Genomic DNA, 144,179 nt, shown 5'->3' with positions numbered 1-144,179 from the left:
GTTTGCCAGCTGGATATAGACGAGGGCTCAGGGCTTGAGGAGGAAAGCGACGAGGATCACCGCCTGTGCAACGTTGCCGGTAGTGACTGCTGTTCTGGTCACCAGCAGCAGGCCTTCAGACAGAAGGAGCGTACCTCGGAGCTGCCGAGCCAGACCGCCAGCACCAGCATGGGAGATCATTTGGTGTGATCCATAGTGTACCTAACCAACTAAGCAGTGCAGCTTCCTGCCTCGCACAGGGTGATAGCCATCATCATCAACACTGTGACTGTCTGTGTTTTAATCCACTCTTTTAACACATGGGCATGTCATAAAGATGATGATGATAACTAAACTTTAGTGGCTCCTGATTAGGAAAATAGTGTGTGGACATTTTTTTTAGCTTTGCTTCTCTCAGTGGTGGAACCAGCAAACATGGGGTGTTGCTTAATTTGGTATGTTTTTTTGTTAGTATTAAGTCTGAGAACATCATTGGGTAGTAAGAAGACAGAAAATGGTTGTAACCTTAACTGTAATTTCCCCTCCTTGCTCTGATCGCTGTCATGCTTTTGTTTTTGTCTCTCCTAAACCAAACATTTTGGGCTGTCCTTTCATTCGACATTTTACCTCTGGTGGGATGGCCAGTCAGGAGCCTCACGGTCAACAGCATTTCACCCCTTTTCCCACTCTGTCTAAACAGTCAAATATGAACCTCTTTAAAACTGAATTGACAAGAGACCACATTTAGTTTTTCTCTAAGCTGCTTGTGTGTGTGTAAGACTGTGCAAGTGCTGTGATATCTAGGGCACAGCTGCATAGTGATGTCAGCTCTGAGGTCATGGCAACCAGCGTCTGCTGTCCTCTGGTGTGAAGACTGTGGGACACAAGTGGATGTGAGTACACACTCACACACAGCAGAGGGGAGGGATAGAAAATAGTGTGTGTGTGAGTGTTTGCGTGGGGTTTTAAATGTCATGCCAACCCCTTCTGGGCTCTTTTCTCCTGTACTTGATATCCATACTGTGGTCTCACACAGCTGTGTGGCCACCAATTAGCATGATGTAAGGGGCGTTTAATGATTTATTGATTGTCTGCATGAGATCTCCCCACTCCAGACTGCATAGAATTCATAGTAATAACCAAGTGCTCTACGCCACCTAATTTGTTAATCAATAAAAAAAGCCTTGTGGTGGCTTGTTGTTACCGCATTTCATTTACGATAATCTGAATGAATCTATCTCAGTTTGGATTTTAATATATTTGAAGATGTTGCTTTTTTCAGTTTATAACCAGCTGTGCTTCAGTAAATGCCACAGGTGTCATCTCCTAGATTGTGTACTAGTGGTGAGGTGCAGTGGTGAAGGTTGTGTGTAGCAATTTAATTTTGCATGAGGCATGGTTATCTGTGTTTATATTTGAGTTACTTAGTTACTTTTGAGCCGTTGCTATGCTCATTAGATTGTCACAATGAGAATGGGCTACCCAACTCTATGCCCAGATGTTGAGATAAACTAAGAGTGTTTATCTGTCTGGATGTAGTTCCGTTGTTTGAGCCATGTTACGCCACTTTGCCGTGCTGGTAGTCAGTTAGTTGGTGCTTCTTTGGCTCTATGTGGCCCTTGTAGCTCTCGGCAGCATGAGGGATTTGTGGTGGTATTTTCCATTGGCAGCTGAGACGCATGCAAGCTCTGCTCTACAGTCTATTTAGTGTTGGCACAGCTGCAGAATCTATTGTGATTAGCTGCATGCTCTTCAGCATTGTGTGTTTTTTGCCCAGTATACTGTTCTGAACATAGCAATCTAATGGGGCTGTTGTGAGATAGGTATATCACTCAAATTTTTTATTTTCTTTTTGCAAGATGAAAAATAACTGATAAGTTAGTTTATGATCAACCACTCTAAATTTGTTGGTTTTGAGATTTTGTGTCAAAATAGGCACAGTGTAAAGACTCAGGTCAGTCATTTCCGCTTCACATAAGCACATGCTCTCACACAGTACTGCTCTTGATCAGATTTTTATTACTGTTCATTATAAATGCCAAGCTAAGTAAATACTGACAGGTCAAGCTTGCTAAATTTATTTGGCTTTCTTGAATGTCCGTTTGTTTCAGTAATGATTGAAGTCAGGCTCATTGAATCATGCTTTGCCTTTAACCTGACATTGTTCTGTAGATAGCTACAGCTTGGTTGTGGTTATGGTTTTTCATACCATACCATCATGGCTAAAGTGAAAATAATAAATACAAGAAAGCCTTCGCACCTAACATGAAACACAACAAAACTGCCTAAGGCATAGACATAACTTTTTTATGTTCATTGAACAGGCCTAACCAAACATGCTGCTATATAGTTTTGCAGCTGCAATGAAAGTTTTGCAGTCCTTTAGTAGTAGTTGAGCATATGCTTAAACATGAAGCCATACTAACATGACATTGACCTTTTCCTCAGAGCAGTTACACTGTGAGCTTGACTGCACACCCATTAGCAGAAGTAATAAATTACATTTTTTTTTCGACAACACACCTCAAGCTGCCTTGCTGCATTTCTAGAGCGCAAATGTCTTGATACTGCCTTATGTGAGTAGATGTAGTCACATGGTTTTGTGCTAGATTTCCTTTGAATGATAAAGTTTGTGTTATTCCAAGCATGGTTGCTTTAAGGCTGAGGAGTGATTTTGCATCAATAGAAAATAGCGTCTTGGCTTGTTTCCGAGAATGCGCGCTCACTTTGTGAGAAAAGGATGTGGTGTGTAAACATGCCGCAAGATTTGAAATGTCTCACATATTCTGTACAGTTTCACTTGCATTGACTTTTGTAACCGAGGGGTGGTTGTGTTTGAATTTAAAATACTGTGTGTGTAGTTAGTTGTGGCTCTGATGGAATTTGTGAAGACGAGATTGTGGAGTTTGTGCTCATTCTGTTTTATTCCATGGATCTGGTTGCAGTTATTTTGTGAAAATGACTGACTCAAAAGCATGAGTAAAAAAATATATATTTTCATTTTTGTTTTCTATGGCTTTGTTGTGACTCTTCTTAATTTTGTGTTTGGAGGACCTAAAGGAACTCCAACAAGAGATTGCTCTGTAACCTTTTTGCTGAGGTGCATCTTTGCTTATTTGTATGTAGAAAAATATTAGGGGTTTGGTATGTGGGGAATGATTGGAGGGTGGAGGGGGGTCTTTTGTGCATGAGGGAAGTGGAGGTCCATAGGTTTCCCATTGCCAAACAACTGCTATGCCTCCCTGGTTTTCACATGTTTACTGAGAGTAAGGGCTATATCAGTCATAGATTGTTGACAGACATCCATCCATCCATTTCATTGAGTGACTCATCTTGTTGCGCGCTGTTCATTTTTAAGCCACAGTTGCCGAGATCTACTGTCTGAACATGGTCAGAAAGTGTGTAATGTGTTCATGGTCTTGTTTGGATTGAGATGTCTCTTACTGTTGTGGTGGGGCTTATATTTATCTAATGGCTGATTGTATATGACAATGTATGTTTGTTTTATAGGCTTTAACTTTGCCTTCTTGTTTTGTCAACCTCAACAGAGGTGCGTGATGCAGAGTAATCACCCCGGTCTTCCTACATGTGTGCCCGTTTAAAACAATTCTTATAACATTGTGTAACTAGCTGCATGTGTGTTTGTGACAGGAGTTTTGTGCTTTGCTCTGTTGGCTCTTCTCGGACCATGACAAACACCCTCTGCTGTGCTGTGTCTTCGTAACTTGAACTGTAGCTGTTTGTTTGGTCTCAGCTGCACACACGCCACATGCCGACCCTTAGCAACAAAAGTCCACAGCCACCTATGCAGGAGTGTTGACAGAATAATCTACCAAAGTCCTTGCCGTCTCCATGCTACACGGGTCCTCACTGTTATTTTACCACTTTGTGTGTGTTTGCAGTTGTCATGGTGATTGTCTGTTTTGGTTTCACACTCTCAGGGTTATCTTTAACAAGTAGTACTAGAATTTTTAATCGACACATTTTTGACCCCTGTGTCTCATAAAGCCAAAGCAGTTATTTCTTGATTATTGTATCCGCCGTTGTTGTGTGAAATATCCCTGCCTCACGCATCTCTGTACTCTCAACTATGCTATGCAAATACATTAACCTACTGTTATATGCTGCGACCCTTGTCTCACTTTCTCTGTCATTTGTCTGTGGGTAACAGTACAAGCAATATAACTCTCAGTACTTGTGGCACTGCACTGTACTGTAATCTACTTTTGTTGGCCTGTGTATATGTATTTGTTTAAGAAAAATACTTGTAATGCTATTACAATGATATGGTTGGAGTATGTATGCTTCAGTGTCTGAACATTAGGGGCTTAAGTTAAAAAGCCATTTTAGTTTATATATTGATTTTTCCCTTCTACTTGGCTTTTTTCTGTCTGCCTCCTTCAACCACTAACACTTTCTACTCCTGAGTTTTATGGATAAACCACATTATTAAGTTGTGTATGAAGGAAAAAAAGTTTTTTGGTCTATTTACCACTTTCCATCCCTCATGTTTGTCCATTAATCCATTGTATTTAGTTTCTTTTTTTTCCATATTTACCAATTGTCAGACAGAATATTTAACCGTTGCCTTTAAAACCTCAGTTAACAAAACACAACCATCAGTTTTATATATTATACACATGAGAGACCTCAACGTGGAACACAGTCAGCTTAAGTCACACCAGCACATATTGGGCTGATGGTGTGTCCATAGTATCCCCATCATCAGTGTGATAAGTCTCTATCAACTCTGTGGACTGTACTTTTTTTCTTCAACCATTAAAACACCAAACAGATTGAGTTATGTGGACTTTTTTTTTTGCCAAAATAAGAAACATTATAGTTTTAAGAGGGAAGCAGGCATCAGACCTAATAACTTAAAACAAGCCAAAACAAGGAACGTGTAAAGAAAAAAAAAATCAAGCACTGACTGACAAGATAAAATGCTTTGGTTATAGTTAGAAGTCTGCTGTGTACTCATTGGGTCATCATTTGTATTTTATTTTTTTAATAAAACAAACATTGGCACTCATCTGATCTTTGGTGTTTTGTTTTTGTGGAGTGAACCTGGAAGACTTGAGAGAAAGTGGTGCCGCATGCAAGCATGCGACAGTGCTAAGGTATTGATCGGGGGAATCATCACACAGCTGTGTAAGGGGGGGGGGGCACCTCAGGCACTGTCTAAATTATTGATGAATGTCATCCAAACATTAGCCAACACACAGCCTATTGTTGTCCATGCCACATCTGATCATGATCATTTTTTTTTTAAAAAAAAAGGTAAATTCTTCAGTTAATTTAGATGTTTCAGTTAGACATTTGTAAGTATGTTACACAATGCAGTGTCAGCATAGGTCTTAATTAAAGGATCAAAGCAGTAATGGACAAAAGACAAAAAAAACTGTTACAAAAAAGGTTAATAGTTATAAATAGTTTATAAATGGATGGGTACATGAGGCACACAATTTCCAAACAAAACAAAGGGATCAGAAAATATAGCATAAATAAGGTTAGTGTCAAAGTGGCAGCAGGAAATGAGGAAATCCTCACAAATTGCACAATAAACACAAACAAAAAATTATTACATAAGAGGTAAAACTGAGTCAACAACAGCTGCAACGCCTAGATTTGTAAAGAGGCAGCCTGAAGCCAAACAGTATATTTGTTTGGTTGACTGCCTATATAAAACATTCATTGGGAAAATACAGCCATGTTATTACATATAACATTAGGAACAAAAACAAAACAATGTTTTAGGAAAAAAAGTTAGTGACAGAGAAAATAAACTACTGTAGTGATAATTTCTCTCAGCTCTCCCTGCAGTGCAAAGGTCCATCTCTGACATGCAAATGTCAACTATAAATATCTATTGCTCTGACAGTGTCAATAAAAAACAATGGTTTGTTTTCCTGAAACAAACCATTGCCATCAGTACATGCACCGATGAGGCAGAGGTCAGTTGTCTTTCAAATGGCATCACATCAACACATACTAGGGTTGGACATTGTGTAAACTAAGAAGAGCAGTCACAAAATTAAAACTCAAAACTCAAAACTCAAAACATGTCATGCATACTACGGCAGACTATACTATACTATATATTTGTTATATTATTGTTTTTACAATGTTATTATGGCTTTGTACTGTAATTTGTTGAGGAAAGGACCAGTGTTATCATATCATTTAGTGACCTCTAGTGGTAAGATTGTTTTCAAACATGGAGAATCTTGTGAGCCAGCTATGAAAGCTATATTCCAGTTATGTTAATAGAACATATTTTAAATCGTACACGCTGGTCCGTTAATAATCTCAAGCAGAATATCACTCATCAGACACTCCTATTTATATTTCATAAAGCCACATAACTGAAAATTAGACATTCTAGAAAACATTGCATTTGTAAAAGGCAGCAAACATAATAAAAAGTAAAATTAGCTGCATTTAAGAAGTTTTGTAAAATACTGCACATCTGCTATGTGAAGGTACAGAGGTGGATATGGTAAGGCCAAGTTGGTGTGTATCAGGTGTGGGGGCTGAGGACAATGTGAAAAATGAAATCCTCATAATGGTTCGCAATACCAATGGCAAAGTTGTCCAGCAATGTTGTCCTCATGATTGAGCGACCTACAGTACCTCTCTCCACCGGCCGATGGCATTATCTTACTTTCATCTCAGTGCAGTTTAGTTTATAGACCACAGTAGTAATTCACCATCTGCGTTGTTATGCATCCTCAATAGAAGCGCTTGCGTCGGCTCTCATTCCAGTGGCTGTAGACCACCAGACCAATGACGATGAGGAAGATGCAACCCAGCATGGAGAAGAGCACAGTGAAGAAAATAGCTATTCCGCTCATCCCCTCTTGACTCTGAACCACTGAAGGGAGAGAAAAGGGAAAAAAGAACGATGATGAACAACAACATTGTCTGACCGTTGGAGACTGGATGCATGTGTATGTGTCTTACCTCGGAGTAGCTCCATGTTGTCTACACTCGGTATGGTTATTTCCTCTTCGTCTTCCTTTTTGTTCCACAACAAAGTCAGTTGGTAAAGTTTCAGAGAAACTATATCATGATTATCTATAAATAAAATATAGAAATTATGATTACATGTAATTCCAGATTTTTGTTTTGCACTTGAATTGGAGTGGTGTTGTGTACACCACAACAGGGAGGAAAAGGAAAAGGCATACATTAGCGTTAAAAAAGAGTGAGAGATCATATGCTGACATAAAGACACTATTTGAGACAGGGTAGTATGTTTACCAGAAAGATCTCCAGTGATTGCTGTAGCTCCGAAATAATAGCCTTGAGGCAGTCGCACCCCAGGAATGTCCAGGCAGTCCCGCCACTCATGCTGCCCGTCAATATCTATCATCACCTGGAAGTGGAAGAAATCAGGTAACTTTCAAAGGGTCCAATCAGTTCTGTTCCTCAGAGGATTTACAAAAAATTCTGGATCTTCTTTAAATTCATTCATAACTTCATTCATTAATTCAACTTCATTCTTTTTGCCAAAGTACTGCTCTTTCTGCGTCCCAGTCGTGTGAAATTATACATAAACCTTAACCCACACAGTGTATCCTAATAGCAGGTTGAGGACATGAAGAATTGTATGCTAAGACCTGTCATAACATGTAGAAGACTGGAGACAGTCTGTGTGTCTCTCACCGTGAGCCTGCGGCGGATGTATCGAATGAAGAGAAACGTGTCATGTTTGAGGTTTCGCACCATGGCATTACAGCCGCCTAGCTCTGTGGGCCGACCGTCCCGCTCATGGTCGTAGCTGATGCTGCCATTGCCAACCATGGCCAGAACAAACGGGAAGATCCTCTAGTGTATGGATGTGGGGGGAGAAAAGGAGAGAGCTTATTAGTCCTATAACAGCTTTAGTTCCACAGTCCTATAGCAGTTTCAGTGCTGAAAGACACAGAGACATATTTTTACAGGAGCTCACAATCCACAAAGCCATGCAAACTCAATAGGGTTCTAGTTAAAACATTACATGACTTTAGTCGTTAATAACAATGAATGTAGCGACAGTTTGCATTGTACACAAGCTGGCACTATTCAAAAAGATAATATCTGATATTATTGGATATATTATGTATTATATTGACTTGATTAAAACCAACATTTTTTTGGCATAGTTTTATATCAGTTTTTTAATGCTTGCGCTCTGAATATAACAGCAAACACACAGCGACCATGCAGGGACAAAAACACACAGGCTTGTTTTAAAGATACCACACACGTTCAGGTAACCATGCTTAAGGGCTGGATGAAAAGGTAAGACCAGGGGTTGGGGCCACATGCTACAAAACGGGGTTACCTGTGTGCGAGGAGTGTATCTTTTCTTCTGTGCCTGTCTCCAAATGGTTGCACAAAAGAACACAATTACAGCCCCTTTATACAAATCTGCAATTACACTTGTCTATTCACCCCTTTATGATCTAAGCAGAACTACAGCAGCATACCTCTATGTGTTTTTCCTCGTTGGGATACGTGTCCACAAAAACCCCTAAGCCAGTGAAGTTGTCCCTATTTCCAAACACAGGACCTATAAAGGGTTAAATTAGTCTCGGTAACATAAAGAAATTGCTTTTTCTTGGTTTACATTATGTCCTACCTTTCTGCATGCGTTCCTTTGTGTACCAAATGGCCAGCCCGTCACCGTTTAGGTTCTTCTTTCCTTGCCCATGAATCCTGAAGTGCACCTGCATCTCCCAGTCCTTAAGATGGCAAGGCTAGAAACAGACAAGTCAGTGAAATATAAACATAATAACATATTTTGGTGTTTCTACATTTACAATCCAATGTCACTTTGAATAGGATTTGCTGTATCACTATATGTTTTGCTGAAATTACTAGTTGTGTTAGGTTGACAAGAAAAACCACACAACAAAAAAATTAACTTCATGGTAGTATTTAGTCCACTAGGATCAAAGCTTAAAGGTAAACTGCTGATTTGTTTATGGCCTCATTGGTCAATTATAAGCACTTTAGTTCAGATATATAAGAAATGTGACTTGTTCTGTCAACCACAGTCATACGCAGTGAATGATGACCCCTTATTACAAACATGCTTATGATGGAGTATAGATAAAAGTAAGTGGGTCTACTCACAATGCGGCTCCATACTGCCCCCTGCCTGCTCTGCATGTCAGGTGTGAGGCGCACCTGCTCGGTGGTTACCATGGCATCCCCCATCAGCTCCCAGTGGGAGGAGCCAGAGGAACCCACACCTGAGAGCACAGATGACAAGGTTATTATTATCATAACACAAAAGGCTGACACAGCACAATGAAGCTCCCTGAGGCTGAGGTAAAAGCAGCTCTAAAAACATAAAGCTGACCGAAGCACAAGTAATGGTTTTAAATGATAAAATCAGTAGTATTATACAAGCTAAATGTCAGACGACATGATGTATGTAAAAATCATGACAATAATTAACAAACTAATTCATGATGATAGAAGCATAGTTCGGGCAAAGATGAGGTTTAAACGCTAAATGCATTATTCTGGAAACATCTGTCTGTTCCCCTCACCCTGCCCCTGCCACTACTGACTGTAACACTACAACGGATGAGGTACCTTGGTAGGGCTTAGAAAGGGAAAACTCCCGCTTCAGGAACTCTTCCATTTCGTGGTCATCATCGGCAAAACATTGTCTTGCAGTAAAAATAAAAAGAACTAAGTATAAATGTAATTTACAAGGCATTCTCGTCCCTCTGGAAATGAAGCTGATCGGTGATTTGCTGTCGCTGCTGGAACGGTTGCTTCTGCTGGCGGCGGCCATTGTGGATCTAAACTCCGCCCACTAAAGCGTAGCCGGCCTTACCATTTGCTCTCCGTGTTGTACGGCTCGTTGCTATTGGCCAGTTTGGTTGTCAATGTAAATGAACGTTTTCTATTGGATGTGCTGTAAAGTGTCAAATAAGTCAAATAATTCAATATTAAGTTAAAATTTAATAGAGATCCTTACAACTGTTTTGTTTTTGTTTTACTATAACAATAAATTATATGTTTCCTTAAAAAATATTAAAATTTAACATAAAATGCGTTTATCATACTGTATGTTGGCAGTTTACACTGTCACTGGACCTTTAAAAAGCCATGTAACAAGCTGAATATACTGAAATTCGAGTGTTATCAATAAACATACACACTCTTACTACAACTCAACAATTAGGTTGTAACTTAAATTGACAACAACATGGCCGGCTGGACCACAGGAGCATGTCCCGATGGTGAAGGTATGAGGTACAACTCTGTCTTTGTGGCACAGTGAGTGAGGAATCAGTTTGCTCGGTGCCCACCACCAGACCTCTTCTGGAGGAAGAACAGTGCTGGATGTCCTGGTGACCCTATGAAAATGATCTTGGCATCACTCTTGCCATTCATACATTATTTAAAAGAATCACTGTTTAGAATCAAAGTTTATCATTAGTACTCTTGTTATTCACCCTCTTTCTTCTTCTTCTTCTTTTTATTCTTCCGTAAGCGTTTTGGCGCAGCGTATCTTCAGCATACATTGACCGATTTCAGCCATTCAACTATCAAAATGTTCATCTCACAGAGGACATTCTGGGTCAACTTGGCTCTGAAGCTCTGAATTGCTCTGATTCTCCAGCAATTTAGAACAATCCTTCACATCAAGCAATGCTTCAGCTACAGCAATCAAACTTGCATTTTCTTCAGGAAATGACTAATTATTGACTTTATTGAGTTATTGAGTTATTCTGTTACATTATTACATTATTACACTGTTCCATTCGATCATATAAGGGTCTATGTTTACCATTTCATCTGCACAGTATTTTATGTTCTGTTCATTGTATGTCTGTTACGCCATGTCTGTCATGTAAATTTAGCCTTACTTTAGTTTATTTACTTAATTTTATCTTAGTTTTTATCTTATTGCATGTTAATTGTCATATGTTCTTTGTATGCACCAATCACTAAGGCAAATTCCTAGTAATGTGAACCCCCTTCGCTTACATGGCAATAAACATGATTCTGATTCTGATTCTGATTATGTAAAAAGCATTATGTAATAACTTAAAGATCAGATATACAGATAACATACCTAATAAATATTCATAATATAAATCGTCAATACATTCTTACTTCAGGTAATTTAACATGACACGTCATGAGTAAAATTTAGTGGAAAAATAAAGTTCCACTGTTTTATTGTTACGTCACTTCCGCTTTTCTACTCTGTCAACGAGCCAGTTAGATGCTGGCTGTGTCCCATTTCAGGGTCTGCATCCTTCGGAGGACGCAGCCTACGCGGTCTCAGGAGGCCGCGTCCTCCTGAGGATCCTCCGGAGGATCCTCCACCGTTGGTAAATGGGACGGTCTGGCCTTCAAAGCACTTCCTGATTGTGGCGCGACGTCATAAATTTTGCCCCGGGAAAAACAAAAGCAGCGACAGCGACACAACACGGACTACACAACAAACGGGACAACAGTGTGGATTTAGACATTTGGAATATTTTAATATATTTATTTGTTGTTGGAGGAAGAGGAGAGGCGGCTCCAGCGGCAGCAAAACCGGTGACGGCTCATTTTCTTCAGGCTGGGAGAGCGCAGTGGGGAGGTGACGGTAAGCTGCTGTTTAACCATATTATTGATCATAATTAATATACCAGTTACTGAGCAAACGCTAGATATATAACCAGTAGATAGACAAATATGAATAAATGTAATTTATATTTGATTCAATTGTAAGACTTGATACAGGGTCTGTTTGTAATTTTAATACTTTAAATAAATAGCTAAATGTGTAAGAACCCTGCAAATAACCCTGAAAGCACTGCTTTAATGTGTCATTAAGCATCAGGTCTGTCACTACACCAGAGAATTACTGCTGGGTGGAGGAGAGTGGGGCTCCCTGCAGGACCAGCTGTCTGTCCTGGAGGAGGTGTACTGACCATCATCACCTTTGGAGGGTGAGGATACATATTTTATAGCTTTTCATATTTTAAGCTGCGTTGGAAGCCGCTCTGTTGAAGTTATTATTTTTATTTTTGCCCTTTTTAAAAACATCTTTAGTAACATGGCAGCCGCCGATCGTCAGCTCTGCAAACCCTGATGGACGATGTGGTGGACAGAGGAGACAGACACCCCCCTCCCCCAGATGATGTCCCACTCACAGCCAGAGGACTCCAAGGTCTTCATCGTGGCATCATCCAGTCCAGCAGCACCAAGGACTCCTGCTCAGCCAAACATTTATATATATGTTCTTTGTGAATAGTATTTTCTGCTGATCTTTTATAAATAATAAACTGTACATTTTCATAATGCCCACTGGTAAATAGTTAGAAATGTTCAAACTGTGTCTTTGTAAATATTGTACATAACACAACACACACACAATAAATGATTTACTGTGGTCACTGAGAAGTTGTTCAAAAGTTTACTTAAATTATAAATAGGTGATGAAACACATAATGTAACAAGGTTAGAAGAGTTTAAGAACACAGAGACAAGAACGATTTAATATCATCCTTTAATTTAATAAGTAACATTTAAATAACACAGAACATAAAATCACTGCTGTCCACCATCCTCTGTATGAGCTGAGGTCTGTCCGCTCTTTCTCTCCCTCTCTCTCTCTCTCTCCCTCCCTCTCTCTCTCTATCTCTCTCCCCCCCTCTCTCTCTCTCTCCCTCTCTCTCTCCCTCTCTCTCTCCCTCTCCAGTCTCATCTCCTCCGTTATCAGTTGTCAGGTTTCTTCTGTTTCTCTCTGCTCCTCCTACAACAAAATGACAACAGGCAGAATGACCGTTTGATATAATAACGATAATATTGCTCCTCACGTGAACTATACTTTATACTATACTACAGTAAACAGTCCAGAAACATTCAATCAAAACGTTTAGTTTACAGCGCCTCGTATCAACAGGACGTCATGTTTGTAAATATAAAACTCATTTTTTTAATGCCACTGTCACTACTAGCATTTTAAAACTCTCGAACTACTGCTCTGTACTTACATTTAAATGTGAATTCGGCACTCCTGCCGCTGCCGCTCGCTTGGTCCGTCATCGTACTATTGGACAAAAAGTAGGTCCGCAAAGCATTGTGGGATATTTAAGGCCACGAAGGATGGTAGCGATGCGTCCTCCAAATTCAGGCAAAAGGAGGACGCATTTGGAGGACGCATTTGAAGGACCCTTCGACTTTTGGCGAATTGGGACAGCCTTCGCGCAGCTTTGTGACGTAAGCGGCCTTAAAATGCGCACTCCGAAGGATGCAGACCCTGAAATGAGACACAGCCGCTGTCGTGAAACTCACGCCCCCTTCACTGTCCCTGCTTTGGTGTCCGAGTTTGGAGCATCGGGTGATGGAGTAAAGGAAGGAAGGTATGGATCCCAGTGAAGACAAAACAGAGAAAACGGTCGACATTTATCGAGATACATGGGTTCGCTTCCTAGGTATGTGTTGTTCCTTGGTAACGCGTCAGTGCATGTTTTTTTCTGTCTCTGAAGCTGTACGGAAAAGTACACTGTGTGCTCCTTTCTAGCTAGGAGTTAGCATAGCTGGCTCTCCCACTTGCTAACGCACTCTTTGAATATCTATTTATAGCAAACTTGGCTTTGAAGGTCATTGTGTTTTCACGGGACGCGTCTAAAGTATCGGCTGTAGTTTTCAGTCCACTTTTAATGAACTGTTGTCTTTAAGGCGTCAGAGTTGTCTTCAGCTGTAACTCAGTCCGCACAGATTGTAGGTTGTGGTTAAGCAAGCTGAGGCAATGACTCACAACTCATACAATAACGCCCATGGGCAGGACCTGGCTGAAAACTGCAACACAATGAAGTTGTGCAGATACAGCGTGGTGTCAGTGCCCTTTGCTTTCTTTCTGCTCGTCTCTGATTGAAACATGTCAGGTTGAGGGCATGTCTAGCAACCAGCCTGAAGGGCATTCATGCTGCAGCAGTTCCCACTGTAGCTACTGCCGTGTGAATCATTTTATTCTCCTCATAAAATCTTAATCTCTTTGCTACCAACATTAATCCTGATAAGATTATGTATATGTCAGAGTGTGTAAACAGACATGTGGAGCTGCTTATCTGTTTCTGGTTTGTGTGTGTGTGTTGTCATGATTTTGAACCAGTTATCAGGGACTGCAATAGTAGCTGCACATTGAATGTAGAACTGTGCCAACTGTGCCTTTTTTAGATACTACAGAATCTGGTTTTAACCTTAAATGCACCCATTTGGCCCTCTCATTGTTTATATTCAATTTGAGCACTCTAACATAATGTAATGTAATCCTGGTAGTTCAAAAGGTTTTGGCTCCAGCAATAGGATTTCCTGATGTCCTTGTAGGTAATACAGGCCACTTCTTCATAGCTACTATTAGTAACTAATACGACATAGGCTCCTAGGTGAAGAGCAGAGACAGGATATAGTTGTTGGGTTATCTGGCCATTAGTCAATGCTAGTGGAAATCTGTGCTTTTGTTTTATCATTTAAATCCTATTATGTATTTTACTGTTTTCCTTTGGTCCCTACCCTAACCCTCTTGAGTGTCAAATCCAGTAGTTTACCTGACTTTTTTTCACCGTTACAGTATTAAATGTTTTATAGTAGCATTTATACAGATAGCTAACTAAGACCAAGAGTTAAAAATGTGGAGAATATATCACATCTAAATTTATCGTAACACTTTGCTTTTGTAGTCTTAAAGGTAGGGTAGGAGATTTCATTCTGATGCACTTTTTGTTAAATTAGTGTAACTTCTCTTTACAATCCGATAGCAACCAATTAGTTCGGCAGTTTCGCTTTAAAACGAAGAATATTAATCATCTGTGGAAGCTATAAAATGCCGAAGTCACAGACTGGTTGGGAGGCGTGGCTTCGGGGTGAGCTCCGAGAGAACAGGGCGTGTGTTTACTTTCAAAATCTGGCTGACTTTCACTGAGTTTTCAAAATCTCCTACCCTACCTCTAAGGACATAACCCAGCATTTGTTACTTGTTATTAACAACAGTGAATCAAGAACAAACTGCTTAAAGTGGCTCATTTTCACTGTACGGAGAGGCAGAACTATGATTTACTCTTCGGTGCTGTAACTATGGAGCAAGTATTACTCACATGTAGCCAATCTGCTTCCACTTAAAATAGTCGTGTGTCATTTATGTCCTGTGTGATTTTCTTTAATTGGAGGATTGTATTCTGTATTGTTAAAATCTTAAGAAGACCTCTTAAAAAAATAAAACATATATGACCAATATGATTCCTTCTCCTGTGGAATTTATCCAAACATTTAATTTGCATGAATAGAAAAGGGGACACATGCTGTATCTAAGGGGAGGACTTGAGTGGGGCAGCACTTACATCTTAGACAGCAACTTGAAAAATCTGTGAACATTTTGGCATGAGTCATGCAGCGTTGTTGATGTCATAGAAGCAAAGAGATGGCAGATGGAAAATTAAACAAATTACCAGTCCTTATAAGAAAAATCACTATAATGGATCAGAATCCTGATTGAGGTATTAACAGTTAAAACGCAAAACATCCCATTTACAATGGCTTCCACTGATTGCTACAGTTATTTAGATGATGGCCATAACTAAGGGAATTAACAGGCTGTTACCAAGCTGTGTTCAAAAGGCCTTACTGCTTATAACATGCAGTGGTAACATGCAGTGTTTGCATAGAGGCCTCATATTGGCCCTAAGCCCCTGTGATAGTATCATACCACAGCAGCAGAATTCGACTCTGCCATGCTCTAATGATTCTGTTGTCATTGAACCAAAGATAATGCTCCCTGTGTGACTGGAGTTAATTTTACCAGTGATGTACACAACATTGGCAACATTACTGGTGAAATGTTAATAACAGATCAAGGACACCTGAGTCATTTCAGCCTTATAGAATGGATGTTGCATAATTTTCCAAATGTTGCTCTGCAGCAAGACATGAGGCTGGAGGTTGTTAACTGCTTGCATGTCTCAGTGATAGATTCTTTTAATGGCCCAACACAATATTTAACATCAATAAATCTCAGACTGATAGACCCTAAACATAGAGCTGGATGGACATTTAGAGGAGACTGTGAAGGTCAAAGCTTACCAGCATGTATGTTTGTATTTCCACAGGCTATGCCAATGAAGTTGGGGAGGCCTTTCGTGCACTCGTGCCAGTGAGCTTGGTGTGGGGCAGCTATGCTGTGGCCACTACGTATGTTACTGCTGATGCAGTGGACAAAGGGAAGAAAGCAGCTGTGGTAAGATATTAATCACCTTAATCAAATTTCCATTATTATGGTAAAGAATTGAAATAAAAGCTAGAAATTCCAGTAGTTAGTATGAATATATGTCTTATTTGTGGATCCACAATGTGTAAAGACTAATTACTGTGACTACTTATTTTCTAATTCTCCATTTTTTTTCTTCAAGGCCCATGGGGATAACCCAGGGAAGACAACACGTGTAGCAGTGGCAGTGGTGGACACATTTGTGTGGCAGGCCCTTGCCTCTGTGATCATCCCAGGATTTACCATTAACCGTGTGTGTGCTGCGTCGCTCTACGTTCTAGGCAGAACCACCAAGTGGCCCATGCCTGTCCGCAAGTGGACCACTACAGCCATAGGCCTCTCTACAATTCCCTTCATCATTAAGCCAATTGACAGGTTACCACAAGTTGTGTTGTTTGCATGTGCATGATTATGTAAGTTACTATTATGTAAGTTTTAGATTGAAGGATACAACTATTGCTTCCTGCTGTGTTGAGTAGGCCTAATAGCATGGATCAACACTAATGTGTAGATAATGTCAAAAGAGTATTTTCTTTGTTTCAATGTCAAAACAAAGAATACCTTGTCATTGGAATAAGAATAATTTCATTGTCACACTGACAACAACAACAAATGCAAATGAAAAATGAAACGTTGTTTGCAGACTGTTGGGAGTTGCTTCTAACATAACATTGTTTCCACTCTGTAGATCAGTGGATTTCCTGCTTGACTCAAGCCTTCGGAAGGTATACAACGAGGGAGAGAAGCATGAATAAAGGGGGATCATGCAGGACAAACTCTCCACTGTCCTGGGTAAACACCAGCCCATGAAGAAGTGTGAAAAAGGCTGTCATACAGCAACAGTTAGTCAAAATATAATAGGATAGAGTCATACTGTTAAAAGTGAAATCATTGCTACGTGAAATACTGAATTCTAATGTCTCAGGGCAATCGGAGTAGCACCACCAAAAAAATGTTTTAATGGGAATGTAACTGTAAAAAAACGTATGAATACTTGACACAAATGGTTTTTGCTTCTTGAGCAGTCATCACAGTGTCCTGTTTTATTCCTGTGATCTTTTATGCAGAGAAAGCCTCCGAGGTTGCCCTCGTGCTAGAAATGTGAGCTGCGGGGCATCACTTCATACACTGATATAGCCATATTCACCAGTACTGTAAAGCTGTAAAGCCAGTTTCCCATGATGTCCTTGTTTGTTACAGACTTAAGACTGCAGATGTGAAGTTTTGTTACCTGGAATAGAAAAGTTAGATAAGACAAGGATTTCCATTGTTTTATTCTGTTTATTGGAAAACATGGAAGCCATTATTTACATCATACTTCCAGTCTATATAATGTTCTATACAGTATAGAATCTATATATAGTGAGTGTAATTGTTGTAGTCTAAAAATGTTAAGACATACCAGTTTGAAAGCCATGGTATTCACATACCTGTAAAGGCCAGTGTCATGTAGTTGTGCAGGAAAAATGGTTTGAGGGTTTAAATATATAGATACTATATGTCTATTATTGCCAAGGCCTTTCTTTGAAAAGCCAATGTTATACTGTTTTTGTATACTAAACTATGCAAGGCAAGCAAGTATATGTATGTGGGGTACATTAGCTGAGCATGTATAAAGGATAGTTCCACCTCTTCAATGAAAAATGAGTTGTTGTGTTTAAATGTCCAGGAATCAAAAGGGAAACATGTCTTGACATTCAGATGAGCTGTCACATGATGATTATATTTTGGAAATTCTTGTGTATACACCAGAGTACCATTTTTAGCAACAACTTCTGTCATATTATCATTGTCATGGAGGAGAGAATGAAAGAAAAGCTTGTGAAAACTTGGAGCGCACAAGTTTTGTTTAACCCACTGATATCAGGAAGTGTGGCAGCCAGTTGGCAATAAGTGCAGTATTCACATTTTTATCCAGTACATATTGATGCCTTGTATGAATGTATCAACATGTTGTTTGTCACAGCAGGAAAAGTCAACAACGGTTACTATAAGGTGTCCCAGTAAGCCACTGTGTAATTGTGCATAAACCCAAGATCCAGCAAGTGGGAGCCTACAATTTTTTAATCTGATACATTAATACCTTTCCTGCTGAGACACAAGAAGAAAGGTTGATGCTTCCCTTGTAAATGATAATTCATCCTAGCATTTCATATTTTACACAGATGTCACTGTGTTTCTACTGTTGCATGCTGCAAAGAGAAATAGGACGGTTTACTTTTTTGGAACATTTTTCTGATATGTTTAAATGTTCTATTCATTAGTCATGATTTCAGCCTTAACAGAAAAAACTAATGGTCAAACCTCAACCTTATTTCTGTTATTTCTTTCAATGTAGTTCACAAGAAAGATCCAGATTATTTTTTTAAACGTTAGCTCTTGATGACCTGATACTGACCTATAGTCTTACTTCTGAACTTGTGTAACTGTTGCAAAAATAAACAAAGTCATGTGGAATTATGTTTTGATTTTTCAGTCAATTTGTTGTCACTTAACAGTGAAAAAAATATAACTGGTAAGGAGGTGCTGTAAGGATTAACACATATTGACTTTCTACAAAAAGGCCTTATTGTAAGAACACTTGTCTATACTGTGAGTTCAAGTGGACTCACTATACTTGGAGGCAGTTAACCAACTACTTAACCAACCGTCACTGTTGGATGAAAGCAGTGTGATTCAGGGGACAGTTTAACCAATGAAACAGAAGCACTCAAAAGGGCATCAGAACAGGCGACTGTGAACCCTGTTGAGGTAATTTGTCTTGATTGAGTGCTGGAGAACACAGCTGACCCCACTTCCACAGATGAGGTGCCCACATAAAAAGCAAAGGAGAGCGTTAATTGCTGGGAGACGCAGTCATGTTTGTGTTTGGTCTTGTGTTTTTGGCTGTTTTGGCCTTTTCAACTGGTCAGGCAGGTAAGCAGAAATAAAACATTTATTTTTTTTCTTGCTGTACAACTATGTTAACCCTAAGACATTACTCTGGCACAAGAATTTCCTTCAGGATTAATAAAGTTTTATCTTATCTTATTTTACTAATTACAGATTTCCCTCAATATATCGAGGGCCAGTGGGTTATCTCAGATAATCTGCAGTATGACGACACTGATGAACAATCTCTAGCAGCAGAGGAGGTGCCCATATGGGCTCCTAGTTCACCAGAAGAGCCTGAAGTGGTGACTTTGGAGGACCAGGACTTAGCCACTCCAGAGTCTCCTCTTACGAATGAACAAGGTGGGCTGAAAACTACATTTCTGAATCTTGAGTTTTATGTCTGTAAATCATTGTGAAACCTGCATGTTTCATTTATGTGTTCATCTTTTAGAGTCCAGCAAGGTAGTAGAAGATTCAGCAGTGTGGAAAATTGTCCTGGTAGTGTCCGTCCTGTTGGTGTCTGTAGTTGGATCTCTGAGTGTGGCCTACTACCTGTATGTCTGGAGAGGAGGCAGGATTTACTATCAGCCTCAGAAGGAGGGCTGTGCTTGAATAAAGCTGACAAAATCTCAAGATGTTCCATCTGTTTTTGTGCATGAACATTTCATGAGCGGCTGTCTAAACGACACTGATTATGGGGGGGTATAATGCGAAGCAAGGTTGACAAAGCCAGGCTTTCTTTGAATGATCCGCTTTGAGCAAGCTGAAGCTTTCACTGAAAATCATGTTTGTTGTAAACTGTCTTTGTGCATGTTCACATTAAAGCAGGCCTTTGGCATGTCATTTGATGCATTACGCTTTGAGAAAACAGTGTTTCTGGGTCACAGGTGGTTATTATGGAATAAAACTTTGTTTTTTTTTTTTTTTAAAAAAAAAAACAGAGCGCAGCTGCAGCTGGTGCACCTGGTGGTTTAACAGAAAGTCATTCGAAAAGGATCGCTGATTTCCAAACTCTCACTCCAAACTGAACCTGGAACACTTGATCAAACTTTACTTCATTGGATTGACTGAATGGTGATAGTGTGTTACAGTAGGTGGTCAGTTAATCTGGTAGTAGATAATCAAGTATGTAGCATAATTACCCAAAGGTAAAACTTATGGTTCATTTTTTTTGGCAACAAAAAACTTTTGAAAAATACATTATTAAATTAAAACAAATATTTGCCTTTGTACTGCTATTCCCTGCAAGTTATCAGAAAAAAATATTATACATTGATGTGCTATGCAGGGTTTCGGCCACTAGATGTCACCCCTGATATAGTTTTTGTTACCTTTGCTCTGTGTGAGACCAGGTGTTTGAACACATTATCCTTACACTACACTATGCTTTATGTTTACTTGGGGTATACAGCAGCAGGAAACACCATCAACATAACTGCCTGCACTGTCAGTCTGCCTTTGGCCCTTCAAAATGATGTTTAATTATGTTGATGAAGATTCTCATTCATCCAGGTCATAATTGTAGAGAGGATTGAAGCAAGGCATCTGGACTTGTAGAGTATTATGAAGACATTTTGCTACTCATCCAAGCAGCTTTATCAGTTCTGTTTGGTGGGGAAACATGGTTTATATTTCACCATGTTTGGGGAAACATATTTTTTAAGTTTGTTTTTAACTTTCAAATTAACACTTTTTTTGTACTTATATCTCCATCACATCTTGTTTATTCAAAGTTGCAGACTTTTGTTCCTGTACTTATATTTGACAAGTACATTATATTCTCTTGTACCTTGATTAAACTTTAAGATTCAAGCTGAATCTCTACAAGGATGATACAGCTTTTTCATTAAGCACTTTCCAGTGAAATATTTAGACCAATGGATCCTACTGTTATCACATATTTCCCCCTCTTTAACAACACTCCTCTGTGTTCTTGTTTCCTCCCAGTGGCAAGCATTATTGTTTTCACACAAATTCATCTTGATCAGAAATATAGCTGAAGTGGTGGGTAAGCTGTTGGCAAAACCATTGTAGTGCTAAGAGTAAAGAGTAATGTTTTAATTCAGTGTCAAGCAAGCAAGCTCACTTCAGATCCACAAACATTTATAAGTCCCTCTTGAGCAATATCAGGTGGCATTAGGGGGCCCAAGGAGACAAAAAGCTGATGAATTGAATTAATCTCCCCTGTTGTGATGGATGGGCCTGTTCACAGGGGGGTTGGAAAATAGGAGCATTGTTCATCTGTCACTCCAATTGCCATGTCCCTCTATGATTTGTGTCTGGGTTGTGAAGGCCACAAGTGGCCAAAAGACCTCCCTCTCTTTTTCTCAGTTGTCTCACAGATTTTTTTTTAGGGATTCCCAGCCTTTCAATTGCTTCTCTTCACCCCCACACCCCACACTGATATCCATGCAACCAAATGCAGAAAAACAAGCCTTCAGTCAGGACAAGCAAACATAAATACCTGTCACTCTTGCCTTGTTTTGAAAATCACTGGCAACATGAAAACATCAAAATATAAGAAAATTATTTGTATCACAATATTATCAAAGGCTGTGTCTTATCTACATTATGTATGTGTGTGTATGTATGTGTGTTCTGATGAAAAATGAGTTGAAGCAATGAAAGATATGCCTTCAATTGTTTTCATAATGTCCTCTCTAATCCTCTTTTCTGGCTTTAACTCTACGGCCCATATAAGTACAAAGTAGAGAAGCCTGGCTTCTGCCTGGACCTCTTGTTTGAGCTGCCTTGTTTGGCCTTCCATACTTTAAAAAGGTAACATTATCTTTCATTTAACTCATGAGAGTTGCAGAGTTAGCATGTAGCTTTGTTATGCTATTCAAGATAGTTTATTGCAAACAAGATGTATAAGCTTTATTTATTATGTGGGCTGTTGTACTTTATGATGAATTCCCTCTTTTAATATATAGAACGTATTAAAGTTAAACTTGTAAACTGGCGAGGCCACCCTCTTGGCTCTGAATCATAGTCTCCATTGTTTCTCTTTAAACACCTGCAGTTCAAAGGCAGCTGCCTGGCTAAAGGCACAGATGCTTAAAGGAGGTTCAATGGAGAAAACAGAGCTCAGATTTCCTTACTGCTTTTGTGTTATGTGCGGATTACAAATTAAGATCTAATCAGCTATCAGATAATATCTGCTGCCGGCGAGCAGACTGTGAAGGAGAGTGCAGTGACAGAAAGTGAAGAAGGTGAAGGAGCAGTCATACTGAATGACTGGATGGCAGAGCTGGCACTGCACCATTGTGGCTCTGCGTGTTTGGCCTAAAGAAATATGAGTTATAATATGAAACAAAACAAAGAACATGCGTCATGTCCAGTCAGCACATACCAATATAGGTTCTGTCCCCTCGGACCCTACAATATGACCAGACATTAAAAGTTGGATGAATTAAAAGTTATTGAAGTTATTTTGTGATAAGTGGAGGTATTAGCAGTGGAGGTATTAGCATGCTGGTAAAGAATCCTTGTTGCAAAACCAATCATATGACAACAAATTGACACAAAATGATTCTAAATAACAACAATTAGGTGCAACAGGACTACACACCACCACACTAACCAATGGAAAAGGGAGATGTAAAGACACTTTAAACTAAAAAACATCCTATTCCAAAAACAACAGACTAACAGGCGATGCAAAACCAGAAAAATATGACCTGAAAAAAGACTAAACACATCATCGCTTTTGGTGTTGCTTTCTAGCCTTGATGTAGGAGAGGCAGGCTGATGAAAAGCTAGAACAGATATGTTTTACAATAAATCAGGTGACCACAAAGAAATCACAAAAATGACTAAAATGCTGAGCAACTCAAAACATGAGTACAAGTACAGTAGTCAAGAATAACCACAAGGAGAAGTAACCAACCACCAAGACTCTCATGATGACATAACAGAGGCACACAGAATGGATGACAAACAAAAGACCAAGAACAAAAGAAACAACCGCAATCCTGTGCTTTTGAGCTGAGTTCATCTTTTTTATTTGATTATGTTGGTAAGTCTACATCAATAGCCATCCATTTATCTTGATGTTTAGCATGTAAAGAAGTTTTTACCACCTCTGTCATAGTTTCATTTGATTTATTAATAAAAATCTGCATGAAAGTCCAAGGCATCCATCCAATAGTTCTTTAGATATGTTAAACTAAACCACTGACAGATCATCATTGACATCCCTGTAGCCATGCCGCTAGCATGGGCAAAAATCATTACCCACAGCTTACAAACATAGCAGCATCAATAACATGAGTGTCACTTAACTTCATGTGGAAAAAAAAGAGACTAATGGTTAAAAATCTTGTTCTCTCCCTGACTCCCTGATTAAAGATCAGACAGAGCAGGCCTCCTCTCCTTAAAACAACATAAACTGGAATGAACAGACACAATCATTAGTAATGGGCAATGGGCCATAATATTATTACGCTACAGTGGTGGTTACTACACTGCTCTCTGTCTCAGTGACACACACAGAGGAGGACTGTTTGTGGAAAGGCCGCTTTAAGGGCACTAACTGAAATGTTTAACGTTCACTGGTCGATTTATTGAGGTCAGCAGAAGGCTATGTTTTGAAAAACAGAGGAGAGGGCTGTGTTTGGATTGATTTTCATGAATGATTTTATGCTGTGAGCTAAAAGAGAAACAAAAGACAATCACCGCAGATCAAATCATGCCACAAAAGAAACGAGGGAGGGCAACATTAAAAAAATAAAGCACAAGGCCAGAGCTGTGTCACTGAGCGTTAGAGTAATAAATATCAATTTGTGTCTCTGAAATGGGAAGACAAAGAGCGGGGAAAATTCTGCAGGATTAAGCTGTTTGATCCAAGTCTTTACTTTTGAAAGGGGTACGATTTGCATATTACTAATACTGTGATTTATCTTTAAATGGTAACAATGGGGCGTCAACTTCTTCAAAGAACTGACCATTCACAACCAGTGAACCTAGTGTGATATTTATGTGTAGTTCATGTTCCTTTTCATGGCTATGGTCACACACTTATCAGTCAAACCCTTGTAACGGACATTATCATGACATTTTGATAATAAATAATGACATCAATGTTTCTGATTCATGCGTATCAATCTTCAAAGAATAAAACTACAATATGACAACAGCAGTGGTTCCAACAAATAAACTGTCAGTTGTGTCAATTCCTGATTTGATAATGTTCAGTGTGATACAGGCTGTGTGTTCTGTATGCCAGCAAAGCTCTCTCTCTCCCTCTTTGTGAAATGAATTAGGAGAACATGAAAACTGAGCAGACCTTCAGCAATACATTATGTATGAGGAGCTTGAAGACTCCTACTGAATTCTGTTCAGGTGGCATCAGAGGGTGCAGCCAAGTGGAAATGCTGGCTGGTCACTTAAAGCACACTATCTGTGGTAATCTTTCTACATGGAGGCACTGCACACAGCTTGGGCTATATTATTTTACTTGAAGGCTGAAATATGCAACACAACCAGGTTTTTATTGTGGCCACAGAGGAGCTTTACCGGGGCAACAGGGGATTAAAGGCCTTGTTCTAGCCTTCAGGCTATCTTCTACCCTGCATATCTTTAAACTATTTGCAATGTAAATTAAAATCTATATTCTGTTTACCATCTTGCACTTGATTTACTAATCACAGTATATCTGTAGTAATCATGCTTGTCAGCAACACTAGTGATTCACTGCACACATGTCATCTGTGTGAGTTTCACTGCTTGACATAATTCTACGATCTGATAGCATATGATTCCAGATCGTCTGTTGTTATGAGATAACATCTAATTTCCCATCTCTTGAGTCATCTTACAAAGACATCATCTGCTCATCGTGAAATCAATATGCTGCGGAAACACCATTACAACAGTCTTCACTGTGCTTGAGTGAATCACTCGAGATCACAGATGCACAAACACACACACAGGCAGACAAAGACGCACACATGTGTGCAGGTACACTGTCTCCTCTGCTCTGCTTGTGTGTCAAAAAGTGCCAGAGTGCTCTGATGTAATGTAATTGTGTCTCAGTGCACATTGAGAAAGGTCCATAACCAGTTGGATGAAGTGTCCTATAGGCACAAGGGAGAGAGGAGTTTGGTCTGTGAAATGCATCTGTTGCTTACATACACACAGCACACAGCAGTCATCAACAGAGTGTAAATGTGAGCATTAATGTTTGTCTGTGCGTCTCTAGTGATTGACTGGCGATCTGTTCGGGATATTACAACCCGCCCTCGGCCGATGTCAGCTGTCAGCCCTAAAAGGATAGAACTAATATTATATTGTCTGTAGAGTCGTTCAAGTCATACATGTTACCATAAAACAGTCACCTTCATCTTTCCAGGTTCCTGGCAAAGTTATTTTAGTTTGAACCATAGTGGTGGACTACCTAATGGACAAAGAGACCAACATTACCATCCATTGACACACAACAAGTATGTAAGTGGAAACAGACAGAAGCATATCCATTAAGAGTTACAGTGGGTATGACAGGTAGACAAACAGCCAGGCAGTCTCTGAGAGTGAAGCCAGGAGTGGAGTGAAAAGTTAAAAAAACAACAACAATGCTCTGATGACAGTATGAGAAGAGTTAGCCCTGTAGGACATTTTGTGTGTTAAAGTCTCTCTCTCTCGCTCTCTCTCTCTCTCTGGCACTGCTATAATTTTCCTGGGTGGAATGATGGATGAGGCGGTGTCAGCCCATGTTCATTATAATGCACACCATCTATTCTTCTCAGCCAGACTCTCCGCGCTCCAGGAAATGCCAGAGCGGTACTGGGCCCACGAAGAGAGGCGAGACTCCCATCTGATTTTATGGAGAGAATTTGCTGCTAGGTGTGTGTTAACTCAGCGCACGGTAATCCATCAATCACTAATGAAGATACTGTGAGGCTACTGCTCATTCTTAAAAGAAACGCATTCCTCTGGGTGTGAATGATGAACTCTCTTTGCCATAATCCCTTGCAATATGCTCATCTACAATTAATGACAGTAAGAAATGTAACAATTGTCTGTATGCAAAGAGACCCATTAGTATTTGTAGGTTAAAGCCAATTCTTCCCAAGCAAACACAATGACAATGTCAATGTCAACAAACTATGTCAACTCTATCTATTAAATATCAATTATTTATACCGTGATTCTTTGTGAATGTTGGTACAAAGTTACAGCTTCAGTTTAATCATTTGTGTATGTATGATGAAATTATGCATTAGCTGCGTGAAATTTTCAATTAAAAGTCTTATTGTGGACAATAAATGTATGTATATTAGCGAGTTACCATGTTTGTTAGCATCACAGCAGTTATATAATATAAGAATAAGACATTTCTGTAAATGAAAATGAAACCAGTTTGTGTGATGCAGTAAATCTCAGAAGCTAAATTTAAACCAGTAAACATGACCTGTGACACTAATAATTCAAATTAATGTTGCAGTTGTGGATTGTTATATAAAATAATGACAACAAAAGAAATCAAAAGCTCCATTAGATTTACAGGAGGGGGAACTTTGCTGTGTATGCTTCCTCTGTTGAAATAACAACAGGCTAATCTCAAGGTTCAGATATTTAAATAGAACCACACACTCCTCCATATCAAACACACACAAAAGACTTTCCATCCCAACCACCAGCAAACTGGTTATCTGGACAAACACATTATCTTTAATCAGAGCAATAATGCATCTTTTCTTCTCACACACAGATCAAGTCAGCGGGGGCCTGATGAGAGGAAATGCGTGGCATATTGAAATAGATTTATTCAAACTGATAGCATCTCACCCTATCAGCTCCACACCAAGTGTGTCAAACTGTGTGCAAGTCTTTTCAAAGCCTTTAAGGATGTATTGAACAAAAGGAGGAGAAAAAAAGTGTCCAAATGAGTTCTGGATCATTCCTGGAGCAAAGGGATCAATAACCGCCAGGCTAAGCCCTCGCTCATCCATCTGAGTCATATCTTCTCTCCCCCTACTGCTTTTTGTAGATATAAGAAGAATCACCAGACTAAAGGCCCTGACTCTGTGGCAAGGTGTACCAGATATACAAGCCATTTCCTCAAATACATAAAGCTGTATGAAATGATTAATGTGATTGTTCTTACATCATCTTGGACTGGATGTGGCAGTGTGGTCATCTTGTCTGCAGGTATAAAGCAGCAAAAAGAATGCATGTTTCACCATAAATAGCTGTGTTAGGTTAAAACGACCTCAAGTCACATTTACATACTTCACATGGGGGTCAAATATAAACAACCTGCAACAGAAGCTGCTAGTATAGAATGTATTTTCAAGATGAATTTCCTCTCTGTTAATTGCAATAATTACCTTTCGGCCTGCATCACTTACTGCTGCTCTAAGACAACCTCTTCTTTCAACAGAGCAAACAGGATAAATTGTCAGGTCATGTTAATTAAAAAAATTATTAAGTGACTGCATATAAAAGAACCCATTCAGTTCAAATTGATGTATCTCGGTTTTCTAAAAAAGGATTAAACGAGGACATCTATGGGGATCCATGCCAAAGGTCTACTGTTTATTTTAGTTACCAAGAAAGAAAATCAACTAATTTGTCTTATTGATTTAATTAGATAAATGCAAATAAATGCACAACAAAATAAAAGATAAAACCTCTGTAATATATAATAAAAGCATACAGCTTGTAATAGGTAGCTCTGATAAATGATTAATAATGACGCAAATATTTGATGCATTGACTTCTGAATGGCCTGCACAGCCTCCCTCAGGAAAGGGTGGCGATAATAATAATCTTTTGTTCTTCAAACTCAAAGAGCACCATCTGGGATGCTGGAGAACAGAGGGACCTGAAACACACATTTACAGTGTGTGTAAACAAGGCCTCCAACAATATGCCTGTAATGTAAATATAAACGGTGTGCACGACATCGACAGGAAGGTAAACAGGAGGTATTATGGTAATATATTTGAACTGTCTGATTCACACTATAAATCAAAACGTATAAAAGTATGGTATGGCCAGGGTCACAACTTCAGCTGAGGACAGTGGGGTCATGTGTCCAGTAGTGTTCCTGGGAAGTGTGTGTGTGTGTGTGTGGTGGAATTTAACAGTTTACATGCCACATATAGTATCTGCTTATTAAAGGGAGAGTACACATAAAAATCAAGGGCAGAATGTTATGTTTGTTTAGTTTGATGAGTTCAGAACTGTATAAAGCTGAAAACATCAAATCACCAATGTTTTTTATGGCATTTTATTATGTTATGTTATGATGTACTATGAACATTATTATTAGCATGAACCTCTTACGGAGCTTTTGCTTCCTCATACACCTCGTCCCCTTCCCTCCAGCCGCTATCAGCAGGTGGTTCAGGGGGCAGGAGGCCTGGTAACCAGAGCAAACCAAGGATGTAACTCATGCAGATTGTTGGATGGTGTCTATGTTGATGCAATATAGCAGCTTGAAACATTGAGAAAGTGGAAGTCAGTCTAAGAAACAAACAAGCACAAGGCAGGAGCTGGACTAAAGCTCCACCTGTAGGTAAAAAAATGAAACATCAGAAATCTTTTATTTATTTATTTTAAAATTGCTTTGACAAATAAAAGTCAAGTCAGGTCTGTAATCTTTGGTGTTGCTGGGGTTGGAGGGTTTCTGGGGGACCTCAACATCTTATAGCCACAGTACCTCTAAAATCTTCTCTACGGCCCTGGATATTATAAACTATATTTGAGTGGTCTGTATTTCCTATTGAGTTTTTCTTTAATGCCACACATTTCAAATAATGTATGATATATTTGCTGAATGTAAGACTAACCTACATAGATATCTCTTATGAAACACAGTATGAGCTCAGTAAGTCATTCTGACCTCTATTCTTTCACATCCTCAGTTGCAGAACACAGTTACATTATGTAACCAATGCATCACAGAATGACACCGTGCCATGATGAAAAAAAATTACATATAAAAAAATAAATAATACAGCTACTGACACTTCCACACACACACACACACACACTGACATAAACTGTAACAATAAAGAAATCCCAGTTACAGCAAGCGACAGGCACGACGCATCCAGCCTCATCCATCATATCACAGATACTTAACAGTACTGTAATCCCAGACTTTGATCACGTGAGCGCAAACTTGGCCAAATGGAAAGGCGAGTCTCTGTAGTACGCTCTTCCGACCGCCATTACATTACAATGCGTGGTGGGCTGGACGATCGTGCGCGAAGAAAAAAAAAAGAAGCTCCAGCGCTTCGCGTAAAACAAACAGACACAGAGGGCGAGAATGACACATTCAGGCTACACGCACACCTCTTTAGCAGTATGCTCTCTGAGATAAACAATGAGGAAGGAGTCGCCGCTGAGGAAACCATGCACATGTTGGAGGATTTAATTTTCATTTCTCCAGAAACAAGAGGATACGCTCAAGACAAAATCTGCAGCATGCAACATATTCTTTATGTCAGTGATCGGCGCCAGACAAGGACGCTCACTTTTGCTTGAACTGTACATTCAAGAAATCCCATCTTCTGATGATTTGTGTTTTTTTGTGCAACACTGAGGCTGCTGTGGCCGTGAGAGAGGACGTTTCGTAATGATATAAAACTGAAAGGAAGGAAGGATTTTTTCAAACCTCCGTCTACAGTCGCCTGCTTGTCGTTTTCCTGGTGGTGGAGTGTAAGAATAGTTGTTCTTGTCTGAACGGTTTTGACTCATGATTGGGGTTTTTTTTTTAACTGGGAACCCGCTCCACTTTTCTTCTTTTTGTGTGTCCGCCCTGCCACGGAGAGGAGCACTGGGGGCTTTTTTCTTTTTTAGCGACCCCTCGTCTGTGCTGCGTTTTTAATTCAGGAGCAACAGAGGGATTAAACATTCCTGCTCGCAGCGCCTGTTTGTGTGTGAGACAGACTGGGTTACATTGTGAGAGGAACGGTTTGTGGCAAGAAAGAAAGGCTATAAATAGCACATGCAATTCTCGAAAACTATCACAAGTGGTGCATCAGCTTGTGGAGCAGACGGAATCAGATATCCTGCATGTAATGTCTCGCCTCTTGAGTTGATTGTTTTCCAGGGCAGCTTATTATATTTAAAGAAGTTTTGACTCTTTAATTTGACATTTTTGTCGGAGGGGTGGCTCCTCTTGGCGTGGAAGAGAGGAGTCATTTTCCCATGGATTATGGTCATTTAATGATAAAACTATCTGCGGAGGAACTGCTTTGGATCTCGCTCTGTGTATGGATTGAAATGGATACATTTCTCTGCTTTGCGCCGTTGACAGTGATCAGATTTGGAATCGCCTGACCTGGATTTTAACAATGTTGTGATCCCCGAACGCACTCCTGGATTTACACCATTACAACAGATCTGCTCGGGGCTTTATGGATGCATATTGCACTTCTTTTTGAATACGCCCATTCCTCTAAGCGACCATCCCGAGTCTATTAACCGGACCTCTTGTGAGGTTTGCTCTATAAAGGGGGACCGATTTGTCAGCCCTGCTCGGTGTTTGGTACCGATGTAGGATTTCGACATGCCCTGCGCTGACGACCCCAAAGGCGGACGATTATGACTACAACGGCGAATTGGGTGGCTAACGGGGCAAGCCTTGAGGACTGCCACTCCAACATTTTTTCTCTGGTACGGTATTAATAAATTATGCTTGTCACAGACACGCGAGGCACTTGATTGACAAGTCATAAGACCGTGGGAGGCACGCGTAAATGTGTGTGTGCTGTACAAAGGTGAACCAATTGCTGATGTTGTTAATAGGTAATCATTAACACGGTATAGTGGTCCAAAAAAAAACACCACTTCCTCCCATAATAATCAATTTCAGCCTTAAATAAACCAAAAAACTTTATAATCATATTTCAAGCTCTTAATTTGTAAAAACCTACTTTTAAATGGCTACACTTGTATTTGCAGTTTTGGCTCTGGTTCAGCAGATAAACACTCATTTCCCCCCTTATTAAGAGCACAGCTTCTCCATCCACTCTCCTCTGTCCTTCCCTTTAAATAAGCATTTTACTGGAACTCTTGTTGCATTGCCAAGGAACTAACTTGGGGAGAAGGCTGCACATATTTCTGCAGCCTGTGAATAAATATGATTTTTTTCTGATCTTCAGCAAAGAGTGTGTGGATATACAAACAAATCTGAACACATTTTATAGTATGCAGGAACATAAAATAATTTAAAAAAAGAAGCACATGTGGAAACTGAACTTTTACATTTGACAGTGCATTGACAGAACTTACTAGTTTTGAGGGTGGAAGCGACTGAGTGGCACGTTTTCACAGTTTTCATCCTGTAATCAGTGAGTTAACTGTCTTACTACAACAGGCAGCCAAGTGGAAAGGCATGCAGTAGACTGAGCTCAGGCACAGGCTGCAGAGTGCCACAACAACATAGGGGTCCTGAGGGCTTTTTACGTGATGGTGCAGGTTGTTGACCAGCAGCAGCAGCAGCAGCCAACTACAAACCAAAGATACATAAGCACTGCCACGAGCTATGTGTTTTCCTCAGCATACTTTTCAGAAGAAAAAAAACAACCCTGGCTGTTCTTTCTTCTGGTATTTTGCACTAGTATTCCTGGCTGTAAAAGCAGTGAGCAGTGAGCAGTGGCTATTCAGAAGCGTCTTGTTGTGAATATCTGTGCACTGGCGCTGGAAGCTGCATTCCAGCATCAGATGTCTTAAATTTTCTCTGCCTGACACAATAGAAAACAGTGATTGTACCTCTGTCACCATCTCATTCCAGGCTATTCCCTTGTGGAAAAAGCTTTCATTCACTCGCCGTGGCATTATTGGCCATCGTGAGCATCCCTTTCAAACTGAGGGAGAAGGAGACTATCCATCACCTGGCTTGTTGAGAATATTTATGACTGGCTGGTGCCTCAGCGGTTACTCACTGGCAGGGTTCCTGCAGGGAAGTCCAAGTCAGGACAAAAACTCTAATGACACACCAAGTGTCCTGGTTAGAAATTATGATGGAGACAAAGAGACAGCGATGAAGAACTCATCCTTATGTTGAGACAGATGTGAGACGGAAGAGCTGTAAAAATCACTGAAGTTGTGCAATCTAGAAGTCAGCAATGCTTTAATTAGAGAAACTAGTGAACACAAACTAATTATAAAATCTATCTGTGACGGCATGAGCTGCAGAAATGACAAGAGGACAGCCTCTGAGACATTTTTTGACCTTCCCCTGCAGGTCATATTAGCTGTGTTCTTAGATAAAGGTCTTGTGGCTAAGCGGTAAGCGCTTTGGTTTGACAGCCTGTTAAACAGCATTCCAGCATGCATTAACCTCATCCCTCGCACAGATTTGCTGGCTGTTATTGCAACCTGCAACAAGCAAAAAAAAAAGCATATAGGCTTTATGGGGGTACAGCCGATTACTGTTATGCACTTTGAGGCCCATGTCAGATGCCTGGGATCACTGCAATCACACAACCCACTAAACCACTATCTTGTGTGCTGGTGATTATCCATCTGTGACTGAAAGCAAACGAGACCCCTGTAAGTGGGGGAAAAGGGCTGGTGAGCTAAGTTGGAGTGTCAGTGAAAGAGGGAAGGGTGGAGGATGAGAGGAGAAACAGGAATGTTTTCAGCTGTGAGCAGAGTGAGAGAGAGGCTGAAGGACTGCAGCAGAATCTGTTTTCATTTTAGGAAAGTATTATGACTGATGTGCATTTCCTGACTGCTAGCCTCAGCCTATTTGAGAGAGAAATTGAGAGTGAGACAGAGCAAGAGAGAAAATTAAAGAGGGAGGACGTAATGAGAAAGAAAACATCATCTTTCTGTGGACTGGGCAGGTTCTTGTAACGCAGAGTCCCAGCTTGAATATGAAACACAAGGAGGAGACAGTTAAGAGCCTCACAACACAGGAAGCCTTACTCTGTGTGTGTGTGTGTGTTTGTACCGGGCAGACTCAGGAGACAAACTTCAAACACCCATCATATTATACACACACGGAGATGCATTCGCAAACACAAGCACAAAGAGAGGAAAAAAAATAAACATACGCACACAAACACATGTATCACAAATGTAACACACAACACACACGCTCCACTTCCACCCACTCTTGCATTGAACATACACACCACATGTCTCATACTGTATCTGGCCTGTGAATACATTCTATAGCCAAATGATGCAGGCTTGTACAAACATAGGTAGAATGCAGAGACCTTAATTAGAGGACCTCTCCTGTCCCCTCGACAGAGGCGCATGGAGTGTAACACTGGTAATTAAGTGTCCTCAAGTAGAGGTCTAATGTGATCAACTAAGAGGTACTCATTAGCAAAACTGTATTCCAATGGAGTTTTAGCATGTATAATGATGATGCTACTGTCTTCCATGGAAATGAAGTGCTAAGAGACAAGGCAGAGGGGATACCATTAACAGCAGTGTCTTGATTTATGGCAGGTGAGTGGCCGCGGCTTGTAAGAAGAAGCAGGTAATCAGGAGTGGTGCCTTTTTAATGTAGGGTGTTTGCATTTCCTCATTATTAATGGTAGAGGGTATCGCAAGGATGCTTAGCTAAGGATGTGAGAAAGAAGCAGTGGCTGGATGGAGTGTGTGTCACAGTCTGCTGAGCCAGGGTATAGTTGGAGAGGTCATACATAGCTTAGAATTAAAGTTTAAATGTTGCCATATTATTGCTGATGCAAAACTATTCGGATGTCTTATTAAGTAAAAAAAATATCTCAAATGAAAACCGTCAAATTGTGATTTAGAGCAATTTCACTTTGAGTAAATATATGGAAGAATGATCGCGAAGCCCATCTTTTAAATATAATTATCAGCCCTGTATGTGTCAGGCTGTAGCTCTTACACATACTGTTGCAGAAGAATAAATGAGTCTGGCTAATTAGCAGCTTATTGTAGAAGCATAAGGTTAATGCACTGCGGTAGTTTTTAACAGATGTTAAACGTACCATAGTAACGCTGCAGATCTGAACATGTGTACAGTATACGTTCACTGTTTTGTGGACTTATGTCTTTTTGAGAATAACAGAGGACTAAAGCACAAAGGAATAAGTTAATCAGACGTTGTTGGTTCATATGTCGTTTTTAAATGGGTTTTCCTATAGATTTATAGACCTATGGCACTTGACTGTTTTAGGATTCAAACAGCTGGTTTCTGTTAGTCAGATGCAGGTCACTTTTGTATTCCTCACTGTTTCAGTCAGACATTCCTATGACAGTCACAGAGGAATCTGTGGTGTGCATTCAGTATTTGATTGTTGATTGTTGATTGTCTGACCTCTCTGAAAATACATCTTGTTCAGACCTATAAGGTTGTTGTGGTTTTTGTGCATGTCTGAAAGGGGCTTAGCTGTAAAAACTACATGACTGATGTCATGACAGCATCGAGGAGAGGATCAGTCCAGGTTTCCAAGGCAGCATCCCAGTCCTCTGCTGCAAGCCCTTATGGAGCATCTCCATCTGGTTCCTTCTCACTAGACAGTCTACCCCCTACGCCCAACCTGTGCTTTTGGCTCTGCTCTCTTGCAGTTTTAGCGCTGGCTTCACCTATGTGTGGCACCTCCCACTAATCTGCCCCTGTCACTGCTGTGGGAATCCCTTGTCATCCCAATAGGACTCATCCCGTTCAGCAGCCCACCTGTGTGAACATGGTGCTCTGTATGTCAGAGACACACACAGGTTTGCTGCTACAACATAATACCTTCTAAATGAGCGCTGGTGTGGGTTAGCCTCCAACAGAAATAGGGGTAGTTGTATAAGTTGGAAACAGGAAGACAGGAACCTCTTCCCTCATACATGTTTTTACTACACATCTCTTTTCTAGTAAATTCTCCTGTGTGTAGCCATGGATCTTATCTGAGCAGCAGGCTTGTCAGAGACCTGCCACAGAGGTGAAGAACGGTTCAAAGACGGGCAAAGAGGGAGGGAGGAAGGAACCACCGCTGGTCCCGGAGCTGGAAATGGGACAGGATGGGCAGGAGTATTTTGGAGCACGGTGGCTTGAGTGTGAAATATGTAAGCCCCGCAGTGCCAGCTGTGTTCTATTCTTAGCGCCCACTGGTGTTCCTGCATGTGTGTAGGGCGACAGAAGGCTGAGTGGGGAAGAAGGATTGGCAGGAATGGGCAGTAGCTGGTAACTGTGATAGCTGGAAAGTTAGCTAGTTAGCTGGCATACACTGATGAGATCTAGAGAAATGCAAATTAACCAGATTATTGTTATTACCAATTATTAACATTATTATTACCATTATCTGTAAAATACATTTTGATATAGTTTGAATTTTTGTTAGTCGTGGTGGAGCTAATAGTTACTGTTCTCCTAATAAATTTAGTGATATATTAAAGTTAATAAAATGGCAAGTACCAAATGTAAAAATGACAATTTAGGAAGGAGTATTGTTATTTAACCTATATGAAAGCTGCATTCACAGCACTACACTGCCCCCTCTCCATGTGGCTCAGACGTAATCTCACCTAATGCTATTGTTTATTCCCTGCTTAATGACACCAATTTGCTTCAAACTATTAGACTTTGGATGTGTGTCTCCGGATTCTAAGGCATGTTGCCTGATAAATCCAGAAACGGATAAAACCCATGTTTTATGATGCTGTGTGTTTCTGTGCCATCACAGGGGAGTTCTGGTCTTTGTCTTGGGGAGATCTGTTTGCAATCTCTTCACCTGACTGCAGGCACATTGACAAAGAGAATTTCTTTAAAGGGAGATATTGCCCTGCTTGTAACTGGGCAAATATTTTCTGCAAGCCAGACAGCTTTGCCAATATCATGGTTGGCTGGGATTCAATTGCAGTTAGAGCACACTTAGGTTAAAGGGTGTCTCATAGAGCTGCAAAACTAGAGTGGGGAGAGAGAAAACATTAATGTTGTCTACTGTGCTGTTGCAAATTCTAATTATCATGTGTTCATGTTCCATTGAGAGATTATCTGCGACCAATCAGACGGGTACTTGATGAGAACAAACACATTATGTGCAGACTGTTGATTCACAGCCGTTTGTGGTGCATTGATTCTCCCTGCTCTGCCAAAACGGCGCTCTCTCTCTCATCTTGAATTAGGCAGACACTCATGATTTTTCAGATGCTAATGAAAATTTGTACAGCTCAATTTCAGCCCTGGCTTGCTTCACAGAATAAATGGACATTGCAGTACAATAGTGAGCCACAAAAGGGTTTGATAGAGTATTTACCAGACATGACTGACTGAGCATGGAGCCATGGGGCCGAGTGTTTAGGCAGGAACCTGCCATGGTACCACTGTATGCTTTGTAAAGACTGAATGGACACAAAAGGAGAACATAAGATTGTGTGTGTGTGTGTGTTGAAGTGCAGTGAACTTTTAAGGTAAAATCTTCAACTGGCAAGACTTACTAGAAAGTAAATAACAGATTACAACCAGCAGCCAGGTGAGGTACAAGTTGGAACCTGTTCAGGACTTAATATCTTAGACCTGTCTCACACACACACACACACACAGTAGTTTTGATTCTTTATATTTTGTTCATGTAGTGTGTGGCACTACCAAGAAAAGTCATGCTGGCTTATGCAGGGGTGTCATTTTATCTGAAATAGCATCCCTGTGGAAAAAATCAATGCAGGAAATTACCAGCCAAATGAGATATTTTTCATACTGCTTATGCTTCATTTGCCCAATTTCATGAACAATCACACTATTAACTACTTGTAGTCATTTCAGAAGCCTCCATGCAGTGCTAATTGTACAATTACTGCACTGAATACAATTTTTTAGTACAATTTAAATCATTTGCTCACTACAGAAACTCAGTGAGTAATCCTATACAGCGTTAATGTTCAGCTTTGAGCCCATGGATAGCAGCTGGCATGAGAACCCATGGAGGGCAGGTGAGGTGAATGTAAGAGTACAGTAAGGAGCCAAAGAGTGTGAAATGGTATATTTTCACTGTAACCCTGGAGACAGAAATCTTAAAACTTGAATTCCTTCCTGAATTCCTACAGATGTTGTATGTTGCCTAGCAACTGTTTTTTACTCACTCTTTCTCTCTCTTTGTGTCTTCTCAGTTTTTCTGTCTTTGTCTGCATCGTTCACTCATTTCTTTCCTCCCTTTGGCTTGTCACAGTTAATTATGTTACAACAGAGACATAAGTAAAGCAGAGACTGGTTAATTTATTTGCACGTTAATAATTTAGACTAAGCAGGACCCCAGCTTTAGCCTGTCCCTTAATGCTTTAAAAGCAGCCCGATGCTGTAGCTTTGTGTTGTTTTATGTGGCAAATGGCTGGGGATCTTGTCTTTCAGATGCAGCAGCACCACCAGTACACAATGTCTCACTATCCTTATTGGTCTTCCACTGCATTCCTTCCTGTAGCTCCTGACTCTCTTTGTGTCAGGTGAGAAGTCATGGCTTGATGGAGGCTTTCCGTGGTGTGATTGGCAGGTCTATCCGTCACTCAGCCCTGGGGACTCTCCCTGCTCTAATTAGGTCGCTTGGCTTGCTCACCTCCCAGGGCTGGATGCTGCAGCAGAACACAGATCAAATGACAGTCCCTTGTTTTGTAGGGACTTGTAAAGGTGGTGGCAGAAGGCAGAGGAGAGGCATCTGTTTAGTGTCTGCAGCCCCAGAGGCCTTCTTTCTACACCTGTTTGGTGCTTTTGTGTCGCTCGCACTTGCTCACAAGTGCAGTAACGTGCATCGCTCTTCATTTGTGTTGTAAAATGCCAGAGGGGAGTACGACTCCTTGTGGGTTAATTTGATTTCAGCGGGTTAATTGATGAAGGGGGAGTCATTGTGCGTTCTGATTTCCGCCACTGGCTCTCCTAACTGGTGACTGGTGACTCAGTGTTGACTTAGTATCACAGCCACACAGCTCATGTCATCTCTGTTCCTATTTATTTGTCTTTTTCCTGCTGCAATGTGTCAGCTCTGATGCATTCAAGGAAAAGGGTGTCATTAAAGTTGTAAGATTCAGGCCTGTTTTTTTGTATGTGTGGTGCTACTGTTACTGTAGTAACAGCAAGGATGGTTTTATACAGCAACTACTGTATGTGTGTGCAGTACAGCCAAATAAATTCAAGTGGTAACAAATACTCATTATTTCACCTTTTCCATCCCGCCCTGAGCTGAGGCGATCGGATTTCATGCAGCAAATGATGTGAGCACTTTTTCATACAACAGCAGACCACTGTAAAATGATGAGGGGTTAATTACGGTACTTCTACTGCCAACCCATTTCATGTTTTGTTTGGATTTCTTCGTGGTCAGTGTCAAATACATTTTGTTCCCCTGCTCTTTCTCAATAACAACAAAATGTATAAATTGCTTTTTCCTGTTTTTTTTAGTGAGGCGGATATGGGACAGCTAAATTACAAGAAGACAATGAAAAGACACATGTACTGATTGGCTGAACATAATGACAGGATAAAATGTTGTTAGAAATAATTTCTTTTCCTTATCCTTTGACATTGACTTAAAAAGAAGTGCATTCTGTTGTGTGTGTCTGATAAAGACAACAAGTCTTATCTAAAGGCACACAGGCATCGCAAACGATCTGAGCTCACCCCAGATATTGGCAGCTTGTCAAGTATCTAAACAGATTTGATGTTGATGAGAAAGCTATGCCACTCTGACAGAGTAAGTGTTTTGCATGTGCCAGAAAAGGTAAAACTGCTGATACAAGCTGTCTCTCAATTGCCTAAAGTGGCTCCTCTTTGTCAGACTATCAGACTCTGAGGCTCTTGTGAGATTCCTAGAGCATCTCTCTCAGACATCATGCCCTATATGCTTTCTGTCAGCTTTGATAGAGCATTAGGCACCTCTCTGCTTAGATGCAAACTTAAACAATCACATCAGCAGTAAGAAAAGCATCTGTAAAGCTTCAAATTTTAAACACATACCCAGACTACATTTTCCTTCTCACTTATATGTATAAATGCAAACACTGCTCTTTTCTGCATCTTTATGTATTAAATTCACCCTGTTAACCTACACGGAAGTGCTACACAAACATACATTCAGCTGCACGTTGACAAAGTCAAGAGGTCCATTCACAAGTTTTATTAAGAGAAAACTGAGAAGAGCAAAAATGTTTTCCGACTGCTGGAGCATTCCTGAAAAGTGCGTGTCAAGTGTGTTTTCCTCCCAGCATCGCTATCTGAGTAATGAACGTTTCCTCTTCATTGTAAAGCTCCTGGGCTTTAAACAATATGCAGTATACATGTTTCAGTCTTGTGTGTGTGATTTTGTGTGTGTGACAAACATTTTCAGTCCCAGGGAAATGGGATCCTCTTTTCTGTTAAAGTCACATGGTTGAGACTTTATTCAGTGCTTTCTGTTTGCACAACGGATGCTAAAGATTAAAGTACTGACTTCCATATTTTCTTTTGATTACAAGCACATGCCTGCTGCACTGAGGTTGACCTCTGGTTGGGAGACAGAGTAGGGTTTGCAAGCTCAGTTCACCTTATTTTCAGGAAATGCCTTTTTAACTCTGTCTTTTAAAGTTAGACAGAACGTAGAATAATGAAGAATCACCCCCCTTCCAGGAAAGATTGAACAACTTCCGTTCTAAGAAATGGAATAAACAGTCTAGTCTGTTCTGATACAAAAAATATTCTGTCAAAAATGTGAATTGCTTCTATCTGTTCTGTGTTTACTAGACAAAAATACACAAAGACGAAAATACAAAAGCAAAAGAGGGTGTGTGAGATACTCCGAGGTGTATTCAATAGGCATCCGTGGCAGTGAGAGAGTGTTGAGAGATGAGAGCGAGAGTGGAGACGAGAAAGATAATAGAGGTGAGAGTAAGGTCAAAGCTTTGGTCTGTCTTAGAAATTGAAGGAAAAGCTCTTGTTTTTGGTCCTGGACTCAATCAGACATTGAACCAGCCAACCTACAGAACAAGGGGCTCAGAGGAGGGCAGGCTTTATCGACAGCGAAACAAAATCCACGTTCTTTTTCTGTCTTGACCCGTTTGTCTTTTTTGGTGTTTAAAAGACTCAGAGCCTGCTGACTGCAATAATCTTTGACTTGGTCTTTGGTAACTCTGGAGGATGATGAGGAATTTGTCGACAGTCAAACTAAATGCACCATAATCAAGTTAGTTTCTCTGAAAATCCCCATTAGATGATCTTTTTTTCTATTATAACACACTTTTGCCTCATTTATTGCTTTCACGGCAAATAGTCGTTTTAATTTTTTTCTCTGATTGGTCAGTCTAATCTCAGATTAAGGTTTGCACTTTAGCACTTTTCTTTGAAGTCTAACAATGATGGGATTATAGCGTTTTTTTTATTTGCATGACAGGATTTTACACTGATTTGTTACTGAAGTTGCAGAGATAATGGCTCTGCTTTCACTTTCACTGCAGATTGAGTTGTGTTATTTAAAATTAACATGCTTGACAGGATTTCTCTTATGTGTTACAAGCGATAATTTATTCATACAGATATGAGCATTCGCTCTTTGTTAGCGCTGGTGTCTAACTTCAGTCTGAGAATTGCCAGTAGAAGCCACCTACAGACAGTCAGTGAACAGAGTGAACTAAGGGTGACATTTCACATATAGAATAGAAGTACACACGCAGATAGACGGGCAGATCTTAGCTGTCATTGCTGAAAAAATAAGTGGACATCAGCAGGAAAATATGTCTGCCTTCTGATGCATGTCAGTGTTTTTGAGCACTTCTGGTCTGCACATCATCACAGCTGCTGTGTGTGTGTTTGTGCATGACAGTGTTTCAGTGCAGGCATGTGTGTGGATCTGCCTGCGAGCATGTAACTTGCAGCTCTGTTCCTCTTCCTGAAACTGTGCCACAGCTAATCCTCCACAGGAGTTCAGCGGGGTGTTAGGGTTTCCACATAGTCAACAAATGCATAGCACGTGTGTTTTACACAGCCACTGGCCACTTATTTTACCATATAACACTACTGATTGAAGAATTGATACTGTACCTTATACTGCTGTTCCAAACATATGAACAGAATATTTTTTTGTACAGTTTCCCTGCACTTGAAAATGAAAGCTGCTTATTGTTACTTTCTGTTTAGCCTTCACTCTGCAGAATAATGCATTGCATGTGCAGCGTTTGACAGTTGGAACCTGGTTTCACATTCATTCTGCAGAAAAGGAAAGCTTAAAATAAATCATGACATTATGAGCAGGGGAGAGCCCAATAGTTAAGATGTTTGAACAATAAATATTAATTTTAGTAAAAGTAAAGTAAAAAAGGTTAAATTATATTAAGTTCTTGTCAGGATGGGCCTTTTAACATTCAGTTCACAATAGAGTGTATGTTTTGCTCTACAGACAGCTGGTATGTCTTTATTGTGAATATATTTTCTGACATTTTTTTCTCCTCATCGTCGCTCCTCCTGATGCAGTAGCAGCAGACAGCTGTGCCAAACAGTGAAGGAACTTTTGACATTGACTGGGAGTGACGAGGCAGTGCAAGCAGATGTCTTCCTCTTTGCTTTGGGACAAACAGCATCCTTGACCTTGTCATGGCTAATTTTAGGGCTTGACTTATCACGGTGCCAATGTTTATGTGTTTCATTACACACACTTTCATTACAGGACGGACATGTTTGTAATTATGGGTGCATGCTGCTGTTGGGAAGTTCGTGGGAGTCATGTGCATATCTCGGTGTGCATACTCACTTTTATGATGCAGCAGTATACAAATATGTGGTAAAATGTAATGTGAGCATGGTGATAGGCTTTGTTTACATATACAGATTTCCTCTTCTGAGGCCTATGGTTAGATTTTAGGATCTGATTTGTACACAGCCCTTCTACTTTTGCACACATAAGCATCCTTTGGTTGACAGTCATCAAAGCTGTTCAGCCTCCTCTTCTTACTCCACTCAAAGACACTGCAGGCTTTAATTTCCTTTGAGCTGCTCCTTTCTACCTGTCACTGTGTTAAAGTGGGTCAGTATTTTTCTTCTCTCAGTTGGTCTTGGATGGCTCGGTGCCCGGGCCAGTGTGCCAAACATGATCCTCACAGCTGGGTGAACACAGGGGAGAGAAGAGGAGGGCAGTGAGAGATTTTTCCCCCCCTGCCTGCCAAATCTCTGTCCTGTTCAACAATGCCTTTGTGCATTCAGTTCATTCATGCACAAATGCAAACACAAAAGACACAAACAAACATTAAAAAAAAAAGTTTCCAAAGCAGACACAAGCACCACAGGGTGGCAAATATTTTCATGTTTTTGGTTGTTTACCTGTGCATTGTTCACTGTTTTCTGGCTCTGCTGAAGACGCTTGACTCATTTGGCTCATTAGTAAAGTGTTGTTCACACCCAAGCCTACAAAAGGCAACGTAAACAGCTATCATCTCATCAGATTAAAAGGAAAAGTTACTGGGCCAGTCTCCAAGCATTGACCCTGACACTGTTTCCTCTTCTTGTGTCTCTTTTACGCTTGTCTCACTCTGTATTTCAATGCCACGTCTCCTGTAGTATTTCATTCATGTGTTCTACTCAAGGCCGTCCTTTAGTCTCCGACTTTTCTCTCCGCAACCCTTTTTCATTCTGTTTTTACACCAGCAGCAGCAGCAGCAGCAGCAGTGTATGAAGGTATCAGTTAAATAACCTCAACACAGTAGGGAGACGTTAAATGAATTTACACATGGATCATAGCTGTGTAACAGGAAGACAGTGAAAATATAGCATAATTGGACAGTGTCTGTGCAGTTATTGATTGAATCAGCTTTGTCTGAGGTGCTCCTTTATGTGAAACATAATATCAATGTGCACATTGAAAACCGTGCTTCACACCGCAATCACATTATGGATTTTTGCACCATGTTTGTTTTTTTCACCTACTCCATGTCAGATAAATACAGTTTTTTAATAGCATATGAGCGTATTTTTGATCTGATCAGTTATTAATTCATGTATTGCTGGATGGCTTGGCTCAAACTTTAAACTTGGGTCCACAGTGCATCCTCACTTGAGTTTGGTGTTAATTGCTGCGGGTTGTTGAATGGGTTGTTCATGGCTGCATTATTTTAATCATCATTCTTCTCTCTTCTTCCAGGCGGAGTTGACAGGCATTAAATGGCGTTGCTACAGCTTCCGCAGTGGCGGAGAATATGGGCCGGTGATCTCAGCGCCGGCCCAGGACGACCCAGTTCTGCGCAGCTTCATGCGCTGCATGGAGGCCAACCTGCTATGTGTATGGCGACGCAAAATGAAGCCTGGTGCTAAGGAGCTGTGGATCTTCTGGTGGGGAGAAGAGCCCAACCTCTCTGATGTCATTCATCATGAGCTGGACAGTGAGTAAGAGGGTGAATGAGATGAAGGATGAGCCTCTCTTCTATCCATCTTAATTATTTTTCATCCCGTCGCTCTCCCTTTGTGCTCTGAAAGTTTAGGTTAGAGGCTTGTACAGTCTATACAATGTTATGGCAGTGTTTTACTATGTTGCTTTGGGTGATATAGACTGAGGAATTATTATATGGAATACAGTGATTTTGTGTTGTGAAATCTGTGGAGTGTGTTCCACTAGTAAGTCGATGTTCAACATGAATCAGAGCTGTACAAGCACCAAATAAATTTTATAGTGTCGCATAATGCCTTTACATTATACATGAGCTAGCAGAGCTAAGTATTATGTAGATTTAAGCTGTTTGTGTAAGATGTGCGGGGCACATTGATCTGTTTTGTTTGCAGCGGCTCTATTTTCAAGCCTCATATAGGCTATGTCGCACATATCTGAAAAGTGTTTGCTTTGCAACTCATATGCTACTTCAGGACTATCACTATGATGAAGCACACGGCAAAAGAGTCGCCTTTCCCTGCCAGTATTTACTGTGTGTGGGGATGTGTGTGGTTAGTGAAAATTACACTGAGATATCTCACTTGAGAGACTGTTGCTGTCAGCAGTATTGTCCCTATTTATAGAAACATTTGCATTATCTCACTGTGCACGTGCGTAGAAGTCTAACGTATTGACTAAGCCTCGGGAAGACAGGGAGAAGAGGAAACAGGAGAGGGATTATATTGAGTTTGGTTCAGCAGAACAACAGCGGTGGGGTGGGTAGTGGGGGGTGAGCAGGAATATTGGATGGAGAGGTTGAGGCAATAGTGAGAATTCCAGTCTTCAGTTGCCTATTAAAGCTGACTTGATGTGAAAAAGGCCTTACAGGCAGTGTAGTAGGTATCTGACAGATGTTCTTACTGCTGCTGGGGAGAGCCCTGTTCTCTGCACAAACACGTGTAATAGAGAAAGACACACTATACATTTTAATCCAGTTGTCTTTGCATCACTATGAGGAAAGATAACGTTTTTATTGCTGTAGCTACATCATCCTACTCTAATATGAAAATCGTCTTTTTTTAAGCACTCATTGATTTTCAAAAGATCTATGGACTTAAACATGATGTGTCAGTGTGGTGAGAGCAGTGGCAGCAATTAGGCTTTCAGAGCAGAAACTGTCACAGCAGCAGTGTGAATTTTCAGCATTACCTCACCAATTTACAAGCTGCTGAAAAACGGCAGCCGAAAACATTGATTATATCTCTGTTTGAGTTGCACACCGAGGGCCAATAAACTTGATAATAACCTATTTAAGTACATTTTATGGCTATTGATTTCTTACTATTGCAGTTGTGTCATTAGTCTGGGAGTTTTGTCACTGTTAGATGGTATCCATATAGACCGTGGAGATGTGTTCTGTAAATGAAAATAATAAGATATTTGTGTCTCCTAGTGTTAAACAAATAGTTAACCCTCTGAGTCCTGGTTAGAAGTTGATACTGAAACACGGCCTTTGTGCAGTTGTAATACAAAAGATCATAAAACAAGAACTGAAACAAATGAGTCAGTGCGTGAAACTTGTTTTTCAAAGTAACAAAGGTCTTACTAGGAAAAATATTCCACAGATATTTTACTATTTGCATTTTACAACCTCCACAAACCAGTTTTTCAAAGTACTCTGCACATCAACTGAACCTGACTGCTAGTTGCAGTGCAAGTGAGTCACACTTTATAGTTGTTATGTTTTTAGTTATGTTTTTTTTTTGTTTTTTTTTTTTTTTTTTTACAGAATCCTTGCTAAATATTTTGACTCAAAGGGATGTTAAAATGCTAATATAACAGAAACAAACAAACAAAAAACTCTGGACAATCATTTAGTGAATCAAGGAAACATGGCTTGAGATTTTACACACAGGAAGAAACACAAAAAGAAGTGAGAGAGCTGCTGGAAGCATGTTCTCACAGTGAACACACATTCAGGTGTGGGGTTTAAAGACAAATCACAGATATTCCCCTTGTTACAATTTATTCTAATTTGTAGAAAATCCAGCTTTACTTTAATTAACGTTTAGCAACTCCTTTTCAAGTGCTATTTTGCTGTGCTTAATAGGAATTATACAGGGAGACCTGTGAGATTTTATAAGAGAAGCAGAGAAGTCTTAGCATCATAATTGTATGCAGAATGTGTGTGTGTGTGTTTGTGTGTTGTAGAATAAGACTGCACACACAAGCTCTTCATAGCTAGCCAGAAAGAGATAAAATTAGTTAAGATACTGATGCCAGAAGACAAACACAAACAGTCTTTGACTTGAAGGATGGTGGTGTTGACTACTTTTAACTCAATCACGTTGCTTTCAATTAAAATCACATGAAGCCCGGGGAGACTGACAAGCAAGAAGTGACAGAAACAAATGAATGACTGTGAGGTTGTGCTAAATGGTTAGTTGTACTTATATATGAGAGAAGAACTGACCATTTATGTCATTTTACCAGCAAAAAATGTATAATTTTCTGCCTCTTTTCACCGTACATTACAGTAATTTAATAATCTGGAAGTTTACAATGAAGGAGATGACATTTTTCATTTTTCTTGAGCTGCAATTCAATTAATTACTGTCAGTTGGAGCTAAGAATGTTGCGTTTGAAGGGCGGAGCTTCATCAGTTACACATTAAGACAATCAATATGTGAAAAGATTAGATCAGCTGGTATGTTTGTTTAGTTTTATGTTATGTGTACACAGTCAATCAGGAAAGGCAGATAAGCATTTCACTCTCTCATATTTGCTCTTGCTACATCCTGTCAGGGAGCTACAGACCTCTCCCGCTCTGCCTGTCCTGCTTTTCAGTGGCCCATTTGATGCTTTGTGATCTAAGGTGACAGGGCAGATTTGGCTGACTTCCCTGAGTGCATTTGTTTTAATGGGTCATAAAAGCTTCTGCAAGCAAAGGGGGGAAAACTCATCTGATAATAAATGTAGTGATTATGGTGGCTTACTGTTAAATGGTTAAATTAATCATAACTTTGAGACAGTAGCAGAAGTGTGTGCAGCCATGATCAAGTGTTACCCATCCTCCCTCAGTGTACTGCAGCTCTCAGGGATATTGTCTTTTCTCCAGTCAGACGCGTTAAAGCATCATGTTCAGCTCACGGTGACTTTCTCTTCTTTACATCAGACGGCGCTGGCCTGTAATGTATGCGGCATATTAAAGCGCAGTGTGGGCTGATTACAGTTTGTGAGGAAACAGGATTAATGTGTTGAATGGGCTGAGTCATCAGCATGTTGCCGGCACAGCCGGAGAGAAAGTGACATATTTTGGACATAAAAATGAACACACACACACACACACACACACACACACACATACACAGGCTGCCATGTACAGACAGACACACATGCACACACAGTGGTTAATGTGGTGACTGAACACACAATCTGGACACTATGACTATCTAACAGAAGCTTCATCTGCCACACAATAGACACACAGACACAGAGAAGGCTGTGTAGTGGCATGTCATTGTCATTACAACATCAACACACACACACACTTCTCCTTTGTGTGTAGTAGTTTACAAGATCAATTACAAGGAAGAATCCGATGTAATATCTTTACAGGTAGAATTAAAGTACAATATTCTCAGATTTTATAAATAAAATATCACAATTATTTTTATATGTTTTGTGTGTTTAAGTGTTTTAAACCATTTACTAGCAGCAATACTACAACCAAATTTGACACTTTAAAGTGTCATTTATCAGGTGGTGTAAGAATTGTAATAAACAGTAACATAAAGTTCACATGCAGGCATCATTAATGTGATTTAGTTTCACCTGCTGCTCTGACTAGTCAAAATATCACATTTAAACATATAATCAAATGTGTTAGGTCAGGTGTATGTGTGTGTCTGTGTGTGTGTGTGAGGGTGATGGAGCATGTAAAGAGTAAAATGCATATGCTATTAAAAGGTGTTTCTCCTTCTTAGAGACTAAATGACAAAATGTCTGAGTCATGTCCGGTGTAAACAAGGCTTTAGTCACAGCTGGCTGCATACATCCACAGAGTCAGCAGCCACATCACAGCAACCAAAGACAGGCAGAGTAAGGCAGACTAAATAATAATGTACTTAGCCCCTAAGTAAGAATTTATTGCTTTTGAAACAAGCCAGTGCTGTGTAGACAAAGAGACATATGGACAACATTTAGGTTCGTTCATAATTTGTAGTTAATGTGTTCCACCAAATGGAAATTTGATGGTAACAGTTTTACTACCAGATAGATGACATATAGCAGATAATGTAGGGAGTGTGAAATGAGGGGTGGCACTGATGATTTGCCAACAAATCATAAAGACACACATGACAACTGACAGAATGTGAATGCCTTGGTAGGAGGAGCTGGTAGGAGCTCTGTGAAGGGAAAACTCATATTTTAACACAAACACAGACTGAAACAGGAATATTGTGAAAAAGACTGATGCAAGATAAATTCAATTGTACGTTTTTAAATGAACAATCTCACCTTCATAGCTGTTTTAATCCTTTTTTAGCTAATTAATTTATCTACTGCTCCTACCCAACACACAGTCTAATCAGTGCCACATCTTAAGCTAAACTACTGTATACTACTGAAGAATGTAATTTCTTGTGATCATCATTCATTTACCAAGACCGCTCAGCTGCTTAAATTAGATATGTCATGTATAATTAGTGACTGATAGTTTGGACATAATTTGGATAAAAACATGAAAATATGTCAGAGTAGTTCCGCAGGGTGTACCACCATGCCTCCTATTTCTCTCTTTGCAGACTTAGACTTCATATCACATAGCTTTTCCTGCTGATCTGCAACACTCTACCTTGACACTCCATCCTCTGACAGCAGGGCATATGACACACTGTGTCTGGTAAAGTGTGTGCTGTTCATCTGTTCTGCCTGTGAGATCCACATCACAGCAATGATCTCAAACCTGCCACATCTTTCCAAAGCAGACTGTGTCCACCACCACATTCTGTCAACCTTCCTCCTCATTTTATACAGTCACAAATGCCCTATAGTGTCCCTGAATGTATGGCTCTGACTAAATGTACTGACTTTAAAAACAAAACTTATACTTTTAGGTCACGACCTAGACACATTGCTCTGGTACATTTGTCTAATTATTTATCCCTTTCCCTGCAGTGGCCTTGCAGTCTCCTTTCTTTCCTGTGGAGGAATGACTTTCCCACCTGAGTTGGATGAGGATGAGTCATTACCTCTCCTCCGTCACAACTTAAAAATCTGAGTCACATCTGCGTCTGTGTCTGCGTAATGCTCCTGTACTAAATCATGTAAAAGAACCAACAGCATATGCTGCATATTATCAAAAGTGAAGGCTTATTCAGACTCAGACAAAGTGCTGGAAAAATAGTGTTTAAAGTGTGTCTGTTTTTACACTGAATCTGTTATGTGCGGTGTAAAGGAGGACCCAAATGCAGGCGAAGTTCAAGAATCATTTTTACGGGTTTCCATCGTGACAAAAAAAAATCTTCAACAACTCAAACATAACTGTCATTCAATTTGCAATTTGCCTTTCTTACGCATAAGGGCTCAGTAATAAGTGTTACATGTGCAGTGGGCTGGTGATTTATGCATTTCAAATCATTCTGCTCTTGCGTTCACAAATTGCTTTGTATAAGAGCATCAACCTGATCACCAAAATGGAAATGTCAGTTTGTTTTGTCGGGCCACAAATGTGTTCAATTAACAATGGGACCAGACTACTATAATAGGATTGATTGTGGATTTGCTGAACGGTGTGTGGGTGTGTAGCGTTATCCGGTTTAGGAGTTTCTGCAGCAGAAAACTAAGGGCTGATGACTTTGATAACACTGTAGGTGGTGCTCCGGTGTGCCACCAAAACAGCGTGTGGTCAAGGTGAATGCAGGAGGAGGAGGAGGAGGAAGTGTTAGAGGGCTATTCACTTAACCGTGCTTAGCAGGTGTTACTGATTTAATCTATGCTGTATGATCGGAATGATTTAATCTGAGGTTTCTGAAATATTTCTATTCTGATCCATTTAATACACTTATTTTTTCCCCCTTTCAAAATCAATATACAAAATATATGGTAGTTTTTTTAAACCAAGAGTAAGACTTTGCATGGCCTTTTTATTTCTTGAAACTGTAGAAAAGCTGAGAGGAATACAAAGTAGGGGAAATCCAGCAGAAAAAGATTGTGACTGGAATCAATCCTAGCTTGGGGTGAGTGTTGTTCCAGAGACGAGAGTCTTAACCACACTGTCTCTAGAAATTATGTGCATATTTAATTAAAAAAAAATCCTCCAAACTAGAGAGCAGAGGGATACAGGGAGGTAAGGAGGTAATTATACACCATATTTTTTCAAGTATGGTGTTATATTTGCAGAATTGACTAATGTGATTATCATTAGTGTTATCACAGTGAATGTTTGAGCAAAGTGAGAAGAGTAAATTACAAACCTCAGTTGTGCATGTCCATTATCAATGGTTGGCTGGTGCAACAAAGATATGTGACCAACAAGTGGATTAGCAGCAATGCTTATGAGAAAATAATCAGAGATAATGGAATTAAGAGGACAGAAAAGCAGCAGAGTGTGGATTGGACATTACCTCAGGCTCTGGGTTTAAACAAGGTGAAAGAAAAACATCTGCCAAATGTGTAGAGAGAGTGTGACAGTCTGACTGTCTTTGTGTTAGAAAGCTGAAGCTGGGTGCTGTGCCCTTCAAAACCAGAGCTGGATGCCATATTTTGTGGAGCTTCAGGGGTTGTGGAGTGTGTACGAACACACCATGGCAGGCTGTGTGTGTGTGGCTTACCTGTGACTATCATTCTTTTAGTGTAGCCATAATTGCCCAAGAGTGTGTGTGTGTGTGTGTGTGTGCTGGCAGAGGTCGCAAGGTAATTGTCCTGTAAAAAAATGGTTGCCAAATGTATGTGTGTGTGTAGCAGAGTGCGGGAGGGAGCACTAACCTCTGCCTCCATCTGTCCACGTCTGGCTGTGAACTCATAATCTGGCCTGTGGAGACAAACCCACTTCACCACTTGCCACCTGCCTTAGAAATACAGGTTAGATTGAGGTTATTACTGTTATGGATCTGCTAGTGAGAATGTTATAAGTACCATACATAATTTCCTGTTTATTTTGCAGCTCAAGCCTGACACTTCTGGATTTGCATTTTTACACATAGGGAAAGCTCATAGATTCACTGAGGGCACTTCTGCGATGTGTGCAGGAGCTGAATGAATACCTGACATGAGGAGTATTTCAAGTGGTGTCTTATTGAGAAAATATGCCGACACCAGATAAGTGCTTGTGCTTGTTTTGTTCTAATTATATGCACCTAGATACAGGTTGGACAGTTACACTATCTGAAATAATTAAAATATTTGTGTTAAAGCAGCAAATGTGAACATCAGAGGTCTATTCTGTGAGCAACAACAAGTTTACCGTCTGATAAAATACACTAATTCATTCACACAGTTTTGTCTTCTTCAATTAAAACATAAAGCCTGACTCATAATACTTTTGGGAATATATTTACTGAAGTGTAAAAAAAACAACAATTTCAGCTCTTATGGGTGGTTTTGTATGATCAAACATTTAAGAGGGATCTATTTATAGAAGTGGAAAACAGAATTCATTTTTTAGGTGTTGTAGAAGAAGCAGTTAACGTCAGTTCAGGAAGATGCGCCTTGTTTTTACAGTAGGTTGGAAAGGAGGGGTGAGGGAGAGGTGCTGCAGTCTGAAACCTCTCCACTGGATCTCATGAAATCTGACACGCTGGTTCTTTAAAGCTTTCATGAAATGACCAGTGCATTTCCAGTCTTTATGCTACACTGCACTATGTTGAACTAATATACTGTTTTGTGACGGATATCCACACCTGTCTACCTAATAACTCTATTATATCCTGTGCAGTTAAGTCAGTCTTCTACTTACGGCCCTCCTTGAATCAGTGACAGCTTAAGTGTTTTTGCTGAAGTGCATCTCAACAGCAGTTGTTGGGTGTCCATTTCACCTCCCTGATTATTGCAGCCTGGATTTGAAACTGGTGATCCTAAAGTGCTGGCTCTTCATCTTTTAGGGTGAGCTGTTAACAGCTGATGACAGCAAGCAGCTGAAAATACACTACACTGTAACACTAAAGCTATAAAGGGGCTTAAACAATCTGGGGTCCATCATAGTATGTAAAACTGTAAGACGTGTCAGGTATAATAATCCCCTTTCTCTTTGTCTCCCCTCTTCTCTTTTTGTTTGCGGAGCCATTGTTACTGATATCACCATAATGATAGCACAGAGTGGAAACAATAGCTAGTGAACAGGAGAAGTCACAGGTGATGTTACTAGAGATTACAGCATTGCTCTCACTGCTCGGCACCATGCCAGTGTGATCCCTGCATACACAGCAAAATATATGAGTCATGTGCAAACACGTTGAACAGATCCTCCCAGAATGCATGTTGAATGCTGGCGCAGAGAACAGGTGCCAGTGAGCAGAGAGGAGATGTGTGTTCCTGCCCTGATAGTGCGGGTGAAAGCCTTAAATGTTATACCTTGTAATTATAAAGCTGGTAAAATGAAATTGAAGATTAAGAAGGTAATGGCCACATGGGTCAGTTTGGATAAAACAAAAAAAAGAACAGGAAGTGACACAGATTAGAAAGCATTCATCACCACTGGCCTCTTCCATAGAGTCAATTGTGCGACTGTGCCTTGTTTTGCTCTGAATTGCACACCTCTTTAATCATAAAGGGAAATAAAAAGACAAAGAAGCAGGTTTCAACCTTGAGGCGTAATACTTCTTCTAACAATAAGACAACAAAAACTAAAATCTTTTTCCTAGATCTAAAACAACTGCCTAACCCTTATTCTGTGTCAACAAGTTTTACTTGGCATTTATTCTTTCCTCTGACGCTTGCCTCTTCCAGCCCCTCTCTCCATCCTCTCACTCCTCCTCCTGCTGCTCCTTCTCTTTTCAGGCTTTGTTGTGCTTCACTTTTTCCCCTCCTCCCTTGTTTTTGGGGTTGCTCTGTGTGATGTTACGGTGGCGAATGTCTGCAAGCAAGCTTGTTCCCTGGCAAATAAAAGGTGTGGGTGTACGGTTGCCAATCAAGCCTACTTCTTCTCTTTATTCCTTCAGGGTTTGTCTTAGGAACTCCTCAAAACTGAGGGAATGAATGATTAGCCTCCCAAATTTTGAATTTTGAATTAGGAACTAGGTCGCAGCTGACACACAACTCAATAGGGAACACATTGAAATATGGAGACCTATAGAGGTCTCTAAAGGAATGCTGCCTTACCTACTGAGAGGGACTTACAGAGTCAAAGAGGCACATGCATTTGACTTTTTTTTTTCCCCAGTCTGGCTTCGGCTGGTGAAAAAGTGAGTCACACTAAGCAGCAATTCCATGATAGCAAAAAAAAGAAAAGAAAAAAGAAAACATGAGCAAAAAAAAGAGGAGGGGCAGGAAGAGTGGGAAGAAGAAGAGGGAGGGAAGGACAAGGCAGAGATACATGTAGTGTGAGAAAGAGAGAAGGAGAAAGGGAGGGTGTGTGTGTGTGTGTGTGAAACAGGGATTCAAGCTTCAAAAAGAAGAAAAGAAGTGGTTTGTTTGGAGGGAGAGAGGAACATCTGCGATTTCTCTTTAGGCAGTTAGATATGCCGTTGGTGTGGTGTTCTGCACATGTTCTTTTTTCTAGTTTCTTATTTGCCAGCAAAAACAACATACTCTTATTCTGAAAATTGGTCACTTCACACCTCCTGTTCACATCTTTGTCATCTCAAATCTGTGAGAAAAGATCAGTCTGTTCTCCAGCTATGACTGTTTCTAACCAGATAGACAGATTTTTTTTTTTTGCAAATTTAAGTACAAAAAAACATACTCTTGTAAGAGGAGAAACTTTTACTTCCCCTTGACAGACATTGGACAAATACACTTAAAGAGAGGGGGAGAGAGTGGGCTAGGAAACAAGGAGTGAGGAAAAAATTGCCTAAGTCATGTTTACTTGTCTGTAAATTTGTGGGGAAGGACGGAGAATCTCTGATTTCCCTCCTCCTCTTCTTTTCTCCTCCCCTTGTGGGCTGTCAGGGCGTGTCCCATGACCCCTTGACCCCATTTGTATGTGTGTGTGTGTGTGTGTGTGTGTGTGTGTGTGTGTGTGTGTGTGTGTGTGAGAGAGAGAGAGAGAGAGCAAGAGAGAGATGTGATGGTAGGGGTGAAGTTTCCCAGCTGCACGGAGAAGGGGCGGGAGTGTAAGCTTTTCCTTCACAAGCTTTCAGTTTTGAAAGAAAAGCCACAAACTGAAAGAATGAGAGCTTTGTGTGTGTTTGTGTGTGTGTGTCTTCGAGAGAAAAGGAGATGGAGAGGGGCAGACAGGGAGAATGAGTTTTGTACTAAGTAGACAGAGAGAAGAAGAAGAGAGGTCATGAGGGAATTAGAGTTAAGGTAATCATTGTAAATGTTGAAGTAGCAACAGGGTAAAAGTGTGAGACAGAGTTGAGGGGTGGAGTAAAAGCATGAATGAAGGAAAGTGGGGAAAGTAGAGAGTATTATTTCGCTATTTGTGTTCAACAATTCAGTGCTAATGGAACCAATAAAAACAACTGTGTTTACAAAGCTCCTGACTGCTGTGTCGATGTAGTTAGAAAATAAGAATTCCCTCAATCATGAGGAAGACTGTTGATCCATAACTGTTTTTTATGGGATCCTGAAGCACAATAAACAGACTGTAGCAATTACAAGAGTCACCACCTTTGATGTGCCTGCATGGTACACACAATTAATGTTCAATATGGGCATATACTGTGTGATGGAGTTAATGCTGCCTCGGGCTGACGGTTTGGCACCCACAACACTTTGATTTCACATTTTCCTCTCCTGATGTCAGTACAGTTTATTTATACTGTAACCTATGCACAATAAAAAGCATCTGATAGTCAGGAGATCAGAGGAGGTGCGACCTGTCTGACAGTTATTGAAAGCAAAACTGTGCACGGGGGAAATACTTGTTTCATTTGGTTTGCTGTGCAGCAGTTTACTAGAAGTGAGGGAGTAAGAACAGCAAGTGTGCAAGTAGCTAAGTCATGTCCTCATCAAACATGCTCACATCGTGTCGGCTTTACCGACATATGGAATAAAATAAAAGTTTAAGAACGCAACATAAACTTTGTTTGTATAAAAATAAGATATATTTTGTCTTATTTTGTTTAAGTACATAACTCTGTGCAGACCAAACCCAAATGCAACAACAACAATGATTCAAAATGAAGCTATACATGCTTATATTTTGAAATAAATTGTGGAGGATTAAATGGAATGAAAGCTGTTGTTGTTTGCTTCCATCCGCCTTTTTGAAGATGAGCCAGCTGCCTTTGATATCTGCAGTTTGTGAGGGCTCTCAGCCTGCATCAAGTGACTGCAGCGGCCAAATTGATTTTTTCCCTTGGCGTTTTTATCACAAGCATAGAAATGCTGATTTTGTTGCAGTAACCAGACAATCAGTGTCTCCACAATAGCCTGCTATTCTCCTACAGGGACTACAGCTGTTGGTTTAAAACAATTAGCAATCATGGAAACTGTATTTTTTTTATTTATTTATTTTTTTGGATGCTGTATGTCTCCACATGTTCTTTTGTAGCATATCGGGAATGTGTTCAGTCACACCTCACTTAAATCCCAGATGTATCATTGAAACTCTGGAGAGAATAATAAATTAAATAATCTTGTAGTTATTGGGTTTATGCTTGTTTGATTTTTGTGTTACTACTTGTTCTTTTGCATTACTTCTCCCTGTGGTAACCAGGAAGGATTAACGTCACTGCTTGGTGAGGCTTCTGAAATGAATTCCCACACTACGGCTATGATTTTCTTTTTATCCATAATCTTCTAAGATTATTCCTCTAGATGAAATTGCAGGATTCTCACACTGCCCTTTGGAAACTGTACTTTTGTTTTATTTCCCCCCTAAAAATTACACTAATATTACATGGAGAGTGTAGATGAGAGACATAGTATCACAATTATGGATATTGTCTGTTGAGATCTACACAGTTTTTTTTGTGACCAGGTTCTAAACATCAGTCATCCTGATGTGTGTGTCTATGAGGTTTGTCCCATTTTTAGAGCCACCCTCAAGTGGCCACATGAGGAAGTGCAGTTTTTGGCACCATTTTTATTAAAGCTGATGGGTTCACATGATTACATCGTTTAGGTTTTACCCCTTAATTTGTTGAAATATATAATTCCTTCATGTGTAACCTGAGCCTTTTATTTCTGGATGACTGAAGGAGGTGGTGCCCCAGCATGCCGCATTAATCAGCCACCGTTTGTGTTTAAGTGTTGAGGAGAACAATGGATAAAATTAAATTAAGGTTCAATCCTGCTTTATCTGAGGTGTTTGTGACCTTGTTGTGGTATTGATTTATACAGTGTTACTTTGCCACTTAATTATGTTTATTATTATTTTTTTTTACAGTTCACGAGGGGGCAGATTTAGGAGTGAGTAGTGTGTGTGCAGCTGAAGAGTAGAGGCTGACATTAGATAATCCAGAAATCAGTGTTTGATGCTGATTACAGTAGAGTGATGGCTGTCTTTTTCCAATAGCACTAGCAACATGTGAGCCTGCTGTGATATGAATTTCAGCATGATGATCAATGAGAGTGATGTCAGATAGCAGACATACTTGCTGATTTGACTGTCTAACTATTGATATCTGCTGTCCTTTGTGAAGCTTCACTAAGTCCTCCTGCTATAAGTGCTTTGAGGAGCAGACAAGGACCAACACAGACAGCTCTGCTATGAATGAACTGCCACTTGGTCTGTCTGGGAAGAGAGGAGAACTATCCATCTCTCCCTCATCCTTGAGAAGAAGAGCTTCGCTGTCAGTCTCTCTCTCTCGTCTCCCCTCTAGTGGCAGTTAGGAAGCCCTATGGAGTCCTGCTAAGCCTCTCAATAGCTGCCCTGCCTCCCACCTCAAGGCCCATTCACTTCTAATGAGGTGCTCAAGTGTCTGTGGCTTAACATGAGGGTCAACACACAGAAATGGTCCCTTTTAGCCTGTTAGCTCCACCACTCCAGCAAATGTTAAAGTGATTAATTCTATAATTGACAGGTATTTTGGCATAAATCAGTTAAAATACCTGTCAAACATTCTTCACGCAGTACAAACTTACTGTGAACAGGGCTTCTCTGCAGCTACTTGTTATGATCTTAAATGCCTAAAAGCTAAACAATTATCTTTTACAGTAGCGCTGTATTTGAACAGACACTTGACCTGCGCACGTTCCTTGACTCTGCACATATACCATGAAAGGAGCGGCATCATAATACTTGAACTCTACTACAGTGGGAAAATATTGAGGTCCTCAAGTCTGCAGACACTCTTTAGCCTCCCACTTAAACACTTCTTCAGGAGTGACAAGTGTGTCAATATTTTTGTCTAATGTGATACTTTGCTGTGTGCGGATAGTGAAAATATTGTTTGCTCATTACATGGATTAAACATGCCAAACAAGAGTCAGTGACGGGATGATGTCCCAGATAGGAGGAATATAGCTGGTTTCAGGTGTAATACATTGTGAATAGGTCAATGTAAACCTAAACCAATTAGTTTTGTCTTGAAACAACAAGTAAACACCCTTTCTAATGGCTTTCACCAGGAGGACTCAGAAGGTAAGGGAGCTGGTTTTAGAATATTTAGTGCAAAAATCAGAATGCTGCTAAAAATTATCACCTAATAAATATATATATATATATATATATATATATATATATATACAATCACATACATAATTTACCTTTCGGTTTTCCTTTTACATTTCCTCGTAGTTATCAATTAACTTATATTTTAAAGATTTTCTGAACTTTAAGAAAGAACTGCTTGTTTTAAAATGATCATCAAGCTCATTCCACAATTTTGTGCGTAGAACAGAAATACATCTACTCTTGACATTAGTTCTTACTTTAAGTCTCTCAAAAATAAATAAACCTCTTAAATTATAATGCCCATCTCTGATTTTAAATAACTTTTGTAGGCTAAAGGGAAGATTTTTGTTCATGCCATATATATACTTTTGTTTATATAAAACTGAAAAGCACGAATGCAGGTGTAAACAGACCTAAGATTAATTTTGTAATTCCATAAGACCTCCATGGGGGTTGCTAATAAACATCTGCTGACAAAAGTAGCACTCATTGTAAATAATCTTTTCTACATTCTGCTATGTCAGCTGAAATAAATTGTTTCTATCACTTCCTGTGGTCTCAGGATGAGTTCTGAGTGGGCACAGTAGACTGCAATTCTGGATATGATGACAGTTTATTCACCAGGAGGTCCATAGAGCTTAAACAAAAGTGTGAAGGGAAGACACCTCAGTTGACTAACAACCACTGATTCAGCTCATAAAAGGATAAAAAGCAAACACCTTACACACAATGCAATTTTAATGCAAGTCAGGTTTAATAAATTACAAATGAACTGGGCATAATCCTGAATTTGGCTTTTTTTGTCATTATTTAGTCAATATCATTTGTAGATTTTTTTTTTATCTCCCAATAACTCATGGGAACGTGCTTGGTGCTTAGCATGTATCCATCCATCCACAGCATCCCAGACATCCAAAGATTTGTGTGTGTGTGTGTGCTGGTTTGAATGAAGTGACTGTCAAATTACGTAATGGTGTGGGATAATTCTGCTGGCTTTTCTCTGCAACGTTGGCTCTTTTTTGATTGCCGGGGTTGATGAGAGGCCAGTACACACGCACACACATACGTGCTCGTTTCTCTTTTTGAACATCATAGAAAGCTTCTTTTCATTTCCTCACCTTATCTATCACAGCTCTCCTGCCATTTTTTTTAGTCTCTTTTCTAGTCTCTCTCTCTCTCTCTTTCACGCCAACTGTTCCTTTGTATCTCTACACCAACACATGCACCAGACCTCTAAACACACATTCATCCCAACATTTTTATAGCAGGCTATATTAGAGGAGAGAGTGATCTCATTTTAGTCTTGATGTTGACACAGTAGCCATCTCTAGATCCCTCTGATTACACCAACAACTTTACATTAATACAGTAAGTGTCCTGTAAATTATAAATTGCGCTGTCAACATACTCTGCTTAATGACAAGCTCTGGATTCACGCACAGCATCACTCCAAATTAGCTTTAGACTGACTGGTGAGATGATAAATAAACCAATGAGCTTATGTGTTGTTTACTGAATTACAATGAATGAAAAATTGTGAAAAGGTTCGAGCTCATGTGATGTCTGTTTTGTTGACTTGATAAAATCTGCATGGGAAACAGCTGGTGTCAGCTAGCGTTAGCATGTAGGTGTAGCTTTGTGCATTTGGTGATTGTTGATATGTTGTGTGTGGATGGGAGGGCTGACTGCTCTGAGAATTATGTCGTGTTTTCACCCTCTCTTGTTAATCTCACAGTTTTCCCACAAGCAGACATATGTACAGGAACACACATATTTTATGTTTCCTCATCTCCCACTTCTCATCAGTATGCCTTTTGCATGCCAGCAGAGGTGCTGCAGGCTTATATTTACACCAGGTCATCACTGGCAGCAGAATGACATCATACATAGCAATGAATGAAAAAGCCACAAATCTCTGGCTCAATAAGCTCTTATTTTACATGACACGTCATTTCACCTGTATATCAATATCTAACCCAACAATGAAAAACAAACAAAAGTTAGGGAGGCAGGTATATTTCATCAAACCTCATGAGATGCTTTTTACAACATGTCGTCACAAACGTAGTACTGTTTGTACTACTTTTTTTCCTCAAGTCAAATTCCCCCATCATCAGAGCCAATGGTGAAAAATGAAGTGCTGTGAATTTGGTGCACAAAGAAGTAACGAGGGGAAGTTGTGTAAGGGAATACTGAGAGCTGCTGTGTTGACATGGCCTGGGTTGGTGCCAGCCATCCCTTCTTACCCTCCACTTTGACCTCAGCTCAGGAGAGGTGGGGCTTTTCCTGGCTGCAACTCGACTCCTCTGGTCCAAGTGCCGCTGTCGGGAGAAAGAGATGACCCACATCGTTTAGACAGATAGAAGACTCACATGGGCTATTAGAGGGCTTAATGAGAACGCATACATTGTGGTTATTTTTTGTGAGCTTGTGTATGTACAGGATAAACACATACACTCATGGCACCACACTCACACCCTGGTCCCTTCTCCTGCCTCTCTGCCTGACTCACCCCCACAACTATGCAAGCAACTCCAGCTCAGTCACCTAATTGATTCCAGATTTCCCCCCTCATCCCTTCACTCTCCCTCTGTGAGCCTCCTCCTCCTCCTCTTCGCTGTCACTGCTGCCCTTCATTCTCTCCATCTTACTGGGTCTCAGTGCCTGCCATATGGGCATTCACCATATGCATTTTTTAGGGTTCCCAAAAATGTGGCACATAAATACCCATATTTATTGAAGGAATTGTGCCTAAAGTTTAAAGGTTTGTAATCCATAGAAGCCTACAACATTTCCTGTTTACTAGTTTGTAGGTGTGTGCTGGTGTTGTGTTTAGAGACAGGGTGGACTGTCTGTTGTTTAGAGTGGACAGGTGTCAGTAAAAAAGCTTAAAAAATAATGTCACTACAGTGTGAGAATGTGCAGGTACAAGTGTAGCATGGACATGGATGGAGGTATTAGAATCAGAATCAGAATCAGAAATTACTTTATTTATCCTCGAGGGGAAATTCTTGTTTGTTACAGACACATAGAAGAACGGATAATTGAAATGAAATAGAAATATATAATAAATATCTAAATACCTAGACAGCATTTAAATCCCTGAGTTGTTACCTAAAGAACATACTACTGTATAAACCTTTACATAGTAAAGAGCATGACATGAATGTACCAGTATGAATGTACAGTGTCTGAGTGACTGTTACAGTTCAGAATTCAGTAGTTTGATTGAGACAGGCAGGAATGACTTCCTGTGTCTCTCAGTGGTGCATCATGGGAGTCGGAGTCTGTTGCTGAACGAGCTCCTGTAGCTGGTCAGTACAGTGTGGAGTGGGTGGGAGGGACAGTCCAGTATGGTCTTTATTTTGGACAACATCCTCCTCTGACACACCTCTGTCAAAGAGTCCAGTTCCTCTCCCACAACATGGCTGGCCTTCCTGATGATTCTGTTGAGTCTGTTTATGTCCCTCACCCTCAGACTGCTGCCCCAGCAGACAACAGCATACATGATGGCACTGGCCACCACAGACTCATAAAACATCCTCATCATTGTCCTGCAGATGTTGAAGGACCTCAGCTGCGTCAGAAAGATTAAAAATACAAACAACCACTGTTACACTGTAGAGTAGCTTTAAACACAATGATTGGCATTCTGTACAGTATGTAATGAAACAGGCGGAAGCTGTGGAGAGATGAGCAGGCTGAGATGGAACAGCTACTATTAACTGAATTTCAAAAACCATTGTTACACTTGTAGGTACATCCCCACAACCTCTGCTACATTTCAAGCTTCTGTTTCATAACTTCATCAGACATATAAACTGACATGGCTGAACTGGGCAAGTGTTATTACAAAGACATTAGATAACAGGCACAGTCTTTAACACACTGCTGTCAGATGCTTTTGTTTAACTGATCCTATCACTTGTCATAACAGCTTTTACATCATGTGACTAAAATCAGTCATTTCACCCACAGATTTTCTTTCTACCTAAACCTGTTTTTTTTTCTCTGACTGATTTGAGTGGGCTCCAGCATAGACTCAGCTGAGCAACAAAACTCACCACTGTTACATAAGACAGCTGTACTATGTCAAATGAATGCTGAAGAAATCTGATGTTGTTGAACACATGGGATATCTGATGCTTTAATTAGTTAAGAATTTGAAAGGTGTGTCTGCTCTGTCAAAAAAGCTTATTGTTCAACACAGATGAACCATTCATATCCACTTGTACTGTGTATTGCATCACTTCAGAAGGTAAAACAAGCTGTTATACAACTTCAGAGTGTTGAAATTAATAATATTCAACTATTAAATGCAACTTGAAGTAGAGCAGGATTATATTTAACAGCATGGTATCAGAGAGTTGTCTCATAAAGTAACAGATCCTGGGTTTTGTCTGCCACTTTATGCTAATTTAATTTCTTTCTAGAAATAGATCTCAGTTTTACATGCGGAGATCAGCTTTGGTTGTGAAGGATGATGACAGGAAAACATAAGCAATCTGTTTAACATGCTCGTGATTGCCTGCCACACCTCAACTTGGAACTAAGATCTAAATTAAAAACTTATTTGTTGTACAAAATAGGAGGTAAAGTTCCTCAATAATAAGTTCATTAACACTGTAACACTTAGTCAGCCTGAAATTTACAGGGTAATTTAGCTGCATTAATCAGATTAAACAAATTAAATAGTGACCAGAAGGTAAAACAAGGGAACAAGCAGCGTGGCATTTTAGAAGAAACAAATTAAACTGTTATATTTCTTTTCTTAAAACCTGTAATTAAAAAGCTAAAGACTAAAACAAGAGCAACCATTATTTACACCTACGAGTCAGAGAAATGTGCTGTATCTTAAAGTGCCACCATAACCTTCAAAACTGCATGAAAATGTCTTGCAGTGGAAAATATGCTGTTTCATCTATTGGTCTTTCTTCTCTTTTTTTGGATGTGCACCTGTTTTCTGTTTTGTATTAAGGGAATATACATAAACTCTAGCTTGGTGCCTTTAAGATATCAAAAGGTACTCTCTCAGTGTGCAGAATCAATACATATTTAGTGTAGAGTGGAAGGGTTTGATGGCATTGTTGATCAAGCAAGTCGACAGTTATCTTTGTTTGTGCTGATCCAAAAGCTTTGTATTCGAAGCAGTCAGCTTTTATGGCTGTTTAATTTTCTCGGGTGACATCTTTAGACCTCGTCCAGCACCTCAGGGTGTCCATAAAACCACTTATACACACATCAGTTTGACTGTCAGGTAGTGTCATAAAATTTAGTGTGAGCATTACATGACACTAGCACACCGCACTTGCTCTACACAGCACTTACCTCACATTATACACCTCTGTGCTGAGGGTCCAAAAAATCACAGTTGGTTTTTCACTATTTTTATTTTTACTTGATCATGTTTAGAGACAGATCATTGCTTTTGCTGTTAATAGCAAACAGCAGTAGTCTTTGCCATGCCTTACATCTGTGTGTATGTCTGTGAAGATTCTCTGTCATTTAAGAGATAAAAACTTTCTCCGGGCTTGAAGATATTTTAATTTAAGTGAGGATGAGAGGCTTTCCTTAGGACTAATAAACCCCTTAAGGTGAAATATATTCAAGACTCCAGCTACTCTAGTTGCTTTTATCTGAGGACATATAATATTCAACCCCCTCCATGGTTTCAAGAAACACTTCTCACTATGTCAGAGACACATGGGTGCGAAGAGCATCAACTCTGTTTACTTTAGTTGTGTAACTGCTGTGACTATTTGTGTCATACAATCAGTTTGGTGAAATGACTTAATCAACTGAAAAAACAGCAATTTAAAAACGTTTTGATATCGAGTTGATCATTAGATAGTAATTATAACACAAGCACACATTTGTGTTCCATTTGTTGTCTGTTATCTGTGATCAAAAACCTGTGTGAATGCATTCACTCGGGAGACTTATAATTATCATCTTTCTTCTGTTTCACTTTCTGCCCATCTGTGCAGCCTTGTAATATTTCTCTCTTATTAATAAAAGCACAGGCTGTGTTGCCATGCACACACAAACACGACGTACCAGTACGCATACAGTAAATGCATGCTCACGTACACACACACACACAGAGAGAGAGAGAGAGAGAGAGAGAGAGAGAGACACCTCTGCTCAGACATGCAGCAGGGCAGCTAATTAGTAAAGTGGCAGTGGTGTTTGTGTGAAATCACACACTTATATCCACACACATTGCCCACTGAGAACTCATAGCCTGCACACTGCAGAGACACCACTGGACGCCAAGACTGCTGATGCTATTGATCCAAGACAAATGAACAAATGAGAGCGAGAGAGAGGAAGAGGAGCAAGGAAATGTGTGGCTAGGGGTCATCATGTCTGAGACAGAGTGTTGTCACAGCTCAACTCCCGCCTTCTCTCCCTCTCAGATCAATACCATCTTTGTGTTTTGTTAGCAGGGTATTGTGGTGGCAAGCGGTCAGTCCCTCTAGCGGTGTGAGACCCACACAGTCAGGTGGAGGTGAAAAGGGGGGGGGGGGGGAGTTGGGAGAGAAACAGTGAGAGGTGGGAGGACAGGGTTACGCACAGCAGAGGATGTGGAAATAAAGAGAGTGGTAGTGGCGACCCAGTTCCATCACTGCTTGTTTGTGTTTGGGGTAGCGCGGTAGTTAGGAGCATTGTGGCACGAGGTTTGGGGGGGAAGGAAGGTTGTGTGAAGTAAACATGTATTTGTGAGGATGTTACTGTATAAGCACATCATGCAAAATTGGACAGAGAATGCACCTTTTCTTGACTGCTAATTTATATTATTTATCATTAATTTAGCTTTTTCCATCAATTTCAATTTGATCAATTGTTCATTGTTATTCTTTATTAAAGGTTTAAGCTCCTCAATTGCACTTTCTGGTCTTAAATTGTCTTAAATTTATCTTATTCATCTCCTTAATAGTCATTACAGCATTTGATGCACTTCAGAGGAATGTTACAGCTTAATTGAACCCTTAATAACATCACTATCAGCTTGGAGAAATGATCTATATTTTACTATTTTAAGCATTTTGATGTGTTGATTTATTGAGAATAATCAATCAATAAATGATCACTATTGAAAATAATCATTTGTTGTAATGACATAATTAGCTATTCTGTTTGTGTTTCTGCCTTTCTGTATCAACATAACTTGAGCCATCAAAGACCGGCTTTTAAAATTTATCAATAAAATCAAAAATGATGAGCCTTCAGTTTAATCTAATTGAGAGCGAGGTTGATTACATCCAGCTCCTTTAAAATCTTTCAGGCATGATGCCGTTCCCTGTAGCTCAGGCTGAGATGAATGATGGATCATGATGTTGTAAATCCCTATTGCACTTAGCTGTGCATTTAGTGTCTACAGCGTGCTTCTCCCTTGGGCCATCTGTGTTCCTCCTTCTGATTAACAGGCAGTAAAAACTCCAAACATGGTGGCCACTGGCTGACTGTTGGTGACAGTTTCATGGTGTTTCTCTCCAAGTATGTGCCTCTCACACATCCCTTCTGGATATTGCTGCTTTAATGCATCAGATCATGGTTTTATTTCACACTCCATTTTCTGTATTTATCACGATTGTGCAGAGTCGTGTGCACATGCTTGTGCAGATGCCTGACCTTGTTTTTCTTGCAGCAGTGATTTGTCACACCTTGTGTTGATATGGTGCAGTGAGCTGGCTCTTTGACAGCTACACTATAAACGTGAGCGTCTAATGTGGATTGCATGTTTGCAGGGAGCGGAGTACATGCTGCTGCCACCGTTAGGATTAGTTGTACACATTGTACCTTCTGCTCTAGCAGCTTTATAATCAGACGTAGGAATTAAGAGAGCAAAAATGGAAGGGTTTCCGTTTAAGTCTCTTCAGAGGCACTTTAGTTTGTTCGACTTTTGGGTGGGAGCCCCGGTAGGATGCAGGGCTGAGGAGTCAGCGGCATAGTTTTGGAGTAATAGGGGTCAGGAGTAGAGCTGGTCATGAGGAGAATAAATGAAGATAGGTTGTAGAGGACTGGCAGGAAGAAGAAGAAAAGTTGGGGAGATTTTTAAGAGCAGGAGAGAGAAAGAGATATAGAGACAGTGAGAACTAATGAGCTGGATTTGCCGGAGACTTGGCATTCTGCTCATGGTGCTCGCTCTATCTCTCTGCTCTGTAGAAGAGCTGGCTAGAGCGAGCTTCCTGTCTGAGCCCTGAAGCAGGAGTAAATGAGGGGTGGGTGGGTGGGAGGGAGAATGAGGGTGGTGGTGGTGGTGGTGGTGGTGGTGGGGTGTGGGGTGTTGGAAGCAATAGAACAGAGGAAGGAGGAGAAGGAGGAGGGTGAGGGGCAGGAGGGACCAGTGTTGAAATTGAATGCCAGGGCGCCATGTTCTCACCGCCAGCGTTTCCATGGTTACAGGGTAATTCTGGCGAGTAAGGAAATTTCATTCACTCTGGTATGAAGAAGAAGAAGAAGAAGAAGAGAAAAAAACAGGAGGGAAATATCAACAAAGCGACAGAGGAAGAGAAAGGGATACGAAAAAAATCAGGGAGGAGATAAAAAAAAGAGGGAGAAAGAGTAAACCTCCACTGGGGCTTATGCCACCCATCCCCCAGGCGATCTGCCTCTGTCTCTCATTCCTCCTTTTTCTTGTGTATTTCTGTGATGCTTGGTTTGTTTGCCACCACCCTATAAGCAAACACAACACCCACCCACAATCCTCCAGTTCTTCCAGCAGCCTTGCAGGTATATGGCAAAGAACAAAGAGAAACACTGTTAACTGGCCGCTGTGTGTGTGTGTGTGTGTTAGAGAGAGACTTCTTTTTGGGAGGAAGGCAAATGGGGGGTTGGTGCCAGGGAAGCTTTTGGATGGGAGGGGGTTAAAAAAAATCAAGAGGCAGCAGACTTATTCACAACATATTTGACACATTTACTAACCTGCTGCCAAGAAATCAGATGCTTGGGCAAAGTTGGTTTAAACACATTTGTTTTAACTCAAAGAAAAAAAAAATGTGGGTGCTGATCTAAAACTCAGTACACATGTAAAAACCTGGGAACGCAAGCAAGTGTGTCAGCCTGTGTAGATACAGGCACACTCTTACTCTCTAACAGGGGCTGACAACTGCATGGGGTTTGACTGGACTGTCGCCGCAGCCAATGTGACAGCTGTACAGCCAAGCAACCTCTGTACACACACACACACACAGGCGTCATCTTGATTTGTGTTATGATGTGTAAATGGTCTCATCAGCACATGCAGCATGTTTAGACACATATCTATGCAGTTAACGCTGAACCATGTGTTGTTTATGGTTGTGTGCGCAGATGTTTTACTGTCACAGGAATGATTGTTATTATGTATTATGAAGAATGTAATGTAATATGTTTTTTATAATAAATGCATTTTCCTCCTCTCTTTCAGTGGCTGAGGAGGGGCTCTGGGAGTGTGGGCTGTCCTATGAATGTAGGACTCTCCTGTTCAAGGCCATACACAACCTGCTGGAAAGGTAAAAAAATCAGAGGGGGGTAAGGGCTGGTTAGCACACAGCTTATACCTGGGGTCACAGAAACCGTCACATCTCAAACTTACGAACATTTTTTGGCACTTTTTGCTTTTAAAAAAAGCAAAAAAATTATTAATTTATGTTATTATGTGTAAACAAATTTACATTTTGTTATGAAAGTTGGCATCTGGATAACATACTGTAATGTGTTAAATCCACACATAAGCCCATCAACTGCACTGTCACTTAAGATCATTGACCGAGATAAATACATACTCATATAAAACTTAACTGTTACAATTAATGTGTGCCAACAATTATAGCGCCCATAAGTTGGATCATTAAGGCAGAATGACAGGATAGTCAGGATATAAAATGTCTTAAAGTGTCTTAAAGTACATTTAAAAATAAAAAAAATGTTTACGTAGTAAGTGTGTGTGAAGCCTAAAGCCGGGTGTTAAAATGCAAAAAGTAAATGACTGAAGTAAATGAATGATGTGTTTTTTTACAATGTATTCCGAAAGTCTGCACACAAAAGAACTTCAAGTCAAACTTATAGACAGCCTGAGTTCTCTCTCATCAGCTTAATGAAATTATAATCTGTGCGCTGAATCACTTGCTCAAGTACCCAAAGCTCTCCTTTCTGAGTCAGAGCCATCTGTTAAATGAAGCAGCACATATTTGCTCTCTATTAAGTTAAGCATCAGTGATCATCATAGGGGGCAGGCCGAATTAACCTTCCTATTACCTTGAAGCTAACTCCTTTTATAGCTTACTATTTCAACAGTAGAGGGATCGTTTTCACTATATCTTTTTTCCAGGTAAAACTGACCTCTGTCACAAACTGTTAATACTTATTTTGAATATCAATATTCAGAATAAAATGAATTTGTAAAGAAAGATTTTATATAAATATTTCAACATGTCACTGATTTAATAGCAACACCCAATGAAGCTAATGAGTGACAGTTAAGGCATGTCATGACCACAAAATATGTGTTGTATTGCTCATAATATTCTTTTAGGTATATGTTAATATTGCTCTGTTACTGTAGGGTTTCTTTGATAATGATGCTATAAAACAAATTCAAACTTGCAGTAGTGGCCACAGCCTGGTTAGAAACCCATGTTGATAAACACACACCAAAGACGGTAGAGCTGCGGAGTGGAAAGCTTTGGATAGCTGCGCCAGGCTAAGTGAGGAGGACTCCATGAAATTATTTTGTAATTCCTTGACCTCGGTCAAAGGATTCAGTGGGGAATTCACTGGCACCTGCACACAGAAACAAGTCAAAGCTCGGAGAGAGCTGTGTTTTGTCTGTGAAAGGAGCCTGAGATGAGGTGGAGCAGTGCACAGATGGTGGGATAGTCAAATGGGGAGCAGCATGACTGAACTGAACTTTGATGTGATCACATTTTGATCACGATGAAAGCAGTGGGGTTGGAAAGCTGCGTGTAAAAGTGAAAGGGAGATTAGCAGAAAGTTCTTTTTCCTTTTCCTGTGCACTTGTCATAAACTCCATATCTTAGACTTCAGCTGAGGGTTAAAGTACATTTGTCTAATGAATTTCTTTGGCTTTTCTTTCCTCCTACCATTCAATGCTGCAGATGTTTGATGGATAAGGGGTTTGTGAGGATCGGGAAATGGTTCTTCAAGCCACACAAACTGGAAGAAAAGTCTTTGGGCAACAGGTTAGTGCACATGCACAAACAGACACACACACAACTCATTCAAATTCTTTAGCATGTTTTTTGGCTCTTTCCTGTGCAGTATGTTAGCCTTTGAGAACTGTGTGTGTCCACGTGTGTGACCATGTGTGCATGTCACAGCGAGTGAATGGCTTTCATGTGATTCAGTATTTGTCAAGTCTCCTCTCCTTGATGTTCCAGCAGCTGGCTCATGGTGTGAGACTATTAAAAACCAGAGCAGTGAACGGTGGTGAGAGGTGAAAGCATAGCTGAGCTCTCATAGCTCTCTCTCTCTCTCTGGGTGAGGGGAGGGTTGTTGATGTGTGTGTGTGTTGGTGTCACGCTGTGTGTAGGCAGTGTGGGCGACAGACAGAGAGACTGAAACTGAGTAAAAAGAGGGGTGGGTGTGATGACAGTTCAACTTGTTGCTTTAGCCATTATAGTTCCCACTCTCTGCTTCATTTGCCCACTCCAGCTTTTCCTGCAACATTCCCTATACATCTCCAACACAGCAATGTTCAAATGATAAGCATTTAAATAACCGGCTCAGTGGTAACCACTTAACTGTCAAATGGCTCATTTTAGAAAATCCTTTATATGTTGCTTAGAGCCAACTAACACAAACATCACCCATTTATTGCCCATGGCTTTGTAGCTCTTATACTGAAAGCTATAAATTGTCATTCAGATGTAGTGCAAATCAAGAGATGCACTGAAAACTCTCGCTCTAAAAAAGTTGCTGACACAAGTGCAGTCTGCTGTGATGTGCTGTAGCAAACTTAGGTACTGAGAGCAGGTAAAAGTCCCTCAGTGAGGCACACTACGTGACATCTCCAGAGAGTGTGTGTGTGTCACTTCTGCAGCTTACTGTATGTCTGGGGAATACCGTGAGGAAAGCCTGATGTGATAGTGACATCTTTGTAACTAAAAGCACTGCACATACTTTAGGTGATAAAATAAAGGAAGGAACCTGAATAAAATATGATAATGGTTGCAGGTGCTTTGAAAAACACTGGAGGGTTCGTTGAGTGTCAAATAGCACTTTCCAGCACCACCATCATAAAAATAGCAAATGAGCTGAAAGTAGTTCATTTTCCATGTTCATTTATTTAGAGGTGCAGGGTGGGCATTTACCTGTATAGTTTTTGTTGTGCTGAAGGATGATTTTATTGAAAGGATGGACACCTAATTTCACATTCTACAAGTCAATACATATATTTGATTTCTAATTGCATTTTTTTTTCAAATTAGCTCTGATATTCTGCTCATGTTCACCAATTAAACTTCACCTTCTACACAAGGTGATCCCAGTTTTAATTACTGTGAATGCTTTTTGTTATTTTCTGTCTTTTGGTTGTGATATGTGTGTGCTTTTATTTTGTACATGAAAGCACTATGCTTTTACTTTGCATGGAATAAAGAAAGAATAATAGTAAACATGGATAAATGTAGCCAACATTGCAGCAGGTGGGAATGAAGTGGAGATGATTAGCAGAGAATTAAAGTATTGTATAGTACAGTGGAGATTAGCTGCTGTTTGTATGGGAGTTGTGAAGTCTAGACCAGTGTGCATACATAGTATAAACATGTTGAGGTGTTTAGAGGTTTTTTGCGTGTATGTGAGAGACACTATGTAATTTCTCCTCATTTCAACGACTCTGTTTAAATATGCTGTCTGCTGGTAACGCCCCCTGCTGAGCAGATCTTGACTTGTTCTTTCTGTGAATTATTGAACATCCTGAAGGGAAACGACACAGAAAGGGAGAGAAATGTTCCTGAACACTCACACACAAACAAAAACAAATAACACACAGATGTCTGTACATTTTGTGCCTGCTCTCTGCTGTCATTGTATGCATCACATTGTAGAAATGAAGGATATAATTTCTCCTTTCTCTAGTATCTCTGGTCCTAAATCCCTCTTTCTCTCTATCTCTCTCTCTCTAACACACACACACACACACACACACACACACACACACACACACACACACACACACACACACACACACCATCCCTTGTTCCCAGTGTTGTCCCACAGTTGACAGTGTGAGTCTTAAGAACCCCTGGCCATCAGTGTTTTCATGCCACAAGGGAACATTGCTCAGTTAGGCATATAATGACCTCCTGCCTCAGCTGTATCCACTTCCTTTGTCTCTTCTTCTCTTCCACACTATGCCATTAATGTCCAACAGGGGGCGCCTTGGTGCTCACATTAATGCCATGCTCCCTCACTCGTGCCAACTCCTGCGACTTGGCACTGCTCCCTTTGTCAGGCTTATCTGGTGTTTATCTCGTATATGTGTCCCTGGGGCACGGCGGGGATTGGTACATCCAGGAGAAGATTCCCAAACCAACCCCCGCTCCGCTCACACCCCCCCCATTCCCTTCTCAAACCAACACTCCTGGTCTCTTTGTGTCTGAATGGGAGGAAAGCTCTCTGGGTTGGTAACGCATTGCATCAGACACTGAGGGGAGCATGCAAGAGAGAGTTACAGGGATACAGAAAGAGAAGAGGAAGAGCAGGGAGGAGGCTTGTTGTGTGTGTGTATGTGTGTAAGCGCGGCGGCAGGGTAAGGCTCAGAGAAGGTGGGGGGTCGTAAATTAATCATTACTATAGACGGCTGAATGGATGTATTAGAGTCTCTGTCATTAGTTCAGTCAATTCTATGCATGCCAAGAACAGTACACAGTGTGTTTGTTAATATAGGCACTTTCATTTCCTTAATGACCATATTCTCATGCATAAATAATGGTTATGGTGTAACAGAGCTGTCCTCTTGTACAGAACACAAACAAGGTGCCTGGATCATTTTTTTTTAAAACTTGAGAAAACCTCACCTGCCCCAACAGAATGCCTTTTTAATACACTGCAAGTCCTCTCCTCTCCTTCCCTCTCTCCCTCCCCTCTCGTCCTCGGGGATGAATGACATTGAGATATTACCCATCTCCTAGGCAACAGACATTTGGTGTTAGGCCACACCACAAGGTCACAGAATCTCTAGAAATAAAAACAAAACATTTCCCCTTTCCTCCTGTCTGGATTATCCTCCACATCTGAACTCCTCTCCAAGTACATCTAAATTAACCATGTGTGAAAAATCTACGAGATTGGTTGTTTAGTTTTATTTGTATGCATAATTCAAATGTCAAGGTAAATAGATATTAATTCTCAAGAACACCAGAGAGAAAAGGAAGAACACAACCGAGTGAAAAAAAAAAAAAACGCCACCTGACCTAATTTTGCTCATGCTGGTAAAAACACGACAAGTCCCAGTTGCAGTGAGCAGAAGAAAGAAAGTCACATGTTCTTTGTCTTCATTGTGTGAGAAATTATGTATAATTTTGTTCGATTTAAAAGGATGAAATTTAAAGACCTCTGAGGCTCACAGATGTCATAGTAGGAAAAAAAAACGAGTGGGTAAAAGGTGTATGTAAGATCCTGGATACGGCATAATTAGGAGCCAGAGGATTTTTTTGACAGGTTAAAAAGGTGACTGACAAGAAAAATGCTGCCTTGAGTAGCAGATTGTTAGATGGACACTCGTAGCCTGACAGCCAAGCTATATGGATAAGAGCGAATGGCAGACAGGTGGAATGTAATGATGGGCTTGTAAATGACACTGAAAATGAATATGTGTAGAAAAAATAGCAAAAAAATCATAACAGCACTTTAGCAGTCACTGATAAATTAGACTATAATTGTGCTTCTCTCCATCGGCAGTTAAAAAGCTTATACAGTAGTTAATTGTGCTGATTGACTACGGGGACAGAAAGCCTGTGTGATTGAAGTAAATTGTTTTGCTAACTAAAAATTCATCATTATCATTTATTCATTCATGCATATTAAATATTTGGATTCACCTATTCTGCTTTGAAACATGTTCCAATTGTATAAAGCAAAAAGCAAATGCATGTGATACAGTGTTATGTTTGCAGGTGAGAAACCACTGAGAGTATGTGAGAAAAAAAACATACAAATCAATAGAGAGGATGGTGATGGTGATACATCACAGCAGCAACCTATCACTGGATCCCTTTTTTTTTAATTAGGACGAAAGATATGAGGTTAACAACCCATGCTTTTCCATTGGGCATCATTTGTGTGGTAACCCCCCCTTCCCCCCGGTTTTCATTTCCAATAGACTGGCATTTATTTCTGTGCTCATACATAGGGCTTACATACAAGTATGCACAATTTGTGCCCTTGAGCATGGCACCTTTTCATTGTGAATACACAAACATTGTGTTAGAAACAGTGGCTAAAGCCACCCACTGGGGGCCACTGAATAATACATCAAACTTGCTGCATCCCCCTTATGTTACTTTTAATAGTGCTGTGTGTTATGTCTGCACACAGTGCAAGTGCCAGTGAGCATATTAGGCATAATAGATGGATTTGCAGGATTTGTTTGTGTAGAATAAACACAACAATTGTGCTAGTGCAGTGCAAGGACTTTTGGAGCATGTGTATACATGCTGCTCACTAGAGGTTACAAGAGTGTAAACATCCTCTACAGTGATCCGTGTGCACCAGAGGAGTGTCTACACTCTTGTGTTGTTCGAGAGTTGTGATTGTGTGGGAAGGGGTTAGACAGCTAAGAGGAAGAAGATAACTCATAATAGCACTGCTAAGGTGGCAGACAGAACATTTATGGTGCAGATTAAGAAGATTAATCCTCCAGATTTGTGAGATTCTTAAAAAAAATACTATCAGGGCTGCCTAGTGCGTATGATAGTTAATGATATCCAAGCACAGTTATTTCATAATGGGCTTTAGATGCTTCTAAGAGTTGAAATAGAGGCTGCAGATGGCTGTTTTAGTGTGTGTTGCATTCCATCTCCTTTAATCTAATCTTGCTTTATCTTTTTTCTCGCTGGGTTTGACATGAGAGCAGCCCAACAACTGAGATAACAGTTGTCATTTTGTCTGCATGTGATTGTTCACACAGATGCGTGTGTGTCAAGTCCGTGATGCATGTCGGACATTAACCAGCTTCCCTGCTGGCTGGCTGGTAATGTTGTGAGTGAGGTGAAAAGACTCATGTTGTCACATGAACTCAACACAGCCCATTCTCACTATTTGAACGTGACGTTCGAACACAAACACAGTTTTACACACTGTGTGTTCACGTGTATTTATGTGCATGAAAGGTATCGACATGTTTGCTCACATATGATACGCTAAATTCAGCTAGTCACACAAGCGGATAGGCGCTTATTATATACACACAAATACACACATATGGAGAGTATGTGTCTGTGTGTTCTCTTGCTCTGCATTACCTGATTGATTTCACTATAAAATTATGCTCAGTAGCCACCCATTAAATCTCTGATCTCATCGATATGTGTGCAGCAATTGCAGTGCATGGCACTGAATTATTCACTTCCTCCTCCTTCTGTTGCACTCGTTTTCCTCTCACTCTCCATTTTTTACTATATCTTTCTTTCTGTCCTCCTAATTTCCTATCTCTCCCTCCATCTTCTGTCTCAATCTCCTTCGTGCATGTCTCTAATTCACTCTGTCTCCATCTTCTTTTTTTGCTGTCTTCCCTTTCTTCTCACACTCACTTCTTCCTTCTCTCCTGTACTGTCAGCCCTTAGGCAAGTCTCAGCCATCACTCCTCTTCATTTATTAATACCTTTACTCATACAGCCTAACACACACAGCTGCCTCACATCTCTTCCTGACCATTATCACACACATACACGCTACCAACTGACGAATGCCCCAGAGGATGCACAGAGCCCAGTGTGTCCCCACGCTCACACCCGCTTACTGTGCAGGAAAATGCCCTTTGTAAAAGGACAGAGAGCATCAATCTCCCAGTTGCATGAGAGCCTACAGTCTGATGCTCTTTTTGTAGTTTTGCTTTTTCTTGACGTGCATGTCATTGCACTTTATTGTAGTTTCAACAGATGTTAATTTGTAACAAAAAATGTGCACACATTAGTTTTTTACACATCTAATATAAGTATGTAGCAATATAAACAGAATTGTCAACATGAGAAAAAATACTCTAATGGATGCTTAATTTAACAGCCGTATTTAACTTGTGCTGCATCACTGTTAAATGTAGAGAAATCAGACCATCAATCAGCCACTGAAAAAAGCATTACTTTGATGGTGTGTCTTTCCACACGGTCTTATGACTTCATTCAGAATAATTAAGCCATGTAGAGATGCTAAATGTTTCTGCATTTTAATTATGGTTGTTTGTCTATATGTGCATGGCAGTTAGCTGGAGTGGTACTCTTGACTTGCAGCTGTTTCCCCATGCAGCTATATATAGCTCTTCATATGGTGGTATGATGCACCGAGGACAAGGTTGGAGGGCAGTGACATTGAAAGCATTTTGAATCATGTGTTGTAGAATTGCAAAGATGATGGACCGGTGTGTTGTGTGTGTGTGTGTGTGTGAGTAACAAAGAGAGGGAGGTGAGAAGGCAACATGTGCTTGTGTGCCAGTTTGTCGCAGGCTTGTGCATGCATATGTATGCACTTTAGCTCAGCTCTCCCTCCTGTGATTGTGCAGACCTGTGTTCAAACCACCTGCTGTTATGAGGGTATGTTTTTCTCTGGGAGCATCAGGAATGTTTATGAGGCAGAAAAATTGGCCTCCTCTCTTTCTCTCTCTCCTTCTCTTTGGGTGCATTCAGCGCCATCTGGAGGCCATCTGTACTAATGTCTGCCTCCCTCAAGACTGTTTAGTTCTGCCCATGAGTGACTGTGGAACTGGCCATTTTATTGAATTTGATGATCCATTACAGCTCAAATGGAGGTCCAGCTCCCTCAGGGCAAAGGAGATATTGCATAGGCAGGAGGGTAATCAGGAGGAGATTACAGTACCTGCTGACTTTATTGTTATTCTGATATATACAAACCAAAGTACTAAGGAGCTTTATAGATTAAAAATATACATCAGTGAAGCTGTCTGTGTAGTTAATGATGTCCAGCCCGCCCACTTGTATATAGATTGCAATAAGGCTGCAACAATTACTCCTCTGTGATTAAAAAAAGAGTGAAATGTGTGATGAACTACGGCCAGGCTGTGTAATAAAGAGAGCGCTGCATATGTAAACATGCAGTCATCACAATCAGTCATGAGCAAATGAGGATTTATACCTGCAATAAAGAGCACATGTGGAAGATGATCAATGAAGGCAGAGCTTAGAAAGACATGTTCTGAGTGTGGTCTGTAGGTTGTGTTCTTATCTTGTGCTTATTTAGTGTTAACTTTAACATAAAAACATAAAAAAGTGTTTTGTGTTTACACACAAAATATTTGTGGCCACAAATCAATGTGTTTATGACTATTACATTTCTGTTATTATTTGTGTCTACTTGTGGTTTTATTATCTAAACCTTCACTGTCCTCTCTCCTCAGTGAACACCTATCATGCTCCTTCTCCTTCTTCCTGCATGGGGAGAGCAATGTGTGTACCAGTGTGGAGATCGCCCAGCACCAGCCCGCATACCACATCACAGAACACCACATCCGCCTCGCGCAGACCTCCATCAGCCCCGTGCAAGGTGACACCACAAATCTATTGTTGGGGTTTTCTTTAGAGAGGAGAAAAATAAAATCAGGCACATTATGCACTGTGCAGTTACAAAGGTAGTATGTTATGCATGGACAATAGAATGAGGTGGTAGAGGATGCCTTTAGATCCTGATTAAACTTTCACTTTTTTGTCACTGCTTTCCAGAGAAGTGAAAGTGATCAATGTAATTAGTTAGCACCACTATCATACCTGTATATTGCATATTGAAGAAGCAATGCAACAGTTTATATGCTAAAAAAGATAAACAAATGTTAACTTGCAAAAGATAATGATCAGCAGTTGCTACATGGTTTGCATATTTTTCTATTTAACTTCCCTTTACATCTCTCCTCAGTGGTCCTGAGTCCGTACGGCCTGAGCGGCACTCTGACAGGTCAGGCATACAAGATGAGTGACCCAGCAGTACGGAAGCTGATGGAGGAGTGGAGCTACTTCTACCCCATGGTACTTCAGCAGAAAGAGGGCGAGAAGGAAAAAGAAGAAGCAGGCCGGGCTTATGATCGCAACTGTCACGTTGCTGTGGAGGTCATCGTAGGTATGGAAACCATATTAAGTGGATTCCACGGATTTCAAAGGTTTATATAGACAGAATCAATGTCCCGCATATTACATTATCACAAATCAGTCCAATGTAAACAAAACTGCAGCTCTTTCAGTATGAGAAGAGCAGTGAATACACACATTAGACTGCAGCAATGTTGCTCTGCAAACAGTGTGGGATCAACATCACATTGATTGCCCTCAGTCTCCATGTAGACACCCAGGCAGTTTGAGTTGAGCTATTAGTAGAATGGGTGCTTTGACTGCAATGATCCCTGTGGTCTGTTAGCATATCAGAGAGTGGTAAAGGGGGAAATAACTGGAAGGCAGGAGAGGAGCACCACAGACAAAAAGGAAGGATGGGGAAGTTGAGGTAAAAAAAAAAAAAAAAAAAAAAAAAACCCCGGGGAGTTTCTCTAACAGCTTTGTCTAATCAGTCTGATCCCACAGCGCTGGTTTGACCTGATTACAATCAAAACTCCTCTGGATACCACTGGCTTTTACAGCTAAAGAGGAGAGCCTGGAATAATATTGAAGGAGTGCATGTGAAAGGTTTTTGTTTTATCTGATTATGTTTTATATGAGCAGGGAGCAAGAAAGTATTTGATTGCATTATTGGATAAGGAGCAAGTACATCACATAAAGGCTACTGTATTTATCACCAATAATAAGAAATATCTGCAACATGTATTTGTATTTGGCAAAATAGTTATGAATAGAGATACTGGTGAGGGTAAAAGAATTTAGGCACAATGAAATCTTTCATGTTAAATCTGAGCAGCTGCCATCCACCTGTGTCATAACCAGGAATCATCTTTTTGTCTTCTTAGGTGGAGTAAGGATGACCTATCCAGTTGCTTTTGTGCTCATTGCCCAAGGGGACCTCCCAGTAGAGCAACCTCCACCTGTTCCTGCAGCTCAGGGCCTCAACAAGGAGCCAAACCACTGCAGTGTGCCACTGACACCACCAACATCACCAGAGCAGCCCTGCTCTGGTAACAAGTGCCTTCCTGCATCCAACATTAGAAATACATGTTGAAAGATTGATTACACCAAAATACCATGGTCTAATCCTCATTATATAAGAAGTGACAGACATCTGTTCTATCTTTTTTAGCAGACAGTGGCTTTGTGACGTCGGTCTCCAGTGTCCCCACACCAGACAGCAGCATGGGAATTACCAGCATCAGCCCAAAGCATTCTGGGAAGAAGCTGACTTGTCAGGTAGTCCATCAGGCCTGGAGGGAGTGTTATCTTAACCAGCCTCAGCATGTGTAAGTAAAACTCGAGTTTATGTCTTCTGGTTGGTGTGATTATGAATGTAGTTCAGGGAGGCAACTGAGCTTGTATCCCCATGGATCTGTTTGTTCCCCGCAGACTGAATCAACCAACTGACACAACTCCTCGGAAGGAAGTGCCAAATGGAGTTGCCACATGGGATTTTAACGATCTGGGAGCAAGAGCGCCCTGCAGCTGCTCTAGGTAGTACAGAGCCACACCCGAACTGTCCAATATAAAGTGTTATAAATATGTGTTCAATGTCTGAGCTCTCTTTTAATGGTGATGGATGCTACAATAAAGAGACACAAATAGGTTCTAACTAGATCTTTTTGTCTTCGTTCCAGATTAAAGCAGCAGAAGTTGAATCTGACCACCACGTCTACTGCCAACACTCAGTCTAGTGCCAACCCCACTCAGACCTCCGGTCTGTCATTGTATCCTCCCTCCCTGCCCAAACACAAGACCAGTGACAAGACAGAAAAGGCTGACAAACAGTCCAAGAGGCCAGCTGTAATTCCCTTCCACCATCGTCTATTCATTACACAGGAGACCTCTCTAGAACAGGACCCATCAGGAGGGCCCCAGCTCAGTGGCCTTGTGGCACTGGAGCCTCCTGTGGAGCCGTTGGTTGCTCTGTCAGGGTGCAAGTATCCCAAACCTGTTAACAATGGCAGAAAAGCATCCGAGTCTATTCTCCATTCGCCGATGTCTCCGCTTCCTCCCACTCTCAGCCCACACCCACGGGTACAGGACCCAGATGTTCTAGAAGAACCCATGGACATGCCTGTCTGTCCAGATGGTGCTTCAGGGTTGGGGGTGATTACCAGTGAGACAGCTGTGTATATGGCTCTTCTAAGGCAGAGGGAAAATGGGGCCGGCTGGTGGAGAGGATTCAGGACTCCCAGGACTGATAAAACTGATTTCAGGCCCCCTGAACTCCTCGCTGATAAACTAGAGGAAGCAAAGTCAGACACAACCACTGAGGGAGCTCTGCTAAGGAGGTAGGAGAAACTTGAATTCTACAATTTGTGACAGATCCAGGGAAACCAGATATGAAGCCACATCTATAAGACAAGCGAGACAGAAAGAATAAACCACTGCTGCAATTTTTCTGTTTGTCTCCTCCAGACTGTACGCAAAGACCCACAAGAGATTTAAAATCTCAGAAGAGAGGGTGGGGGACCACATCCACACCTTGGGCCTGTTCCAGCAGCCAGGTGTGGAAGCACTGCGAGAGAGCGGGGATGATCCCTACGACTTTAAGGAAGGAGACATTGAGTACACTTTCTCTACTTCCAAGAGATTAAAGGGTCAAGGGAGAGAACCTAGCAAGAAGGCTAAGGTACTAAAACTACTACTACTAAACTCCTCCTCGATGCAATATTGTGTTTTAAACTTGCTGTTGTATTGTTAGTCTTGTTAGTGTCAATTAAAGCAATAAATTCTTCCTGCCATACCATATTTAGTAGAAAAAGTTCCAAGGCTTCTAAACACCTGACAGTTAACCCTGAATTACCAATCCTTCCAACACATTTCAAGAATTTCCAGAATCAATGTATTTGTGACATTTTTATTGAACTCTAAATGTTCTCATACTTTATTCACCAGGGAGAAGAAATCACTAGCAATGGTGCACTACCTGATGGAAAAGATGCCATGTCAATTTTTAACTCTGCTCCAAAATCAGGTGTGAACTACCCCACATCATATTCTACAGGTGTCAAGTCATGCAGTGATTTCCAGCTGCCCTAACCTTATTATGTGTTTTATTTTTTAGAAGAATCATGTCAGGATGATGGAGCAGCTAAAGCCAATCCTTCTTTGACAAGAGAAAAGGATCTAGTTGTCAATATCTCTGATCTAGACAACTTATTTGATGAAGATGAGGAAGAGCTGGGGGTGAGACATCATCGTTTACATGTTACATTCATGCATATATTTTTTGTACTTAACAATTGAAGCTGCTGTTGCTGATTGGTAATTGCACGTTAGAAATGTTTCAGGTTAAGGTTTATTATAACCAGTGTAGAATTTAATATATTTGGAATATAACCGACCCTCTTGCATAATAATTTGTAGACTGTTTACCCAAATCAGCACTCAACCAAGATACCAGTGTCAACAGAAGATCGCCCCCTTGGAAAAGAAGCCAGAGTTGCAGTACCTTATCCATCAAGTGAGTGATAAGTGTTTAGTTCAGTCTCAATGGATTACATTTAAGTGGTTTCTTTAGTTTTTAGTCCGTGCATTCATTATTTCTCAAATCCTTTAAACATCTATTAACCACTCTCTCCTCTCCATGTCTCTCCTCTCTCCATTTCTGCCTCCTTTCAGCAGTAGCAGATCTCCAGCGGATGTTTCCCACCCCGCCATCTCTCGAGCAGCACCCAGCCTTTTCTCCTATCATGACGTATCGTGATACCCCAAGTCAAGAGCCCCCTGCAACCAGCGGGGTCGTTGATCACCTGCCATCGTTAGCCCCTAGCCAGATCAGTGACTACAGGATGGAGATGGAAGAAGGCATGGCTAGTCCCAGGCAAGAGGACGTCAAGGTGAGAACTCACAGCACATATAATGGTGTGTATGACACGAAAGCATAACAGGATGACTGGTGCAGATTAATTACTGCATCAAGCACAAGTCATTAGGAGGACTTGTTGGATGACTGGCAGCTACCTACTGAGCAGCTGGTTAGGCTCACATATCATGTTGGACCTGTTTCACTAATACCTTTAGCTTGCTAATTAGCTATCTGTGTTGTGAGTCAGACATCTGTACTGACTCCAGGCTCTGTGAGCTGGGAAATGCTAATTATAGTAGAATGCCATCAGCCACTATTAGGTACATCTGCTTGTTAACACAAACAGGTTCCAACAAACAACATTTATTGTTAGCAGAAGAACAGTAAACCTCTTCAACAGGAATGAAGACACTTAGTGGATTTAAATGTCCCTAAATGCCTCATTTTGTAATGTTGTTAGCAGTGTTGTGTAGGATCTTGATCTCTCTTTCCAAATGTAAAAGTTGAATCTTTTAGTTTATTCAGATGGCCGATATAGTCTGAGGCTGTGCACCTAGCCAGGTTATCACTACATTTGCACTAGCAATAAACACTCTGCTTCAAATGAATCAAAAATATCACCAAATGACAAACCTATACTCTCTTTTTACCCAGCCACAGATTTGCTCCTCCATGTTTGCTCCACTCCCCTGCTTACCCAGCCAGAGTCTACCACCACTCAAGATTCCTGAGCAATGCTACTACCGTCCTTCATGGGCCCTCTTGCCCAAAATGGAGCATTTCCCTTCAGTCATGCATCCCCAGAATTCTGCTTTCTCCAAGGATGGATACACGTAAGTACTCAGCTGTGACAACTTTCATTACTAGGGGAGGTCATAAGATTTTTTATCACACTGTTACTTTTACAGGTTTGTTTTATTTCATGAAAGCTTTTAAGAATATTTGTTAGAGCAGACAGATTCTACAAGATTGATGTTTAGTCTCACTATAAAGGGTGCAGTGCTTTGAGGATGGTCAGTTAGTTCCTTGGTTTTTCCTCTGTTGTGTCCTCTGTTAAACAAACTGTCTGAGAAGCAGCTTCTCAGACAGTTTGTTTAATCTTGTTTGTATGTCTGACAACTTACTCTTTTTTTCCCGATATGTGTGTTTTCTAGAAACATTCCTAGTGTCAACACCCTCACAGACCAGGAGTATGGCCAGATGAGTGCCACCACTGCCTCTGTGAGCACCACTATTGGTATCCTCCCATCTCCTGCCACTCCACGTTTCTCCGTGCCCACTCCACGAACCCCACGTACGCCAAGGGGTATTAACGCTGCAAGCTCAGGGCAGGGTTCAGTAAAGCAGGATGGTACTGAGCTTAGCTCACCAGTCTCTACCCCCTCCACCAGCCTCCCTCTGAGCTCTGTAGAGCCCCTAGCCCGGCCAGGACCCTCTCTGCCTGAGGCCCACAGCCTGTATGCTATCCTTCTGCTCTCAGACTCTGTCCTTAGTGTCTTTAAGGATCGCAACTTCGACAGCTGCTGTATCTGTGCCTGCAATATGAATGTCAAAGGAGCGGATGTAGGGGTGTATATCCCAGATTCTACATGTGAAGATCAGTATCGCTGTATGTGTGGCTTTAGCGCTATCGTAAACAGGCGACTGGCTCATGGCACAGGCCTCTTCGTGGAGGATGAGCTGGACATTTATGGTCGGACTTCTGAAGTAGGGCGAGCAGCGGAAAGGAGGCTGGCTCTTTGCAGACGGGACCCAACTATGGGAGATTCTAGGACCAAGAGGCCACAGGATGCTGCCCCTACATCCCCATCGGTCATGATACTTTTGCAGGAACAGTGCTCCCAGCCCATTTCTTCTTTGGCATCACTTCATCTTCCACTCAGCTGTTCCTGCCATGGCCGCAAGGGGGCACTTCTCCAAAGCTGGATGTCAGAAAAGCAGTGGGCAGACTGGAGTGACGCCTCTGTGGAGTGTTACAATGCTTTGGAACAGGGGCTGCAGTATGTGGATAACTCCACAGGAGGGAAAGTAGATCCAGCTGTAGTCAGAAGTACAGCTTTTCACTCTTGGCCTCACACTAATGGTAAGAATAATTTGGCTGTCCAACATCATACAGTGGGCTAATGTAATAATTTCCCCTCAATATCAGGCTACTGTAATTTGTTTTATTTTTTTTTTATATGCTTCTAACTCTAATGTTTTTGTATGTGTTTAATGTTTTTTGTCTGTAGAACCTTGTTAATGTGTGCATCCTTTTCTTTCTCTCTCCCTGTGTTGTGTGTTTGTCTGCAAAGTGTTGGATATGAGCATGTTGTCGTCACAGGATATGGTCCGTATGCTGCTGTCTTTGCAACCTTTCCTTCAGGATGCCATACAGAAGAAAAGAACAGGTCGGACTTGGGAAAACATCCAGCATGTTCAGGGTCCGCTCACCTGGCAGCAGTTTCACAAGATGGCTGGAAGAGGCTCCTATGGTGAGTCAATGAATTTATTGTTTTTATGTACACAAATAGTGCTTGTGTAGCGATACTTGAAATGATGCACAAACTATAAATATACCAATTGTGTTTTTTAAGGTTCTGAGGAGTCTCCAGAGCCCCTGCCGATTCCTACAGTGTTATTGGGCTACGACCGAGAGCGGGACTTCTTGGCATTGTCTCCTTTGGCTTTGCCTTTCTGGGAGAAGTTGTTGCTGGAACCTTATGGGGGTCAGCGGGACGTTGCATATGTTGTGCTGTGTCCTAACAGCCCCTCTCTGCTGGCTGCAGCCCGGGCCTTCTTCCAAGAGCTCAGTGCTGTTTATGAGGCAAGAGACTGGATCTCAAATCAGTGCCATGCTCAAAAATATACATATATTTTCAATAATAAATATGAAAAAAATGCGTCAATTTCTAGACATGCCGCCTTGGGAAGCACCGTCCTCTGGCGAAGGTGTCCAGAGATGGCCTTGTTCATGTGGGGGAAGAAGTGGAGCCAGAAAAGCTGGAGGAACTGGACGTGGACCAGTGGTTAACTGGACCCTGGGCTGGACAGCAGCACACCGACAACCTCAACAAACTCAAACTCTATGCCTATGCCTGCAAGCAGCAGCTAGGTGAGAATGCTCGACAAAGCTAATCTGTTACATTGTTTTCGCTCTCAGTGTGTGAAGATTAACATGTTTTCTTCTTTTAGGTCCACAGCTCTCAGCCCTGCCTTTGGACAGCAGTCTTCTGTTGCCTCCCAAAACCCAGGTTCCTGTAAACAATGCTTCAGCTCAGCCTGCATCTTCTGGGCAGCCTCAAGCTTGGGCCCCTGATGGAGAACAAGCTCCAGGTGCTGTAAGTTCAGCAAATGTGTCGACCCCATCTGCAGTGACATCAGGCCAGCAGGCCCCGGAGACAAATCAAGGAGGAGCAAGTGAATCAAAGGGGCCACCTAGTTCCACACCACCAACAAACACACCAGCAGAAAACCCTGAACTGTAAGATCAAGACCCACATCTCAAAGGCTTTGCAACTGGTTTGAACTAACAAAGTCTTAGTAAAGCTTATGTGTTCTTTTTTGCTTTTTCAGCTCTTCAGAGCAGTCTCGGATTGGCATCCACATTGTGGCTGATACAGTAGAAAGCTACACCAACCCACCAGCTATTGTTATTTACATAGTGGATGCTTTTCTAAGTTCAAGTGGAGGGAGAAGTGAAGGTGTTGAGGAGGAAGAAGGTGATGAGGTTGAGTCAGGGAGCTTATGGCTACTAGGGCTTCTTCGCTGCTACACAGAGATGCTGCAGACTTTGCCTGAGACAATGAGACCAGCACTGGTGCTTCAGGTGGGAAAGTTTTTCACTGGAGAGGTTTTAACAGCATTTACTTCTGATCAACATCAACACTTTTTCACATTAATTTGTATGTATTTCAGGTGGTGCCCTGCCAGTATCTTCTCCAGCCAGCTAGTGGAGAGAACCATTTGTATCTGCAACAACTGCGCTCCCTGGCTTTTTCCTGTTACTCCCAATGCAGACGTCTGCTCCCCCAGCAAACACACATCAAGTCCCTAACTGGCTTCGGCCCAGTCTCCACAGTCAACTCAGTACTCAAGAGTCCAGAGGTAAAATTTAAAAATCAACAGAAACATATATTTTACACATAACATACTACACCTATTATTACCCTTTTTAAATCTGATTTTCTTCATGTAGCATCCCAACCCACTGCAGCTGTACTGTCCGCCATTCATCCTCGGTCCGACTCGTCCCAAGCAGCCTGAACCGGGAGAGATCTGGGCAGAGCTCCCTCCTAAATACAACGTGCTCTTTGTGGGATACTGCCTCTCTCATGACCAGCGCTGGATTCTGGTGTCCTGCACTGACCAGCAGGGGGAGCTCCTTGAGACCTGCATTATCAACATTGATGTGCCCAACAGGTGAGAAATGGCTGCAGAGAGCAGTCATTTGATTTGCTATGATAATGATAACCGGTCTCCTTACTCCTAATATCACTGTTTTTATTCTCCCTTCAGAGCACGGCGTCCCAAGGTATCAGCTAGGAAGATGGGACTGCAGAAGCTATGGGAGTGGTGCATTGGCCTCATACAGATGACCTCACTGCCATGGAGGATTGTTATTGGTCGATTAGGGCGACTGGGCCATGGAGAACTGAAAGGTGAGGGAGTAAAAAAATGCTTATATTATCTATGAAAAAGTGCCTGCAGACCTCATCTCCAATTCACCTAGTTCCGAATTTAGGCAAAGACAAATGAGTTATTAGGGCCATTCATTCTGACTCGATAAAATGTGTCTCCTTCTTGCTCTCACACCATCATATTTTATTTTCTCGTCTTGGCCCTGACCAGTTATGATAACATATTTTTGTGTGACCTATAATCTTGGACAGGTGCATTCCTATATGTGCATAAATTATTGTTTTGATCTATGACTTGCTGTGTTTCAGTAAGTTTCATTTTATGTGTTTGAATCTATTATTTTTCCTTAAGAATTTTGTAAAGGGATCGAATGACCTGTGAAGTGATTTTTCTCTCCTTTTAAAAATATCTGCTTTTATGCTGCTCCCTCTCTCCACCAGACTGGAGCTCACTCCTCGGGGAGCACTCCCTCCACTCAATAGGTCGCCAGCTGAGGGAGGCTTGTCGTATGTGTGGGATCTCAGCTGCTGACTCCCCCTCCATCCTCAGTGCTTGCCTGGTCGCCATGGAGCCACAGGGCTCCTTTGTCATCATGCCTGGTACGAAACTTGTACAGTGTCTGCAGCAGAATCATTATGATGGTGGCGGTGATGTGTGGTTATAAGCACTAATACTTAAAATGGAGTTCACAGTCCATCTTGTTTATATAATAACAATAATAAAATAAACATGAGGAAAAAATGTAGCTAATCTAAACAAATATTAATGGAAGAGCTAGCATATATATATTTTGATTCTCTGTATGTCCAGTACATATGGCAGTATTGACAACAAAGCTGACTGAAAACATGTACCTTACCTGTTCTGTGTGCAGATGCAGTGACCATGGGCTCCGTGTTTGGCCGCAGCACTGCTTTAAACCTGCAGACGTCACAGCTTAACACACCTCAGGATGCCTCTTGTACACATATCTTAGTCTTCCCGACATCTGCCACTACCCAGCTGGCCCCCAGCTCCTACCCTACAGAGGACAATAATGGTAACAAGATAACAGTTATACTATAGCTAACTTGCCTTTAAAACATTAAGCTCTTGTTTAAATGTGATGCAATTTTTTTTTCTTCCAAGAGTTCAAATTGAGGCATTGGACTCAAGGATTGAGTCGGAATGTTTCGCCACTCCCCCAAGTGGCTTCTTCAGTTCTGCCACTTGGAGGAGTGGCGAAACGTCTTCAAAAAAAACAATCCTTGAGTCCACTTGCCTCGATTACACTCTTAGAAATGACTATGACCTGGATGAATGAGAGCATCCACAGATATGATGCAATTTTATACCAGCAGGTGGCATGCTTGTGCTATAAGATCTTTTTCTGTATCACATTTTTTTTTTAAATTTAAGACATGCTATTTTCTGAGAGTATAAATCAGTAATCAGTGATCCCAGTTTTTGGGTGCTGTTCTGTATGTGACTAACAAATTACTAATTAATTTTAACTGTGTTGTCATCCTGTCCTTGTCCTCAGATGACATGTTTGATCTTCCGTTTCCTGATGAACTGGAGAACGACATTGGCCACGACATGATGCTGATTACAGGAAACCTTCACCCTTCCCCCAACACCTCTCCAGTGCCCTCTCCTGGTTCTCCATCTGGGATGGGAATGGGATCACATTTCCAGCACACCAGGGTGAGTCAGGGATTAGTGGAAAGAATATTACTGTGGCTTGAAACAAGTGTCTCTCTGTAATTAGGATGAGTATTGGAAAAAAAAAACATACTTTGGGAGGTATTGAGGTTGAAGTTAAACAGGTTTATATTTGACTTTAATGTGTTGGAGCTTCTTCTATGCAATCTTTACCAGCACGTCAGGTGTTTTAACAACCAAAATTTCAAACAGCAATGACAAACTGTGGGAACAACCTGAGATGTAAAAAGACCCCTTTGTGTGAGCTCTGTGTGTATACACTACCTCATTCAGCAAGAATATGCAAATACAATGGTCAGCTGCAAAAGACTAGTTAATACCAGTCTTCAGATTCGGTTGCTGGAGCTGTAACTTCTTCTACTAAAACTAAAATTTTTTATTTTTTTTAAACCTGCTATGTCTAGTGCAAATGCTCCAAGATAATGTTTGTAGGTGGACGATTTGATTACATAAGCCATGGCCCTAGTATATATCAATGGTTGTATTAATTTGCTGGCCCTTTCCTGTGTCTGTAGAGCCAGGGAGAGCGCTTGCTGTCAAGGGACAATCCCCCTGAGGAACTGAAGCAGCAGCCACTGGCTCTGGGCTACTATGTGTCCACTGCACAAGCAAATGGACTTCCTCACTGGTTCTGGGCCTCCTGCCCACAGGCTGAGAGCCAGTGTCCACTCTTCCTCAAGGTAATGTGCACATGAGGGCGCAAAAATTGAGAAAGAGACACACAAAAAATGATCGATTAGGTAATGAAGAAATGCTGTGATTTATTTAGTTCACATTCAAACAGGTTTATACTTCTTACTATGTTATAGCTTACTATATTTGAAAGTGTGCCCTATGTCTCTCCACTTCAGGCCTCGCTCCACCACCACATCTCCATAGCACAGTCAGATGAGGTGGTGTCAGACAAGACTAAGAGGACGCCTCACCCCTTAGACTCAAAGACCACCTCTGATGTGCTCAGGTAAATAATGTTCACCAATAATCCTGTAAGAATCTGCTAAGTCAACACTGAGAGCGATAAGCTGTCTGTCTGTATGTAAAAACTACGTGTTTTTCACACACAGGTTTGTATTGGAGCAGTACAATGCCCTGTCTTGGCTGACATGTACCCCTGCTACCCAAGATCGCCAGTCCTGCCTGCCCGTCCACCTGGCTGTACTGACCCAAATGTACAATGTCATCTTGAACATGCTTTAGCCATGCAAGCTTTCAAGGACAACTCTGTGGGGGACCTTCATTTCTCCTGTGCCTATGCTTCATTCTGACCAGCAGAGAGCACCAGAGCTCCTCTGTTGATTTGGGTACATGGATTTAATGGCAAAGTAAATGATAGAGCAGGTCAGACTCTCCCATGCCTGGAATGTAATGACTAAGAAGATGCTCTGAACTGTCAGCTGTGTCACAGTGAAAACCAGGGTGGTGTGTATCTTCAAAACTGTGGCTTCAGAGAGGAAAATACACAGATCTACCAGCTGTGCCCATCTAAGCCGCTTTCTGTCCCAAATGGGCAGCATTTCTCGGTGGTGTTTGAGCACCTATGGATGACATTTACAGAGAAGCTCTGAATAATTTGTTGTTGTTTTTTTTTTTTTTATACAATCACCCCCATGAAATGGGACATCCGGCCAAATAACTCCATACTGTACAACCAGCAAAACAGCATGAGAACACAGACACATGGCTTTGTTACATCAGTGATGTTTTTATCTTTTGTATAGAACTGCACTGCTGAGTTTCGTGGGACATTGGCAGTTGGTTTCTGAAACTTTTACTACCGCCCTCCCTCTTATGAGTCCAAAGGGGGGCGCATTTGATAATGGCACTTTTTTTTTCCTCACCTTCCAAAGTGTTGTAGATATGAACACAATGGAAAATATTTGACCAGTAAAGACAGATGCGTTGTTTATAATGTAAGGCATACATTTACAGAGAATTGAGACTTATTTTTTAATATTTAAAACAGGAAAAATGAGAAAATTAAGGCCTTTTTCCCAATTGACTAATAATTGTCTTGGGATCTGAAATAAAAATTTGTCATTTTAATGAAATTGTAAAGATGCCATGTTTATAGAAATGATATCATGTCATAGAATTTGATATATATATATATATATATATGTATATATATATATATGTATATACATAAAAATATATTACCTCTTCTAAGCAGGCACTTAATGATAAGAAGGATGGGTGGACACAGTATAAACATTTATCAAAGATGATGCATTTTAATTCCTTTTTTATTTTCTACAAACACTTTTCCTTTTTATTTAATGAGTTTAAATTAAATGGATGCAGGAGATACAGTATACTGTATATTTATAAAGTACTCTTATTCTGCTAAACTTGAAATAGGCAATAAAATAAAATGGTATTAAATATTTAAGAAGAATGCTTTATTTCATTGGCTTTCCTAAATGATGTCAAGCAAACCATTAGAAAGGCCTGTTTAAAGCTTCCCTCAGTCTGCTCTTTGTTAGCATGTTTGTATATATATATAATGAAGATATATATATATATATGCACACACAAACACGCACACACACACACACACTTTTCAGCTGTGTTTTTCAGAATTTCTTGTATATTTCATGCTGGTTGGTTTACTTTAAAGCAATTCATATCAAAGTTGTTTTTCGTTCTTTTTTGCTATGAGCTTTTTTAATATACAGTATACGGTGCAAAACTCATTTAATTAACAGCCAAGAGGTAAAATTGCCAAGTAAGTCTACACAAATGTACAGACAAGGGCGGGTTTGCAAAGATTTGTTACATCTGTCATCACTTTGAATATTGAACAGATCCACTTTAGTGTAAGAGATCTGTTACTTTTACACTCTTTTTTTAGTAAATTATTAAAACTCTTGAAAATGATGATGAGTTCAGTGTCCTCCTTTTGGTACAAAAGAGTTAATTTATGTATGTTTTCATATCCTTTATATTTTTAATACATTTAAGTCGATTTTTGTGCCAATTTGTTGTAATAGTTACAGATATTCTGAATATAATTGAGTACTCTACCAACCACTGACAAATTCAAAGCTACATTTGTGAATAACTTACAGCAACAGCTGTAAGAGCAATCATGCTGTACCAGTGCCTAATAAGCTGTGTGATGAGGGTGATAAGGATTTTTTTACAGTGCTGTTAAGAGGTGTGAACATCTGTCTTCCATATTACAACAGCAAGCAGATTATCTCTAAGCCTTGTCATAACAATAAGCACTGTAGCCTCCAGGGTAAATAAGACAGAATGTGGAAATAAGATGACGCCTGACCTTTGAAGAAGACAAAATGGTGCAGTACAGGGACTATTCACTGGCATGTGTTGCAAAGCATTAAAAATACTAACTCTAAAGTGTCACATTGGACTCTGACTGTCCTCATAATGATGATTGCTTGAAGCTCACAGTAGATTTATTGACATCCTCACCAAAAGAACATCAAGCACTAAAGCACAAACACAAAAACATTTATTTCCTGGTCCTTACTTCCTATTTTTCCTGCTTCCTAAGTTCACCTGTGACCTATTTTTTGAAGTACCACTAAGAGGCGCTCCCGGGAAAATCCAGCACAAGATTGATTTTATACATTTACAGACATACTGACTCTCAGATTTTTAAGAATTATGAGAAACAGCATCAAAACCAAGGGGAGGTGTAATGACCTGTTTACAGAGTCATATTAGGAGGACTTGTCTACCATTAGGGGACAAAAGCACTTGACGTTTTGAGGTCTATAATGTCCTCTAAAGATACAAATACATAACTGTGTTTGTGTGTGTGTGTTTAAGGTTGTGAAGGACTGCATATGATAAATACTAAATACATTTGTCAAATGTTACGTACTTTTAAATGAGTGTATTGCATATAATTATTCTAAAGGATGTACTCTTGGTAAGAGGTACGCACCATGCTCCTTTTGTGTGATGTAGTGGGGGGACTAAGAATATGTGGAGACAACAGAGAAAAAGAGATTGTGAAGGAGGTTCTATTTGACCGTCAGGGTCACATAAAATCACTGAGTGGAAAACTGCATTTCAAAAGGACCTCAGAAAGCATAGTGGACAACAAAACTAGGGAAAAAAGTCAGTCTCTGAGGGACTGGGCAGCTCGAGGACACCATGAATGAAAAGGAGTGGGTAGCTGAAGAGTAAAAGCCGCTGAAGAGTCACTTGTCGTGGTAGGGCTGTCTAATGGCCATCACAACTGGAGGAAGTGGACTCTTAATTGACTGCAATGTGTTTTCCACAGATGGCCTATTAAACCATGGCCATTCACCTGTTATCTGGCTTGCCAAGTGCTTTTTTGCAGCCAAATGGGCTACAGACTGGACAAAAGAGGACAGGGTCTGGTTTGACATAGCATTAGTGCAAACACAGTTAGAAGTCAATTATGTCTTATGCAGCGTTTCTGCCAGCAGTGCACCACATGGGATGACAAGGTTGTTGTAAAAAAAAAAAAACAGTCCTAACATTATGGATTGTTATGTGTGAAGAATGACATTGTTTAAATTGTGTAAATTTATTGAAATATATTTCAGTTTACTATTTTAGAATACCACTATTTACAACTTAAACTATTGCAAGAGTAGATCTGCACCTAAGAACAAAATGAAAGAATGAACTAGTGAAAAGCCACTACTAAAAACAGTTTGTGCACTTTCATGATTACTATAATGGCTTATCAATATGCTTCTAATTGACAGCATGTATTGTGTCATATTCATGTATGTGCACGTGTATCTTAACAGAATTAACCATTGGGTTTCCCTGAACTCAAAGGTGTACAAAGCCAGTCTGTCACAGTGGATGACCCATGAAAGTGCTCCTCTTGCAGGTGTGACTTTAGCAAGGCAGAGCCATATGCTGTTTTGACATGTTCTCTCCCTCTAAAGTGGAGACAGCTGGGGGTCGCAGCTTCACACTGCTTTGTAGATAGTTGGAACGCTGCTGATCTTCCTAGAGCTACAGAGAGAGGCAGAGAGACCCACACTCTTCGTGGATACCTTGTTGTCTGTCACATGGCACAATTTAGCCTGGTGGTCATGTGGGAGGTTGGGCAATGTGGTAGGTCCTGACCATTGACAGTAAAAACTATGGACAGAGCTTCCGTGACGTCACCCGTTTGTTTCTGAAGAGCCGTTTTGAGGCTCGGTGGGAGGTTCCGGGACGTGATGACCGCCGCCATGTTGACAGCGTCACGTCCGCCAAAACTCTCAAATATGGACAAAAAGGGGGAGCACGAGCGGGGTTTAGGGGGGCGGACGATCGTGGGAGCAGGAAACTCACGCTGTGATACGTCAACTGTCTGTCACTCAAGCGGCAACGCCCATAATTAGGCGTAATTTTAAGTCCCAATACAATTGAAACTTTCTGCTGTGAAGGCGGCCATTTTAACATGGGAGTCTATGGGAAATTACTCGCTTTTGGAGCCAACCCCCAGCTGTTGCAGCGTGAATTACAAGTTTTGACACTTCTGCATGGGCTTCCACTTTGAGCCCCGAAGGTTGCCGCTTGGTCCTGACACACCAGCTGAGTCAGTAAAGCACAGTGTACAGGAGCTGTGGGTGGTACAGGGTCACTGTCAGCACCATCTAGTGTGGGAGTTAGTGTAGTTGCACATTTTAAGGGACAGGGATTGTCTCACTTTTGGAACCAGCCTCAAGTGGCCATTTGAGGAATTGCAGTTTTTGGTGTTTGTTTTTTCAGTGATGCTCGGTGTAGTTCAGTGATGAAATCACATTTTGACATCTGGTAATTCCTTCTCATTCTATCCAGATGTATTAGATCATTATTATTTGCTTGATTAATACTATTGTTAAAAACAAAAACATGCTAAAGCAGTAAAATCTACTCAAGTTGCCACATTATAATGAAGGAGAAACAACTAAAAACCTACTTACCAGACGATGATGTCTTCCTGGAAAAATGGCACATAGTTACTGCACACAACATTTGGGTGATCTGGCCCTCAAAAATCTTCATAAAGTCTCCATTTAAAATGTGATCTAATAGTGCTGTTATCCATCTAAATTTTAATAATGGGAGGAAATGTGCAAATAAAAATATCTCCTCCCATTACATCAACAGAAGACCTCAGATGTTATTATTGGGCCATCAGTATTCATTTCAATTAGTGCCTGTGCTCCTGTCCTACAGGCCAGCTCCAGCCAAGCAACTCGTCAGCCATCTTCCAGATGGCTCCAAGGAAATGCAGCTCTTGGCGCAGCTTACACTCAACGTAGAGAGCCATCAACAGCTTTTGTTTAAAGGGTCCCCGCTGAAGCGACAGAACATCTGCCAACTCAGCACGGCAGCCAGTTTTAAAACATCTGATTTTGTCTGGGAGCACTTTCTGTCTCCAGCCTCTGCATTTGCATAAATAGTTTTTGTTAGAATTGGGGGGTGGGTGGGAGGGGGGGGGGGGGGCCTGATGGGAGCACAGAGTTTGCAGTTTCCTTTCCTGTAAATCTCTCATTGCAGGGTATTACATCCTTCAAAACCCAACGAGAACTCCACTTAACACTTTAGCCAATGTAAATAGAGGAAGATAAAAGCTGTGCAGACTTCAAAGCGATCTCTGTGTGCCCCTCTCTGCACACATCAAAACGCCGGAGAGAAAACAATCTGTCACTTATGTCGGATATAAAAGTTTGAAGGACATTAATCCCCTTGATGACTGTATGCCACAAGCAATCCATGGCGGCTGAGCAGTGAACGGAGAAGAAAACCTAGAATGAGGAATGGGATTTTTGCACTAACTGTAAAAATCACTACATTATCAATATATGAATAAACTGGAATAAATGCACTGCTGGATTAGTATGGGTCTGGAGCACACTAACATCTCTTGTACATATTTAGCTGCATCTTGTTTAATTTAATCACATGTCTTATACACTCTTCTTGGTTTCTTACTGGTTTCAATATGTTTTTGCTAGAGTTGATTATAAATTTTTACTGTTCTCTATTAAACATGAGTTTGGCTCCATGCATGCCTGCAGCTTCAGAGCTTCAGGTGGGGCCTACTGGTCTTTGGAAGGACTGGGATGAGGAGAGAAGGCTTCCAGAATAAATAAGGATGTCTTCTTTTATTGGATTTTGTTTGACCTCTTTTAACCTATCTTTAATTAATTTAGATTGTGTTTTTGGGGCTTAGTTTGTCAACTCTACTTCCTAAAAGCTGCTACATAACTAATACTGCTGTTTTGAAATATCATCAGCTGCTTATTCATGCAATAGTACATATATAGCAGCATTAGCTGGACACAGCTTTCGCTTGCTAATTTTTTGGGGGGGAATTGTGATAAAAGAAAATATCTCATATATTACTTGACAGTAGAGATGCAGATATGGGTGGGTGTGTGTGTGTTTTTTTTTAGCATATTTGGCTTCAAGATTTGGCATCGTCACATTTTCCACATAAGTCTGTTAGAAAGCTGACAGTCATAGATGCTTAGCTGCAATCGTGTAACAGATGTTTGTCATTGATCATCACATCACAGACGTATCAAAGCACTGCTGTTACCTATTATAAAATCGCCTATGATTTTCTGAAGAACAAAAAACACAACTGTTGGTTCAGGATAAAACTTTTACTGAACAGTTTTGTTATTTCTTGTTTTAGCACAAAAAAGGGACACATAGTGTGTTTGCCAGTTCTTAAAACCAATAAGCCATCGCACACTTAAACCCCCACTTGGCATCACGATGAGGCCTATCAACGCCTCTGAGATGTAAAACATGGCCTCTTCAGGCTCATTGTTTCATTATTTCATTAATTATTTGACCTAATTTATTAAGAGGAGGCTCCACTCGGTGGCTATGATTGGCTGAGGCATGTTTGAAGCTGCAGTAAAGCACGCAACAACGGCACACCTGTGACTGAATCACAGTGAATTTCAATGCTACATACGCTGATGGAAAACTGCCACTCATACTGGTAATTATACACTCCTCCTGTGTGTGTGTGTCGCCTAGCAACTGTGGTGTTTTCTTTAGCAACTGCCTGTTAGTCGACCACACTTCCTGCGGCTGTATATAGTGTTCAATCATTTAATAAATCTAAATGAAATATCAAAGAACAATGATGCAATTTCCAGTTTATACTGTACTGTTTGTTGTACAATTAACATTGATCACACATGTGATCAATATATGCGTTGTGTTTTGGTACATTTAATGAGATTTTCTGACCATTTGGAACTTTTTTATACTTAGGCCGTTAAGAACCACATGGATTAAAGAGATCTTGATGAAGTGTGAAAATTGTGGGTGGGAAAAATGTAAAAGATTTCAGTGCTTTCTAAGCAGTGACCAAACCTTTATTGTTTAAACTTTATTCATTACTCATGCAATGTCCTGCATGCCCACAAGGGAGAGTTGTTAACCAAGAGATGAACAGTGTGCATTTGCATATCTAGTAACAATTGTCTGGCTGCGTAAAATGACAACATGTACTTTGGCCCCTTTAATTGAATTAGAGTGTATTTTAGCCTTTTAAGTCAAAGGTATCACACACATCATGATGGAGACAATGATTGTGAGTAGTTAATGAGTTGTGTTATTTGGGTATCACACACCTATCTTTGTAAGCCTTCCTATGGAAGCCTGCTGTTTGCTATGCACAGGAACATTGTCTAAATTTCAGTCTGTTTAAAAAGGGATTTATTAAAACATTAATTAAAAATAAACAGACTTCACAGGTTTGTACTAGATCAGGCTAAATACAAACCCTTCTTTTATAGAAGACCATTAAAGAAAACTACTTTGTCTATTAATATTTGTATCTCATAGTAATTTTTATCCTTTAAAATCAAATCAATAACAGTCATAAAAAAATCTCTCGTCCTCTCTTCCTCTCTGTCTCCCCAACAGGGGAGGGGAATAAAGTCAAGTGCCAAATAAATAAAAAGGTCTTGCCAGAGGCACTTACTCTGCAATCTTCTGGAAATCGTGTCTTAGCTCAGCTAGTCCACTCAAGTCACATTGGAGAATGGGCTCCAAATCAAAGCCAGAATTGCAAAGCCCTGCAGTCATTAGAGAGATAGGGAGTGAGGAACACATAATAATGATCCATTAGCTTTCTCTCCTTGCATATTCTCAAGATATGCCTCTTATGGCAAGATAAATCAGCTTAGTAGTATGACTGAAACCGAGAGCATAAGCACATGTTCTCCTCTCCCATCCCTGCTGTTCAGCTTCCTATTGTTGCTCACATGGAGGATTCACAGTTACATGTAAATCAACAATATTACGGTGAAGAAACTCAAAGATTCTCAGACCCACCGTTGTGCCTGTCTGCCTTGATGATCATAACAACTGACGTGCTATCGGGGAACAGTGTGCTTCCTTGTGCCATGAGGCCTGTGTGTGGTCATTATCAGTGCAATAACAATGACAACATTCATCTTTTTGAAAGAAAGGCTTATTGGCTCTGCGTATCAATACAAGAAAAGCAGGCAGGCAGAGGTGATCCTTGGCTGAGAGAGTTCCTCTCTCTCTCTCTCTCTCTCTCTCTCTCTCTGTGCTTTGCTTTCTCTGGTTCTAATTTACTCGTCCTAATCATAAAAGCATCAGCGAGCTGCTGTTGCAGAGTAAACGAAGAGGTGAAACGTGCCCCTAAAAATTCCATTTTCACTCAAGTGGACCAACACAACAAGGAACATGCTGGAGACAGAGGCAGACTTCTCAGCTGCCAGATCAAATGGCAGAGAGGTTCATTATTAGAGACAGACAACAAACAGCTCTGTTCATGTGTATTTTTTGTTGTGGTCGTCCCAGTAAGCATGCAAGGTGAGGTGCACTGTGACATGGGTGAAGATAGACCAGCTTAACATTTGAACTTACATCTTTACACACACACACCTACTGCAGATGGGTGTTAGTTGGGTTTGAGGTTGGCTCTTAAATTTTAGGCCTGACCTGATCCATAGTCTCTGCTATTTCATTTCTAATCTACTGTAAACCAGCAGCCGCCCTAACTGGATATAATCGTATCCGTGTCTGTGTTTCTATGCAGCAGATATTTTCTCATGTCAGCAGCCCCCCTGACCAAAGCAAGATGGAGAACCTTCCTCTTGTGATCCACATGAGTCCCCTTCTCTCTTTCCCTTTCCTTCAGCCTATGCCAACCCTTCTTGAGATCCCCCGGGGAGACTGTCCCTTCCTAAGAGTGGGAAAACATATTTTAATCGATACTTGTGTTTGTGTTTTGAGCCTTGCATGGTGAAAAAGTAAGGTGGAGTGACACACAGGAACAAAAGGCAGCCAATATTTTTTTTGTGGTCGGCTGGATGACTAATTTATTTTGAAACATAGACCGGGATGCTGGAAGCCCTCTGAAAGCCTGGTAAAAGACACTAATGGAAGGTGATTAATAGGCAACTGCGGTAAATGATAGCTGTGATACTGGTATCATCACTGATGCAACTTGATTGAAAAGGCCGCGACGATAATCGCATTCCTTTTCCTCTATCAAATTTGCATCACGATGATAATTAAAAACAGAGCAGAAATGTTGCTTTTATTTTATTTTTTTAAAGAAAGAAAGTTTCAAGGGGACAAAAATGCCTTCAAGTGAGGTAGAGAGAATGCGCGACGCCGTTTTGGTTCTCTCTCTTCTTTTAAAGACCTGCAGTGAAATATTTGACGGCGCACACCCCGTAACCTCATCGCTGTAAAAGACTTTAACATTGCTCCGTCATCTAAATCTGCGGTAAATTAGAAAAAGCTGGAAGATTAAAATACATTGAAATAATGAAGATTATAATATTCAATTTCACTGCTTATATAGCTGCAGCTCCCAACATGAATGTTGCTAATAAAACAAACAAATAATGTAATAATAAGAATAATATAAAATTTAAAATCTGTCTGGTTGCCTGCGATAAAACAATCAGTAATAATTGTATCTTTAAAAATCATTTATTTTGCAATGAAATTTTAGATTTTTGTGGGATTAAAAAAAGACTCCATGAACTGCTGCGTGATGTCTGAAGCGCTAATTAGAGTCGACATGTTTTCAAACTCCCCTTAGGAGCGACCTGCAGAAACAGTTTCAAAGAAAAATCATCTCCTCAAACGGTCCCATGTAATATTTCCTCCTCTTGCCGGCAAATGAGTCTGGGTGGAAGAAAATTGCAGGGGTCATTAGACTGAAAAAAAAGAAAAGAAAAAGAAGAAAAAAGTGTCACAGTTTTCTTTGGGCATTCTTTGAACCGAGCAAAGGGGATGTTATTGTATCAATTTTACTTGATAGACCCAATTAGGCTCTCAGGGGTTTCCTCCTGAAACGGATTTGCGCTAAAACGCTTTTGATTCTTGACATCAAAGTATAGGTCAAACAAAAGTTTATTTTGGTTCTGACAAAATAGAGCCCGACTTTTAAAGTAGGATCAATAATCCATCACTTTATGCATTATTTTGTAACAGTGTAACAATCCCAAACAACAATGTAAAACTTTGAGTAAGAGCCATGATTGCACAGAATAGCCAACTATATTTTTAGAGTTATTCTTTACTGGGTGTAAAAAAGAAATCATAAAAATGACAAAGTGACACACACGCTAAGCATAAATCACTCCTCTGCCGTTTAAAGACGCAATATTAAACAGCGTTGGAGATATTTTCCTGCCACAGCATGGCGCTACGGACCTGCACACAGGACACTCATTCACATATTCACAGAATACAGTGCATCATAATAACAATAATAATAATAATAATAATAATAAATGCAGATACAAGAAAACTGCGCTTATGGTAAATGTCTCATTTTAACTTCTTTTTTTTATTTTCAGCAGTTAAATAAAATTAGTCTATAGGAAACAGTCTATGTAATATTCTTTTACATAATTATTACATTAATATGTATGAAAATATTTTTTCTTAATCTATAATGTAAACAAACAAACAAACAAACAAAATACTCCTACATTGTAAACAACTGGTACAAAGGATTTCTGTGAAAACAGGGTTTAATTACTGTCGCATGCAACTGCTGATCACTAAATATTCCTAATTTCTGTCTTTTTAAGGCGCAAGAAAGTAAATAATATACATGCCTGCAGTCTTGTCTTGATAAAGTCTTAGTTGTTGGACCGTCAGTTCAAAATGAACTAACTGTATCGGACTCAGGCCTGCTGTCTCTGTGTCACTACTCCACGGACTCACAGTGCTGCTGCACACAATGTGCTGGCTGCCTACCTGGCGCTGCTACAGCATGATACTGTACATACACACACACACACACACACACACACACTGCTCCTCTGCAGCTCCAAGCACCAGAACAAAATATACAACATCAAAGCGCTGCGATTTGAGACTGGAAAATCAGCAAATCGACGTCCCTCATTACAAAATATCAGCGCTGTTTTCCACACTACAGCAGCCTGCTGCCCCCCGCCCAGCTCTCCTCTGTCTGCTGCTCGCTTTCAGAGAGCTGTATGGATCAGTAAGTCACACAAACAGCTGGCCCGTTGACATCATCTGAAAGCTTTGCCTCAGTTTGACATTGTCACTCTGTGCGGACAGTGTGTTTGCGTTATCACAGTTTTAGATGGCGGGCCTGTTTCCAGAGCCTGTCACGAAAGAACAACACTGCAATGACGAGCCGGGTTTCCACCTCAGCAACACAGAACACACGCACAGAACAGCATACATGCAAATTTGTAAACTAATATAAAGGTGGTTTTAAATGGATTTCCATAGGCTGCTTCTGTGTGTGTGTGTGTGTGTTTAGTGCTAGTTTATCAGTTTATATATCACGAAATCTAGGATACCTAGTGTTTGGCATGTTGTTTGGAAATTAAATAATAGAATTTAGTCCCTGCAGTTCGTGAGCATTTGTACATGTGTATGTATATAACCACACACACACACACACACACACAGAGAGGGAAAGAGAGAGAAGCAGCAGCCCAAACCCATTCAAAACTGTCTTTATATTAGTTTACAAGAATGATTAACTAGCTCTGTCCTAATAATTACTAAAAGTATTAGTGTTAGTTTTGATCACAGGTTAAAATAATGACTGTTTGAAATTCTCCTGTCCAAACGTGCTCTCCCTGAGATGAGTGTTTGTGAATGTATTATCTCCTAAAGTGTTACCTGAATCAGAAAAGAATCTCACAATTCATGAAGACTTCATAGATAAATGCATGTCATTGCAAACTGTATGCAGTCAGTAGCAGAAGTGATGGCAAGCGTGTGTTAATATGGCCCTGGGTTCTCTGTGAGTGTAGTGAACGCTGAGCTGTCTCACGTTCGGCTTCAGAGGGCGGCAGCTATGTTTGTGCTATTTACAAGCTTCCCTGCCTGTGAGAACCCAGGATAGGAGATACCTGTTATACAGGCAACACACTGTGTAGCACTGATATTAACAATATTAATATTATAATATATTAACAACACACACATGAAAAACCAAAATACCTACAAACATTCATTTGCCCACCTCTCAGTTTCTCTGCCCTTATCAGACCCACAAATCACCCAACGCATCCTCAGTCCTGCACAAAGAACTTTATTTTCCTCCACTGTGTCTTTCTGGGATTATGTCTCGGGTAGAGACCCTGCACCCACCCGCCCGCCTCTCCTCTCCATCCCCACACCCCTGAGAGAACAGCCTTGTTTGGAGCTGTCTGTCAGTCAGGAAAAAGTGCTCCTTGTTCTGTCTGTTCGGCTCATATCATCACCCAAAGCTCCCATTCTCCCAGAACTTGCACTCCTGAAAAAAGCGCCTCCAAATCAGATTATTCTTGTGTTTCATCAGGTTGAGAGATTTGGCCGATGGCGCATTGGCTTTTGACTTCCGATTTATCCTCTCTCCCTCTCACCTGCATAAGCATTAATGCAGCTGGCAGCAATTGCACGAGCAGTATCTGTTTCATTAAACACTACTGGAGTTTATCCAACTTGCCACTTTGTTAAGGCCCAGCCGGACAATTTTCAGGACTCTTTGGCTCTGCTGTTTGTCTATTTTACATGAGCAAAGTATCTCTAATACCTCTCCTTTCTGACAAACAATTCTGCACTGTCTGGATACACAGGCTTCAGTAGCTTTGTGCGACTGTGACCTGAATGGAAATATTGTTTTTGTCTTTCACCACCCCAGCTTTCTTTCCTTTGCCTGTCCTGAAAGATATCATTTGAAGATACTCCTCTATGCCGACACTACAGCCATCCAGACTACCTATATGCCATCTGAGTGCCACACCTCCACACCACTTCCATTAGCTGCCAAGAGGACTAGATGAGTTCATAGAAGATGAGAAGCAGATCTAAAGCGACAGCCAAATGGAAAACCTCGGACACACTTAAAGAGGCCACAGACAAAGAAGAAAAACACCAAGGTAAAAAAAAAAAAAGTTACTCCTTCCACCACTATCTGTGAACCTCCATTCTTTGTAGGCTTGAATCTATCTCTTCTTTGTCATCACTGATTAGAACTGTAGAGTCAATTTATAGGTGGATAGAAAAAGCATCCAGGCCACATTTTCAGAAAAACAACAACAAAAAACAAAACACTTTGCATTTGGCAAATAGGATTTGTAGAAACACTTTCACTTTTATACAGCCATGAGTAATATAGCCCACTGCACAAAATGATCACTGTCAACATATAAAATTTTAAGCTTTGCTTCAGTACTCAGATTTTAAACTGGTGTCTATGTAGCTATGCACCATGTGCTCAGTTGAATATGTGCATGTGAAATATCCAGGTCATGCTGGGACAAACCCTTTTGTCAATCAAGTTGATAGACAGGTAGTCAATGAAACACAACAGAAGCACAACAAAAGCTTTTAGCAAGTGACTAGAGAGGGATCTGGTTAAACAGATCGCCATGCAAGTTGGTTGTTGGATGATTTATATGCTGCCTTTCAATGGTAGACATGAAGGCTCACATTGCTAATGGCTAATAAGGACTTTGTTTTTATGCTACTGACAAATGCTAAATTCCTGTTAATTGGAGGGTCGGATTTGTAAATCAAGACTCTGCCTTCTGCTCTGTATCCAAAATGTGCTCATCTAGATTTGTATTTGCTTATGTTTTGCCAACGAAGACACACAACCCGTCTCATTACTTCACACTTCAATATACGCTGTCTCCAATCTGCTTTCCCAACAAAGCAGCAACCTTTTATGTGACACGGTGTCTGTCTTCTTCCCTCATCTTTTACCAAAACACACTCTGACCCTCACCACCCTCCATCAGCGGCCACACTGATCAAAGACACTGACATTACAACTAAATTTAGAACAAGCACCTGCCACCACTGAGCTGAAAGTGTATGCATTATGTTTGTTAGTATGTTTGTGTATGTGTAAGTGCATGCGGGTGTATTTGCCACTAGTGTGGGTCAGTGTGTGTTAGTGTCTGAGCTTATTGAACACATGCAGGTCGGCTCTGTGTCTTCTGCGCAGGATAGATTGCATCAGCATTCGTTGCTGCAGCAGCCAAATTATGACACACACCAACAGGGGAGAGCTGCTAGTTTTCTATTAAATAAATACTCAGACAGGTGTCCACTGTAATGTTTTCTCTGTATGAGTTTATAATTGTTTCACTTCACTCCTATGACTCTTTTTATGGTAAGGGTTCTATGAACTTGGCCTCCATTGCCATGTAAATGCTACTGCTCATTTCTTGGGTTGCCAGGGCAGCCAACCAAAACCAATTCATGGCTCCCTCAATATTTTTTCTGCAGAACGGCCATTGTGCAATCACAAAGCGTGCATGCAATTGAATGTCCTTTCTAATCATGACCACATTTAAAGATGAATTGGCTGTACTCCTCATGTCTGTGGGTTTTATTTGGTTGAACCACTCCAATGGATGGAGGCCTCCTTTCGCTGTTTTACTGCGTTTCTCTTTAGCAACAGTGTTTCTGTATAACTGACCAGCCATCTGAGGCCAGCAAAAACAGATCTGGATATGGATACAGAGGATGTGTAACAGGCAGGTAGGTTGTTTTGAATGATATGTTATACAGTATTATAATGCTATTGATCTCGAATGCAGATGCAGATTATGAGGTGTGGAATCAGTCATCAGTCTGTTCAGTATTTAACCCTTGGTGGTAATAATGGATTATGGAAAACTTAAGTACAAATAGAGTGTATCACAGTAATTTTGCTACACATCCCTATCGTAACACAATGTCACACAACATGAAAGCCATTTGATTTAGAGAGAAAGTATATTATTGCCATCACTACCAATGTTAAAGGAGTTCCATAGTTCACTACTGTTACCATCATACAGGTGATTCTAGTTTGTTGTTTATTTCTCCCAATTCACTTTGTGTCTGGAAGTGTCTACATGATACTTGTGAACTGTGTCATCTCCCCGAGTGCGCATGTAACCCAAACTTTGTTCCGTGGGTTGATTGCACAAATGCCGGGAAATCAACTTGTTTTAGCCATTAGCCAGACCTTTATATATTAAATTATACATAACCAATAAACTAGTGCAAGGACATGCAAATGACATTAAACTCCTGGTTAGAAATCATTACTGTGTAGACCACCCACTGTGTGGGGATGGGAAAGCAACTGAATTTGGCTCCAGCACACCTAGCTATAATCACTGAAAATGTGCTATAAGCCAAATCTATGACTACTACTATTTTTTTTGCAGAAATGGTGTTGCAATGATTTTCATGCATGATTTTCTGTTCCATGTGAGGGGAAAAAACCTACACATATTATAATGAATGATAGCTACAAATACCTGAAATTGTAGTTTCATAGTAGTGCATCAGTCTAAGCCTGTGCACATAGAAACCATGAATTGGCCATGAGCTGGAGAAAAAGTGGCACAAGAGGAAATCAGAGTGAAGAAGAGCAGAGCAAAAGTGGGCACACAGGAGGCTAAAAGCATGTTTCTTTTTTCCTCCCACTCCTTGTCTTCCTACTTTAGACCTTGGGGAGATAATGAGGGCCTTGGCTTTGTAAACATTATTTCTGGCATATTGCAGCAGCAATCAGCTATTATTTATGGCCTGAATTTTAATAATCTGGGAGATAATATGCTTCAGAAGGAAGGAAAACACACAGTGAAGCCTGGGCATGGCCAAACATTGCTTTCCTATCCTCCGCAAGGAGGCCACTCAACAGCAACATCAAACGCTCTTGCACTCTTGTGCCTGGTTCACGTTAATTGTACATCTATTGTTCCCACATAGGATCCTGGGAAACTGAAGAAGGAAAAAATGGACAGAGAGAGAGAGAGAGAGAGAGACAGAGAGAGAGAGAGAGAGAGAGGTGAGGACGAAGCCGAATAAACATGCTCGAAAACAATATCAGCCTGAAAAAGATTCTGATGCCTCTGGAATAACTATGGCCTGCAGTCGCATTACTCACACAATGTGATGCATATCCTGAATGTTGTGAGTAATATATAAGTATTACTCACAATTATTATTATATACATAATAAAGGGAAAGAGCATCCTCAAATATAAAAATATTATCTTAAAGGACCAGTGTAGGATTGAGTGACATCTAGTGGTGAGCTTACAGACTACACCCACTGTATACCTCCCTCCTATTCCACTCTTTTCCAAATGTGTCAAACCTACACTGCACACCACTTGTTGAAAGCTCTCTGGAGAACCGCTGCTGTCAGTGATGTATGAAGATACGAAGATCTCAACATGTTAAATGTGTTTCACATTTACAGGGACATTCCTACATCCAACACATGGGCCCTTTAATGTTAGAGGACATTCAATAACAAAAAATGTAAATTATTGCCAATCACTCCTGAAACAGACTGGATTGTTTGAGCGAGACAGTGCAGTATGAATACAGATGGAAAAAGACAAAGAAGTTAGCAACCCCTAACAAAGAACCATAAACTACATTACAGGCAAACATTAGGTCATACCCCACAATATTACCTCAGCTTTCTTCTTTGCCCCCACCCATTAGCTGACAGTTAAATATGTCCTCCTTGAGAAGACTCACAGTATTTTTTCCACATTTTTACCTAGTGAAAAATTAAAATGGTTTATTATCAGGGATAAATTAAAGATGAACCTTGCATGTCTACATTAGGATACCATTCTAGCGCCAGTGGAATATACAGAATTGAATGAAATAAATTCAAAATTAGAAGCTGGTATATGAACAATTGTCGACTATATGTATGTAACAGTATTTGGAGATAAAATATATGTACAGTAATAGCTCACGGTCAAAGAAAAAACTGGGAGACGCATCAAAACAAGTCCAAGATATTCACACAGGAGACATAAAGCAGTGCTTTTCAGCTTAAGAGCAATGTGAGGTGCCAGTAAGTATGCGGCTGCCTGTCTCCTTCTCTGCCACGCACACTGTAAGTGAACAGCCAAACAGGCAGTCAGCAGCAGAACCAAGGTGACTGCAAGTTTAAAGGGCAGGGTTCAGGAAAGTAACCGACCCTGTCCTGCCTCACACACTCCCTTAGCTGTCCATATTTACGAGGTGTAATTTTTATGTGAGCGCCAGGCAACAACAGGTTTAAGAGGGCCAGTGTAACCTTCCTGGGGCCTGGGGTGACCTGCACCCCAGCTACAATAGTTTCCCTGGGCCACAATTAGGACCAGGGCTTCACTGAGTCACTCTAGCGTCATACTTCTATGGAGGCTCATTCTAGCCCCAACACCCACTACCCCCTCTTATAAGCTTGAAACTGTCACTCTCTCATGCAGCAGGGGAACAATTCATAAACCGAATGGCAGCAAAGCTTTGAACTAAGAAGCATCCTCAGTCAATCTTAACTCTATGTCTTCCTCCCTTCCATTGCTCTCTTTTTCCTTCTCTTTCTGCCTCTTTCACTACCTTTATCTCTGCGGGTTGGTGAGCTGTGACAGTTGCCACGATGCCCTGCGACACAGTGAATATGCAGCAGGGGCTCACTGGGTCTGGCCACGCAGACTTGTCACCACCATTCATCATCAAAACCCCAAACTACCAATTAACTCCTGAGCCCACCCCCACCTGCCCGAAGGCACAATGACCTGCCCCCCTTCAGTCTGCTCTGTTCCACATTGCACTAACCCCCACAGCCTCTCAACCCTTGCTCTATACTCTGTAAACATGCCCCTATGACTCCATGACATACAGATGCTCAGAGATATTCCTCCCCATCTGTGTGTGTCTGTCTTTTTGTCAGACCCCTTGAACTTTACAAAAAGGATAAAGTCAATTTGTCTGTGCTCGTTCCAGGCAGAGCCCACTGTGGCTATTTGAGGGGTAACAGAGAAAGACATACTGACTTTAGTACTGAGGCTAAAGAAGACAGAGACATGCTGCAGCGCATGGATGTGTCAAAGAAATTCAGATCCAGGTGGATTTACTATATGTATTATTAACATTAACATTCTCCAAGATGTATTATACTACTACAGAATAATCACCTGTCAGTCTACACGTGTCGGCACACAAAGGACATTTCTCTGAAATAAATAATTACAAATCAGTCAGAAGCTGCTCACAGTACTGGAACATGTCTGGTGAAGGGCAGCAGTTCCCTCATGTGTGGGCAAAATTTCTCTCCAATAGCACCATCACCCCTGATTTATCCTGTTGTGGCACCATGATTAGCTTCACTAAGCTTTGATCTTGCAGGTTAGACACTGTATAAATTATTGTTTACTCTGTAATAAAGAGTAAACAACTAACACAGCCTCTTTGAAGCAAACATTTAACTCAAAGTATCATGGGCAAACCATGCATTCTTTAAGGGATCAGTCCCTCCTGTGTCCCTCAGGGGACATTTTGCATTAACATGGACACGTCACATGACAGACGATGACAAAGTCTCATTGCCGCAGAACTGACTGCAGTTTGCACATCCCTCCACCCCCACTCACCCAAGAGGTCTTCCCCATAGCAATCAGAACACTTTCACCCTCTGTGTGTCCCTAATTACAGGGTTTGTGGAGTAATGCGTCCTCACTAAGCTATAGTGGAACAACTCAGTTCTTCTCCTGTTCTGATCCATTTAGTACAGAATCTGACAATACATTCTGTAAAGACTGTGTGCACCCACAGCTTCCATGTTTCGGAGACTGTCTGTTGGTTTATAAAACAGTATTAATAAGTGCAGAGAAGAGTGACACTCCATTAGCCAAGCATATGGGATCCATTCCTGTGCTCATTTACCCATCAGCCAAAAATCGAAGGACTGGAGGAGCAGAATATGAGAGTGTGCTGTTAACAGATCATCCATAAATGAGACAACAACATGAAACACTGTCAGAGACTCCTGCAATTACTGCTTCCCGCCATGGGTGTCACCAATGAGAACATAACAAAGACCTCTGAAATTTTTACTATAAACCCTGTACTGTGATCTCACTGAGCATCTCTGCCCATACCGTTATGATTAGCAATAAAAATCAACGATAGCGAAAAAATTATATTTTCAAAGATTTAATACATCTACATTACCTTTTTATGTGCATGTGTATTTCTTTACTCTGGGCCTGATGCTGACTTTTCCCCCACAGTACTGGTATTTTTTCTGTACCTGTGATTCATAGCAGAGATGTGTTGGGTCAGTTGTTCACAGTGAGATGAGATTTGTTTAGCTTTGTGACATAGGGGTCTATCCAATCTACTACACTATGCAGCTTCCTGTGACATGTAGTTACAACACTCATCCAGAGCAGTAACTCACTGGAGGCTATAGCGTACTGTATGTAAGGCTGATATCCAGGCAGTGATAAATGAAGTGCAACTGGCATTAACCTCCCATTGTAAAGGAGTGCAGTTATAAATAGTGTGCATTTGCTGCATTTCACTTTAAAAAGGCTTATTTTGGGAAGATCAAGGTCACGGTAATCTCAGCTCCTAAGCTTTGCCATTTATCTGTGTGGGTTGAATCAGTGAAAAGTGACGGAGCATTTTATCAAATTCCGACACCTCTGCTGACAGTAAAACAATAGAATCCAGATTTCTTCTCCTGTCTGTAGACATGTGATATCACGAGCAACCTTTCGCTTTATGATTTTCTCTCATCTCCTCCTACTTCCACAAGTCATTCGTCAGCTCTCCTGCAATCGCCAAGAGGGTTAAAGGGCATCTCCTCAGGCTTGTCACTCACCGTAGTGTTCAACCCTCAACCCTGAGCTGAACTGAGTCTTTTGGTCCAGGTTGAGAGAGTGAGAAAAAACAACACACAGTGGCTAAAAAGGGAAACAGGAAGTTAGATACAATAGAGAAGACCTTTGATCCATGATGAGGGGGAAGACTTCCCCTCTGGGTGCAAACTATTAATGTGAAAGTGACTCTGCCCATTGCACATTTGTTACTGCAAATAATGGGCCTAAAATTAGCACACAATGGCAGGCAGACGGGCGACACTTGCACCCAGCCATGCGCAGGAAGGGAGCGGGAGGTAATTGTATAAAAATGAGTGATTTGTTGGGGTTGGGGCTGGTTTGGAGCGCCGGCCGGTCGGCATCTAAGGGCAGGGAAGGCGAGAGGAGACAGAAAGTTAGACGAGAGACTTTAATGAGCAAACTCCTCCTCTGCAGTTAGGTGTTTTAACCACCTTTAGCACCGCTGTCCACACTCTTGCCATTCTTTCATTCAGCTTCACGAGCCTGTCATTCTTGACAGAGTTCTTATACATTGCTTTAGTACCTCTTTGCTGGGTTTTCTCATTCAGAAATCCAGCTGGAACACTGTAAGAGCATTGGATAGTCTTTCAGGAAACTGGATGAATGATGACAAAAATGCTCCGCTTTGACAGAAACTTTAGTCGTAAACTTTTACAGGACCTCTACGTAGTAAACTTATGGGTCATCCATTTTTTCAAGAAGAGTCAGAGACCTGTGAAGCTTTGTATCCTAGAGTGTTCACCACAATTCAGTCTGCGGTCGCCACTAGCACACAGCGGCAAACAACAATAACCAAGCAGCAGCAGAGATTATATCTAGTTGAAAGACAAGCTATGAAAGCCCTCAGAACCGTGTTCCTCTAACAAAAACAACAATTATGAAGCTGTGATGGAAAGCGGATTCGATTTGCGAAGGTTTTACAAGGCCAAATGGAGAAAAGTAGCTAGTGAAGGAGGGAGAAAGAGATCTGTTGTGCATTAACTTTTTTGGAAAAGCAATGAATTTTTCCCAGGTTCTGAGGGATTCCAGAGATGCTGATGGGAAAGTGTGTTAGTTTGCACTTTTGTTTGTGTGTGTGAGTGTGTACACACATCATTTGTTATCATAAACTAGAGGATGTTGTTGAAAGATAGGTCAAATGTGTGTGTATACACACATAACACATATGCATATGTTCCACTAAACGCCCACTCCTGCTTTACTACCACTTTTAGTTTTAAGAGTCTAGCCAGCAGCAGGGATTAGAAGATCTAATTTCCAGTGAGCTCTGGTCTTGTTACCGAAAATGTCTATATATGGAGGTAATCAAGAATGTAACGGAATTACCAACTCAAACATCTGTTAGGCTGATTGTTGTTTGTTTATAGTGGTGGATGTCAAACTGTTAAATCATAATGTTGCAGTTCATGAATCGAAAAAATTACAGTGCTATGTTCCAGTATTAGTCCTCTCCAGCTGAGGAAAGAGCCCTGAGCTAGACAGGTCCCTACTGAGGACACTTTCCATGACCTACTGTAATGAGAGCAGTCGTGCAGTTTGGTTGTGAAAGCAGACAATAGGGTCTGCTGGGGATCATAAAATACCTGTAACACACTGATTAGGAAGAGAGCAAATATTCACTTATGGGTGTATCTCTATTAACAGACCATCATTCACTGGCAACCATTTAAAAAGCAGTGTTTGTTTTCAAGTGATTTTCCCATCAGCTGACCTTTCATCTTGTTAGCATTTTCTCCAGGTAGGGTGATAGGTAAGTATGTAGATTTCATGATAGAACCTTACAGTGAAGACGGTGAGAGAGGCAGGAAAACTGAGGTGGTGGAAAATAGTGTCCCCAGCTGGTTTTGGCTATCTAATAAACATGTAAACACTCTGCGTTCTCTACCTCATTAGGTGATTGCAGAGGCCGCTTGCTCTCCATAAATCAGGGCCCAGGTTATCAAGGCCTCTGATCTTAACTGTAGTGGGCGCCCAGCTGTCTACAGCCGCTAGGAACAGCAGGCTTTGGAGGAATCCAATTCCCCACCTCTCCCACCTTTCTCATTTTGCAAATAAAAGAGGAGACATGCTCGTAAGAGTGTGAATACACATGCTAACTGGTCATCAAACTCAAGGTATGATCTTTATTCTCCTGAGACAGTCTTGGAAAAATGACTGTATAATGCATCTTCACTCATGCTAGGTGAACTCATCTGGTATTTCCAGTGATACTGTTTCTCCTGAAGGAGGTGTGACTGTGGCACCAAAGTACCATTTTCCTCATCACAGTCACGAGAAACACATAATCTCCACAGCAAGTTTGACTGAAAGATGAAAAACTTAAAAGAATGAAAAACGGCTGTGTGAGTTTTACTTTAACCGTCTCTCATACCACCATAAAGGTTACAACATGCCAGGTTCAAGCACAGTGTCACTCTCTTATTCTCTAATGTAAAACACACTCAGTGCGCTGTGTGCTTTGCCAGCCTCCTACATGTTACAGTTAGCATTACATGAACCAAATTTCTCCATGCATCTTCAAAACTATTTTAGTTCTGTTTGAATCTGACTGATTGTTACCTGTTTTGCACCTAAGAATAGTTCATTTAAAATGATATTGACAATAAAGGCGTAAATAACCCAATCACAAAAGCCATGTACAGCACTCTCACAGTAGTCACCACTGAAGCTAAACTAATTAGATTTAAATTATGGATAATGGCCTGAAAATAATTCCAAGACGGTTTGCAAATTGCCTGCAGTTAAAGCCATAAAGACTTTATTGCCACAGTGCAAATAAAATGGTGTCACACTGTCAGTGTAAGAAGAAAATCCAAAAATCAAATCTATAGATACTGCTGTTGAATTAATAGAAAAAAAACAGGAAATTTGCAACTTGGAGTGTACAAAAAAAAACACTCAAAGATTATTTTGGACCCTAAACAATGTATTTTAACATATGAATATTGCATGAAGCTTCAAATCAGTTCAATCTAGGCCCTCTAGGTATTGAACAATCTTTTTAATCAAAGAAAGAATTGGATGGTTTGGGGGCCTTAAAATCTTTGTAAGAGCTGTAGATCCTTTTGCCAGCTTTGAGTTGAAAGATGCCCTCTTTAGGCTTAAAATTTCAGGCTCAGATTTCTGGGCAAGAGGTGCGGAATGAACCCTTCCCTAAGTGGAGCCCATGAGACCCTGTCATTAGCTGATGCAGAAACAGGTGGATGGGAATGTTAAGTGCTCCCAGTGATGGAGCTACTTTGTTGGATGGTGAGTTCAAGGATACAACAAGAAAGCATACTGTCAAGACGTCTGCAGCCACAGTGAAGCAAAGATCACTCTGTGTTCTCTGTGAAGAACTGTAATTTCAGCAAACCTGTCTGTATAAATATTATTAATATAATATTAGCTGCAGTTTGAATCTGTTAGTGAAATGAAACATCTCACACTTCTGGCCAGAACCAAGACACCAGTGTCACAGTGTCACTATTAAAATGTTTTCATTACAGTGCTTTGTGCTAAACTCAGCTAGAATAAAAACTACACCAATATAGCAGTGGTAATCTGATTTACATCATCAGCTGCTCAACAACAAACACCTTTAATGACATCCCCACCTGAGAGTACTATGATCAAGTTGGACTACAAGAGTGCAGCAGCATTTTTATTTTACTCCCTGGAAAAATTCAAATTTACCCTTTAGCAGCCTGTCTTTTTTTTTTTTTTTTTTTTTAGAAAGCGACTCTCAGTTCGTTGTCCCTAGCAGCATTTCCTACCCCATAATAAAATTATTCATGCCACTGAACCGCGCATCAAAAATCTGTGTCTGTTTGCCATTTCTACCTCTACAATATAAACAGACATGTGCAGTTAAGAGCATACACGTATGCCAAGAAAGTAATACAGGATGGGAAATTTGAAATATTAAAAACACGTACATTAATTCTTATTCATAAGTGACTCCAAAGTTAAAGCACAAATGCATTTGTCAGACAAGAGCTATCAAAAGAGATATACTAGACAGCATTCTCCAGTGATAAGCAGATAAAAGCCTTAAACACAAAACACTCTGGGTTTATAACTGTAGTAACTTGTCAAAATCTCCTCAACATTGCTATCCTCTGTATGACTTTACAAAAAAGTTGGCTTTCTTACCCAGACATGCATAAAAACAGGCTTACGCTTTAGTAACTACCCCTCCTATGGCATCACTAATGTCCTGAATCATTTCAGTGTTTTTTTTTTCATTGTGGACTTGAAGACTGAGCACAGATGTTGTCCTGGCAGAAAAAGAGTTTGATTGTAATCTGGGCTTCTCTCATTACTCACTTAATGCAGTAAAGTGTTGTAGTAAAGAGTTGAAACTAAAGAGAAGAGAAGAGAAGAGAGGAGTTCCTTACAGAGCAGGCCAGATGAGCCCGTCTTGGTGTGATTAGTTGAGCTGGTGAGGGTGAAGTTAACAGCTATTGACAGGCCAGGCAGGCCTCGGCTACTCTTCACCTCTAATCAGCGTTAGCCTTTAATCAAGTCTGAGGTTGGGACACAATCGCCAAACTACTGATGAACGGATGGACTATTGGATTACCTTACGACCTGGACAAAAAGCTACACTGCCCTGTAACACTAACAAAATGCACAAAAACACACCGAGGGGAGCTACAAATCATCAAAGCCTCAACAGCAAACATCATTTACAAGCATTCTTTCCACATTTGTTCCTGCTCCTGTTGTTTTTCAAGAAATTAACAGAGTCTGCCGGTGTGGCTTGTGACATGTAATGTATGTAATTTGATGGGAGGCTGCAGAACAAGGAAGCAGGGAATATCCTGGCCACATCTTTAACCTATTGAGGCAGGATGATGTCATGATTAGAAGAGGAAATTGGGATCCCTCCAGAACCTAAACACCCCAAGGCTGTCAGGCCAGCCATCCAGACGGCTGCAGGGAAGGAGACAGAGCCAGAGAAAGTGTAAGAGAGACACAGGAAAAAAAGAGGGAGAGAGAGAGAGATGGGGACTTGGTTTGACCCACAGTGTCAAGATCAAAGCGTAGCACCACTTGGCTGACAAGGAGGGGCACACTCCAGGGATGAGTGTGTGTGTGCAAACATTGTGTGTGCCTGTATGTATGTCTGCTTCATCCTGCCTCTTCACCCAGGGCGTGTGTAAAATATACCATGTCATTAAATATGTCTTGTCTCTTGTTTTCCCCCCTCTTTGATAGAATTGTGTCTCTCACACACATACACACATCATACAAACCCGTTAAACAAATCAGGCTGTGATGCTCTTCATGGCTTCCTTCCCTCACAGTGGAGAGAGGTGATGAGGTGAAGGAGACAGAGAGCAGAGACGGGAGTGAAAGAGAGCCAGAGAAGGAGTGCAACAGAGACAGTGTTTCTTTGCTCTCATGCTCAGAAAAGATTCCTTTGCAAGCCTCCCCCAAAACACTCATACATATACAATCACATGTGTGAAATCCCACAATGAAGTAACCACAAGGCTCTCAGTCGAGGGCATAAGAGGAACAACTGGAGGGTTGTAAGAATCCGGGCTGTTCTGACATTTGTTCATTCTCACCAACACTAAATCTCTCTCATACAATCATCACTGGAGGAATTATCTCTTTCTTGTCTGAGAACTCAGCTGAGTTGTGCTGGATGAGGGCCAAGATGGGCACAAGGGATTCTGCATGCACACACAATATAGTCACAACACTACAGTTACTTATTCCCCTTTTATTAAGTCCCTGGATGGTGATGGTCCAACTAATCACAATGTTTGTGTTGACTCTGACTCCTGCAGCAGGAAAAACCCCAACTGTTCTTTCCCAGATATGTTTTTTTCTCAGCATGGTGATAGTTGTAGTTTATCACTTAGAAGGTTATGCCCCTAAAATGAACTCTGCATCAGCAATGAAAAAGAAAGAAAGAGTGCTATTCATAAGCACGATTTTAGTTGGTGAGGAGCATCCTGTACTTGGCAAGTAAGTCATGACCCACACTGTAGGTGCAGTGCTCATCAGGCTGGAGGAGGTGGATGTGGGCAGGTTCTTGAACCTCTTGTACAATTGTATCATTTGATCTCATTCAGCAAGGTCTATGATAATCTCATGCACTCCTTCAGTTTGTGACCATATGTTACCTCCAACAACTACTCACAAATCACTCCGCTGTCCCTGTATAGCTTTGGGCCATGTTCTGCTTGGGTGTGTTGAAACAAGTCTAGCTTCGCCCCGAGGCCAAGACAGTGAGGGAATCACTTAAAGAGCTTTAAAGGCTCACATTTCCTCTACTCGCCACATAGAATTTGTCTTGCCTTGTGACCTTCAACACCATGAAATATGCTCTCGCCTACAACTAAAACAAACAAAACATAATTCTTCATCAACATCTTCTCCACTAAGATGAACAAGGCAGTTAAAATGGGAAGGAAACACACAGAAACCGTTTGCCCCCAAGTTTGCAATCACAGGCCCATTTGGGAGAATCATTGCAGGTGTTATGTGTCAGCATTTGATATAATTTACAAGCACACATGCAGCCTTAGAAAAAGTTCATTCCCTCTCTCTGTAAACATGTCACTCTTGTCTGACAATGAAGCAGATCTGAGTGATGATTTAAGAAGAAAAGGCCTTTCTGGGGTCATTTTGGGTGTTGCAGTCCTACAGAAGGATAGTATGTTTGTGGTAAATGCTGTAAAAATAGACAAGAAACCTGACACTTCAGAGACGGAAGGGCAAACTGGGGTTTAAGGGCAAAGGAAGAAGAGCTAGTTGTGTGATTTAAATGACATCATAGCGGTATTAAATTATATTTTTGTTTACTGCATTTAATCACAAAAACCTGATGTAATATTTATGTCCAGGTCTGCTTCCCTATGGACAATGTGGATGCATTTGGGGAGGATATCTAAGACTTTAACTAGCGCTCATCAGAAGTGACCTGATCCCTTGTGGAAGTGAGTTTTAAGACCCACACTCCCTGGCATCCAGAGTTTGTTTAGGCCAAAACCTTCACTTCCTCTGGTTGTAGCTATAAATGTAAATACATATGATAGCATTAACGTAGTTATGACTCCACTTATGCTGTCAGAATCCCAGTGATTGCTCAGATGTGTAGGAGTGCAGCCCGTTCTGCTTTTTCAGCTTGGCCAATTTCACCTGAGCGTGTGCATGTTCTGGGTGGGAAATGATAGGCTTGGCACAGCTCTGGAAGCTATTTACCATCAGACTCAATTGATTGGAGCCCCGGTCTGGCCCCTGTCAGCGTGGTGAAGGGATAGTGGAGAAAGGTTGCTGGTGAGGTAGAAATTAGCAAGGGGTATAAAGGGGGCCTCTGGTCTGGTGTCAGGTCTGATTATGAGGATCCTGGGCCCCTAACACACTGCAAACAGCATGCAAGAACTACACATGTGTGTGAATTGAATACATCTATACAGGGCATCACACATTGATGACACGAGAAGAGTGTTGTCCAGAAGAAGATGATGCCTGTGCAGGAAGAAGGAAAGCCAATGAAGGAATTTTCATTGATTTACCATAGATCAATATAGCTTTGCAGACGGCCCGTCTGAAGTCCTGAGACATTTCTCAGTGGCCCAAGAGTCATTTGGCTGGACCATGGACAGAGCAGTCTCCCCAGTGCAAGGGACCAAAAAATGTCTCTTGGCAACACACACAGCAACGGTCAATCTGCTTCTTTACCATGAGAAATGGATGACCCAAGCAGGCCAGAGTTCTGAAAAAACACTTTCCCTCCAACACATCAATGGCACTTGCAATCCATATATATATCTGGTATATATATATATATATATATATATATATATATATATATATATATATGTGTGTGTGTCTATATATACATATAGACATTATTCAGTCTGCAGTGTTTGTAGTCTTATGTTCCTCCCAGAGGAATTTACTGGTCAAATTTATGGTACCTAATAGAGTTAGCCTACAGAATAAGTAGCTAGTTTTCATGAACCAGCTTCAGTCCGCCATGGGAATTGAGACTGGGTCTTTTGCTTGGCTAAAGCCTCCTCCTCCCTAACACCAGAGGGAATAGGAAATGGATGTAAATGTCGTGAGCACCTTTTTGTCAGCAAATCAGAGAAAAAAAAAAAACGGGACAAGGCTGCCAAATGTAATATCACTCCTGACATGTGAGCGGGGAGCACTTCAACAGCTGGCCCATCAAAACCCGGTGGATCTCACACTTGTTGCGATTACACGACACATTAAAGCCATTTCAGCTGTGACATTTTTCCCCTGTTTCCCCTTCACCAGTCATCGCGGATCCCTTTTATCACCTGTAGGAATATCTCCTTTTTATTAACACACAGTCGGGTTTTACCAAGAGAAAAAAAATGGCTCCATCCAATGCAGCTTGGCGAAATAAGGAAAGGAGGAATTCATTTAAAAATGTGATGTATAAAATTCTTAAACTTTTTAATGTCATGACAAGAAATAGTACGGAAAGGTCAAACATTACGTTTCGCCTTCTGTATGCTCTCTGTATACTGCCCTCCCACAGTCCCACCCATCATGACCTCTAATATTTTTTGCTGTATTCACTCTAGTTATTTAAAATGTAAACTCTATGTTTAGGCTTCTACAATTACCGGTAGATAAGATAAAGATATAGGGTTATGGTGTATTTATTAATATAAAAATAAACACAGGGATGAGAGGAAATGCCAAATAAGAAAAATAAGATGGAAATTTTTTAAACAGTTTGGAAAAAAGCTACCAAAAAAGACAAGATCTATCAAAAGAAATTTCATGAATTGTCAACCCATGACGAAAATAAAACCACTAAATGTGAAGAAAACAGGGAAAAGTCTAAACCTTTTTTTCCCTTCTCTGACAGAAAAGTAGAAAACAAAGGAAAATTGATCTAAATGTCAACTGAATCTCAGGAGCTTTTTGTCTGGAAATCAAAGAAAAGCTTTTTAGAAAAATGTGACACAGCTGCCAAATATAATATCACTCGCGACACACTAGTGGAGTGCGCGTCCAACCGTTAGCCCATCAAAAGCCCGCCTGATTACACTCATCACGATTACAGGAGACATTACTGCCATTTCTGCTCAGACGTGAATCAAATATGAATGGGTTTTCTCTCAAAAGGGCGCCGAGAGGTAGCGGATGTCTCTGGAAGGAATTTGGAGGTGAAAAGTTATTTTGAGTTGATTTTAGGGAGATGGTTCTACTGAAAGATGAGAGTGGATGGAGAGATGGAGATGACCCAGTAAGGGCAGAGAGGGGGAAATAAAGGGAAGGAGTGACATAGTGGAATGGGGGGGGGCTGAAACAGGAGGAGAACACATACCTTACTTCTGACTATAAGCTACTCATATCGGAACATTTAGCAGTATAAATGAAGGACTACAGCCCCACCTATTGTTATACTTCACTAAATCAGTTTATCATTAGGAGCATCTGAATATCACAGTATCACAGAAAGTCACAACTGTGTATGTTTTAAATGTTAACAATCTTTATGTGATAATTGCTTTTACATGTAATGTTGTAATGACAGCAGAGATTCAGAGAATGTTGTTGTTGTTAATTGAACGTTGTCTATGCTAGCAGCTTGTCTTCCTTGTGGTTGGTGGGCATCCTCCATTATATCAGGTGGGCGCACAGTATGCCATCCACCTTAGTAACAGACTGAAACTGTCACTCAATCCGACAGGCAGGCAGTAAGTTAGTTTCAGCCATGAAATATTCAGCAGTAGGTGCTTATCTTCTGGCTTCAGCACCAGTGAACGAGGTAGCGGTATTAAACCCAGTCTATTATTAATCCTCCTCTCCATTCTCCTTTTCCACAATGATAATGTCATTCTAACCTAAGCTGTGCTCTTTCTTTTGTTTTCCAGTCGTCCATCTACTAATGTGTGTTACTGTAATCAGGTTCACCACATTGTGCTGCTGCAGGGAGGCCTCACATATTTCTGCACAGTGTCACTGGTTATATCAGTGATGGACAGATATTACATGGTGGTACAAATGTAGGCTGTGGATTAAAACTACTGAACTTTTTCTTACAATGTAGTGACTTTTTAAATAAGTGGTAGTGGTGGTGGCCATTCTAGCTACTTCGCACTTAAACTTTACACCAGATGTGATTTGCTGGCATACATGCGTCTAAAATTAATGATCAATTTTAAACTTTTAACAAGAAAAGATGAGCCCTAATCAGACATGCAGTGGTATTGGGAATACTGAGTCTTTACACGGTGAGCACCGAGCCCTCAAATCCAGTAGGGTCTGTGGATGGCGCCACTAATAGCCAGCTAGTCTCTCCCCCACCTTCGTTCTACTCCCACCTCCCTAGTGAGGAGCACTCAGAGCCAAGGTCCAGGAATTAGCCCCAGCACCCGGCCAGACAACAGATCAATGGGCCCGGTCCTGTATTGATAGGGCCACTTGGGCTCCAGAAGTGCCTGCTAATCCCTGCAGTTTATCAGCCACACTGGCTGCCTGTTGTCTGGTACAGTTTTCTGTCGACAAGACAGGTTACTCCGACACACACACACTCACATGTACATGTATTTTCTTTTTATATATATTTATATTTTCTTTTAGTTTATAAACCGCAACTCAAACACTTCATCCAAACTTCCCTCATCATCCACGCCTTTTTCCTTGAACATGGCGTCAATTGCATTACCTCGGGTGTTAGGGCCTGCAGCTATAGAGTTGCCTTGTTCGAGTTAGCCGTGGCTGGGTGGCTGTAACTATATCCAGTGTCCTGCTAAAGGGCAGGAGGCAGGCTGGCTGGTAGACAGAAAGTCTGACCGGAGCGTGGACCATTGATTCTAATGGGCTTTTTAGGGGGCCTAATGATGGGAATCTGTTCACGCCTTGCTTGTCACGCCTAATTAAGCCAAAGCAACAATGAGTCCATTCACACTGGCTCAAGTTACCTCCCTCACCCATCCCATTGGAGCTGGTTTTGCTCATTTTATAGCCAGGGTAACATGACTGGCTCCTGGCTCAGGCACAGACCAGAGGCTGGATCTGGTGGAGCCATTTTACCAGCGTCTTCAGAAACAAAATGATCACATTTTATCACCAATTAACATCCCATAAACAGCTCTGTACTGGATTTGGTTTGAGAAAATAACAAAACACTGCATTCTATCACATCTTATATATAACATCCCCTTGTCCCGATCACAATACTTTAGTACTGATAACATATAGTCATAAATATATAATGAAATTATTAGTTCCAACAAATGTAGCCTATATTATTGCATACAATTTATGTATTATTATCAATTGCCACTGATATTCATCCTGTTTGTTTTTGGGTGCCTGTCTGAATATTGTAGTCACCTGTGCGGTCAGGTTTAGTAGCTTCCTGTCAGGCCTGGCGATGGCCATCTATCAGGTGTGTGATGGAGCTGACAGATAAACGGCATGCACAACCTTTCTCTCATGCTCTGTTTGTGTACACATGCTTTTAGGCAGCCACTTAACTGCCAGAATAGGTCTGTAAGGAGATAATTGCAGGGTGTATGTAGACGGCAGTTGGTGTGTGTGTGTGTATATATATGTGTGAATCAAAGGATCCATAGACACCTTTTGTCAACCTTTACCTGTCCTTTTGTCTCAGAGCTGAGTGCCTGTACATTTGGAAAGAGTGTACTTTTGTCTCTGCAGTGTAGTGTGTGGACTGGACATTACCTCCGCCGTAAGAACTGTTTGTTCATTCTGACATGAATGCTGTCTAAAGCTGGGGAGTGTCTGTAAATATTGATCTCCTGTCTGCTACTGCATGGGGCAAAGACTAAATCACAACTTTTTCTCTGTTCATCCCCGATTCTATTCTCCAGCTTTTTTGACATGGAGACAACAGTTCAAATACTGCATGCCATGATCAGAAGTACAGTACAGGCTGCTTCATCAAAGACCTGGAGGGCCATTAAGTCCCAGTACAAAATGTTTACTGAAATAATATTACTCACACTGTCTCGGATCTTCCCTAAATTACTCTTCTGTAAAAGCACGTCCAGGCTGCATGCATATTTTACTAATCAATTAAATCATTTAAGCAGTGTTATAAATGAACTCGCCTAACGGGTTTGGATACAAGGAGCTGTCAGTGAAAAGATTAATGAGAAATCTGATACGGTGATGCACATGAAGGGGCGCTGTAGCACTTAAATATTAGCAAGTAGTTAGAACACTGTGTGTGTGTGTTACACTGTTGGCACCAAGCAGTGTCATGCTTCTGTTATATGTCATCTGACCTTGCACCAATACTTTTCAAAAGCAGGTCTTGTGATTGGTAGGAAAGACAGGAACGACAGTCCCATTTAGAGGTCCTGACCGAGACTTCAACCCTTCTCCTTCAGAGGCAGGATGAGAAAACACTGAGAGGAGAGAAGTCAATGACTGCCAATGGCAGATACTAATTCATAAGTGCCTGCAGCTATCATTAAACTTTTTAGTCAACAGCAGGCTGCGATTTAACAAGGGATAGGTTTTAGGTAAACAGAGACCATGAAAGGAAAGAGCTAGGAAGTGTGGGGCGTATCTGTGTGTTAGCATTGCCAGATTTCAGCATTTACGGTCTGTTTGTGCACAGTTTCATTGTTTATCCATTTGACATGAATTGTGCAATGTCTTTGCCAGTATGTGCTTAAATGTGTTACAGGAACATGTGGCGAAGACAAGGCCCTCATCACAAAGTTCACACGGCGCCTTAAACATGGCCCGAAGGTGCTGTGATCAGTTGGGGGCCTTGATGTCTTTACTTCTCTGCTGTGTCTGGAGTTTGTCCAACAGATGGTCCTGATAACACCACTTGTCTTTTGCTGAGCCTTTGCAATAGTAGAGGCCTGGGGTAGCTGGATCATGCCTTACTTGACTACTTGACATTGTAAATGTATAAAACTCATCTTTACAGGACACATGAATCATACGACACAGAAACAAGCTAGAAAGACAAACACGTTAAGCTTTGAACATTGAGCTGTAGTAGCCTACCTTTCTCTAAAGGGGGTCACTGTTGTGCATACAATAGCCATCAGATAACACACTTACACTACAAACCAGAGAGAGTTGTGACTAGCATGGAGCACAGCCTCTATTGCTGTGCTTCTGCTTCCTCACACACCAGTTATGATGATTGCATGTTCATATTGCAAGCATAATATTTTTTTTTTTTTTTTAGATACTGTATTAATCCCAGAGGGAAATTCGTTACGGCTGCTGCACAAGCATGTCATACAATGACTAGCAAGGCGCGCCACAGGCTAGGGTGAAGTGTCTTGCCCAAGAACACACAACAGTGACTAGGGAGGAGTTGGGATCGAACCACCAACCTTCTGGTTATTGGACAACCCTGCTATCCCACTGTGCCACTGTTGCCCCCGATTTGACGCAAATATTAAACCAAATTTTAAAATAATATAAAGTTCTGTATACTGTATATTTATATTGATTATTATTTTGCATTTTTCTAGTTTTTTTCTGTATTGTATCTTTGAAACATTGGAGATGGGAGTTGGGGTAACTGACTATAAACAAATTGGGGAAAATGACATTCATATATGGCACACCCTAATCTAAGGCAGAACAGGAGTTTAATCCAGTAGCACATTCAGGATGTGAATGGCAGGACAGAACTACGAAACCCTTAACTGATTTGTACAATGGACGGAAATGTAATAATTTATTGATCCCAAGAAAATCATGTTCAAATTTACATTTGTATGTATGTGTAACAGCAACATATACTGTAAACACAGGATGTTGGTCATCTCTAGAAAACAAATGTATTAGTAACATTAAAGAAGTTGTCAAATTACTGATAGTTATCTAACGTATCTTAAATTCATTACTTGCTTGTCAATCCAGCTACATTTTAAACCCACCCAACCCAGCCTGGTCATAATCTTCACACAAAAACAGACAGAGAGTGACATCAATTTGCTTTCCCCTGCCATTCTTACAGAAAATCAGTTGCACCATGACAGAGCTTTTAAAAGCCTGTGGCAATGCGGAAAACAAACTCTCTGAATGCTTCCTTTGAACAGAAACTCACAGAACAAAGGCATCTTTTTCAGTTTCTCAACATCATGAGAATCCTTTACAAGAAACACATTGAGCAACCTGACTGAATTTCTGCTGTCTCGCTTTTTGTAATCTGTTAAAGGTCTTGGAGAAGAGTTTGCCACCAAATCTGTCTGGTAGGAACAGTTGGTAGCTCAGGCTTTGCAGAAACTTCTAATGGAACAAGCTCAAGCTCTGAACTTGCTATTTATTCAAAGATTTACTCTTGTCTGTAAAGAACAATAAAGCTACTCTCCTGCAAAAAAATTTAAAAAACTCTCATAAAATTGTGAGAAATTTCAAAATCAGCTGCTTTCTGCTGAAGGACACTAAACACACAAGACATTTACACATGCACATACAGAGACTCCTCATTCTTGAAGCACAGTATGCACACACACATACACACACATCCATCAGCACCGTGCAGAGAACCTATTCACAGCTGTCTCGCTCAAGCAAAATCAAAGATGGTGGCGCCTGGTCGACATGGTGAACATGACATCTTGTCCTTGCGTTTTCCTCCTGACAGCCCCTGGTTCTTGTCACCCCAACGCCATCCTGCCTGCTTTCATAACCTGTTGGACCACACGGCACGTCACAAGCTGGGCCTCTTGGCGTGTCACAGTTCTGATCAACCCTGTGTGGCAGCTACGTGACGCCCCGTCTGGCAGCTCACCTCCATCACTGTCATGCTCTCGCATTCCGGTTTCTCCAGACTCCATCACAAACATGATTTATAGTTCAGAAAGAATAAACACTGCAGCAATGCTTCTTCATGTTTGTCTTTTGCTGCTCAGACATACTGCATTAATAGATAATACACTTTGGGCTTTGGGCATTGGGCTTCCTGAAATCATCCAACTTTTCCAAAACTACTTGTGGTGCTTTTGTAATTTCCTGTAAAATCCCTGTCTCTTGCTCCACAGCCTCATGATAATCATCTGGAATGGCCGCCTGGCCATACAGCCTTGGGGTTAGAAAGCTTCTGAGACTTGTATTTTGTTGTGTTTGACAATCGGGGTCATCTTGATGGCTGACCTTTCTGTTGTTCAGGCCATGCTTGAACAGCAAATATGTGTCTTGAGGTGCACCATCCCAAGCCACCCGCAGACACTGAGCAGGCCAGTGGTGACAGATAAGTAGCAAAGACGAGCCCCGACAGGTCACAGCTTCTATCATGACGTGACACCTCATAAATGGTGTTTTTCTCCAAGAAATGCACATTTAGACACACTCATCAGAGTGGGGCCTGAAGGCTCTCAAAATAATAAAAGAGAGGAGAGTTTTTGGTGGAACAAGATGAAAAGGGAGAGGGAAGGAGTTAGTGAAAGCACCACAGAAAGTTTTGTTCCCTCATGTCTCCATATTGCGGTGTTTTTAAGAAGTGTGGAAATGGTTTGGCTTTTCTTGGCTTGCTTGCTTGATCTTTTAAACAATCATCAGCACTGACAGATAAATTCTATTTTGTCTGATTCCACTCTTTGATTCTATGTTTATGTGTCCTCACCAAGTCTTGTGAAATTAAAGAAAAGAATTAGAAATACCAACAACTTTGTAAGGATCATGTTAAAAAAAACCCTTGATTAGGGTTTTGTTTATTTATTCTGGGTTCTATTCATTCATATTTTTTTCTTCAGGCACATTTGAGTGTACAAAGAGAGAGGGGTCAGCGACTGGTCATGTCTCAGTGATGCTTCACATGATTTAGTCAATGTGAATGGTGCTGTTTGTTGGGGATGGGTGAGGAATAGGCCCTTTGTCAGATTTAGGGGATTTTTGGAAGAGGGCACAAACTTTGATATTCCAGTGTAATTTTACACTTTAATCAGAGGCAGACTTGTGGTAATGTTTGGTGAAGATGTTTTCATAAAAGCGATTGATTTGTATAAGTGGCATATTGCACAATAAAGTGAAGTATAAAAGGTCTTTTTTTTGGTTAACTCTTTTGGCTACTTCCTTACCTAAATGGTACTGTTCAGCAGCAATTGGACATGTTTCCAGACTTCAAGGGACAATTTATAAGACCATAAGAAACAACAACTTTGACAGTGACACTGACTTTGGATGCCCAGAGAAAAACCTCATTAGACCCCATGGAGCAAAACCAATGGGGGCCCATGTGGTCGCAGGCCCTGCCTGAGCTAACCCACAGGGGGCTCTATTGCTTTATTACTTTATTGTATTAATTCAGCATTTTAGAAATCCCCTTCATGAAAATCCTTCCACATTCTTTCACTTCCCCTTGTCAGAAACATTTAAATTCTATGTCTTCAGACAGCACGGTTACAATTCCCCCAGGGTAGCACTGATCGATGATTTCAGTTTTACTTTGTAACTTAAGACTGTTTTGCAGTCAGCAGCATTACCTGCTTCCTCGCCAGCCCTTTGAGTCTGGCTGGCACTTAGTCCACCTGACACAGGGGAGATGAATATGAAATGCCTCTTGCTTTGTTTCCCCTCACAGCTATTGTTGCTTCTGTGATTAGATTTGAGATTGAAGTGCCCTGTAACCCAATCTGTAGGTGGGGTGTAAGGCTGCCATTCTACAGAAAGCAGCTTGGCATGATGAACAACTGTTGCAGCACAGTTTGTAGCTCTTGGCATGTGTTGAATCAATTTGGATATTTATATAGACTGGTGAATTTTTAGAAAACGATTTTTATTTTCTGAGATTTCCTGAACCTTAAGCAATGCCCTCACTGATGAAGTGAACTTCCTAAACTTGATATCAATATCCAGTCAGGACATTAATCAGTTCAATCACACTGGACAAGTTCAAATGCAAGTAGCTACCCACAGTGACCTTCTGCTACCCCTCCGACCCATGTAACTATCCATACCAACTCTCTTTAGCTTATCTGCCCCCAAAGAGACTACTTCACTGGATTGGAACTGCATCTGTTAAAGCATGTAGCTGTCAGAGCAACTTAGCCACAAGCCTCTCAAACATGGCCCAGGGGGAGCTGTCCTTTCTGGGCCAGTGAAGCCTAAATTTTGTTTTGGGGCCTCGGCTATGCTAGTACGTGTGTAGCTGGATGGGATGATGGGTTATATTGGTGTAAAAAGACTAATTTCATATATAACAATAAATTCAAGACTAAGAGTGCCAGCTGTGTTTGAAATCTGATGGCGCCTAGATCTACAGATTGGCTTAAGGGCTGCCACTGTTGGTATTGGTGAGACTGGTGCCAGTGCTGTGTGTGTGTTTGTGTAGAGGGAGTGGGGTTTCTGTGGTTTAGTCGTGTTGATCATTTTGTGGTTCCCTTACTCCATGTTTTAAAGGCACACAGGGGCCTTGGATTTCCAAGTGTTTTCAACTGGAAATTTAACACCCGAAACCCTGTATTCAGTGGCAGCAGTAAACTGTGATTAGATCTTTTGCCTCTGTACATAGAAAATAATAATGTTGTCACTCAAATGTATGTTTCAATTCCATTGTGTTTCAATGATTTGTATACAGGCTACTGTACCGCATGAAGTGTTTAATTAAAGGCTCTTTTTTGTGTTATTTTGGGACATGGATTAAAAATATTTGTTTTAGGAGAGATGGTGAAAGTGGCAAGAGACTGACAGAAAAATACTTAAGTACAACTTGACCTCTATGTAGATTGGTATAACACAAACAGCAATGCTTTTTGATGAAAATGTTCAGTCTCTATTATTCCTAACCCTCCCTTCTTTCTGCTCTGCAGTGCTTCAGGAACAGGTGTTTGCCAGCAGATATGGGGAGACGGATTAGGACAAGTTTGTGAACAATTGTCAGTGGGGGCTTAGATTTTGAGATTACACATATGGGCAGAGGCAGTAATAACACAGGAAATTCACACTTTAATCCTCATGTGGAAGATCTAGTGAGTGGGATATACCAGGAGGGCATATTTTCAAGGGTTTTTTTCTGTTTGTGCTGCAGTATCAGTGAATAATGCCACCTAAGCTGTCAAATCTACTGATCTCTGTTGATCTGTGTGACCCAAAACTAGCTTTTCACCTAATTCCACATACATGCACCCATACACACAGAAGACACAGGTGCAGATGTAGAATGGATTCCAGTTGTGAAACCATTTTATTTCTGACATTATCATCCGTTTGTTATTGTTTACTCTATGTAGCATGCTAATTGCAGCTATATATGATTACAATAGATAATGTAATCATGTCAGTTTAATTTATCCAATTGCCTGGCTTGTCTCTATATAAATGAATGCCTCCAGTTCTGCAGTATGTATTATAAGAGACTGCCGTCGAGCAGGGTCAATATCAACATATCACTGGACTCAGAGCCGCAGACAGTCACAATGAGACAGGATCAGCAAGTCAGCAGCACCTGCCACTCTCTGCATGAAGCTACAGACACGCACCCACACAGCCAAGCAATACACAGACATATAAACACAGATGAGTAAACACACAGGACATTTGCACACACACACACACACACACACACACACAAACAGAGCTCAGGCTCAGCTTAATCTAATCAAGTGCGATGGCTAGCTCGATTAATAAAGCCAGCTATTGACTTCTAATTGGCGCCGCTCTGCTCTGCTAATTTCCTGGGACAAAATTACACTAATGCGGTTTGCCTGATGGAGTACTTATAGTTGGCTCCCAAGAGAGACAGGCCTTCGAGACGGATAGATAGCAAGGCTGGAGAGAGCGAGAGAGAGAGAGAGAGAAAGAGGGTGAGAGACATAGAGACAAAATGGGAGGGAGGGAGAGGAGGCGATGTTAAACTTTGATAAAGATCGGAGGCTGTTGTTTCAGTGCAGACCATTTTCTAATCAGTGGCCTGCTGTCTTTGGAAATGTCATCTAGGCTGGTGTAGCTTTACTGCTTGCATAGAGAGGGAACAAGAAACAGAGAGAGAGAGAGAGAGAGAGAAAGGGTGAGGGAAAAGTGAGAGAGAGAGTGGCATACAGGCCAGCTTAGGCTGCTGACTTTCACCAGTGGAGTGTAACACTAGCCACCTGTCTACACACTAATGAATTCTCTCCAAACCACTCACTTCCGAGCCTACACACACCCAGATCAACACACACTCTGAGCTCTGATCAAATTAGTTTTGGCTAGCAAAGCTTAGATATCCTGCCACAGTTATACAGCTATTTCTCACAATTAAATATTTAGAATGACGTATACATTTCAATAAAATGTCCCATAGTTCGGTAATCCAGGAAGACACTTGCAATGTAACAATGTACAATGCAAGCACCTGCAAGGTTATACCCCCCCCCCCCCCCCCCCCCCCCGCCCTCCCTCCGAAATAATCTCGACTTCTCACTCAACACACACGCACACACACAAATGCTAAAGCCACATTAATTCTGTTTTCACATGAGTAATATTTTTGTCAAGGCTTGCTGACAGATTATCTTGTGAATTTAGCACTATCTGCATCTTCTGCTCCTAATCCATATTTGTAATCTCCATTCTTATGACAGTAATTCTTGAGTTTCTTTCACAATCCCTGGGCGACATATGCCATAATCCCCGGTTGACACTGATCTTGAGGACTATGCAGCACCTGTTTCATCTCAAGATGAGAGAAAACACACTGTACTTTCCTTTGTCATTTTTTCTATTAAACACCAGATTAAAGACGCAAACTGTAAACACAATGACAAAGATACATATTTCGCTAACAGTTTCATTTATCCAGCAGTCTTATCTGCATTATTATGTATTATTTTGTAAATTGATTCTATGTAAAGCTCAAAAGCTGTTATCTTCACACCTTGTACACTGCAATATTCATGTTGCCGAGGCTCCTCCCTCACTCTCTGTGTATGTTTACAGCTTTTCCAGGTGTGACCATCAAATTATGTGTGTGAAAATAAAAACTATGGGCTTTACACATACAAGCTGAGAAAGATAACACGTTTAACAAATCAGTGAAAGTTGGAAAATGAAGAAATCTTTGTTCGCTTAATCTTTCTTATTCGTGCTTGTGACCTGGATTGTGGCAAGTTGTCTTGATCCCGTGTTAAGATCCCATATTAGGAAGGGGATTGGTGTGTCTTTGATGCTCCAGATTACCAGTAATCTTATCTCTACAGATTAGGAAAGATTAAGTAAGTGTAAAAAATAAATAAAAAAATAAATAAACAAAATTGTCTGCTTATTGGGCCAATAGGGATTTAGTCTGAGGTAAAAAATAAACAACACAATTTGTTTAAACAGACAAAACATAGGCACAAAATAGACGTAGTTTTAATATTATTTATTATTATTTATTTCCTGCACTTTAAAAATAAAAAGCTGATTATACCCCAGTGAGCAGACAACAACATATTTTGGTTGATGTGTTTTTGCACAAATATTTATATTGGATGACCAGAACTGTTAATCCATTTAATATTTATGGCTAAATCTGCTCACAGACTGTTGATTTAAACTGCCTGAAAGCCAGATTAGGTGAAAACTGCTGAAATTGCTTTGCTTTGTTACAGTGTATACAAACTCATTTAGATTAAATATAAAGCATGAGGTTTACTGTAAATAAAGGGGAAATATTGGAGACACAGAGAGTCATACACCACCAATATCCTGCACGTAGACCTATACGCACACTCATATATGTGCGCGCACACACACACACACACAACCGAGAGATGCAAGTTCCTCTTGAACCTAGTCCAAACACACACTCTCTCAATTAGCTGGGGCCGCCAAGGCGACGTCAACGCGAACTTCCAAACAATAGGCACAGGGGATTCATAAAGCACAGGGAGGAAACATGAGCTAATACCACTATTCCAATTAAAGAAACATTTGTTGCCTCTGACACCTAAATGTGATTCTCCACAGCTGTGGCGTGCTCCAGTACAATAGTAGGTCTGCGAGGGCAGGGTTTGTTGTATTGTTGGCCGTCGATTGTGTGAAAGGTTGACTCAGGCCCAGGCCTGGTCTCTTGAGAGGTATGCTTCATCACAACAGAGGAGACCTTTTGTTTTCCCTTTTCAAAGGATTTCCAGCACTCCCTGCTCCAATCATAGCCCCTATTCATAAAAAAAAAGAAAGCTCAAGTGGAGGTTGATGGAACATATAAATGTACTTCTCTGGCTGTGATGTTTACTGATGATCATTGTCTCTGGTGAAAGCTATTGGGAAGACAACCCACATGCAAAATACTGTGTTCTTTGTTAAATAGAATGGACAATGAATCATTTTTAGTTAATATTTCCACTCTATGTATGAGGTGCTAATCTGTAATCATGGTCATCTTTAATCCAATAAATTATCATCTCAGTATTGTGCCATATTGTACTGTCTCTTGTACTGATGTGTGGTTTCTTTAACAGTAGGGGTCACTCTTCCCTCCTCCCTATAGTAGCACTTTTAGATGACACACACACACACACACACACTGGAAAGCTAAGAATCAATCATAAACACATGCATGTTCATTTGTTTGCAGCCCTGTATGCAAGCACGCAGCCCTCAACATCAAACAAATTCAAACACACACTTGCTGTCCTCCTCACAGAAGGGTCTGCGTGCCTGTATCACACAGTAAAACACCCTCCAACAGCAACAGCAGTATTGCTTGTCTTGCGGTAGCTGTGGTTAGTGTCATACAAGAACAGCTACTGAGATGCCTTTGGACTCGGAGAAGCTTCCTGCCAGGGGCCTGTCACAGACTAACCCAGGGCTGGTGTGTCAGCTTTCTCTGGGACTGAATAGGAGAAGGGGGGGGGGGGGCTATTACTTCAAGGAGCACACACCAAACAGCAGCCCCAAGACCAAATCACAAACCTGGCCACAAACCCACAAAGCCCTGTATCCATTTTAAATTGACAGGATAAGAAAACATGAATCATCCAGCTCCAATGAAATATTCAACAACATCAAAAAAACCTACATGTGAACATATATGAACTGTATGCTTGTGTAATGCTGTAAATACGCTTTAATATCTGATCTCACCACCATCTGGTTGTCTTTTTTTTATAAACCATGAGAAATAAACAGCTTGAAGCATGTGTTTGATTTTCACACAGAAAACAAGGAAAATCAATTAACTGCTTTCAGGAAGAGTTTTCATAAACATATTAAAAGAAATCCATGTATACAAACTACACAAGATGTGACAGCAGGCTGGATTTTCTCTTGAATCTTACCATTTGTGCTCTGTACTTTCTGTTAAGAGTCCCTGATGAAATCCAGGGGTGAAATAGCTCTGGTGGGTGCTTTCCTTTTCAAATCTTTCATCTCAAGCTGGCTAACCTGATCCTGCACAGCCAGACTCTGAGCCGGAGATCTCTGCACTTCCTGGTGTCCCAGTAATGATTGTTAATGATGTCATCTGATCAGGAGGAGAGGATGTGTGCGGGAATGTGTATTTGTGTGTCCAAAATGCAGGCTGTGCATGAGTCAGAGCCTATATTCATGGGTCAAGATACCTCACCAGATTTGGTAGGGGGTCATTTTGTGAAGGCGGGAGAGTCAGGAAATGCAGAAGACAATGAACCCCACTGTCTGTTCATACAAACATAAACGTCTAGCCCTTTCTAATGCTATACACTCAGCCATTATGACAGTGGGGAGAACAGGATTTCTTTGGAATTATGTGGTTATTGGGTTACAAAATGTGATTCTCATCAAATGTTCTTGTAACACCTAAATTATGCATAATGTATTATTTTAACATGAGTAAACCTGCTAAAAAAGATGAACTTCTTTCTCATTGTCAGTGTGTGGCATCTGACGTCACACACTGCACTGGCAAAGGTCTGGTATAGGAAGCAATTGGTGGCCAGAGGCTATGTTATCAGAGCTGAAGTTGATAAATAACTCTACACTACAACAGAGTCGTTTGTCCCAAGAGTGAATGCAACCGTTCCATTCCAACAGACACAGTGTGCATTTACTGATAACGCATGAATGCAGGTGGATGCAGCCGGAAAAGACAGTATGACACACATACTGACATGACACACTACAAATACTGAGTTAAGTTTAATACTGACCTGATTTTTAATTTCTCAAAAACAAAACTTATGCAACAATGTGAGCAATAATACTGGATCACATACAGCCTGTTGAATTAGAAACTGAAATGAGCCCTATCTGAATAAATATATCTTTCTCTGCTCACATTATACTTTTGATTTCATGGCAGTAATGGTGAAAAACAAAACAGACATGGTCAGCATACTTGCTATCTATACTGACTAACTATACTTTCCTCTTTCTGTACTGAAAAGCATAACACCTGCATAAAGCCTGCACATACATACCATGTCCATGTACTCCATGTCCGTGGAATTGAAAAAGGAAATAAGCAACAATTCAGAACTCATTTCACTGCTGTTACAAAATGGAAATCAAAACACTTTCCATATCTTCACTCAGAAGGACCCCAGAGAACACGGCCTAGCTGTTAGATAGCCTAGATTGCTGCATGTGTCTCACACAAACAATGTTTAATGATTTCCTCTTACAAACGTAAAGATGTGTGCAGACAAGGCATTATAAAAGCCTTGCAGATAGTGCTAATGGAGCCGTGGTTGTTAATGGGCCAGCAGCACTCTCAGTGATAAATGATGCTTATCATACTCTAAGCACCAAGGATTTGTTACACTTTTCCCACTGCCCATCCTTTGATGCAGCCACAGATAACACCCTAATGATCTGTGGCATTGCTGTGGCTTACCGTGCATGGTGTAACATGGTGTCCTATCAAGAAACGGGTTTTTCAGAGAGGTCTGTGGCTGACAGGCCTTGGTCACGGGTCCCTGTTTGAGGAGCACTGTCTGGGGAGACAGGCACAAGAGACGGCAGCCAAATGGGTGTAATTACATCATGTTTGGTTTCTAACTCATTGGTGCGGGTGAAGGTGAAGGGGCATGACCCTACACTTCCAGAACATGACCTAAGAATGTAGACAAGAGGCTCAAGTCTGCTTGTGACAATGGCTAGCATGGTGACCTGGCTAACGGGCCACAGCTGATGTCCTCCAGCATCCATCTGTTCCTTTCAACTCCATCATTGTTGAAGATGCTTCGATGGAGAAACAAAACTAGGATGTACATGAATATGGTGATAGTATACATGCTATTCAAGACGCTGGTGCATTTGAAGATGTCAAATATGCTTTTTAAAGTCAATGCAATTATGTGTCTACAGTGACACAAAAACCCACTGCTCATAGGATGCTCTGCAAGATATCATGAACTCACAAACAGCACAAATGCACCCATTCATCAAATATGTACTTTGCTGTGATAAGGAACACATACATCCTCATTAACCATACACTGACCCAGGAAATTTATACCATCCTGCTTAATACAGTTGTCTTTTGATCCTAGTCATTAATACACCATTAGGGCTATATTTTATGTACTGTTTTATGCAGTACTCACTACCATAGACCTTATTATGAGCAAAATGATCAATATCCAGATATAAATGTGGTTCTTGAAGGAGAGAGTGTTTTTTACTTACAAAGTAAATTGAGCCCAAACTTTTCTGTCAAAGCAGTAAAAGACATCTTGAAAATTTGTGGTAAATCAGAAGCAGATGTGTATGTTTATAAAGATAAATTGAATTAAAGGCTAGTCCGTGCTTTGTTGCCCAGACACTCAGTCCTCAGTGGCCTTCTAATCATGCTGTCGGTGATTTAACTGGCTTCAATAGGTAATGCCATTTAAAGGGAACTAAGGCAGGCACCAGGAAATGAAACACGGTTGCCTTAACATGGATTGTTGAAGTAGTGACTTGACTCTTACCCCTTCCACCCTACACCCCACACCCCTTCTGCTTCTTTAGCCCAAGACAGAACCAAAGGTAAAAACTAATGGAGTAAACTGTGGAATGTATCTGGCCATATCTCTTACTGAGGTCTGGATTAGTGCACACACGCACAAGAGGCAAACCAGCTCATAAACAAATACAGTATGCATACACACAGGTTTAGCATACACAAACAGACAAACGGTTCCTTGGCCAAGCCACATTATGGCTTGACCACCAAGTTTTGCCACATCACTGGGTGTCGTTTTACTATCCATTATACTTCGGATTGGACACGCTTTGCATGTCAGATCTTAAAAATGATGTAATAATGCCACTCCCAAAGTTACAGATGCACTTTCCTATTTATCTTGACACCAAATAGGTTCTTCAACATGACGATTTGTAAAATTGAAATGTCAAAAAGTAGTGACAGGAATTTAAGTTATTGCACTGGTGAGGTAAGTCCTTTAAAATCTCCCCTAAAAAGTGGCCAGCATAGATTCTGTTATGTTTAGTTTTTTCCTCCTGTTTTTTATATGCTGTCACAATGAGATACAAGGTTCCAATACAATAAAAACATAATAAAGCACAGTGAAATATTCCAAATTTTAACAGTTTGTGGATATTAATTCCAAAAAGAACAACCCTTTTCACTTTTTAGAAGTTGAATAAACATGAGGTCCCATTTGTAACATTAAGCCAGGTTCAGTACTCTCTGACACAGCTTGTTACACCCTCCTTCCTTCTCTTCAGACAGACCCCAACCCTTATCCAAGGGAAGGTCCTTCATTATTCCCTGTCAGGTCTGCCATTTTTCACCTTTGTCTAAAAATACAATGGAGGAGGTGGGGAGGTCTGAAAGATTGCTCAAGAATTGCCGGAACAAAGGGAACGAACTTGGATGGGCTAAAAATAAAACAAAGCGTGTGAATACGATAAAGGACTACAGGAGAGGACGCTGACAAAGCTTTGCTGACTTTCAAGTGGGAGAACAATGTGGCAGACACTTTCAGGGCGTTTGGCTACTCACTGAGGCGGCTGGACAGGCTGTGAAGCAGGATGTCAACATCAGCCCCCATGGAGAGAACTGAAGACTGCTGCAATAAAGCACATTGAGCAAGAATGAGCAAAGGATTTTTATTAGCTTTATGACAATATAAAACCATGGTGAACACCTGAAGACACCACACATAGATTGAATGTGTGTTTATAGGGAAATAAAAAGCAAGAGGAATAGGAAGAGTGCAATGTGAGACGGGCCTGCGACCCCTCATCTCATCGATTCAGACATGTAGGGCTGGACTTAATTACCTTCAATCATCCCCCAGCCATCACTTTCCCTGTTGATCACTTTTCCCTTCAAGAGAATGTGCATGTCTGTGTGCTTGGATTAGTGTGTGTGTGTGTGTCAAAGAGGAAAGAAACAGAGAAAGAAAGAGGTGTATGTTTTCAAGGCCGAAGTATATGTGGTGGATGTGGTGCTCAGGAAATTGTGGGCTCCCTCATCTGTAATCTGATTTCAATGGCACTGCCTTTAGAGGTTGAGTCAATCTGATTTTCTGCCTTGACTGAGTGACTGGGTTGATGTGTGTGTGAGTAAATGTGTGTGTGTGTCCACTGCAGGAGGTTAAATACTTACAAGGCACCACTCAGTCAGGCTGTCTCTTTCCTAGTGAGGCATCATGGGAGCATTTGATTGGGTGAGCGGCAGAGTGGAGTCAATTAGACAGCGTGGAGTCATGTGAGGGCTTTGGGGTAAAAAAAAAGAAAAAAAAAGGAATGAAGCAATCATAGACCAATTCAACAGGTGGCTTACGGCTTTCATCAAAATATTCTAGGTGACATCACCCACAAAAGAATACACTGTCAAGTATCAATTTCATTTATTTAAAAGTTGCTGCCACCTGAGCCCTCGACACTGAAATCCAAACACACTGATGATTAAATGTGCAGAAGAGGAAGTGAGAAAATAGATGAGAGCGTTCAGCCTAAAACCGCAACACCCCCACCCACCCAAGACGATCAACATGAACAATTAAACAGTCGTGATTGCTGCTTGGGGCTGATGTGTGGACCTCCCTTTTCCGTGAATTAAGCCTGTCCAGTTTCACCACTTGCATGCATGCATGCAAACACATACACTCTAATGTGGTGCTGTTTACTGTAATTAGTATCAGTTCATTTACAGCCCACTGACCCAGGGTGACCTGTTGGATGTGGGTCAACAGGGAGTACCAGCGTCAGAGTGGAGACGGGTGGGGCTCAAGGTAAGGCAGCCCGTCCTGGTGAAAGTGTGTGTGTGTGTGTGTGTGTGTCTCTGCGAGGAAAGGGGGATGGATGACTGAGCTTGAAAGAAAATACACAAGGTAATCTGTCTGTGTGAACGTGTGTTTGTGCAGGTACGTGTGTGTGTGTCTAGCAGTGTCCGTCAGCAGATGACAAAAGTGTGCGTGCCAAGGTGTTTCAACACACGTGTGCGACTTGGTGACTGTGTGCATGTGTGTGAGCTTGCTCCTCATTGTGCTGGACTTCAGAGGCCCAAGCGTCTCCTGCTTCCTCTCAGAGGCAGTGGGTTAAAAATAATGTGGTGTGCAATGAGCGGCGGGGAGCAAGGCGCAGACAGCAAGGAGCCAGAGCGTCACACATACACACACACACTCACTCATACACCCACGCACACACTCAGCCATAGCAGCGGTGCTATATAGATTTTTTTTTCTCTTTTATGGATATCTCACTCATGGACTAAATATCCTCATAAATGTTAGCATACACAAACAGAAAAAGATTGTTCATCCATTTACCCACACTTCATCTGATTCCCTTCTTCCAGAATAGATAAAAAACAGATTGAACATCTGTCTTACCTTTTTCTTTCACTCAACACTGAACTCCCATCTAACCCTTTGACTCTCGTAATATTAGCCTGAAAACTGTCTGTGACATTGCCTGGATAGAGCTTGGACTGTAAATACATTTTGAAGTTAATATTTTGTTTTGTTATTTTGTTATCCTTGATGGACTGAAGGTTGGGTCTTACCTAAAATTCATGATTAAAAAAAAATAGAGACACCTCTGCAACACAAGGTGGCACTGAGATCTTATTGGTACCTGTAAACCAGGGACACTAATGGTGCCGGTTTGTGTTGATTATCTGAAACGCAAGGGAAGAAGAGACTGATGACTCACAGGTAATTGGCCTATCGCAACCTTTCCCACATCTTCCTCCTCTACCCCTCCCTCAGTTGCGTGAGGAAGCCAGGGCGGCTGCAGTCTCTCTCCGTCCCGAGATAAGACTGACTCCAACCAGCCTCGCGCACCTCCTGTCATCTGTCTACTCCCCTTATCAGCTGGCCTGTGCAGCATGATGGTGTTGACGCTCTAATTAAACCCACGCGGCCCCCTCCTTCCAACCCCACCATGGATCTATAGTGCAGAAACTTCTGTAGGGAATACACTGTAAGGTAACATGGGGATATTTTCCTTTATGGACAAAACTGCCACGTATCACTGTAATTGTATACTATCTATTGCACTGCACTCTACAAAATGTCAATGAGACAACAGATCACTGTGCCGGAGAAGCAAATAACAGTAAGACACAGTTACACTATAAAACCATTTAATTAAAATACTCACTGTGTCCCACAACAAGGGTTGTATTTGTCCGGAATTCTTCCTCAAAATATCTATTTAGCCAACTGAACATCTGAAATGTTATGAATACATGTTGTATTCTATTCTATATTTGCCAGAGGGACTGTACCTTTACCTATAAGGCTTTCTGGTGGACTGAGCTTTTCAAATTCCACTCTGCCTTCTGTCAGATGTTATAAACAGACACGAACAGCAGGATGTTTTTTTCATGGATCTAATCATTTTTTTTTCCTTTACTTCAACAGCTTCTTGACCTTGAAGCGATAAGTCAACACATAAAGACGAAAGACTGATTAAAGGCTCAACACTTGGCTTCTTTGGCTGAATAACAAAGCAGTCATTACGTGTCAAAAGACTCAGCAGCATTACATCCTCTCAGTGGTTGTGACACTATTTTGCTGTTATCTAGAGCAGTTATTCTTATATCTTTATTTATTTATTAGATGCTGACATACTGCTGATCTGGAACTTAATTACAGTAAGAAGTGCCTTTCACAGTTCTGGTTAATAGCCGTGATGGTCTGGGAATCCACACCACTCAACATTTTTTTCTTAAGCCTTATCTGATCAAAGTGTTTACAAAGTGGGAGTGTTGTAAAAACAGATCTTGTGGACTATCTTATACTCCTCTTACTCAGAACAAATGTCTTATGTTTGTCAAAGCAGTTTCACACCTTTCTGAGTTCTTATCAATGTCTTCAACCCACAACAATTCAACCACCTGGGTAGACATAATCAATACTCACTCATTTTACACAACAGGTTATGTGGGTCCGAACATTCAGTCAAACGAAAAAAAACCTGTTTTGTCTCCATTCAGTGTCTCTATGACACCATGTGCATAATAAGGAGACATTGATAGAGATCCAGACGGATACTTGAGCAGAGAGTTACACACAAAAAGGTATACTCATAAATGTTTATAGCTCACCATTAAACTTTGCTTAGATGTTGAATGTGTCACTCGCTGATAGCGGAGCCTGTCAGCTGATTTATAGTCAACCCTGAAATTGCCTTAGTGACGCCTGGAGAGGATGACTAACCAACTCAGGTAGGGTCAACAAGCTCAGACAGTCAGATAAGAGACCACGAGGCAGACACACACACAAAGGTAGAGGCACAGAGGGAGAGAGAGCCGTTGGGATGGACGAGAAGAATGAGGGTCACTCCACGTAAACATGGTAGACATCTCTTGATCTGCCCTGAAGACCCAAGGCCAGACACAAACTGTCTTAACCCTCATGCGTTGTTCGGGACATTTTTGTCCTCTGAGAGAAATTTTTCTGTTTATTTTGGCCATAACTTTGTCAATATGTGGACAAATTGAATCATTTTTCCTCAATAAGCTTAATTTTACATAAATTTTGTTAATATGATTTTAAAATTTTTCATAGGTCAACGGTACACTGTGGGCAAATTTTTCTCCCTAATGTGTTGTTCGGGGACAAAAACGTCCCCTAACTTTAACGGTTTTAAAAATATATTAGATAAATATTTTTTTGAAATTTTTTTGCATAGCCCTTTTAATTAACTTCAGTTCTAATCAACAGTAGTGAAAAAATCATTTTCCCCCAGGATTTTAACCCTTTAATCACCAATTTTATAAGGGGTGGTGCTGAAAATTGAAAAAAAAAACACACAAAATGGCTCATTTTTAATAGAAAAGGTGAATGTGGACTGGATTCTTTTTAACCTTTATTATAGTCTTGGTCATGTCAAACATCAGTAAAAAAATTGACTTTATTGCATTATTAGTTTTTGCACAGCACTGGATTTTCTTTTTTTCTCCCATTTTGTCCCATAGACTTACATTATAAACACACTTTTTTTGACTGCACAGCCATGGCACTAAATAATCATGCATTCTTGATTGTTGGTGGTTTACCCTGTTGGTAGGAGGTAACATTTGTGATTTTTACAGTTAACAACTTAATTACCATATTAACCCTTTACCTGCAGGCCTGTGCTCATGTACTGTAGTTTCTGGCTTAAGTATATGGAGTTATAGGGAGTATTTTAGCACATAATTGTGTGTCTACACACTGTGTGTGTATGTTAGAGAGGAAGAGAGCCATTTGCACACTGTCAGGGAAGGAAAGTCAGGAAAATAAAGTTACTAAGTAAGTGAAGTGTACCTAATTCAGACGTACAACGGCAATGCATAAGCATGTAAAATGAAAACATCCAGGAGTTCTGGCGTCTGAAGTTGTGGATGGGTAAAATAGCTGTTTTTTTTTTTTTTTTAGCTTTCGGAAAACACGTCCTCCAGTAGAGTGACTTTACTTTTAGGTTAGTGTCTCAGTTGAGATCACTGAATTAGTCTAAGTGAGGTCTAAGTGCCCCTTTTCCATGGTGTGTTGCGCTCCACACGACCATACGTACATGTGCATGTTACTAAATAGACACCATAGATAGATAACTTGATAACATAATAAATAATCATTGACTAACCAAATCTAATCTACAGTTTAGTCCCCTACTAAAATTAGTATTAAAAGTAGTTTAGTAAAGTAAAGTAAAGTAAATTTGTTGCAGCCCTAAAAGTAAGTGCCAGGCCCTTTGATGCTGAGAGGTTCAGAATAAACAAAACAAAAACACTAGTGGACTTGCATGCATCCTCCTGGTCATTTAATGGTGACAAGAGCAGCAAGCAGCATGAAGAGAGGATTCACCTGTGCATGAGTGAAGGATTCACTTGTGAACGAATGAAGGATTCGCTTGTGAACAAGTGACGGATCTACTTGTGCAGCCTTCACAGCTTCACAGCCTGGCCCTTCATAGAGCCAGGCTGCACAATCATTTCCAGAGATTGTGCACAAGTGAATCCTCTCTTCATGTTGCTTTCTGCTCTTCTCACCATCAAATGACCACAAGGTCACATGTAAGACCACTTGCCTTTTTGTTTTGTTTAGTCTGCACCTGTAGACATCAAAGGGCCACACGTGCATAGCAACACTTTCTTTGTTTTTGTTTACTATGAAGACTCTGTGGTTGTGTGTACTCACAGACAACAAGATCAGTGTGCAAATGGCTCTCTTCCTCTCTAACATACACACACAGTGTGTAGACACACAATTATGTGCTAAAATACTCCCTATAACTCCATATACAAGCCAGAAACTACAGTACATGAGCACAGGCCTGCAGGTAAAGGGTTAATATGGTAATTAAGTTGTTAACTGTAAAAATCACAAATTTTACCTCCTACCAACAGGGTAAACCACCAACAATCAAGAATACATGATTATGTAGTGCCATGGCTGTGCAGTCAAAAAAAGTGTGTTTATAATGTAAGTCTATGGGACAAAATGGGAGAAAAAAAGAAAATCCAGTGCTGTGCAAAAACTAATAATGCAATAAAGTCAATTTTTTTACTGATGTTTGACATGACCAAGACTGTAATAAAGGTTCAAAAGAATCCAGTCCACATTCACCTTTTCTATTAAAAATGAGCCATTTTGTGTGTTTTTTTTTCAATTTTCAGCACCACCCCTTATAAAATTGGTGATTAAAGGGTTAAAATCCTGGGGGAAAATGATTTTTTCACTACTGTTGATTAGAACTGAAGTTAATTAAAAGGTCTATGCAAAAAAATTTCAAAAAAATATTTATCTAATATATTTTTAAAACCGTTAAAGTTAGAGGACGTTTTTGTCCCCGAACAACACATTAGGGAGAAAAAAAGAAAATCCAGTGCTGTGCAAAAACTAATAATGCAATCAAGTCAATTTTTTTACTGATGTTTGACATGACCAAGACTGTAATAAAGGTTCAAAAGAATCCAGTCCACATTCACCTTTTCTATTAAAAATGAGCCATTTTGTGTGTTTTTTTTTCAATCTTCAGCACCACCCCTTATAAAATTGGTGATTAAAGGGTTAAAATCCTGGGGGAAAATGATTTTTTCACTACTGTTGATTAGAACTGAAGTTAATGAAAAGGTCTATGCAAAAAAAATTCAAAAATATATTTATCTAATATATTTTTAAAACCGTTAAAGTTAGGGGACGTTTTTGTCCCCGAACAACACATTAGGGTAGTGTTTGCGAACAATGCATGAGGGTTAACTGATCGTGCTGATTACAGGTTAATATTTAACATTTTCAAATTCTAAAATGTTTTTTTTTCCACAATAATGCATTAGCTATCTATTTAAAGTATATTTCAGGCCGTCCTTGCAGGCAAAAGAAATAGTAATGTGGCGTTCATCCAGCATGATATCATTACGCAGAGTGTGTCCATCTTTTGCACTCTCCCAGTTGAGATGTCAGGCCTCAACACTATTTGTCTCAATCAGCTGTCACTGTTTCCATTTGGCCTGCACACCCATTCAATATAGAAACCAGCAGCTCCTAGTTCAGACATTAAAACTTGTACACACATGCAAACAGGCCCCACCAGTAACACACCATCATTTCTTGCAGCCACACATCCCACCATAATGCCATTTAGAATAATAGCATTGCAAGCAAATAGCAGTTAACTGTGTTAACGTCTGAATCTGGTCCGCCATGCCTATGCGAGCATCTGTCATCTTTATCAATAAGCAGAAGGTCTGACGTAAATCCAATTTGCTCCTCGAAACCTCTTGTCCCTGTGTTGTCTACATTCATATACAAACACATGCAGTCACTGACAATAATGTCACAGGTGCCTGTGCTGTCCTCTGACCTCTAAAGTGTGTGTATTTGCAGAGATAGACTTCCTCGTCTCCCGATTAGGGCGCGCTGAATCTTGTCAGCATGCCCCCAGCTGAACTCTAACCATAAAAAACAACACTAATTTTTGGGGAGGTGCATTCAGTTTTGTGTGTGTGTTGTATGCTGAGGGGGTTGCTGTAGCATTTAGAAGTGGAGGAGCAGGGCCTTCCCCCTGACACTGACCTCCTGACCTCCTTGACCTGTAGGGTGGCTTGGACAAAGGAAGCCTTTCCCTTTTAATTCTGCCCAGGGAGCGTTATATGGGACCTGACCCTGTGCTCCTCTTAACCTTTTGGACCTCCGGCCTGATGTCCATGATTTAGGGCAAATTTCATTACATGCATTCTCCGGATGAGACTGTTGCTAAGAGGATGTGGCACTGCAACAACTCAGCCTGATTAAAATGTCAGGTGAAGCAGACGGCTGAAATGACATGTTCAACTCGCATGAAAGAAAAGTGTGTGTTGAATCTTACTATTGTTGCTATGTTGTTGATACAAACTCTTTATATTATTGCGATAAATACAATACAGTTCCAGGTCAGCAGACTCACTTGTCAGGTCTGTGCAACATTTCAATTGCAAAACTGTTGTTGTGACTGCCAAATACTCATTCACCTTGTGGGAAGTGTATGTAATGCGAGCTCTTGCCATTCAGACACTCAGAGTGGTAGCGATCATGCTTTCTGCAAACAACTCTGCTGGGGAACTTGTGAAGCTGTAACAAGCAGAACAGAATGCCAACACCATGGGGGACAAAAGATGAGTGAGAAGCATAAGAAAGGGAAGACTCTTGAGAATGGCTGCCATGATAGGCGCCTGGGCCTGTGTGCTGTCTACCTGTCTCTCTTCCTAACTGCCATGTTCTTGTCAGTGTTGACACCCTGTCAGCCCCACCTAGCCCGGGCCCTGTGGGTAGCAGGCAGGCGGCAGAGGCAGAGGTACACAAAGCAGGCAGTCTGAATGGAACTGACTGGGCTGGGCTCTAATGGAGCCAGCCTTCCAGACGCAGACAATAGCGGGGCCCGAGGCCGGGCCCTGAAACCTGAAGCCCCGGCCTGGTATTTTAAGAGGCCTGAGTGGCTCTGGAGCCAGTTGTCAATCAATAGGTGCACACAATCAGGCAAAAACAAGACTTGGAATGGTGGAGAAAAAAAATGAGACAACGACAGAGGACAGAAAATATTGACAGATATTCCCTTTTTTTTTTGTTAAGTAATCTTAAGATTCACCTCTGGGTCTTTTCACACACACCACAAAAGCACACACAAATACACTGCCACTCTTTTCAGGCCAAGGTTGCTGCTTACAGACTGTAGTCTTCATTGTCTAAAGTGCCTCTGGGTGGAGAACTGTGTGCGTGCAGGGGGGGGTTCATCAATACGCGATGTAATGCTTTCACCATTCTAGTCCACTGTTGCTGGATGTGTGTTATGTGTTTGTGTATACACATACCACAGACAGCAGCTCCAGCACAACTGCGCTCCCACCTCCTTTCACAAACACTTGCATCATTTTGTCAGGAAGGAAAGGGCCTGTCTCCTTTTCTCTCCTCTCCTCTGACACCTCACAGACATCTGGGGGGATTGCAGAGGGTTTGATGATGCCGCTCTTGAAAGTCAGGGCCTGTCTGTGTGGAGTGATGGTCTGTAATATCCCAAACATAGGACCTAATACCTCCATGTGTCATAGTAGTGGATAGGTACTATCATATTCCTGCATTACCCCCTATTGTCCATCCCTTTTTAGGCTCCCCTTCAGTTTCAGATAGGTGTGTTGATCTACCTGTCCACCAGATGCCCTCAGTGTGTTCCCCATGAGCAGTTTGGTGTCCATCTTCAATTAAGCTGTTCACTAGGAGCCCACCTTTTTTGGTTATTTAGCCTGCCTGCCCGTCAGTCTTTGCAAGTTTGTTGGTGTCTCCTGTGCTGATGTGAATTTACTCTCTCTTCCTGGTGTCTGTCCACTTTTTCTCAGTGCCAAAAAAAACTAATTTACTGGAAGAAACAAATTACTTTTACTCTTATCTGTGCAACCATAATGTTACTTAACAAAGTTGTGCTTTTTGCACTCAGTGTTTTATTTCTGATATAGGTATATGTATTTTAAACCTGGGTGCTTTGCTATAGCAATGGGACGCCTTAGGGAAATTTGTTGAAATTTGGCACAAATGTCCACTTTGGACAAGAATGAACTGATTAGAAAGAGGTGGTCAAAGGTCAAATGTCACTGTGACCTCACAAAACACGTATTTGGCCATAATACAAGAATTTACATGCTAATTATGACAAAATTTCACACTAATAGGAATCCACCCTTTTCCATTTTTCTCTCTGGAAGACTGCCAGAACACACAGTCCTCCTGTTCCTCTGGTAGTCCAACACAAACTTAGTAGTTTTACTGATACTGAGCTACCGGGCATATAAAATGATTTAAACCAAAAATGAGACTATGTAAAGGCAAAAGTGTGAGTCCTCTTTATCGTGACGACACTTGAATGTCATCAGTGCGGCGGTTACTACAACTACTGAATATGCAAGCTATCAGGCTATTGGTCAAAATATTCTGTCAGGAGCCAGAGTCAGTTAAGTTGGGGTGTCTGAGATTACACACACAATTCTTGACTGGAGTGTTGCAATTCTCTCTGCCAGCAAGATGCAGATTAGAAGTGACCAGTGGTACCATCAGAGAGCGGCGCCTGCCACGTGTTTGTCAGTGAAACATGCGTCCAGACACATCTGCAAGCAGTTGACTGGGCCTTTTCCTGCCGTGCTGCTCCTGAGAGGTCTGGAAGGGTGACACACCGATGCTGACCTTATTGTGCCCCACCTGTCACTTAACCTTCATGTTAGATGTCAGTTCCCCTGCCACCGCCATTCAATCGCCCCAACCCTGACACCAAAACTTGATGCAAGCACTGTTTAAAGTGGTGACCTCGAACTCGGGAGGTAAAGAGAAACAGTCACAAAGCAGCCTTTTAAATTTTGCCGTCTAATCAGTGGGAAGCTAGAATTTGATTTCAGACTGCAGACCTGCCGGTGTCTTCGGTAGAGTTCAGTTATTTGTAGTAGGAACTTAAGGTTCATGCCTCCTTTAATCTCTATTGGGCTGCTACCTTTGTCTCTCTCCATGCCTGCCAAAATGACACTTGTAAAGATGAATCGGAAACCCTGAAAACAACCAGCTTCTCACCCAAAGTAGTTATCATCTTGAGCCTTTGAAACAACACTGGAGCCTGTGATAAACTGTTTCAAAAAGTTTACATTTTCTGTGCCTCTGGAGCCCTAGAAACACAAGCTTGAGCTGTATAAATCTGTCAGGACTGTAGAGTTGAGCATATACAGAGTCTTGATTTACACATTCCAGATGGGAGATTGGACTGTGCTGAGCATC

At 40.9% G+C, this 144,179-nt stretch overlaps 4 protein-coding genes across 9 annotated transcripts in view; 3 read left to right on the top strand and 1 right to left on the bottom strand.

The window, feature by feature from the left end:
* Positions 1–5,016, top strand: part of wbp1 (WW domain binding protein 1) — an 8,377-nt gene extending 3,361 nt beyond the window's left edge. The window contains exon 4 of the mRNA XM_028417337.1: positions 1–5,016. This exon is cut by the window's left edge and continues 365 nt beyond it. Coding sequence (XP_028273138.1) covers positions 1–189 — 189 coding nt within the window. The 3' untranslated portion in view covers positions 190–5,016.
* A 318-nt stretch (positions 5,017–5,334) lies between these two features.
* Positions 5,335–9,775, bottom strand: lman2la (lectin, mannose-binding 2-like a). Of its 2 annotated transcripts, XM_028417335.1 has the most exons (9): positions 9,571–9,775; positions 9,103–9,221; positions 8,606–8,723; positions 8,454–8,536; positions 8,309–8,341; positions 7,648–7,809; positions 7,243–7,357; positions 6,943–7,056; positions 5,335–6,853 (listed from the first exon to the last, which is right to left on the bottom strand). In XM_028417335.1, exons 1-9 carry the CDS (start codon positions 9,773–9,775, stop codon positions 6,711–6,713), a joined length of 1,092 nt encoding a protein of 363 aa, XP_028273136.1. In that variant the 3' UTR covers positions 5,335–6,710. The 2 variants fall into 2 exon arrangements, with proteins under 2 accessions (XP_028273136.1, XP_028273137.1); XM_028417336.1 differs by lacking the exon at positions 8,309–8,341 and having other exon boundaries at positions 9,571–9,772.
* Positions 9,776–13,244: 3,469 nt separating this feature from the next.
* mtfp1 (mitochondrial fission process 1) lies at positions 13,245–18,709 on the top strand. The gene is made up of 4 exons (XM_028418683.1): positions 13,245–13,421; positions 16,092–16,219; positions 16,392–16,624; positions 16,938–18,709. Exons 1-4 carry the CDS (start codon positions 13,352–13,354, stop codon positions 17,002–17,004), a joined length of 498 nt encoding a protein of 165 aa, XP_028274484.1. The 5' UTR covers positions 13,245–13,351; the 3' UTR covers positions 17,005–18,709.
* Positions 18,710–29,374: 10,665 nt separating this feature from the next.
* LOC114443566 (mediator of RNA polymerase II transcription subunit 13-like) lies at positions 29,375–89,386 on the top strand. 5 transcript variants are annotated; one of them, XM_028417730.1, is made up of 31 exons: positions 29,375–30,754; positions 43,144–43,381; positions 66,504–66,588; positions 68,194–68,277; positions 75,666–75,811; positions 76,178–76,378; positions 77,214–77,378; positions 77,504–77,657; positions 77,761–77,865; positions 78,009–78,665; positions 78,793–79,006; positions 79,273–79,351; positions 79,442–79,563; positions 79,744–79,840; positions 79,999–80,216; positions 80,840–81,018; positions 81,340–82,268; positions 82,480–82,659; positions 82,762–82,991; positions 83,081–83,279; positions 83,360–83,648; positions 83,741–83,993; positions 84,083–84,271; positions 84,363–84,586; positions 84,683–84,825; positions 85,246–85,404; positions 85,680–85,844; positions 86,328–86,491; positions 87,025–87,189; positions 87,361–87,470; positions 87,574–89,386. In XM_028417730.1, exons 1-31 carry the CDS (start codon positions 30,683–30,685, stop codon positions 87,704–87,706), a joined length of 6,348 nt encoding a protein of 2,115 aa, XP_028273531.1. In that variant the 5' UTR covers positions 29,375–30,682; the 3' UTR covers positions 87,707–89,386. The 5 variants fall into 5 exon arrangements, with proteins under 5 accessions (XP_028273531.1, XP_028273534.1, XP_028273533.1 ...); XM_028417733.1 differs by having other exon boundaries at positions 77,501–77,657; positions 79,762–79,840; positions 80,002–80,216; XM_028417732.1 differs by having other exon boundaries at positions 77,501–77,657; positions 79,762–79,840.
* The last annotated feature ends 54,793 nt before the right edge of the window (positions 89,387–144,179 follow it).

The sequence above is a fragment of the Parambassis ranga genome, chromosome 12 (genome assembly GCF_900634625.1).
Source record: "Parambassis ranga chromosome 12, fParRan2.1, whole genome shotgun sequence".
Classification (NCBI taxonomy): domain Eukaryota; kingdom Metazoa; phylum Chordata; class Actinopteri; family Ambassidae; genus Parambassis; species Parambassis ranga.
This window is presented reverse-complemented; position numbering and strand designations above follow the sequence as displayed.

Excerpts from the sequence above, each read along its gene's own strand:
- LOC114443566 (XM_028417729.1), top strand. The coding sequence starts at position 30,683 with ATGACTACAACGGCGAATTGGGTGGCTAACGGGGCAAGCCTTGAGGAC. Across the intron at positions 66,589-68,193 it reads ATACACAACCTGCTGGAAAG|ATGTTTGATGGATAAGGGGT; the intron begins GTAAAAAAATCA and ends TCAATGCTGCAG. Across the intron at positions 83,994-84,082 it reads GACCAGCACTGGTGCTTCAG|GTGGTGCCCTGCCAGTATCT; the intron begins GTGGGAAAGTTT and ends TATGTATTTCAG.
- lman2la (XM_028417335.1), bottom strand. The coding sequence starts at position 9,775 with ATGGCCGCCGCCAGCAGAAGCAACCGTTCCAGCAGCGACAGCAAATCA. Across the intron at positions 8,342-8,453 it reads ACGAGGAAAAACACATAGAG|GCACAGAAGAAAAGATACAC; the intron begins GTATGCTGCTGT and ends ATTTGGAGACAG. Across the intron at positions 6,854-6,942 it reads CAACATGGAGCTACTCCGAG|TGGTTCAGAGTCAAGAGGGG; the intron begins GTAAGACACATA and ends CTCTCCCTTCAG.
- mtfp1 (XM_028418683.1), top strand. The coding sequence starts at position 13,352 with ATGGATCCCAGTGAAGACAAAACAGAGAAAACGGTCGACATTTATCGA. Across the intron at positions 13,422-16,091 it reads TACATGGGTTCGCTTCCTAG|GCTATGCCAATGAAGTTGGG; the intron begins GTATGTGTTGTT and ends GTATTTCCACAG. Across the intron at positions 16,625-16,937 it reads ATCATTAAGCCAATTGACAG|ATCAGTGGATTTCCTGCTTG; the intron begins GTTACCACAAGT and ends TCCACTCTGTAG.